This window comes from Tamandua tetradactyla, chromosome 2 (genome assembly GCF_023851605.1).
Source record: "Tamandua tetradactyla isolate mTamTet1 chromosome 2, mTamTet1.pri, whole genome shotgun sequence".
NCBI classification, from domain to species: domain Eukaryota; kingdom Metazoa; phylum Chordata; class Mammalia; order Pilosa; family Myrmecophagidae; genus Tamandua; species Tamandua tetradactyla.
Genome location: NC_135328.1, coordinates 7,821,260 through 7,965,438, shown reverse-complemented (window position 1 = coordinate 7,965,438; position 144,179 = coordinate 7,821,260). Strand labels below are relative to the sequence as shown.

At 43.4% G+C, this 144,179-nt stretch overlaps 1 protein-coding gene and 1 pseudogene across 1 annotated transcript; one reads left to right on the top strand and one right to left on the bottom strand.

The window, feature by feature from the left end:
- Nucleotides 1-71,831: 71,831 nt before the first annotated feature.
- On the bottom strand, nt 71,832-131,666 carry ROR2 (receptor tyrosine kinase like orphan receptor 2). Its single transcript, XM_077139412.1, has 8 exons — nt 129,250-131,666; nt 109,052-109,339; nt 108,143-108,173; nt 85,352-85,479; nt 80,342-80,656; nt 78,225-78,470; nt 74,797-74,999; nt 71,832-73,293 (listed from the first exon to the last, which is right to left on the bottom strand). The coding sequence occupies exons 1-8, from the start codon at nt 129,431-129,433 to the stop codon at nt 71,848-71,850; spliced, it is 2,841 nt and encodes a 946-aa protein (XP_076995527.1). The 5' UTR covers nt 129,434-131,666; the 3' UTR covers nt 71,832-71,847.
- LOC143664913 (small integral membrane protein 30-like) lies at nt 88,033-90,765 on the top strand (annotated as a pseudogene).
- Nucleotides 131,667-144,179: the final 12,513 nt, after the last annotated feature.

The following is a 144,179-nucleotide window of genomic DNA, read 5'->3' as shown; positions in this document are numbered from 1 at the left end:
CTGCTAGTACTCTATTTGATGAATGATTGAAAAGATGTTTTCCAATACCATACAAATACGTAACTCCCAAACACTGCTTTTAATATTTGTGATTTAACAGGTCCAGACAAAAAGGGAAACAATAGCTATAGCCATGTGGTACGTAAGAAATGATTTTAATTATTCTCTGCTGTATCAATTGTATTACAAAACTCAATATGCTGTATGTAAAACCACTATATTCCATAACCACATGGGAGAAGCAATGGAAACATTCTTTTGTTTTATTCGGTTCGAGTTTATTTCTGATGATTATATGCAGATAGTAAGTATAAAATTTGGTGAGTTTTGACACATGCATACACCCATGAACCACCATTTCATTCAAGATGTAGAACTTTTCCATCACTCAAAAAAATTCCCATGAACCCTGTCAGATCAACCCACACCTTATTTAGGCAACCGTGTTTGACTTCTATTATCACAGCATAGTATTGCCTACAATTTGATCTTCCTCATAAGAGAAACATACAATATGTACTCTTTTGTGTTTAGGTTTTTGTTGATGTTTTTGAGATTCATACATAGCATTGCATTTACCAGCAGAGGGTCTTTTTTTTTTTACTTGCTTGGGCAGTACTCCACAATATACCACAATCTGCTTACCTATGTCATTTGGTTTTATGTGTTGTTAGGGCAAGTCTGTTTTTATTTTGCCTCTATTCTTAGGACCAAGCCTCTTGGTCTGGAATAGAGCATTTGCTACCAAGATGCAGCTTTTCTGGGGTCTCAATTAAAAGCTTAAGGTGTTTACCACGTCCCTCTAAGACTCAAATGCTAAGCCCTACCATAGAGACTTAGATCTCCACTGTAGCAGCTGAATCTCTGCTCAGCTTCTCCAGCCTTCCAGATGTTACTTTCTGGTCGTATCCTTGGAGATTCCGCCACACATGCACGATCTGGGGGTAAGTGAGGAATTGGATGGGAGTTTATACAACACAGATTTGGGGGCTTGTCCCTCTGTGGGTCCCTGTTTTCCTTGGTCTCCCACTCAATTTCAAGTCCTCTGATGCTTCAACTCAGTCCTATGGTAACTTTTGACTGAGTTTGGGCAAGCCTGTGCCATGCAGACTGGGGACTGCCCTCAGGGGAAAGTCCCTTGCCATGCTGATCTCACCCAGTACAGATCCCTTCTTTTGAGGTTGGATCTGCTCCAGTTTTTTTTTTCCCCCACCATTGAATACTTGCCTTTTATGTTTTTCAGGGTTTTTAACTTTAACTCTGCAAAAAGTTTAACTACTTCACCACTACTGGAAATGGGATTCTTTGGAGTGATTTTTGTCTGCTGAAAAAAAGTATCATATTTTTTAATCTCCAGCAAGAAGTTGCAGAAAATTTAACAGAGATCATTTATAAAAATCAAAATATTGTAGACCTGGAGAAGCAACACCTCAGTCCTCAGCTGGGGGCCATGCAGTCAGTAGGTAGTCTCCACAGCTGGCTCCCCTGGGGTGTACCTCAGCTGCAAGGTGCTGCCTGGCCTGAGGTCACCCCTTCCTGGGCATCCTACGGGGCAGCATTAGACAAATAGACACAGGACACTGATGAGTCCTTTCACTCGGACTTGTAAGAGCTGTTTCACAGCTCAACTATTTCCCCTGCCTGATCCTGCTTCCTCTCCCTTCCTTCCATAGGTGTTGATGCCAAATAAGCACTGTGCCTCAAACTCATCTCAGTGTCTGCCTCTGGACCAAGCAACCTGTGACACAGAACCTTGCTCTTCTCTTTCCTTTCCCATCCCTTCCTTCTGTCCCCTTCCTTTCCTCAGCAAACCAGTCCTGAAGTCAACAGAGGGAGTCCAGCACTGGGGAAAGGGGTTCACCGTGGCTCCCCCTTGGTGTTGGAGCTCAGGCAAGATGAGAAGGGCTTCTATATGTGTGGGGAGTGCAGTGGGGAAGGCCAGGGACCCAGCAGCGTGGGGATGGGGGACCACCCAGAAGGAAGTGCCAGGTCTTAGGAAGGAGGGGGTAGGGCTAGGGGAGTGCTGGGGGAGGGGATCTGGCTGCAGGGAGACAGACCAGCAGCAGGGAGATGAGGGCGCCTATGAAGGAGGGTGGATGACCTTTGTGGGGTGAAATGAGCATCCCCATGGGGTGGGAGGTAGACGTGGAGATAGCCGGCTGGTTATATACAGTGAAATTGACTAAATCGATACATTAAAGATAATGGAAGCCAAGCTTTTCACTGTCAGAGAAGGGTGTTAAAATATGCAAAAGGAGAAAAGGTTTTCCATTGGAATTGGAGACAGTAGGAAAATACATGCTTTTCAATCCATGATAGAGTAGAGAGATGACGATAAACAGATGACAATGAGGATGAAGACAGATAGATATTGACAGATAGATAAACAGAAATGCAAATGCACACATACATATATCCCTTTGCTCTCCTACTGAAATAAACTCGGGGAGCAGTATTTAAAAGTGAAGGTCACATCTAGGGCGATGCAAGGGTGACTCAGTGGCAGAGTTTTCGCCTGCCATGCCGGAGACCTGGGTTCAATTCCTGGAGCCTGCCCATACCAAAAAAAAGGTCATGATCACATCTAGAATCCAGACCTTAGTTTCTAAATACTATTCATTAAAAAAGTTGAGGAATCTTAGGAGAAATGGCTGATTCCAATACTGGGGCAGGGAAAGAACAAGATGAGCCTGGGATATCGTGCTCTATCAGGAAAAAAATTTAAAAATGAAGTGATCAAAGAACGATGGAATCTTAAACAGACACAGAAATCAGCTAAAAGGGGCTCCAATTGACTAAATATGCAATAATTTGAATATCAAAATAAATAATGAGGGCAGGCCACGTGGCTCAGTGGCAGAGTTCTCGCCTGCCATGCCAAGACCCAGGTTCAACTCCCAGTGCCTGCCTGTACATAAAAATACACACATAAATAAATAAATAATGAGAATAGCAGACTACAGCTCACTGAGCAAAAGAAGAAACTCTGAGTCCACACTAATAGGAATAAATAAATAGAATGTTGAGGCATAGGACATTTATATAGGTCCAAAGTGCCTCTCCCCCAAATAATTATTAATTGCAAAGGATAACAGAGTACAACTGTAGCGAAGAAGTCTGGCAGAGACCATCTCAATCAAGAGATCAAAGTGAACTTCATAAGTAACGGGGCAAATCAAGACCATGAGCTGTCTCAATAGTATACACAGAGGGCACAGCATCACTTCTCTGGTATTCTTGCCAAACGTACAAAACCCACACCTAATTATGGAGTAATATTAAGAACTATCAGACAAATCTAAACTCAGCGATGTACACAAAATACCGCGCATACAATCTTCAGACGTGTTAAGGTGGTAAAAATCAAGGAAAAGATGAGAAAAGAGGAATTATTACAGATTAAAAAGCTAAAGCGCCATGACAACTAAATCTGACACATGACCCTGGACTGGATCCTTTTGCTATAATGGCATTCCTGGGACAACTGGTGAAGCTTAAATGGGCCCATGGATTTGAATGTTTGTAATGTATCAGCGTGAATTTCCTGATTTTAATGATTGTGCTGGGGTTATGTAGGAGACTGTCCTTACTAATAGGCAATACATACAAAAGTATTTGAGTATAATGGAACATCAGGTCAGCAATTTATTTTTAGTTGGTTCAGGAAAATAAAATAATTTATTTGTACGTACTACTTCTCTACATGTTTGAGATTGTTAAAAAAAATTTTTAGTGAAATAAAGAAAAACCTGATCTTTACCCATATAACAAATGTTATCTATCTGTCCTTAACAGCAGTCAAAGTCAGGGGTCAGGAGCCATGGTAGCTATTTGAGTAGAGAGAATTTGATGTAAAGATCTCTTAAGTTTAGGTAACTAAAATAGCAAAAGGAGAATGTTAAGGTATGAGAAAAGTTACAACTGCAAGAAGCAGCTACCACACCTAAGGCCGGGGGAATAAAAGGAAAAGTCTGGAATCATTAAAACTTAGAAACTCTGACAAGTCTGGATTCCAGGTCTCTGGGGTACCTGGGCTCAGGAGGGAGAGCCAGGGATACTGGCATACTGATAGTCAGTATACAATGAGCTATTGCTGTGTAACAAAGAGCCCCCTTTCCTAGAGGCTCAAGAACCTACCTTATTATGCTCACTGACTCTGGGAGCACTTTTGAAAGGATCCAGTTAAAGTGGATTTATTCACGAAATCTGGGGCCTCTACTTTGTTAGGTTGACTCCATGGCCGGGGTCAGGAATCTCCCAGAGATAAAAATCACTGACATTCTTTGAGTTGGAGGTGGGTAGAGGGAAGACATACACCCTCACCTCTCCACAGGGGGGCTGTCAAGGTCACAGGGTAAGACGAGCATGCAGATGGGGGATGTTTTTGCAGCCATCTTTGGAAAATACAGCCTGCCCCAGTAAGTAAAGTTATGCAAGTCATCATGGAAAAGAAAGCCTGCAGATCTCAAACAAGAGGTTAAAACAGGAGCCTCAAGACATCACAGAAGGGATGTATTCATTATGTCCCATTTAATCCTTTTCTCTTTTCTTACTGTCTTGTGTCAGTTGATTTTCCTTATGTTCATTTCAGTTTTGCTTTTTTTTTCATCACCTACACATGAATTGGTTCTTCCCTGATCAAAAGACCAGGGCCATGCACGAGATGCTGGTACATGGACCCTGGCTGAGAAGCAGACAGCCGTCCTTTAAACATTTCCCTGTAGAAGTGCAAATCGTGAAGGAAGTTTTACAGATCACTCCTCTACCAGGAAAAAAAAAGACACAGCAGGTATAAAATTACAAAATTAGGGGCCAAATACAAATCCAGATTTTCTAAAGGAGATGGTTCAGAATCAGTTTACCAATTTTCTGAGCCCCTCTCCTTCCATAAGGTAAGAGCATGGATGAAAGAAGAATTTATGGGACAGATTTTAGAGAGGTTGAACCTAATTCCTCCTCCTGGGAAAGGGTGAGGGCCCCACCTCTCTTTCCTCCCACCTGCAGAGGGGCTTCTGTGAGGTGGGAGATGAGTGGGAGGTGCTGAGGAAACTGAGAGGAGAGGATTTGGATTCCTCTTAAGGAGAATCTGTGCAGCTGCTTTGGTATTAGAATAAAAAGCAAGACCCCTCCCAGTCTGGGAAGAAATGCCCGACTCTCAGCCAGAGACTGAAGGGAAGGAAAGGAGGGGTGCATGATTTCCAAGGCCTGGAGAGGAATCCAAACGTAGAACATTTCCTGGGGCCATTGCCAGTTCTGCCAAAGAGAACCTACTAGAAGGGACCCTGGAGCCTCCAAGAGGCAGAGGCTGTGTGAGGGATCGGCAGGAGAACTGGGGGCTGAGCAGGTTTGCTCACTGAGGCACTGTCCTTGTTAGAGACCCCAAGCAAGGGTTCTGCAGACCCCGCACAAAAAAAGAACCAGAGAGGTTAAGTAACTCGCCCAAGGTCACAAGGAGTTAGTGACAGCACTTGAACCACCTGCCAGCCCCAGTGTGTGTAAAGCCAGGTTGAGAACATCCCCTCCCCAGGTTTGTGCTAACACTCTCACCCCTTTCCTATCCTCTCTGTCTGCTGTACCACCTTGCAGGAAGCAGCGGGGGCAGCTGCAAGAGAACATGAGTGGAGTGAAAAGGAGAGAGAGTTGGTACCCGCCCACCTCCCCTCTGACCCTCCTCTCAGTGCACTCAGCTGGGGGAGGTGGAAGATCTGATAATATGTCCACGGCTGGGATTTTACCGTTGTCTGGAAAGGACACTCTGATTTCCAGCTCAAGGTCAGAGCTGGAAAGTCATGGGTCCTGCCTCAACTTTCCAGGTACCCCCCCCCTATAACAAATCGCAGAGAGACTATAGAAAACAAGTCAGACTTTCAAGCTTGTCAAATAGGCCGCGTACAGCCTCAGGGGCTTCTGTACCTGGGTGGTCTGGCCACAGGGAGCTCTGAAAGCTGACTGAGTAAACATCCTACTAAGAAAAAGTACCCCAAGACTCTTTCTGGAAAGAAGGAACTCACTAAAGAAGAAGTGATATCAGTTAAAAAGGTGTTACCTAGGCCAGCGCATCTCAGATTTACACGAGCATCAGAAGGCTACCCAGGAGAAAAGCATAAAGCTCTGACGGTCTCAATGGACCTCTGAAGGTCCCTGTGGCAGCACAGACATCCTTGGGGTCCACCATCTAGGTACAGAGCCAAAACAGCATTAGCTGAGGCCATGGCTGCTACTTGTTAAAACACAGATCACTAAAAAAAATAAAATAAAATAAATAAATAAAATTTAAAAAATAAAATAAAAAATAAAACAAACAAACAAACAAAAAACACAGATCACTGCCCAATGTCCCCAGGGTCTCTAACTCAGTAGCTCTGGATGCAAGAATCTGCATTTCTAACAAATGCAGATTGATGCCCAAGCTTTAGACCATGGACCACATTTCAGGAATTGCTGGTGTAAAAGAATGCCAACTACAGAGTTGTCTAGTGGCAAGGCTGGCTCATCCCATCATATTTAAACACTGCCCCAATTTGCAGCATACATCATTTTAAGTAAAAATCGTAGATTAAAGTACCGCAGAAAACACACGAATAGAGGATGTGCTCACTACCCAAACATTGGCCCAGAATCCCATAAGCCTACCCCAGTGCTCCTGGGCGGTGGTACCCAAGAGGAGGGACAAGGCGCCGAGAAGCCTGACAGGGTCTCAAAGGCTCATAGAACCGCCTGGAGCTCACCAGGCTCTGCCATTTAGGTCGAGAGCCAAAGGGGTATTAGCTGAAGTAATGACTGCCTGCCAAAATGAAAATTCTTTCACTTGGTACATCAAGTAATTGTGAGCACACAGGGGAAATTAAGCAGAGAAAACTGCATCACTTCGGCGTTACTGTTAGAATCATACTCACCTACAAATAACAAATCAGGAATTCCCCACAGTGGCCATAAATAAGCCACACACATTTACACGTTTGCAAGGGGATGTTAAAACGGAGCACACCTGCTCCTCATCAACTTTAACATACATGTGAGCTGGTCACTAAGTGGAAGTTATAACAGCTCTGGGAACCATCCCTTTAAATTCCCTGTAATGTGTGTGTGTGTGTATGCACAAGCCTTGTAAGCGCACATGCGGTGATGTCCAGGGAAGGCACTGTCGTTCTCTCCAGGAAAAAGGAAAAGTTATTAATAGAAAAAAAAAATGGTCATGAAAAGCTTTGGGTATCTAAACACCAACTTTGAAGACCAGCTTCTACAGCTGGACAGAAATGCTCCAACTCCATTGACCCCATCTCTATTATTTCCTTCTCCCATAAACACTCTTGTCTTTTGTCACTTGTCTGCTGTATGAATGTTAGTCCTTCAAATTCCAGCCACCTTCCCTGACCTAGAGGCTCGAGCCCTAACAGTACATTTGTGGAGTCTCTTCCTTTCTAGGAACAATTCACATATCTATAAACTTCCTTTCTAATTATAACCTCCAAGTGCCAAAATTTGTGTATTTTTAAGCCACCCATATCCTGAAGTTATTCCTTGTGTTGATATCTTAATGATATGGGGAAGAAGACAAAGCTTTGAGAAGGTAGTATTCCAGTTTGCTAGCTGCTGGAATGCAATATACCAGGGATGGAATGGCTTCTTAAAAGGGGAATTTAATAAGTTGCAGCTGAGAAAATGTCCCAATTAAAACAAGTCTATAGAAATGTTCAATCAAAGGCACCCAGGGAAGCATACCTTAGTTCAAGAAGGCCGATGAAGTTCAGGGTTTCAGTCAGGGCTTCTCTCTCAGCTGGAAGGGCACATGGTGAACATGGCATCATCTGCTAACTTTCTCTCCTGGCTTCCTGTTTCATGAAGCTCCCCAGGAGGCATTTTCCTTCTTCATCTCCAAAGATCACTGGCTGGTGGACTCTCTGCTTCGTGGTCATGCAGCATTCTCTGCTCTCTTTGAATCTCCTCCATTCTCCAGAATATTTCTTCTTTTATAGGACTCCAGAAACTTATCAAGACCCACCCAAATGGGTGGAGACATGTCGTCATCTAATCCAGTTTAACAACCACTCTTGATTAAATCACATCATCCAGGGAGATGATCCGATTACAGTTTCAAACATACAGCATTGAATAGGGATTATTCTGCCTTTATGAAATGGGATTTTGATTAAAACATGGCTTTTCTAGGGGACATACATCCTTTCAAACCAGCACAGGTAGTGACATACCCAAGTCAACATAGTGGCTAGTGGTGGGGCATGGTGGAGTCAGACCACACAACCACACTCATCCTCAGGGCAACCTGTCTCTACTTCCCAACTATCCATGTCCACGGGTCTTCTCCCCTCACCTTCCTTAGGGTCATCACCAATGGCCTAAAGGCATTTTTCTCCAGTCACCTTTCCATAAGCTTCTGAAGTGTTTGTGCACTTGAAGACTTGAACTTTCAAAGCACCCTGGTTCCTGAGAGTGAGAATGGTACCTAAGGAACTTTCTAGAGTGGAGGGATGCAGAGGAGTTTTGATCACCTCTTCTTCACCGCATTGGTGAGGGAAGGATTCTTGTCCCAGGGTTACAGGCAGGCTGGTGGTACTGGACAGATGAGATTGAGCACGGTTTATTAGTCACAGATACTTAGAGTCTGGGGCAGGATCACACGACAGCATGCAGGGTCAGGCAGGGTCTGCACCAAGGCACAGAATGATCGATCCAACAGAGGCTGTGGAAGGTAGGCTTCGTACTAACGAGAGGGTGGGGGGTCCTCTGGTTCCATGGGGGATGTGCTTGGCTTGGTTGAGTAATTCCGTGGGCTGGCAGGGAAGTGGAGCCCACTTCTCAGGCATGAGCAGGAATTGCACATGGTACCTTGGGTAAGGAGCGTTACTTGGCCTGGAGACCTTAGCCACAAGAACAGAGCAAGGAGGGAAACTTGAAGCTAGGGCACTTGAGGCCCTCCCAGTTTAACAGATGTTAAGGCAGCACAAAATGTTGATCCTCAATTTCAGAACTTACACCACAATAGGACTAAAGGCTTGTGGGGAGGAGATGGGAATCAGGCCATGGTGAGACTCATATGTGTCTCCTTAAGAGTTTAACCTGTTGAATGCTTCCTCTCCTTTTCACTTAGCTATGGGATGGACTTCAAACCACCATGCAAGGGAAGGGCCAGACAGCATATGGCAGGGATCCTGTCCTGTGCAAGACACAAAAACATCACCAGGGAACTAAAATCTCTCTGGAAGAATAACAAGAGTAAGGAAGTTGCATTTATTACTTCTCTCAGGAATGGGGTTGGAAGGAAAGCCTTGGGAAGACACCCAGGATTGAGAACAGGACCTCCCAGAGGAGAGCTTCAGGAGCAGTGACTAATCAATACACTCCCTTGAAAGATCATTTTTCCCTGACCAGTTATGCAAATGTGGGGCTAGAACTGAAGCACTTGGGGGAACAGAGATTCTTTCCTCTCCCACCCTGCCCCAGGTAGTATTCAACCTCTCCAATAACACACTGAGCAGGTATTTAATGACCTTCAGGTGACAGAGGACCAAATTTGGTTGGCCTTGTGTGCCACGGATCTCAGCTATGGTCCTAAATGCAAACTCACAGTTGAGTCCAATGGCAGCCTGCTAGGTTTGTCTGGAGGCCTCAGCTGTGGTCTCCTACTCTTCTTCTAAGAGGCAGCAACCTCAGGGGTTGGGCTCTGCTCCAGGCAGGCTCCCTGATCATTTCTTGCCTGCAGATTTAATCTGGTTTGTCACTGCACCCCCACTTTGCCTCCACCACCATCCTGCACATACACCCCTAGACTCTCTCTTCAACCCTTTGAGGCTATCCTCTCATTAAAGGAGAATTCCTGTCCTTGCCACCCCCGAATCCTCAGTTTCCTCAAAATCTTTCCAGATTGACTTCATCTCCCCTGATGTTTCTCTTGGCATTCTCAAAATCCATCAATTTGTGCTTTCATTTTCCGGGTGCTAAACACACACGCTATGCAACTGGATGGCTTAGACAATGGGACTTTAGTGCCACACAGTTTTAAGGCTAAGAGAAGCCCCAAATCAAGGTATCATCAGGGTGATGCTTTCTCCTGGAAGATGTGCATTCTGGGGCTGGCTACCACTGATCATTGGTTCTCAGCTTTCCTGTTACATAGGAATGCACCAAGTGCGATGTACCTGGCCTCTCCTGGCTTCTCAGTTCTGCTGACTTCTGCTTCTGTTTCCCTATAAGACCTTCAGTAATAGGATTAAGACCCATTGTGGATTCAGCTGGGCTACACCTTAACTGAAGCAGCCTTGAATTAAGGCATAGGAATGGAATGTGTGTAACAGCACATTTTGGGGGGGAGGGGGTGCATAGCTCCACAACTAGTCATACTATTTTTCCTCTCTTTGCAAGTTTTCTTTTCCTTTGTGAATTTCTGGGGCTAAATCATTGGCTTCTGCCCCAAACGTGTCCTCAGCATCTTCCACCGAAGTTGTGGGGTACCCAAAACCCTTTCCCTTCACTGCTCAGTTCTATCAATGTAGAAACACCACATCCCTCCAGCAGTACAGGAGCGCACTGAGCCACATCTACTCGGTGCTAGTCCTCTCTAGAAACAAATGGAACCTCTCCAGACTTAAAGCAGCAAATGTTATGCCGTGGTGGCCTTGTAAAAAAGGCCAAGGCATTTGAGAAGAGGCTGGGCACTCTGAGCTGGGATGTGTGAGTCAGCTGCCAGCTGGAGCCATCTTCTGAAGGCCTCTAAGATCATACTTCAATAGAGAGGGGAGCTCTGTGAGGAATTAAGACTACGTGGAGTGCAATAATTTGGGCCCAAGCCAGCCCAATGAAAGTAGAAAATAAGTTGTCTTTGGAGACCCCTCAACTTACCTTTTTTTTTTTTTTGTCATTTCTTACTATTTTCTTCTTGCAAAATGGGTACAATGGGAACAGTGGATGATCGTGATGCAAGGGAGGAAGGAAGGACACAAAAAATGTGAATATCTGTGTTATATTGTACTAGGTACTTAATGCATATTTTTATTTTTAATTCTCACAAGAATACCTTCTGTGATGAGGATATTATGAGACCCATTTTGCAAATGAGGAAAGTAAAGCTCAAAGGAATTAAATAATGTATTCAAGGTACAACAACTAGCAATAGATGGAGACAGGATTTGAATGCAGGTCTGTCTGGCTGCAAAAGGGCATTTGTCTAGAGTTCTAATTAATTCAGCCAAGAACCATTAAGTTCCAACCTTGAGCCTCAACTGGGCCAATATCTATGGATGACATCTCATGGATTCCCACATGGAGCTTATGCTATAGTTAAGGAGATAAGACCAACAAACATGAATGAATTGCAGGGACTAAAAGTTGCTGTATACTTTAGGTGCTAAATTACATGATATATACTAAAGGACTTTTAGAGTTCAGGAGTCAGGAGCATCAATGAAACTGGCATATCCTTGAGCTCAAGGTAGAAAAGAAGTCAAGGTGAGTTAAAATCTATATCTACAAAAGTAAAAGGGGTACACTGGAGATCACTCTTATGCAAGTTTCAGTTAGGCATTACAACTATCATAACTTGCCAAACCCCAGCCAAAACCATTCCTACCAATCCTAAAGAACACCTAGGGCAATATATAAGAGTCTACAAAGGTTTCATGCACAAGGGTAACTTTCCAGAAAACTACAACCTCCAGATGGATCTCTGGACCAGAAGTCCAGAGAAGACCAGAAGTCCTGAAATGTAGAGGGCTCAGCCTCTCCAGAACATCAGCTAGTTCCATTCCCCTACTCTATATTACTGACAGCCCCTTCCAACATGAAAAAGCTAGAATGGGCATAGTCTAAATACCCCTAAAGAGTGGGAGAAAGATCAAAGGTGATGGTGGAGTTATACAGAAAAGGTAGGGTTTAACAAATGAGTATGAGCGCTGAATCAGTATATTGATTTTTCTTACCAGTACCTTAGAGCGGCTAAAAATAAAAGCCTAAAGACGGTGGAATTGTAACCCATACCAAACTCTGAAATCTGTTCTATAACTAATTGTTGCAATATACTTTGAAATTTATTCATTTTTTGTATTTACATTATTTTCCACAAAGAAGAAAAAAAAGAGGAGGAATAGAAAAGAGAAGGTAGGATTTAACAAATGCATATGACTGCTGAATCAATATATTGATATTCCTTTTGGTCTCCAGTGTCTTGGAGCAGCTAGATGAAATAATGAAAAATTATGGAACTGTAACCCATACCAAACTTTAAAATATGTTGTATAACTACTGGTTAAAATGTACTTGAAAATTTATTGCTTTTTTTGTATACATGTTACTTTTCACAATAAAAAAATAAAAATAAAGTAAAAGGGGAGGGGGGTGTCCCACTGCAGGCATGATGGAAGAAGCACATTCCCTGCTATTCTTCCTTCTAATTATAATCACAAGCCATGGAGGCAATGAATGAAGCATCTATCAGATACATGAAAGGTAGAGAAAACAAAGTAGGCTGGCTGGGGACTTTAAGACTCCACTGTTGACCTGGTAGTGAGTTGCTTGGAGTTCTTTTGCTTTCCATGTATCCTGGTGTGAGTCCAATACCATTCTGCAACCAGAATCACCAATGGGTGCAGACGAAAACCAAAACAAAAACACAAGGAAAATCAACTATCTCTAGCTAAGGGCAGGAAAGAGAGCAGCCTGAGAGATTAAACCATTTAGACTCTACCTACTCTACTCAAGGCAAACACCACAAAATAAGTCAACCCCCTCCCACCCACACTGGACCTGCAGAGACCGTGGGGCGAGCACTGTCAGCCATCCTCCATGCACTAATGCAGCATGCCTCCCCCTTGCCACTAGATGCAGCAGAAAGGAGTCCTATTGACCTTCCCACCTTACTTAAGCAAGCATCAGTAAAGAGATGGTGAATATACACACACAACAGCCATAGTTATGCGGTTGGCATGCCACTCCCTCCACTAGGGAATACAAGCAGAAGTAGTAGCCTCAGCCTCTCCCACAGGTTACTGCTGTCAAAGGGACTGTTGAGTAGAATGCTGTCCAATACCCCTGTTTTGCATTAGATGGACAACAGCAAAGATATGAGATGCTGGTAGGGAGGAGACTTGCAAAGAAGGGAAAGCCAAAGAGAGGGATCTTTTAATATGGCTCTAAAGTCCTGGGCATATCACACACACACACACACACACACACACACACACACACACACTTCCAAGTAGCCTGTGTGTGAAACCAACCTTGAGAACTGAACTATCTTGTGGAATGCTGCCAGCTTCCAGATTGCCTCTGGGTAGCACACAACTGAGGTAGTCTAGAACGTCACTGCAAAAGTGGAAACTAAATCAACACTTGAACCACAGCCAACAGAATTGACTGAGGTGTGTGTTCCAAACCCAAGCAGGTTGAATGAGGATAAAACTGGACATTGAATAGGAACCAAATTCTCATGACATACTCAAAATGTCCAGAATGTATTCTAAACTTACCTGTCATGTAAAAAAGCAAACAAAAAACAAACAGGAAAATCTCAACTTGAATAAGCAAAGAAAACAGACACAAATGCCAAGAGCACATAGATACTGGAAGTATCAGGAAAGTATTTTAAAGCAGTGAGCATAAAAATATTCCAACAAGCAGTTGCACTCTTGAAATAAATGTGAAAGTAGAAAGTATCAGCAAATAAATGAGATAAAATCTTAAAATTGAAAAATAACCAAAAATTAAAAAAAAACTCATCAGACAGGTTCAGGATTGGAAAAAAGATGACAAGGAAAAAAGAACCAGTGATGTTGAAGAAACATCAACATAGACGATCCAAGCTAAACAACAGAAAGGAAACAGAATGAAAAATTTAACACAGCCTCCAGGAATTACGTGGCAATAACAAAACATGTATCATTCATGTTATAGGAGTTCAAGAAGAAGAGGAGAAAAAGCATTGGACTGAAAAAAGTATTTGAAGAAGTAATAGCTAGAAAGTTCCAAAACTTGGTGGAAAACCAACCTACAAATTTAAGAAACTGAACAACACCGGTTAGAATATACCCCAAACAATCCATATCCTGACACATCATAATCAAATCTCTGTAAACAAAAGACAAAGAAAAATTATTGAAAGCAGCTAGACAGAAATGAGACACTACTTACAGAACAAAGATGCACAGGAGTAATTAAGATGTCAATACTCTCCAAAATGATGTATTAACTTGATTCCTATCAAAATCTCAGCAGGATTTTTTGTAGCTATAAATAACATGATTCTAAGATTTATATACAAAGGCAAAAAAAAAAACTTAGAGAGCTAAAACAATTTTGAAAAAGAAGAAAGTTGGAATCATCCCACTGCTCCATTTTAAGACTTTATATAGCTACAGTAATTAAGACAATGCACTACTGGCAAGAGGGATAGGTACATCGATCAATGAAACAGAATAGAAAGTTCTGAAATAGACATACATAAGTATGGCCAGTTGAATTTTTGACAAAGATGTAAAAGATATTCAGTGGAGAGAGAAACGTGATGATGCTATTGTACAGTGTTAAGTGCAGATGCAGAGAAGGAAGACTATTGGACACTACAGAATTGTGATCACCAAAATGAGGGTTGTCTCTCTCTTCTGGACTAGGCCCAGCTTTCTTGAAATTGCAAGGTGACAGAAACTTCATGACAGCACAAAGCAAAGGCGTTCCAGGGGTCCTTTATGACCTATCCAATACAATGCTACATGATGTTGAAATATTGCCCTCTGCTTACCACATGTGCCTGCACAGGCCTTATCATTAGTCCAAGCCATCCTGGACCCCAAGCTGGGATGACTCACTTGGATGGAGGGACATCTACTGGGGAGTTGGCCATGGCCCAAAGCCTGCAGCTAAGTATCCTTGGGGTGGGCTGAGAACTGTTTTGGAGGGTGAGACAAACACTGTTAGCCTTCCCCTTCTCAATATCAATTTCTCTTTCCCAGCATCAATTTTCCCTCCTCAACCTCAATTTCTCCTTCTCAACATCAACTTCCCTTTTCCAACATCAATTTTTCCTTCCTCCTTCCTGACAGAGACTCACTGCTTTGTCCAAGAGTACTTTTCTTTCCCACACCCAACCTCAGCATGGAACATGGCCCATCCTCGACCCATGCCCATTTGATGCTAGAACCAAAGATGTTGGCCCACTAAGACCACTTCACCACGTTACAGTGACCCCTCTGTTAAGGTCCCAGCCAGACACACAAAAATAAATCCCATGTCTCCCCCAGCAGCATGGGATTTCCTATGTCCCTTGTGTTGGGATTAGCTCTCATCCTCTCCCCTTTGCCACTCAGCTTCACCTGGGTTGGTGCAGGGTGTGGGGTCTGAGAACACCCCAAAGGCAGCTCATGACTTTCTTCATAGCCCCTCTAACCTGACTGTGCTCTTTGAAATTTTGGCCCCTGGGTCTCCATTTCTCCTCCACTCTTTTACCACAATACTAGATGCAGGGGAAGAGTGGGTTTTTCCTTTCCCTGTGATGATCCTCTTAAGTTAACTGATATTGGCTTTCATGTGTTCCTTGTTTTCATAGTGAGTGTGATGTAGTGTACAAGCTGGTGCTTTGAAACAGACACACCAGTGTTCACATCCCTGTCTTACCACTTACTTTGTAACTTTGGGGGAAAAAAATCTCTTAATATCTTTTCTCATTGGTAAATTGGGGGAAGATAATACTCAGTATTCCTTTGAGAACTAAATGAATTAATGTACTATGTATGTAGCATTCCACAGCTAGAAGTCAGTTCACTAATTTGGCTCATTTATTCACCCCCTTTTAACAGGGGATCTTCAAGATATAAAACTTTACCATCCAAACAAATGAATCCTAATGCTGGAATATCAAGACTACTACATGTTTGAGATGGGAAGAAAGTCTTTTGGTTTCTTTTCATATTATACCATGTAGACACACCTATTCAAACCCACACAGAAGACTACCTACTAGTACAATAACCATATGATGTAATTTTCAAACCTTGATGGCTTTGAAAGTGGCAGGAAGTACTGCTAATTATGACTTCAGGACAACAGACATAAACCTGGACTGTCCAGTCAAACCTCGACACTCAGTCAGCTCTATCTATAGGAACTGTCTTAGTCTATCCTATCAACCCCATCATCCCACTTATCTTTGCAAAAACTCCTTTTTATTTCCAGCTTAAGAACATGAAGATTAAATTCTCATGTAAGAAACTCATCTCTGCACAGCTGGGTGCTACCAGCTCCCATGGAAAGAAAAGTCGTTTCCAAACCCACCAAGTCAATAAACAAACAACATCATACTGAATATGAAAACAAAGTTAGGCCAACAAGCTGCATCACACTGGACTCCCCTCAGCTGCTGTCCTGGGACATCTCCAGGTGGAGAGGGCTTCCCACCTCACCTTACATCACTGCAGGATGAGCCCAACGAGCATTATGGAATAGTTAGCAGATTACACGCTGTCCCGGAGGGAGGATGGGATAACAGCAGAACAGGAAAGCACAAGAGAATTTCGAAACCTTGGTGACTTTGTAAGCCTCACGAGATACACACGCTCTGCCAAAATCAATCTACTGGGCTTATGCTTAGACTTATGCTGGCTGTGTGATGCCAGTGCCAACACATGAGAGAAGCATGGGTGAGTGCAGATATTTATCTCTTCTCTCAACAAGCGACACGGCTGGTGCTGGATGGGGGAATCTTAATTAGCAGGAGAGGGCAACGTCTACAGGTAATTAGGGAATCCCTTTCCTCCTATCTGTTCCTTTACTTGTTTGGTCATGGCCCTCCACTAATGAGACAACATCCCATCCCATCCACAGCCAGGCTTACGTGTATCACTTCCCTCCTCCTCATTCCCAGATAGAATTGTGACAACCCAGGTGCCCATTTCCCAAAGGATATCTCATGGCAGAAGTTTCCAAACCATGATACCAGTGCCACTGGTAGGATAGAAGGACATATTAAAAACATATACCTAGGAGAGGAAGGCAAGATGGTGGCCTAGTGAAGTGTGGGATTTAGTTCGTCCACCAGAGCAGCTAGCGAATAGCCAGAAACAGTATAGAACAACTGCTGGGGCCACATCAGTGACTGGACACACAGCATTCCCCAGTCTGGACCAGCTGCGAGCCCCCCCCCCCCCAGAACCGTGAGTTCCCCAAGCCATGGTGGCCAGCACCCCTCTCCCACAGGCTACTTCCCTGAGGGGAAAGGAAAGGGACTTCACCAGCAGCAGGGGCTGAGCACAACCAAGTTCCAATTGTGGAATTAATTCACAAATTCTGCCTGCTAAAAATAGGCCCTCAGCTCAGCTGAACCTTGAGTAAAGGCAGAGGTTGCTGGTTTTTGCCCCAGCACAGAGGGGGCAGGGACAATGGAAAAAGAAAAAAGAAAAAAAACAGAGGTTTTTTTGGATCTGAAAAGGTCTGGGCCCTGGAGGAAAGGAGGGGGCACATAGGACCTGGAGATACACAAAGTAATGTATCAACTTAAGCTCCTGATTGGCAAACCCGAGGAATGGGGTCCTGCTCTGAAAAGGATTTTCCTTTTTCTCTTTTGTGGCTGTGTTTCTATGGATTGATTACTCTTTGGATATAGCTGCAAGACTTCTCAGGTTCCACTGCCCCAGGCATAGGCAGAATTGAGTTTGTTTGAGAGCTTGTCTGGAGCCTGTGCCTTCCCTGGGAGAGGGGTGGGGCCCAGCTCAGGTGGAATCCCTCCCTCAAGGAGTTCAGACCCCAGGGTCTGGAAAAGCAAAGTGATTAAAGCCAGCCTACAACCTCTCCTCTGTCTCCACTATGCCCCCAGCAGGGAGAGTCTGCTGAAGTTAAAGGTATCATATCACCTTATGCTGGTGGGACCCACAGGCAGAAAGGTACCACATACTGGGCAGCATAGGAAAAATGCAAAGTCCAGAGACTTCATAGGAAAGCCTTTTAATCTGGCGGGTCTCACCCTCAGGAAAAACTGATGCAGGTGACTCTTTCTCCTGAGAGGAGGCCAGTTTGGTCTGGGAAAATCTGACTGGGGTCTATAATATCTAAGTAGACCCTCCTAAGTGGTGGGAGAAAGGCACCATACAGGCAGGGCAAGAAACAAAAAAACAAGAACTGAAAAATTCTGATCTATTAAACAAAACCTAAGCTAGAGGACTAGAATAAGCTGAACTGAATGTCAACGAACAGATAGACAACAAAGTCATTCAGTGAGAAAATCCTAGGGAAAAAAAAAGTGAGAACAATCTCCAGAATAAACTAATTAAGGTAATTAAATGCCTAGACATCAGCAAAAAATAATGACTCAAACTAGGAAAATTGAAGAAATGGCCAGTTAAAGAAACAAACCAACAATTCAAATGAGATACAAGAGTTGAAACAATTAATTCAGAATGTTCAAACAGACATGGAAAACCACATCAAAAATTGAATCAATGAATTGAGGGAGGATATAAAGAAGGCAAGGAATGAACAAAAAGAAGAAATTGAAAGTCTGAAAAAAACAAATCACAGAACTTATGGGAATGAAATGCACAGTAGAAGAGATGAAAAAACAATGGAAACCTACAATGTCAGATTTCAAGAGGTAGAAGATAGGATTAGTGAACTGGAGGACAGGACATCTGAAATTAGACAAGTTAAAGAAAATATAGGGAAAAGAATGGAAAATATGAGCAGGGACTCAGGGAACTGAATGACAACATGAAGTGCATGAATATACATGTTGTGGGTGTCCCAGAAGGAGAAGTGAAGGGAAAAGGAGGAGAAAAACTAATGGAGGAAATTATCACTGAAAATTTCCCAACTCTTATGAAAGACTTAAAATTACAGATCCAGGTGCAGTGTAACCCAAACAGAATAGATCCAAATAGACGTACTTCAACACACTTACTAATAAGAATGTCAGATGTCGAAGAGAAAAAGAATCTTGAAAGCAGCAAGAGAAAAACAATCCATCACATACAAGGGAAGCCCAATAAGACTGTGTGTAGATTTCTCCGAAGAAACCATGGAGGTGAGAAGACAACAGGATGATATATTTAAGATACTAAAAGAGAAAAACTGCCAACCAAGAATTCTATATCCAGCAAAACAGTCCTTCAAAAATGAGGGGGAAATTAAAACATCTGCAGACAAAAATTCACTGAGAGAATTTGTGACCAAAAGACTGGCTCTGCAAGAAATACTAGAGACAGATAAGAAGACAGGAGAGAGAGGTGTGGAGAAGAGAATAGAAATGAAGACTATCAGTAAAGGTAAAAAGAAGAAAAATTAGATATGACATATGAAATCCAAAAGCCAAAACCGTAGAAAAAAGTATTGCCCATACAGTAATAACACTAAATGTCAATGGATTAAACTCCCCCATCAAAAGACATAGACTGGCAGAATGGATTAAAAAACAGGACCCATCTATATGCTGTCTATGGGAAAAGCATCTTAGACCCAAGGAAAAACATAGGTTGAAAGTGAAAGGTTGGGAAAAGATATTCCATGCAAATAACAATCAGAAAAGAGTAGGAGTAGCTATACTAATATTCAACAAATTAGACTTCAAATGTTAAAAAGTTAAAAGAGACAAAGAAGGATACTATGTATTAATAAAAGGAACAATTTTAAAAGAAGACCTAACAATCATAAATATTTATGCACCAAGCCAGAATGCTCCAAAATATGTGAGGCAAACACTGAAAAGAGATATAGACACATCTAACATAATAGTTGGAGACTTCAATTCCCCACTGTCATCAATGGACAGCACATTTTGACAGAGGATCAATAAAAAAACAGAGAATTTGAATTATACAATAAATGAGCTAGACTTAACAGACATTTATAGAACATTATACCCCACAACAGCAGCATACACCTTTTTCTCACATGCTCATGGATCATTCTCAAGGATAGACGATATACTGGGTCACAAAGCAAGTCTCAATAAACTTAAAAAGATTGAAATCACACAAAAACATGTTCTCAGATCATAAAGGAATGAAGCTAGAAATCAATAATAGGCAGAGTGCCAGAAAATTCACAAATATATGGAGGCTCAACAACACACTCTTAAACAACCAGTGGGCCAAGGAAGAAATTACAAGAGAAATCAGTAAATATCTCAAGGCAAATGAAAATGAAAACACAATATATAAACATTTTTTGAGATGCAGCAAAGGCAGTGCTAAGAGGGAAATTTATCACCTAAATGCCTATATCAAAAAAGAAGAAAGAGCAAAAATAGAGGAATTAACTTGGAAAAACTAGGGAAAGAACAGCAAATTAACCCCAAAGCAAGCAAAAGGAAAGAAATAATGAAGATTAGAGCAGAAATAAATGAAATTGAGAACATGAAAACAATCAAGAAAATCAACAAAACCAGAAGTTGGTTCTATGAGGAAATCAATAAGATTGATGGACCCTTAGTGAGGTGACAAAAAGAAGAAGAGAGAGGATACAAATAAATAAAATCAGAAATGGAAGAGGAGACATAACCACTGATCCCACAGAAATAAAGGTAGTAATGAGAGGGTATTATGAACAACTTTATGCTAATAAACTAGACAATGTAGATGAAATGGACAAGTTCCTAGAAAGGAATGAACAACCAACATTGATTCAAGAAGAAATAGACGACCTCAACAAACCAATCACAAGTAAAGAAATTGAATCAGTTATTAAGAAGCTCCCCAAAAAGAAAAGTCCAGAACAAGATGGCTTCACATGTGAATTCTACCAAACATTCAAGAATTAGTACCGATTCTGCTCAAATTCTTCAAAAAAATTGAAGAGGATGGAAAGCTATCTAACTCATTCTACGAAGCCAACATCACCCTCATACCAAAGCCAGACAAAGATATCACAAGAAAAGAAAACTACAGACCAATCTCTCTAATGAATATAGATGCAAAAATCCTCAACAAAATTCTAGCAAATCGAATCCAGCAGCACATTAAAAAAAGTTATACACCATGATCAAGTAGGATTCATCCCAGGTATGTGAGGATGGTTCAACATAAGAAAATCAGTTAATGTAATGCAGCAAATCAACAAATCAAAGCAGAAAAACCATGTGATCATCTCTATTGATGCAGAAAAGGCATTTGACCAAATTCAACATCCTTTCCTGTTGAAAACACTTCAAAGGATAGGACTAGAAGGGAACTTCCTCAACATGATAAAGGGAATATATGAAAAACCCACAGCTAACATCATCCTCAACGGGGAAAAACTGAAAACTTTCCCCCTAAGATCAGGAACAAGACAAGGATGTCCACTATCATTGTTATTCAACATTGTGTTGGAAGTTCTAGCCAGAGCAATTAGACAAGAAAAAGAAATACAAGGCATCAAAATTGGAAAGGAAGAAGTAAAACTCGTACTGTTCGCAGATGATATGATACTATATGTTGAAAACCCTGAAAAATCCACAGCAAAACTACTAGAGGTAATAAATGAGTACAGCAAAGTGACAGGTTACAAGATTAACACTCAAAAATCTGTAGTGTTTCTATACACTAGTAATGAACAATCTGAGGGAGAAATTAAGAAAAAAATTCCATTTACAATTGCAATCAAAAGAATAAAATATTTAGGAATAAATTTAACTAAAGATAAAAAAGACCTATACAAAAAAAACTACAAGAAATTGTCAAAAGAAATCACAGAAGACCTTAATAATTGGAAGGGCATACTGTGTTCATAGATTGGAAGACTAAATATAGTTAAGATGTCAATTCTACCGAAAATGATTTACAGATTCAATGCAATACCAATTAACTCAAAAACTTACTTTTCAGAAACAGAAAAACCAATAACCAAATTTATCTGGAGGGGCAGGCTGCCCCAAATAACTAAAAATATCCTGAGAAAGAAAAATGAAGTTGGAGGCCTCACACTACCTGACTTTAAGGCATATTATGAAGCTACAGTGGTCAAAACAGCATGGTACTGGCATAAAGATAGATATACTGACCAATGGAATCGAATAGAGTGTTCAGATATAGACCCTCTCATCTATGGACATTTGATCTTTGATAAGGCAGTCAAGCCAATTCATCTGGGACAGAACAGTCTCTTCAATAAATGATGCCTAGAGAACTGGATAGCCACATGCAAAAGAATGAAAGAGGATTCATATCTCACACCCTATACAAAAATTAACTCAAAATGGATCAAAGACCTAAACATTACATCTAAAACCATAAAACTTTTAGAATAAAATGCAAGGAAATATCAACCTTATAATAGGAGGTGGTTTCCTAGACCTTTCACCCAAAGCATGAGCATTGAAGAAATAAATAAATGGGAACTCCTCAAAATTAAACACTTTTGTGCATCAAAGATCTTCGTCAAGAAAGTTAAAAAAAAAAAAACAGCCTACACAGTGAGAGACAATATTTGGAAATGATATATCAGATAAACATCTAGTATCCAGACAACAGCAAAAAGACAGACAACCCAATTACAAAATGGGTAAAAGACATGAACAGACACTTCTCAGAAAAGGAAATACAAATGACCAAAAGGCACATGAAAAGATGCTCAACTTCCCTGGCTTTCAGGGAAATGCAAATCAAAACCACAACGAGATATCATCTCACACCCACCAGAATGGCCATTATCAATAAAACAGAAAACAACAAGTGCTGGAGAGGATGTGGAGAAAGAAGCACACTTATCCAGTGTTGGTGGGAATGTCAAATGGTACAACCACTGTGGAAGACAGTGTGGTGGTTCCTCAGGAAACTAAGTACAGAATTGCCATATGATCTGACAATACCATTGCTAAGTATCTACTCAGAGGACATGAGGGCAAGGACACAAAGAGACATTTGCACACCAATGTTTATAGCAGCATTATTTACAATTGCCAAGAGATGGAAACAGCCAAAATGTCCATCAACAGACGAGTGGCTAAGCAAGCTGTGGTATATACATACAATGAAATATTATGCAGCTGTAAGACAGAATAAAGTCATGAAGCATGTATCAACATGGATGGACCTTAAGGACATTATGCTGAGTGAGATTAGGCAAAAACAAAAAGACAAATACTGTATGGTCTCACTGATATGAACTGACACTAGCGAATGAAATTGTAGAATTTCAGTCGGTAACAGAGAACATCAGGAGATAGAAATAGGATAGATATTGGGTGATTGGAGCTGAAGGGATACAGGTTGTGCAACAGGACTGATTGTAAAAATTCAGAAATGGATAACACAATACTACCTATCTGTAATACAATAATGTTAGAGCATTGAGTGAAGCTGAATGTGAGAATGATAGAGGGAGGAGGGCTGAGGGCACAAATGAAATCAGAAGGAATGATAGACAATAAAGACTGAGATGGTATAATCTAGGAATACCTAGAGTGTATAATGATAGTGACTAAATGTGCAAATTTAAAAGCGTTTCTGCATGAGAAGAACAAAGGAATGTCAATAATGCAGGGTGTTGAAAATAGATGGTAATTAATATTTTAAAACTTTAACGTATGTGTGAGACAAGCAAAAAATGCTTATTTGGTACAAAATTTAGATTTTGACTAGTAGATCTCCTAATATAACTTATGTGGACAGCTTAATCGAACACCATAGTACTTGGAACCTTGCATAGGGCATGAGATTTTGTAAGTTTGTCCAGAGTGATGCCCAGATAAATCCCAGAGTGATCTGAACAGTGAATAGAGAAGTATTTGCAGAGTCCCCTGGGGGGATGGTGAGAAAGGGGGAAAATTGAACTTCCCCAGTTGGAGAATTTTCAATATTCTCACAGGCAGTGGGGACAGCCAAAGCAATAGGCCAAGCCTCCAGTCTTGGGATTTGTTCATATGAAACTTAATCCTGCAAAGGATAGGTTAAGCCTACTTAAAATTAGGCCTAAGGGTCACCCCTAAGAGAACCTCTTCTGTTGCTCAGATGTGGCCTCTCTCTCGGCCGACACAGCAAAAGCAAACTCACTGCCCTCCCCCTCTCTGTGTGGGACACGACTCCCAAGGGTGTGGACCTTCCTGGCAACATGGGACAGAAATCCTAGAATGAGCTGGAACTCAGCCTCAAGGGATTGAGAAAATCTTCTCAACCAAAAGGGGAAAGAGCAAAATGAGACAAAATGAAGCGTCAGTGGCTGAGAAATTCCAAACAGAGTCAAGAGGTTATCCTGGAGGTTATTCTTACACATTAAATATATATCACCTTTTTAGTTAAGGTGTAATGGAGACGCTGGAGGGAAAAGCCTGAAAACGTGGAGCTGTGCTCCGGTGGCCATGTTTCTTGAAGATAATTGTATGATGATATGGCTGTCGCAGTGTGACTGTGTGGTTGTGAGAGCCTTGTGTCTGATGCTCCTTTTGTCTACCTTATTGACGGACAAGTAAAAATATGGGTTAAAAATAAATAAACGATAGGGGGAACAAATGTTAAAATAAATTTAATAGATTGAAATGCTGGTGATCGGTGAAAGGGAGGAGTAAGGGGTATGGTATGTATGAACTGTTTTCTGTTTTCTTTTTATTGCTTTTTCTGAATTGATGCAGATGTTCTAGGAAATGATCATGATGAAGAATATACAGCTATGTGATGATAGTGTGAGTTATTGATTACATAACAAGTACGGAATGATCCTATGATAAGAATGTTTGTGCTTGCATGTGGTTATGTAGCATACATAAGAAATTACAAAAAAAAAATGAAGTAGAAAACATATACCTCACCCTTCAATCCTACAAATTCACAAAGAACGTTACCTAGGATGAGGCTTACGTGCACTGGACAACCATAACCCACCTTATGTCAACCACGTGTGCTTTGGTTCAGCCACAAATGTAATGAGAGGCATTCTGGAAAATAGTGTCTAAGGCAGAGAAAGACGGCGTAGGCATGGTTTTCCCTGTAGGTGATGCTCTGTCGTGAAAAGGGAGCTGCTGCAGCTTTCTAACACTAGTCTCTTGGTCAGTAGGCAAATCCCTCCTGTCGCCAAGCCACTGTGGCCAGTCACTCATCCTCTTCTGTTGCTCAGATGTGGCCTCTCTCTCTCGGCCAACACAACAAGCAAACTCACTGCCCTCCCCCTCTCTACACGGGACATGACTCCCAGGGGTGTGGACCTTCCTGGCAACATGGGACAAAAGAATCCTAGAATGAGCTGGAACTCAGCATCAACGGATTTTTGGGGATTTAGGAAGGCCCTAAAAGATATGGGATTCAAAGAGGGAAGGAGAGAAAACAAGGGAGGGTTGCCACTGAGACGAGTCAGCCCATGACTAGAGACAACGGGAAAAACCACCAACTTCTGCAATGTCATCTTATTACTGATCGGCAGTCCACTTTCATGCTAGTAATACTTAAATAGTTTGGCTTGTTTTAGCAGGGGTTCATTAAAAAGTTTATTGTCTTATTCCGATGCAAGGTTCTTTTAGGACATTCCAAATAAACAAGAAGTGCCCAGAGTAGCATTGAGTCCCTCATGGTGTAACAGATGCCTATATATTGTAATTCCTGTGCATTCAATGGCTATTCATATGTATTAGATGAGAATTGTTTGGCTCGACACAATGCCTTTTTGCCAACAAACAGATAAAAGGTTTGCAATTGTGCCAAATGTTTATGTACTTTTTATCAATGCACAGTTGCCAAGGCCCTACCTCAGCTGCGTAGGTTAGGGCAAAATGGCTTTGCTATTACTTGGAAAGCAAACAAGGCACACCTGTCTATCACACTTTGTGGGCTAGGTACACACTGAGGGATCTACGTAAAATAAATGACCTGGTTTCTTATGCCATTTTGTTGACTAAATTCTGCACGCTCTCACAGAAGTGTGCCTCCCTGGAACTTTCTAGTAAAGAGTTGGCCAAAGAGCAAAGATTAGCAAACTGAATGGAACTGAGAAATGTACTCAGTGAAAACCCTCCATACATCTGTTGGACACATTTGGCTTTTTATACCGTATCCCTCAAAATTAGCTTTCCCAGGCTCTAGACCCCAAAGCTGTTTCTCTGTCAGAGCCATAATATTCAAATTTACTGATTTCGTGCCAATGTGTGTATTCTTTGAAAGGCTCAGAGAATTAATCACTCAACCTCAATTTCAACCTTTCTCCTTGATGTAGACCAGCCTTAAAACTTACTCCATCTGTTAATGATTTATTTGAAAAACAGCACAAAACTCAAATATAATTGTTTGCATTAATTATTGTCACTTGTCAGTTTTGAAGAACAGTTCCCGTACAGTCTAACCAGCCCCACAGGATGATTTTCAGATGTTTCATCATGACAAACTCTCATTAGAGAAGTGCTCTAATGGTTTAATTGTATAAACCAATACTATATCCAAACTTTAGACAATTATAACAATTATATATATGATATGATATTATGTATTGTCACTTATTATATATCATGCATTATATTATTATACTTTATAAATATGTAGCATGTGTGATATCATATATTATTATGTCATATGTTATGTATTATATATTACAGGATTGAGCAAACTTTATTTTAAAGGGGCAGAGAGAGTACATATTTTGGCCTTACAGGAAATACAGCCTGTGTCATAACTACTTACTACTACATAATTCTGCCATTGTAGCAAAAGTAGCCATAGACCATATATAAATGAAGGAGTGAGGCTGTGTTCCAATCAAACTTTATACAAAAGCGGGTGACTGGCCCATGTGCCCTAGTATGAATATATTACATGTTATATATTACACTTCATTATATAGAGAGATGTAATAGAATTGTATACTAAATATTAGAAACGTTTCATGGATGTGGCCTGAATGACCCAGTATTTTAAAGGAAACTTTTCACTCTACATCTTTTCCATCATATCTTTTCTGGCATGACTTGGCATGACCTTGAGTTGTTTTTTCACGTGGTGGTGTAACCAATGTCTCCCAATCCTTTAAGTTTCCCCACAGGACCACAATTTGGCAGCTAATGAGCCTTTGGTGGTTCTCCAGGGGGGCCCATGTCCCTTGTCTAATAGTGAAACTTCCTGATGAAGCTTTACCAGGGTTAGTTCCTCTTGATTGTCTTTCAAGATCAATTTTGAAGCCCCCAAGTGAAGAAAATGTATGCACATGTGAATGTAAGAGAAGTGGAAAGTCATGGTAGACATGTTTATTACTTAGGCAAGGAGGAAGAAAAGAGAAAAGACACTTAAGGTGAAGAAGAAAGGATTATGGATGAAGGTGGAAGCTTTTTAAATTAAATGTATCTTAATGAATAACTGGAAGGTCTGAAGAAAAGCGAGCACCATGGATGACAAGGCTGGAGTCCAAAATTACCCTAAACTGTAGGGTGAAGGGCAGATATTACAAAGGAAAGTATAATGGAATAAATGTGAAGTCCCATACTTGGATCCAAGAAATTAATAGCACAGTGCAAAACGAACAGATGAAGAAATACTGGGAGGGAGGTTTAGTTGACAGTGAATTCAAAGTCAATAGTTCCTCAATAAAGCTGATGGTCATATTAATAAAGTTACTATATCTAGAATAAAGAAGTTTATATTACTCCATGTGTGAGTTCTCCAGCTCTCATTCATTGTGGTAACCTTCCCTCTAGGGTTCCATGGATTCAGGATCATCTCATCCAAAGAGATGATGGTGACACCCAAACCCACGAACCCAGCAGAGCAAAGTAGGACACCCAAATGTGAGAGAGTAAGTGTGGAGCTCAGTGGTCATCAAACCAGGGGCCAAAGGATGGAGGAAGTATTGAAGGTAAAGTAAAAATCAGGGAGCAAGTGGAAGTGGGAAGAGGGGCTGTCCATGGCAGCTGTTGCTCATTGTTTGTGTGTTCCAATCTTCCAGAGCTTGGGATGCAGGGGACCCAAGGACCAAGCACAGGTTCTGCTTTGAAAGTTAAGATCAGAGCAGAGCACCATTGCCTGTTGGCAGGAGAGAGCTTATAAAGGACTCACTAATAACATCACTAGCCATTCAGGAAATGTACATCAAAACCACAATGAGATACTGCTTCACATTTACATGGTTGGCTTTTTTTTTTTTTTAAGGAGAATAACAGGCTTTGGAGAGGATTGTAGTAACTGGAACCTATGTGCATTATTGATGAAAACATAAAATGGTACAGTCACTGTGAGATACAGCTTGGCGATTCCTCAAAAAGTTAAACATGGAATTACCATATGTCCAGGCAATTTCATCCCTAAGTATATACCTAAAGGGACTGAAAACAAGGACTTGCTGTTCATAGCAGCACTGTTCACAATTGCCAAGAGGTGGGCGCAACCAAGTGTCCTTCAATAGATGACTGGATCAATAAAACCCATACAGTGGGGTGCTAATCAGCCATAGAAAGGGATGAAGTACTGATACCATACAGTGGGGTGCTACTCACATATAGAAAGGAATGAAGTACTGATACAGTACAACATGGATGAACCTGAAAACGTTACGCCAAGTGAAATAAGTCAGACATAAAAGGGCAAATATTGTATCATTCAACTTATATAAAATATCTAGAATAAGCAAAATCTTAGAGAAAAAAAGTAGATGAGAGGTTACCATGGGCTGAGAGGAAGGAAGGAGTTATTGCTTAACAGGTTAAAAGTTTCTGTTTGAGGCAATGAAAAAGTTTTGGAAATAGATAATGGTGATGGTTGTACAACATTGTGAATGTAAAATCAATACTGCTGAAAGGTGCTCTAAAAGTAGTTAAAATGGCAATTTAAAAATATTGAAAGAAAATGACTTACTAGGATGTGAGGAATCTAAGACCCTTGTCATGGGGTTATGGGGGGGCAACAAAGGAAATTGAGATTCACAGCCTGGAAAAGAGACACACAAAGGGAGGCATGTGGTGTCTTTAGATGTGGGAACCGCTGTCCTGTGGAAGAGGGATTTGGATCTGTTTTATGATTACCAACAGAAGTTACGCAGCCATGGATTTCAAATAAAAAAATGTACAGTCAATGGATAAGAAATGAAAATTGCAACCCAAGGAGCTATCTTTTATCATTGCTATAATGTGTAGGATGCAGGCACTTCCCCACCTCTGGGAGGTTGAGAGGAGATAGTCATCCAACCCTTCATCCTAGCTCCTCTCTGAATAGCTACAAGACCTGAAGAAGTCATTTAAGATCTCCTGTCCCGAGACACATTTACATATGTAGAAGCCTTTTGTAAACCGTGAAAAAGCATCCTGTCAGGTGCTAGGTGTCTATGGAGGACAAGGGAAAGGTAAGGTCCCTTTCCATCCAACCAAGATTCTATGACTCACAAGACAGTCAAAGATGAACTTGAGCCCAGTGCAGGTCGAATGATGATGTATTCTGAAACACGGAATCTAAATTAATCACTGTTTCTTTTCCACCTCCCAACTGCTGGCAGCTCACGGATGCTGAGTCACATCAGCGTGACACCTCTCAGACTTATAAAAAGACACTGAGAGGCACTGAAGAGCTTGTCTGGCAGTCTCTCCACTAGCCATTGCCAGGTTTCAGTGGTTCTCAGAGTTTTGCTCCTTGCATGTTCTTTGCTTACATCTCTACCCTCCTACATTTCCTATCATGGTTTTAGTCTGTGTACGTGCTTCTTCCACTCTCCTCACTCCACCACCAAGAGGCCCAGAGTTATGCGTGTTCCAGTGAGCCCTGCCCAAGGACCTCGTCGCATCGTTAATGGGATAAAAATGATTCAATGTGAGTAAAGCTGTTTCAAAGGGCATAGGATATTTTAACAACCATCTCATAAGAGCTTTCAAAGTTTGGTATGTCCATGTCCCTGCACGAAAGCCCTTTCTAAACATTACCTTCTAATTCCCAAAAGTATCCCGTTAAAATAGTGTCATCTCCATTCTACACAGGAAGAAACGGAGATTCCATCACAGAACTTGTAGATATGAGAGCCAGGATTGAAACGCAGCTTTGTTTAATTCCAGCATCCATATATTGTCAACCTGACTATTATCATCACCTTTGGACAAAGCAGAGAAGAATCTTTGGGGAAAAGGGAATGAACAGACTAGCTTTGTATGCCTTGGAAGTAAGGTTCTGTATCTTCAAGGTAACTCACAAGGAAAGTGGAGTGTGTGTGTGTGTGTGTGTGTGTGTGTATAACACATGAACTGCCGTGAAGCACACAGGCATTCGCACACCCCTTCAAGTTGAAGCCAGGCTGGGTGTCAGAACAGTAAAACATCATCCTGACAGTTGTAAAATGCTGGAAGAATTTAATTACACTGATGTGTGTCTGCTGGAAAGCTTCCCAGAGATTCACTCACTCCATCAGCCTTCTGCAGCCAAATTAATCAACAGATTGTTATCAAGACACAAATCTGCTTACAAAGATATTTTTTGTGGAGTTTAATTCCACAAAGGAAGCGCGGCTGCTTGTTAATATAAAAAGAAAGACATAAAATACTAAGAGAAATCACACGCTTGGCAGTTCCCAGTACCATTTGAAAAGAAGATTAATAATTTGAATTATGCATGAATTCTGGGATTTAGGAAATAAGGTCTGTCAAGAATGAGCGTATATCTACAACTTTTTTGCGCGTTTGTCACAGAACGCCTGAGGCACATGCAGCACTAACCTCTGGAGGTCTTTGTTGGATCCACCAGATTGCTTTGGAGACCAAACATCCTAAATTGCCACCTTTGTGTAAGGCATTTTTGTGACACAGGAGATGAAATGGAGGGCCAAGCCATCCCTTCTGTCTTGAAGAAATTGCACTTTGGAAACATCAGTAGAGTTTACGAACCACAAATTAGGAAGCTAAACACGCCTGTGCTTATGTGTAATTTCATGCTTTTACCTAATCCACGTTTTCTTCTCTCTCATTCTCAGTGTCACATACTTGCTTTCTTTGGTGTGTTTTTCTTCTTTTCAAATTATATTCAACTGGAGAGTTTATATACTTAAGGCTGGTTGTCACTGTATAGGCTTGCAGTATTGTAGTGTTGTTTGACTGCTTTAGAACTCTAGCTCTTGATAAAAATTAAAAGTACATTACAGAAAAGAAATACCTTTTTCCAAATTCCCATTCCCAATCCTGTAATTCTCTCCAGAAAGTTCTATCATTTTTGTGTATTCTTTCAGAAATATTCTACAAATCTATAAGTGTGTACAAATATTATATAGGTACAACGTTATATCATTGCCAATATAGGTGGTAGAAGGTTAGAGTCTGTACTTTTTCTCTAAAATTCAATTTTCTCTTAAACTGCCACCCTTCTCCAACTGTAAGCATTTATAGCATATATAGTTCTGCTTTATCATTCTTTAATCTGTGAAACATTCCAATGTATAGGTATAACACGTTGTATGTAGCCAATTAACTGATGATTTGTAAAGTGGGTTGTAATTTTCGACCATTTTAAACAACATTGCAAATAACATCTTCCTCCAAATATGTTGACACCTTTGCCCAAGTAATTCTTTGAGATAGATTTTTAGAATTTAAGCTGTTGAATTCAAGGTTGACGTATTTAAATTTTATAATATTTGCCATCCAAATAGTGACACTTCCTATGTACCCATTTTCTCACATGCCGAAGACATAATTAACTATTTTAAATCATTGCCAATGTGGTAAATGTTTTATAACATCTCAATATATTAATTTGGATTTCACTGGTTTGTGGTAATGCTAAGGTTCTTTTCGTGTATTGTTTGGCACTTGAATTTGCTCTTCTCTGTTCATTTCCTTGGTTCATTTTTCTGTTACATATTCTCTTTCTCAGTAAGAGGAGAATTTTGGGTATTATTCATTTTTGTACTGCAAATATCTTCTCCAAATTTCTATAAGTTTAGTTGTTTTATGACATTTATTACAGAATAAAAATGCATTATTTCTAAACATCAAATCTGTTGTACTTTTTCTTTAGGCTTCTGTTTTAGTTTGTAAGCTGCTAGAATGCAATATACCAAAAACAGAACAGCTTTTTTAATAAAGGGAATGTATTAAGTTGTAAGTGTACAGTTCTAAGGCCATGAAAATGTCCAAATTAAGGCAAGACTATAAAAATGTCCAAACTAAGGCAGCCAGGGAAAGACACCTTGGCTCAAGAAGGCCTATGACATTCAGGGTTTCTCACTCAGCTGGAAAGGCACATGGTAACATCTGCTAGCTGTCTTTCCAGGCTTCTTCAACAGCTTCCCCAGGGGCATTTTCTTTCTGTATCACCAATGATCTCTGGCTGCGTTGGCTCTGTTGGTTCTTTCCAAAATGGTTCCCTCTTCAAGGGCTCCTGTAAGCGACCCCACCTTGAATGGATGGAGACACATCTCCACAGAAACCATCTAATCAAAAGTCACCACCCATAATTGGGTGGGTCACATCTCCATAGAAACAATAAAAAACTTCCCACCCAGCAATATTGAATGAAGATTAAAGAACTTGGCTTTTCTGGGGTCCACAACAGATTCAAATTGGCATAGCTTCTGAATTCCACATCATGCTTAGAAAGATTCTTTCTACCTGAATATTACAAAAATAATCTGCTTTGTGCCAATAATAATTAGGATTTTGAATCCTTCTGGAATTCGTATTTATGTGACTTGACATGAAGATGTATCTTGCTTTATTTTGGATCACCAATCTTCTCAATTATTTGATACAATCCACACTCATTTGAAATTCCACTATTCTCATCAACTAATTTTCCATATTTAATTGTTCGAATTTCTGGGCTCTGTTCTGTTCCATTGATCCATTGGTTTCTACTATTACCACACTGTATTATGCTAATTATTGGGACCTATTATTTTGAAATAATTATAGATCACAGGAAGTGGCAAAGATAGCACAGAGAAAGCCTGTGAGCTCTCTGTCCAGTTTCTCCCAATGGTTGCATCTTACATAACTATACATAAAATAGGAAATTGATATTGATACAATGTGTATATATATAAATATTTACATATATACAGTTTTCTGTAGCTTTATCATGTATGCAAAGTTGTGTAACCACCACTGCACTCAAGATACAAAACCTCTTCCATCAACGTGAAGTCCTCTGTTGTCCTTTCTTTCTAGTCACACCCTTTCTCCATTCCCACCTTGTCATCCCTCACTTCCAGTAACCACTAATCTGTTTTCATCACTGTAATAGAAAACATCTTTGGGAACCTGTGCTAGGCAATGCTTTCTTAGACTTTACACTAAAAGCACAAGCAATAAAATAAAAAATAAAACATGCAAATGGGGCCTCATCAAAACTAACAACATTTGTGCATCAAAAGACTTCATTGTGAAAGTCAGAAGAGGCCCTAAAGGATGGGAGAAAATATTTGGAAATCACATATCTGATAAGGGTTTAATATCCAAAATATATAAAGAAATCCTACAACTCACATCAGTGATTTGTGGTGACTTAGAGCTATGTACCTCAGAAAAGCATGTTCTTAAAATTAATCCATTCCCGTGGGTGTGAACTCATTGTATTTAAAATCTCTTGAAGATGTTTCTTCAGCTAGGTGTGACTAAATGAATCAGGTTTGGCTTTAATCTCTATTCCCGGAGGCCTTTATAAGCAGAGTTAAAATCAGATAGAAATAGAAACCACAAGGAGTGGCTGCAAGGTGAAAATCAACAGAATGCAGAAAAGAAAGAAAAAGCCAAGAGGTGCTGCCATGTGCACTGCCACATGGTAGAAAAGTACAGAACCAAAGATCACTAGCAGTCAGCACCAAAACACCATGGTTTTCTGGGAGAAAGCATTGCCTTGAAGATACCTTGATTTTGGACTTCTCCTGGCCTCAAAACCATGATATTCCAATATACTCCCTTTGTTTAAGCCAAAGAATTGCATAGTATTTGCTCTAGCAGCCAGGAAACTAAAGCACAACCAATTTAAAAATGGGTAAAAGACTTGAATAAACAGTTCGCCAAAGAAGATACACAAATGGCCACAAAGCACATGCAAAGCAGTTCAACATCCTTGGCCATTAGGGAAATGCAAATAAAACATACAGTGAATACCATTTCATAGCCCCTAAAATGACTATTATTTTTTAAAAATGGGAAATAATTATTCGAGAGGATGTAGATAAATAGGAATACTTGCTCATTGTTGGTGTAAACTAGTACAGCTGCTATGGAAAACAGTTTGGTGTTTCCTCAGAAAGTTAAGTATGAAATTGCCATATTATCCAACCTTCCCACTTCTAAGTATTATACTGAAAGGAACCAAAAGCAAGGAGTTGAACAGGTCCTTCCACACTGATGTTTATAGCGGCATTATTCACAACTGCCAAAAGACAGAAGGAACCAAGTGTTTCTCCACATATGAATGGATAAACAAAATGTGGTGTATCCATACAATGGAATGATATTCAGCCATAGAAAGGAATGAATTTCTAAGATATGTGATAACACGGATGAACCCTGACGACATCATGTTGAGTGAAATGAGCCAGACACAAAAGGACAAATATTTTATGATCTCACCAATATGAAGTTGAGTTAGCAAATTCACAGAGTTAGAAACTAGAACAGAGATTACAAGGGAATAAAGAATTAATGCACAGCTGGTATACTGGTATAAAGTTTCTGTTTGGGGTGAAGGGAAAGTTTTGGTAAGGGATGGTGGTGATGGTATAGCAACATTGTAATTAGCGGCACTGGATTATATATGTGAATGCGGTTAAAAGGAGAAATTTTAAGTGTATATATGTTACTAGAATAAAAGTAAAAATAAAACACCATAGAGCTGTACCACATGAAAAGTGAACCCTAATGGAAACCACAGACTAAAGATAATAGTGCAATTGCCATCATATTCTTTCATCAATTGAAGCAAAGGTGCCACGCTAAGGCAAGGTGTTAATGGGGGCAGGTATATAGAACACTGGATTTTCAGCATGATTTTTCTATAAAACATACAACTTCTGTAATAATTTTTTTTACTACAAAAAAAACCTTTTTTTTTTTGAATGTCCATGGTTGAATCTGGGTGATGAACATATGGGAGTTCACTGTGCAATTCTTATAACTTTTTTACATGTTTGAGAATGCCAAAGTAAATTGTTGGGGGAAAAAATCATTTTTTTGAGAAGCTGCTTTAAAATCCTTATCAGATCATTCTGACATCTGCGTCTTTCAATGTTGGTGTCCACAGATGACTTTTTTCACTCAGGTTGAGATTCTCCGGGTCCTTGCATGCCAAGTGAATTTTGATTGAAGCCTGAACTTCATGGTTGTGTTAAGACGCTGATCTCACTCAGAGCTTGTGATTTAGCAGGACTCCTTGGACACAGCTGTGGTGGGTGAAGGGGGCATCGCCTTGTTACTGCCCCCCTGGGGTGGGGGGGGGTCCAGGTTCTCCATTCAGCCTCCCTTGAGACCTGGGTGGGAGGGGCTCATTGTAGCTGTACTGGAGGGGAGTTGAGGACCCCTTTAGGACCCTGCCGATACCCTCCTCACATGGCCTCCTCTGACAATGGATGGAGCCTGGGGGCCTTTTTACTGCTGAGTGGTGATGGAAGTCTTGACTCCCCACTGGGCCTGTGTGGGGGGGTAGGAGTGCTCTGCTACCACTGGGTGTGGTGTGGAACTCCAGGCTGTCCTGCAGAACCTCAGCAACACTGCCGGGCAGGGGGAGGGGCTGTTACCCAGTGTGAATGAACATCCCAATTCCTCTCTGGACTTCTCCAACTTCATTCTAGAGCACCTTATTAAAGTCTGTCAAAGGTGGAAGACTACGTGTCCCTCTTGGCCATCCGTGAAGGTGGGGTGGGGAAGCAGCTCTTCCTGTTGCGTTTGGCTTGAAAAGAGCAGTTATTGTCTAAAAGCTTTTTGTCTTACTAGGCACCTCCTTTCCTGGTCCTCTGGCTAGGAGAGCAGCCTTCCCTTGCAGCTTCTTTTGTATGCACCCATTGGTATGTTCTACTTGCTGTCTTCTCCAGTCTCTAGTCTGGGACATATGAGACAAAAAGAAAACTCAGGAAACTCATCAGATGCGCTTCCTTGGGCCTCAAGTTCCCGACACAGTCTTCCTACTTCTCTCCACCTTTCAGAGTCTTCTTATATTTGTTTTCTATATAATTTCAGGGTTTTTTAGCTGCACTTAGTGAAGGAATAAGAACAAGTACATCTACTCCATGTCTCCTGAGGCAGAGGTGTCTGAAGGATATTTTGCTTATGGTAAGGAAAAGCTATCTCCATTTTTAAAAACTATATTGGCTATTAGATGTTGGTTTTTCAGAGAATGTCTGGGATAAACTTGTTGAGTTCTTCAAAACTCCATTGGCAACTCTATGACACAGCCACCTCAAATATTTATTAACTAAGTTGTAAATAATTGTAGTCTCATGACAGGGTGACTGAAATTTTAGGGAAACATATCAACCCTGGATATTTAATGAAGATTTCGAGATCAGAGGCCTTCCACGTCCTACATGACAAGCTCATCATAAAGTTATTCAGCCCCAACGTGTCTTTTTTCAACAGTGATTTATTTTCTACCATACTTGCATCACACTATATCAGCCAGTTTTCTCCCAAGAAACAGAACCAACAGGATCTGTGTTTGCATGAGGCCTACCCACATTATTAAAAGTAATATCCTTTACTTAAAATTAACTGGTTGAGGGTATGGACAGATAACTAAAATAATATGGCTAAAATAAATAAATAAATAAATGGGGGCAGAAGGGTATAATTAAATTGGGTAGATTGAAATACTAGCGATCAATGAGAGGGGACAGGTTAGGGGTATGAGATGTATGAGTTTTTTCTTTTTCTTTTTATTTTCTGCAGTGATGCAAATGTTCTAAAAATGATCATGGTGGTGAATACACAACTATGTAATGATGTTGGTAACCACTGATTGTACACCACATATGGACTCTATGTGTGTGAAGGCTTGTCAATATAAACATTTTTTAAAAAAAGAGCAAAAAAAAAAAATTAACTGGCTATAGCTGCTAATCGCATCTACAAAATACCTTCACAGGAACATTTAAACTAGTATCTGACCGAACAAACGGACACCACAGCCTACCCAAGTTAACACGTAAAATTAACCATCCCACTATCCAAAGCATTGCAGAGACTCCAATCTTCCCAGTTTTCCAGTACAGGGGCAGGTCTATGACCCCCTTAAAGTATGTACCATGGTAGCTGGGTCGTAAAGTCTGTCCTTTCTCATGTAACTTTCGTGAAATGGCAAGTCTTTAAGCTGTTCATTGCACGGGATGTTCTTGATGATAAGGAATCCATAAACTCTGATTTCGGCTGATGTTCCTTCTTGAGAGAAGCAGACCAAGGTTTTTTAAAACAGAGCAAAATGCATTTCCTGACTGTAGTACATTTCCATGTTTTCTATTGGTTATATAAATATAGCAAATCACGCAATGGGGAATTATACTGCATTTCCTGGGCACCCAGGAGTAATGCTTTCTTTTCACTTGCCTTTTCTGCAAGAATGTGACAGCAGGAAGAAGGAGGCGGTGATGTTAAAACAAGCAGTTATGACTTCAAGTTGCAGAAGGAAACATTTTGGGACAGATGTCAGAAAGCAGAATTTCTGGTCTGGAGAGTAATTTTTATGTCAGAGAGTATGATGTAAATCACAGTGAAATTGGGGAAAAAAAGAGAAGTATTTTAGGCAAAGTGGATTATTTTTAGTTCAAGAGAAAGTACTGTGGGCTTTTAAAATAACAACATCCTTATCATCACAAATGTTGTAACTCGTTGCCTGAGTCACTTCTCTCTTACCTCCAAGTTCTATTCCTGGCATACTGAAAATGCTGAAAACCTGTACCCACAGTACAAGCAAACACAAAAAAGCCTAGTAAGAGAAACGTTTTAATTTTTCCTTGACATGTAACACTGCCTGGCTTTACAATGTCTAACTCTATTTCTTTTTGTTTAAAGATAAAATGTAAACATGCCCAGAAGAGTTCTTTTATTTTTTTCTTACTGGAAATGGATAAAAGGACTTGATGTGCTGGTGGGGGGGGGGGGTACATCCTTTAGGATTTAATTACACAGATTCAGAGACCATAGGCTTACCTCTATAAGAGTACTTTGTATACAGGGGCACTCACTTACTGGTCAATGAACTTAATTTTATTTGACTGGTTGAGCTCCAAGAAGTTTCAAGAGAAAATTTGTTGGCTCCTTTACTTCAAAAGGCTTTTGCAGTAACAGTTTGGGAAAAGCATTTGGCTGACAGGGAGCTATATCATGTTAGAAATGAAGCTTCACAAACTTTTCTTTTATGCATTTAAGTTACAGACGAAAACAAGACAAAGGACGAGCTTTAAAGCAAGTCATTTGGGCAACCTAAGGTAAGATGGACTTAAGACAAAATGGTGGCATTTTTCTGAGTGATTTCCTGTAGAATATACTCACTGCAAATCTCACTCATCTTGGCACCCATCTGACCATGTCATCCCCATGTTAAAAACACCTCAATGGCTCTCCCCATTGCCCTGAAAATAAAGTCCAATACCTGGCCTGCAATCTCAAGGCATTCTCAGTCTCCCTGACTCTCCTTCTTGAGCAGTAAACCCCAGGTATATGCATCCTCTTGGGAGATCTCAACCATACTCACCTACTTCCAACTTCTCCATTACCTTTCCACCTGGCACCTTTGACTTTTCACCTGGACTGTCGCTGAGGCCTAAAGTAGACCCTTTGCACTCTCTGTTGGATAACTCCTTTTTTTTTTTCCTTCAAGGAGCCAGGTTCTCACTCCAGACTACTGGTCTACCTCTTATTCTCTTATAGAATCCAAGACACCCTCTGCCACTAATTGCCCTCCACTTTGTTCCTGTTTAATTAACTGTCCTCCTGGTAGGCTGAATGCTCCAGAAAATATAGTCCCTGGGTTTGGTTGTCACTGCCTTCACAACATCGAATCTGGCTCATAAATAATATATACCTACCAAAAAATCAGAGCCCACAAGCTTATGCATGCTTTTTAAAAGCTAAGGAATAAAGATTTTAATATTCTACTACATTTGCACTGCCCCACTCTTGGCTTTTAAAAGCAATTTCCTCTTTTCTTTTTTTTTTTTTTTGTTTTGTGTAAAAAAGCAATTTCCTCTTATACCCTAATAAGCATATGGGAAAGCTCTCATGAGACAAAGGAATAGAAAGAAATGGGGGTCTACTTTGTGCTTCAGACATTATTAAACTCGTCTCAAATTTGAACCACTCACTATCAATTGAGCACTTTCTAAACAGAGGGTAGATGCTGGCACCTCTGTCATATGTTGAGAAGAAAACACCTGAATAAGCTCCATGAGAAAGGAGTGAACAGAAGTGTGAGAAGTTGGTTAAGTTGCAGAATCTGTAAGATTAAAAAGGGTTCCAGGTAAGTCATTCAGCTAAAAACAAGCTTTCAAAGTTACTTCAGGAATACCATTTAGACTTTTCAGTACCTAAGTTATAATCTCTGGACTCATATGAGAGTAATTAAAAATACTAGGGTGGTTCCTCAAAAAGTTAATTACCATATGACCCAGTAATTCAACTCCTAGGAATATATATGCTCAAAAGAATTGAAACCAGGGACTCAACCCAATAGTTGTACACCAATGCTCATTATCAGCATTATTAACAATAGCCAAAAGGTGGAAACAATCCACAGTTCCAACTGTGGATGAACAGATAACCAAAATGTGATGTATCTATACAATGGAATATTATTCAGCCATAAAAAGGGATAGAAATCCTGATATATGCTACAGTATGAATGAACCTTGGAAACATCATGATGAATGAAATAATCCAAACAAAAGGCCAAATATCCTATGATTCCACTGATATGAAATATCTAGAATAAGCACATTCTTAAGGACAAAAGTTGATTAGTTATTCCCAGGGGAGTGTTGATTGGGGAGTTATTGCTTAAGAGGTACAGAAGTTTTTGGGGTGATGAAAAGTTCTGGAAATGGATGGTGGTGATTGTAGCACAAGCATTGTGACTGTAGTTAATACCACTGAATTACATACTTAAAAATAGTTAAAATGGGATGTTTTGTATAATAATACCCAAGTATGTTATTACAATAGAATTAAAAAAAAATTTAGAGAAATATATCAGCTCCAGATACTTGATGAAGATTTCAAGCTCAGACCTTTCACTTCACACCCAACAAATTAATCATGAAGTTCTCCTGCCCCAACGGGCATTTCTTAATCATGTAAATGACAACTTGTAGTCTTACTAGAACTAAAATTAGTATAATTCAATTCATAGCATTCGTCCCATTAGTTTATTATGATCCCTTTTAGCTTCTGGCAAGCTTATGTATTTAATGAAAAGGAGAATGCATCTCCATCTAAATTCATCCAAATTTCTAAATTCACTAGAACAGAGTAATTTAGATTATGGGATGCCAAAAGAAGGTGTTTCCGGCATTAGCCTTCCCAGCAGCCCAAACTTAGTACATTGGATGAATCAGGGAAGGCAATCCAGTCACCTTGCCATGGAACCTAACAGAAACTAGGACTTAGGTGTATTCATGTCAGCCTTGATGTGAAATAGAACAGCTCACCTTTCGAAGCTTGCTGGCTAATCCCATTTAGTTGTACCACACGTCATCTACTATCCTCCTATCGGCTTTTTAAACTGACATAGAAATTACGTACAACAGCACATACCTCTGTGCCACCATCTCCATACTTCTCCCCCCACCTCCACCCCGTTATTGGGTACATCAAAGACACCTGAGCCCATCTCCAGGCTGCTGGTAGCTGCCCCCCTCTCCAGCCTTCCTCCCACAACCGATTCCCTCCGCATCCGTGGCATGGGGGCCCTAGGTCACTCGGCTCCTTGGGGGGCACAAGGAAAGAGCCTTGACTATACAAAATAAGATTTGGGCTCTCATCTCCATTGCTTTGTTGTTCGTTCTTGTTCTTAATAAAAAGGAAACAGGCTATAAGAGCACAAATTGTGCAAAGAGGCTTTTGCTCTCTCCTGTCCTCGATTTGGAGATGTGGCTAGCTGAGGAGCCTGCGGGAGCAGCCTCTGGTGTTGAACCGAAACCAACAGCTGCCCCAAATCCTTACCTTTCCTTAGAATATTTTTACCCTTCTGAGTCTGTTTCCTCATCTTAAGATGTTGTGAAGACTATTGAAGAAATGCACACGCCCAGCATGGAGGAAGCACCCAATAAACGCTAATTCCCTTCCCTCTTTAGCTTGGCTCACCAGGTGAATATTACATTTGTAAAAAGACTTGTAGCTTTTTATGTTTCTCTCCTGGTGGTTGATGCAGAAGTTTCTAAATTGTGCCTAGAAATCAAACATGTGCAAACACTTCTCGTCACACTTGATAATTCACATATGAAGACTCAGCCGAACGCGGCCCACCCACCTGCATCAGTCCTGGAAAAATATGCTTTCCCAAGAGGCAAAGGTTAAGCACAGACCTTCCCGCGGGGCCCCGGACACACAGTGAGAAGCGCTCCGGTGCCATCTGCTGCCCACGGAGGGAGTCACAGGAGGCGGGAGAAGCCAGACACAAATAGATTTCAGGTTTCTCCAAGCCCAAACGAAGCCTTAAAAAAAGAAATCCCCTTAGGAATGTGATCATTGTGGACAGAAAAATATTTCCACCTCTTTATTAATTAATAGATAATACATATAATATATACAATACATGTATCCATATACATCTATATGCATATACATACGTGTGTGTGTTCAAAAATAGACATTGATGCAAGTGAAATCACTGCCCTCTCCCCTACGTGGGACATGACATCCAGGGGTGAATGTCTCTCTGAAAACGTGGACATGACTCCCAGGGATGAGTCAGGCCCTGGCACGGTGAGATCAACAATCTTCCCTGACCAAAAGAGGGAAAAGAATCGTAACAAATAAGGTATCAGTGGCTGAGAGAGTTCAAATAGAGTCGAGAGGCTACTCTGCAGGCTACTCTTATGCAAGCTTCAGCTAGACATTGCTACTTACCATGGTTTGCCAAACCCCAACCAAAACCATTCCTACCAACCCTAAAGAGCACGTAGGGCTTTATCTGAGATTCCACAAAGGTTCCATTACTTTCCAGAAACCTCGCACGTCCAGATGGGTTCCTAGGCCAGATAAGTCCTGAACTGCAGAGGGCTCAGCCTCTCCAGAACACCCACTAGCTCCATCCCCCTATTCCATATTATCGACAGCCCCTTCCAACATGAAAAAGTGAGAATGGCAGAGCCCAAACGCCCCTAAAGAGTGGATCAAAGGAGAACGAGGAGTTATGGAAGAGAAGGTGGGATTTAACAAGTGAGTATGACTGCTGAGTCATTACACTGATATTTCTTCTAGTCTCCAGCGTCTTGGAGCAGCGAGAAGGAAAACCCTAAAATCATGGAACTGTAACCCATGCCAAACTCTAAAATCTAATCTATGACTAATTGTTGCAGTGTGATTTGAAATGTAATGCTTTTATATATGTTTTCACAATAAAAATAAAACCAAATTAAAAATAATAATAATTAAATACACATCGATGGAGAGAAGGCCTGACCCCCCCCCCCACCACCACCACCACGCTGTGACTTAATCTCTGCTGACCTTGGGCCGTCACTAAACTCTCTGAACCTCAGCTTCCCACTGATAAAATGAGGCTGATACCACTCAGTTAACAGAGCTGTCTTAATGATCCGGTGGCTTATTCACAGAGAATTAGGTAGACGTAATATTCATATGATGGCAATTATTTATTCATTGGCCTATTGATTCGGCAAGTATTAATTGAGCCTCCATTGTACCAGGCCCTTGCTGGAGGCTGAGGATACAACAGTGAATGAGAAAGATGTGAACCCTCCCCCTAGAGCTGTAAACTCAAGTATTCTGACCTTGAGAGCCAATGAAGCCACAGGCAATCTGCAGGCAGGGTGAAGTCGGAAACATCCTAGGTTTTAGAATCGCATCTGAGTCTTCTATCCAAGTTAATGTACTAGGCCCTGAGAGACAGTTAATATAAACATTCTCATATCTCTTATCTGGGATAGATACCAGACCCATTGGGATTGCTTGTTACATTCCAACACACATATGCATTAGCTGGAGAAGAGACATTCAGAAATCAGCTGTCAGCTGCTGTATTAGTTTTCTATTACTATACAACAAAGTTTCACAAACCTAGTGACCTAAAATACCCATGTGTATTATGTCACACTTTTTCTGGTCCAGAAGTCCAGACATGGCTTAGCCAGGTCCCCTCTTAAGGTCCCCAGGGGCTACTCGTGGTGTCTGCCAGAGGTGGGTTCTCATGGACTTGGACTGGGCAGGATCCTTTCCCAGCCTTGTTGGGTTGTTGGCCAAGTTCATTTCCGTGTGGCTGTAGGATTTAGAGCAACTCTCGATGGACAGAGAGACCTTAGAGCAAATATTTCAGCAACAAGTCTCAGCCAACAACCCATGATAACGGGGGTGGGGTGGGGAACAGCTCATCACTTTTGCCATATTTTATTAATGGAAGCAAGACACAGTCCTGCCCAACCTCAAGGGGAGGGAATTTTAAATTCCCTTCAAGCTTGTCCCTCATGCTTGGGGTCTGCATGGAAAAGACTCCTTAAGTACATAAAGTACGAAGAAGAAAAATGCAAAAATTATTTCCAAGTACATCTTATTCCAGAAAATAAAACTAATACAAAATATGCCATACATCTCACTACAGTGATCCCCCTACGTAAATTTTGAAGACTTGGGTATGTTACTCAACTGTTCAGAAGTTTGCAATGCTGAATTCCCTGACTGGAAATTCAGTTAAGAAATGCTAGGAAGTTCTAAAAATAATAATAATAATAGTATAGATGACTAAAGTCCTTAACTTGCAACCCTATGCCTTGTGTATTAAGAAAAACCTCATTTGGTAGATAAAAGTAAACTGATTATCAATCAAACATTTACTGATTGATTGCCCAAGGGAGGGAACCTCCCAGTATCTTAATTCCTTCGGAGATCACACACTCAAGAGAGAAAGAAAACAGCACTCCCTGGTCCTGTGGCCTTATAAGCAATTCAGAGGCACAACAAAAAGATGGCATTTCTTTGACTTGGCTTTACTACCCAGATGAATGAAATCAATAAATTAATTTATTGGGGTACAAGAATAAAATTTGCAGCCTTAATATATTTGTACTCATGGACAGCATAAAAATAGAATACTAAAAACAGCATTATTGATTTTAAGAAGCATTTGTTTTTAGAATGTGTTTAGACAAATCAACCAGGGTAGAAAACAGATCTAGAAAAAGATTTCATCTGCAGCACATACATATGCCAGTGCGTTATAGATGTGGCACTACAAATTCGTAGCCACTAGTAATCAACTGTGCTAGACAACTGACTAGTCTACAGAAAATAAAATGGTAGAAGTATTCCTTTCCCTCACCCCTCATGCCATACACACACATGCAAAAAAAAAAAAAACATATTCCAAACGGATTGAAAATGTAAATATGAAACACAAAGTTTCAAATGTTTAGAAGAAAATATAGGTGGCTATTATGAGACGTCAAGGATAGTGAAGGAATCGTTGAATAAGATAGAGACATAAGGGAAAGATCAATGCTATTATGTTAAGAATAAAAGGGTTTTCAAAGGCAGCTAATATAAACAAAGTTAGAAGTCAAGCAATTTATTGGAACAGGTTATTTTAAAATAATAACTGCTTTTTAGAGTCATTTGAGGTTTAAAGAAACATGGAGCAGAAAGTGGGGAGTTCCCTTGAAGCTCTGCACAGTTTCCTCTCTCTTACTAACAGCTTGCATTCATGTGGAACATTTGTCACAACTGATAAACCAATAGTGACACGTTATTATTAACTAGATTCCAAGTTTACATTTGGGTTCACTCTCTCTGTTGTACAGTTCTATAGGTGTTGACAAATGCACAATGTCATGCATTCACTATTCCAGTATCACACAGAAGAGTATTTTTCATTAATATGACCGACTACAGATTAGGATCTAGAATATGTAAAGAATTCCAATAGAACTAGAAGAAAATGACAAAACACTCGGGAAAAAATGGGCAAAAGCTGTGACGACTCAATTTACGGAAGAGAAAACCAGAGGATAAGGGGCTGTGAAAAGATGTTCAACCTCTCTAGCAATCAGAGAAAGGCAAATGAAAACCAAATTTAAAATGCAAATTTAAAAAAAAGTAAAGGAGATACCATTTCATACACATCAGACTGGCAAAAAATTAAGGTTTGCAGTAATAAAGCAAAAAGGCAATATCTGTGTTATGGAATTTATGTCGTTTATTATAAAATAGTACAGCATTTTCTTTTAATGCACGAGTGTGGTCACCAGCACCTTTTCCACTTTGTCCCCAGATAGTGGTTATGCCTCAGAGAAGGCTAGTGTCGTACAAGGCCTGGAAAAGGGAGTCAGGGAAAAGCAAATGAGACTAAGAAAGCAGGGTTAGGCTGTCAGAGGTTAGATTAGAAAGAACGAATGAATGGATGGAATACGGAACAGGATGTGGTCTGTGCCAGGGAAAGAGCTAGGAATTGGACTTGGGAATAACCCCCCTTCATTTTTCTTAGTTGCCCTCCACTAACGACCCCACCACATCCTTCTCCTATTTTCCTCCTCCTTGTCCACCCCCGCCAGGGACCATCGGCGTTCCAAAGAATTGATAGAACTGATAGGCATAAGATAAAATGCTGAACCCCACTAGCAATCAGGAAATGACGATTAGCAATATGATAACTTGGGTAGATTTAAAAGAAAAAAGATGGTCAGAACACAAGGTGCCTCTTTTTACCACTAGACATTTTTAAAGTCAGGCTTATTGAAGGATAGTTAGGATATAATGAAATTCACCCCTCTTAGGCATACGATTTGATAAATCTTGAGACAATGCATACTGTCAGGCAACCACCGCATAATTGAAATATGGAGCATTTCCATCACTTCAAAAGTTCCCTCATGTCCGTTTGCAGTCAAGTTCCCCACCTCTGACAGGGTTTGCCCTTTCCAGAATGTCATATAATTACGATTACACAGTGTGTGTGTGTGTGTGTGTGTGTGTGTATACACTCAAAAACATTCTTCAGCCCTCATGAGCTGGTGGTTCACTTGACCAGCCAGCCCCCACTGACCTTCACAAAGAGTGTCAGCTCTCCAGCCCGGCCAGGCACGTGCCAGGAGAACTTGGAGGCCAGTCTCCCACCGGCCTCCCCTATGAAGCCCCCTCCTTCTCTCATGCTTTCTGTTCAGACTTCCATGCCGGCCAGAAGGCGCAGAGGGCCTTGGCTAAGGAGGTGGCCTCGGGGGAAGAGAAGAAGGAAATATCTGGGGACCTCTGCCAATGAAACCATCAGAGTAATTCTGTCAGTGGCAAATCTAAGCCCCTGAGCAGCGAGGTCATTTCATCATTAATTCTAGAGTGCCTGCCCTGGGGGGGCTTCCCCTCTCTGTCTAACAGTTCCATCATTCACCTTTTAGTCTGAATTTCTTATTTTGTTACTTCATTGCTATTTTATATCATCATTTTCCAGTTCTGAATGTTTCAAATGTACCAAAAAGTACAAAAAAATAACATCACAGAGGCCTTATCACCAGCTGTAACAAATCTTAATATTTTGCCATATTTTAAAAATGACATTTCTTCTAAATAAAAAAATAGAAATAGTTAAGTTTCTGTCCCCAGCTGTAGCCCACCCCTACCCCTTCCTTCCTCACCTTCAGAGGCAATTACTCTCACGAAGTGGATCAGGGCCATTCCTGGGCATTGTTCTATGTTTTTACCATTTGTGGTGGGTTCCCATGACATCATGAGATTTTGCCGTTCAGAAAAATGGTATTATGTTGTATGTATACTCTGTAAATTGCTTGTTGTTTTTACTCAACCTTATCATCTTGAGATTTATTTATATGAAAATTTGGAGATCTAATTCATTCATTTTAATTACTTTACAGTATTTCCACGGCATGAATAAGCCATAATGTATTCATCCATCCATTCCCCTAAAGTTGTTTCTTTTGTTTTATATTTTTTTGGCCAGCCATTCATCAAATACTCAGAACTCCTGTCTGATGCCAGATATTCTTCTAGTAAAATAAAAATATACGGGCAGCAATCCCTGCCCTTGTGTAGCTCATGTTCTAGGAGGGGAAAATTAACAACAGATAATAAACAAAAATAAATTATGCAGTATCTTAGAAGCTGATGAGTATTTAAAAAACAAAACAAAACCAGACCAGGCAAAGAAAAGTCTGGGGGAGTGTGTGGATGTAAAAGGATCTAGGCTGTCATTTTAAATGGGGAGGAGCGTCTTAGTTTGCGAGGCTGCTATGACAAATACCACACGGTGGTTTGTTTAACAGTAGGAATTTATTGGCTTATGGTTTGGAAGGCTAGAAGTCTACAACCAAGTCAATGCCTTCTCCCCAAAGCCTGCAGTGTGCGGGTGCTGGCTCAGCGCAGTCCTCAGGGCTCCCGGGCTTTCGCCTCCGCCTCCTACACGTGGCCCTCCCACCCTCTCCTCCCTCACGTGGTCCTCCCGCTCTCCTGGCATCTGCTCTCTCAGTTTCTGCTGACTTCAGCTTCTTCATGAGCTGCCTTCCCTGACTCCTGTCTTCCATTTCCTTCTCTTGGTCAGGCCCTCCAGCGATGCGGACCCAGCCCCACCCTGATTCCGCTGGCCACACCTTAGCTAAGGTCCCATTTACAAATGGATTCGCACGCCGAGGGATGAGGACCTCGAAGGGTCCCTCATTCAACCTACCTCGTGGGGTGTCGGGACAGGCGGCACCGAGGCGGGACTGCAGCCAACACCTGAAGGAGATGAAGAGCTGGTCAGATGGATACTCAAGGACGAGCACGCTGGGCAGACGCTGGCACCCACACAGCTGCCTTCTCTGGGCCCCTCTCCTGGTCCACAAGAGTAAAGACTACCCCAAGTGTGAATCCTTCTTAGACCTGAGCAAGACAGTTGTTGTTTAACATGGAGTTTGCGAGTCTTCAAATGTGTTGATGTTCTCCAATTGTTCTCCAGGGCAGTTATGCCCCTTTACATCCCCACCGTGGGGTGTGACTACCTCCATTCTTTCACAGTTGCATCTTCTCAGGCATAGGTGTTCACGCCTGAGATCGCAATGACTTTATTGTTTTTCTTTTTTTGCTTGGGCAGGCACCGGGAACTGAACCCAGGTCTTGGGCATGGCAGGCGAGAACTCTGCCTGCTGAGCCACCATGGCCCGCCCTGCGATGCCCTTTGCAGATTTCTGTGAGCAGCCTTGTGCTTCAGCCACTAAGACTCTTCAGGGACAAAAATCTGGACCAAAAGCAAACAGTCATATCCATACAACTCCACTTGGCAACCCAGTATCAAAATCAAAACTAAACATCTGCTTGTGTGCTTGTGTGGCCACCAGGCTCGTCCTAGGTTAAGAAATAGGCTTCATTGGGAGAGTTCCCAAGTGAGGGGAGACCCTGATCCCTCAGCCTTAAGGAGAGGCATGAGGGGCTGGGGCAGCCTGGGAGACACAGAGGGTTTTTCCCAGGAGAAGCAGCTTGTTCCCTGGAGTGGCCTGGGAAAGCCCGCGGCCCAACCTGGGAATCTTGGATTTGGTTGAGCACTGGAGCAACCCCTCCAGCTGGGATGTGAGGTGCAGCTTTGATCCCACTCGGCTCCCGCTGAGTCCCAGCGAGCCAGTTAGAACAACCCCCCAGGGCCCTTTCGGGACAGTTCTCAATTGCCTCTTAGCATGAGGCATTGGCAGTAGGGATTGTAAGACTGTGGGCAGATTTAAGAGATGCATAGTCGAATGGACATGATTTAATGGATTATTTAGATATGGAGAAAGAAGGAGATTCAGTCGCCTTGAACAACTGAGTAAATGATGATACACTTCACTGAAGTGGGAAACCATGAGGAGAAAGAGTGTTGTTTGTATAAAAAGATGATACCTCTCCATGAAAGACTGGGGAATCTGATGGACCAAGGGAACATTCAAGTGGAAGTTTCCAGAAGGCAACTGGATATATGAGTCTGAACACTAAAAGACAGATCTGGGCTTGACATGGGAACCCCGAGCCCACAGGTTGATTGCTCCCCAGCCCATGTGGGGTGCATGTGTGTGTTCGCTGAGCAAGTCCTGCTGTCTCTTGCACCTCTGCAGCAACCGGGGAGCCACTAGGCAGGACCCCAGGGCACCTGGCGGAGGCAGAGGCAGCATGCTCTCAGGGGGGCCGAGTGATGCCTGGCTCTGCAGCTGGGCAGTCCCCAGGCAGGGACAGTCCTCATCTGTGGCTGGGTGGAGCAAGCAGGTGCACCTAGAGGACTGGGGTGGCACCCAAAGGTCTAAGATGGCAATTCAAACCTGCACTCCCTCTTTCTCATATCAGCAAGCAGTGCCCAGCCTTGCTAAAATGGAAAATCTCATCTGCTGTTTCCAGTATCTTATGCTGTCCAACCGCCCACCCCAAACAGGCTTAAAGCAACAAGGTCATTCATCTTGCACCTGAATCTGGAGTGACCAGGTGCAGGATTGGGATCTGCAGTTACAGGCTGTTTGAGGCTGGGTCACCTCAGGGCCTCTTTGCTCAGTGGTCCAAAGGGCTCCCTGGACTGATTACCTTGCTTCCTCCTTCTCCTAGATGGAAGAAGAAACTCTTTTTCATTCACACATCAGCGTGAAGATGTTTTTTTAATTGCATTTGAATGTCATTACACTGACATCCTGAAATGTGATTGGCAAGTATTAGAAACTGTATTTTTCTCAAACATCAGAAGAAATCTTTTTCTAAAAAACAACACAAAACTCTACAAGGTATAATTTGAAGAGTATAATTTGCACCCGCATTAAGTGATGGATTTTGGCAAATGTATATACCCATAATCACCACCACATTCAAGACATAGAACAGTTCCATCATCCTAAAACTTTCTGCCTGCACCTCTGCTGTTGATGCCTGACAACCACTCATCTGCTGCAATCACTCGAGATAAGTATTTCCTGTTTTAGAACTTCATGCATGTAGAATTAAACAGTATGTACTCTTTGGGAGCTGACCTCTTTTGCTCAGCAGAATGCTCTTGAGATCCATCTGTGCAAAAAACAGTTTGCTCCTTTTTATTGCTAAGTAGTTTTTCATTCTTTGGATGCACCACGATTTGTTGTTCCATTCACTTGTCAATGCACATTCATGTTTTTTCTCACTTTGAGTCATTCAGAATAAAGATGCAGTGAATGTTTGTTTACAAGTCTTTGCAAGGGCATATGCTTTAATTTCTCTTGGGTAAATAAATACCCAGGGTCATAAGGTAGGAGTACGTTTAATTTTATAAGAAGCTGCCAGTTTCCCAAAGTGATTGTAACACCAGCAAGATGGAAAAGTCTTGTGTCTAACTTGTGCTGGACCTAAGAGCCCGGGGCCCTAGCTTAGCTCTGCCCTCTAACAGGTTTGCGTGATCCTCTCCCACCTTTGCTGAGTTCCTCCAGGGCAGGACGGTGTCTTAGGTTTCTGAAGAGCTGACACTTCTTCCCACACAGCTGTCCTCACTCATGGTGTGCTGTAAGAACTTATGATAATCCCAGGAGAGCGCTCTGTTACTATCTGTGATGGTGTGAATATTTCCTCCCCATTTTGTTATGAGAATGTTTGCATTTGTACATAAGCAAATAACTCTTCCACTTATCATTAATTGTATTGACATTAATTGTCATGTCTTAGTATTTAAGTTACAGGATATGAAGTTTAGGAGTGAATGTTAGACTTACACTCTATTCTGGAGAGATGTAGTGTGTTTCCAGTTGTACACAGGACAGTTGAGTACTGTTGTTAGGCAAAACATGTCCATTATTGTGTTCTATTCGGAAATTAAGCATGTTTCAAAGTGATGTGTATAGCTGCCAACTTGACAAGGGGTGGACTATCATGGTGAAGTTCTGGTGTCAACTTGGCCAGGTGATGATGCCCAGATGTCTGGTCAGGCAAGCGCTGGCCTGACCATTGCTGCAAGGATATTGAATGGCTGGGTGATAATCCTGAAGGCTGGTGTATTAAATCACCACTCAGTTGACTGCAGCTGTAGCTGATTACATGTGAGATCAACTAAGACATGTCTCCCACAATGAGATAATCCAATCAGATGAAGACTCTTAAAGAAGAAGAGACTCTTTCACTGCTTCTTCAGCCAGTGAGCCTCTCCTGTGGAATTCATCCAGACCCTTCACTGGAGCAGCCAGCTTCACAGCCTGCCCTGTGGATTTTGGACTCTTCCATTCCCAGGGTTGCATGAGACACCTTTATAAATCTCTTATTTACAGATCCCTCCCATTGGTTCTGCTTCTCTAGAGAACCATAACACCCCCTCGCTGGGGAGGGGTTTCAGCAGATGGAGGGCAGCAAAGGGCACCCCAACACCTGCCACCAGAAACAGCAGTCCTGGGGTCCCAGCCCACTCCAGGGTTTGCAGATGTCAGGGTTGCCAACAAAAATACAACCCAAAAAGGCACTGGATAAAATGACGTTTCCTCACATTGAGAAGAGACAAAGCAAGGTCAGCTTCCACAGTGGAGTCTGTCCATGCCTGACCCGGGGAGATGTCAACATGCACCCCTCTCTCTCTTGCATGCCCTAGTTGAGAGAAACCCCTGCGATCCACCTCCATCCACCCCACGAACAGACGGAGCATCAGGGGAAGGCCAGGTGTCATACAACTTAGCTAATTTAGCCACACTGTCTCCAAGGAATGTTTGCATGTGGTCGGGGCAAAGGGGGAAGGAAGGTGTCCACAGATCCCTGCCTGCTGGGGAGTGGTCTTTCCGCAGGCATCCCCAGGAGGGAGCCAGCCCACTTTTATTTCCCTGTCCTAGGAGCCAGCCTCTCCCACCTAGTCCCAAAACGTGGTTTAATTGTGGGGGACAGGCAAAGGTGGTAGGCGGGGCTCAGACAGCCCCCCACCACAACCCACCGACTTTTTCTACTGACCTCAACTCCTTTTTGGAAACTCCTTATTTGTGTACTTTTTGGAGTATACAAATAAATGTTAACTGATCACTTAGCAAGGGGCTTTTCACCATTTTTTCCCTTATTATTTTCACTTGGTAGACTTCTCTGATTTTCCTACTCAGGCAAAGCTAACTTTTGAAGATTTTCTCCCACAGAGAGAGCTCTTCAACATTGGAGAAGTTATACTTTTAAACTAATGTTAAAAATCCTGGGCATTTTACAGTTTGTATTTTTCTTTTTTTAACCAGGCTTTTAATTGCATTACGTGCCTAATGTTTTTGATATTTGGCAGAGTTTCACTGAGGATTTGCAACAAGGTATTTTGGGCAATTTGAACTCTTTCTTTCAAGTCTGTTTTCTCTCTATCCATTTGTTTTGCTAGTTCTCTCTTCTAAAACTGATTAACTTCCTAGAAGATTTTTCTTCCACTCCAGAATTCCGTGCCTAATGGAATCTCAATCACTTGGGGCTTGTAAATACAAAATTATAAAGAACGATAATAAATGACATCATAAAACTAATGGCCTGTGATAAATGTCATTCTAACATTAGCTTTCATTCTTGGTACTTAAAATGCCATTTTACAATATTTTAAAAGCAGAAAGCTGCTGCCCAACAAAATCACAAAATTCCATTTTCAGTTGGTGGGTGTGTTTCCAGTTAAATGAACGTGAAGTAACAGGGCAGAGGGAGAACAAATGGGCCCAAATCTTTGGCTAACACAGAGCACACCTGGGGGCTCAGGTCGCTGCCATGCACCCAGGGGGTCCGGCTCACTAATGGGGGCTCCCTCTGCGCCCACCCCCCCCACAATGATGTGCTCCTGAGTCCCAGGCGGTTCTTCAGCCAAGGGCACCCCCTTGTCTCAGCCACGTCGGGCCCCTCATAGCAGGACCTGACCCGCAGAGGGTGGGGGGGCCGGCCCGCGCCTTCCCACGCCCCGGCTCTGACTGACACACACACACACACACACACACACACAAACACACACACACACACACACACACACACACAGGGACCCAGCCCCACCAGGTGCCTCCAGGGTGGGAAGAGGCCACTGGGCCGTCACCCCGGACACCTGCTCGGGTCCCAGTTCACATCCCTGCTTCTTAGTAAACAGCCGCTTCGGAGGGACCTGAAGCCTTTAGCCTCCCCCAAGCTGGAAGTGGAAATGCCGCCTCCCTCTGGGCATTGATGCGCAGGCGCGAGGCTGACGTCATTCCCGCAACTGACGTCATTCCCGCGGTGGCCGGACCCTCCTGGATTTATCTGCAGGGGGCAGTGCCGTCGCCCCTCTTTCCTGCCTCTCGGGCCCACAGCCTCTTCATTCCTTACCTAATAGAAAACATTGAGGTGCCCTGAGCCGTTTTGTTCCAGTACCAGACGCATACCTGGGGGCGGGGGGTGAAGGCATGAGGAAATACCTCATTTAACCCAATGGTCATTTAGTTTCGCCATGAGAAAAGAAAATTAAGGGGCCTGAGAGTCTATGAGCAGTTTTATCAACATGGCTGCACCCCGGGCTTAACAAAACACCCCAACTCAACAAAACAGCCACTCAAATTTTGATACAGAAGAAAAGATTAATGACGCTTCTAGGTTTCCCGTGCAGACACCAGGAGGGGATTTTTCCTTATCTCTTTTTCACAGCTAAAAGTAATCCTTCCCTCGAGTTCTCAGTGTTTGTGTAGGAAAAGAACAGGAGAATGTTCAGCCCAAACCTCTCCAATTTTCTTAATGCAAAAAGGTTGTGTTTTTAAGCTCTGCAGGTTTTTTTCAGAATTTTCCTGATTTTTAGTTCCGGTGATAAAGGCCCAGAGAAGCTAAAAGTTATCTGTCGCCAGGGTCACGGACTCATGGTGATGAGTAAGTCGTACCTACTTGTGTAGCTTAGTTACGGATCTTAGAATCACTAAAATTAAAAACAAAACAAAACAATAACAACAACAAAAACTATTGCGAAATAGTAGCTTCTAACACCTCCTCCTCCTCCCCACTCCCAGAGTTGTTTTAAAATTTCTTTCCCTCTTTGTTGTGAGAGTCCAGCGCACACTGAAATGGCAGGCAGAGAGGCAGAGAGGCCAGTCCTGCAGAAGGCACACGGGGTGCCATCACTAATGAATAATTATCAATGGACAGTGAGATTCCAGTTTGCAATAAGCCTGATATTCTCACTAGTAAGAAATTAAGGAAGTTGGATCTTATCACCTTTAGGGTAGGAAGATGATGACAAAAAGTACTGAACTTCATATTAATGCTAACTTCGCTAGTTACCAGCAGGAGAGTACCTGGAAAGGAAAGGATCGGGGATTAGAGGCATAGCATCTCTGGGTTAAGGGAGGATTTGGGGGAAGAAGAAAGAATGAGAATGGATTTCAGAGCAGAGTCAGCATCGAAGAAGGTTCTAGAAGCAGATGTGACACTGTAGACAGAGGGTGGGCATCAGCCCTCTGTGTCAGCCTTGAACCTGAACTGTGCTCTTTTATTATTTATTTTTAATAACAAAAGCAGTGAAACTCTAATTTTTTACAGACTGCAGTTTTAGCTATACCCTGTAGGGTTTGACAAGACGTATTCCCTTGTCATTAATTTCTAGATAACGTTACATGTAGTTTTGATTTTCTCTTTGATCCATGGGTTATTTTTAGAAGACTGTTCCTTAAATTCCAAGCAGTTACTTTTTTTTTTTTTTACCTTTTAGTTTATGGGATTATGGTCCAAGAAAATAGCCTGTAAAATCTCTACACTGGGGGTTTTTAGAAAAGTTTACAAAGCTGTCAAGTGCGTGGCTGATTACTGAAAGCATGCCACAAGACAAACCAAACTCTCTGTGTAGGGAACCAGGTTCTCTCTGTGTTGGGAACCAGGTTCTCTCTCCATGTCTTAGAATATTCCTATGAACTGTGTACTAAAATCCTTCCAATCTCTGCCTATGTTTCCCACGACAGTGGTGGGGGTTCTTTTATTTCTGGGAATAGCTGCTTTGTACATTTCTCTGCCTTGCTTGGTACATAAACATCAGTGGCTTTCGTGACTTTTTTTACCAGAAAATGGAACTCCTCTTATCACTTTTAGTACTTTTGGCCTTAAGTCCCACTTGATTTAACATTAGTAGTGACTTCCCTCTTTTTTTTTCCCCCAGCATTTTATTTTGAAATAATTTCAAACTTACAGGATAGTTGGAAAAATAGTACAAAACCCATACAGAGAACCCCAACATACCTCCCAAGCACAGAGCCAGATCCACCAACTTTCAACATTTAGATAAATTTGCCATATCATTGTGTCTACGCATCTAGCCATCTGTCTATCCATCCATCCATCCTTCATTCCATGCGTCAGTCTATTTATAGATCTATTTTCTAAACACTTGAGAGTAGGTTGTACACATCATTCTCCTCAAACAGGTGACACTTCCATGTAATTCTCTGCAGTTTTAATCAGTCTTTTTGACCTTAGGCAGCCACTTCTCCTTCCTGTCCTTGGAGGGCCCAGGCTTTCTGACGGCAGCAGAGAGCAGATGCTTCCGAGGACGGGCAGACGGTCGCCTGATATTTGCAGACTTAGGTCACCAAGAGCTGCAATTCTGATGGAATGCCAGCACCCCACATGCACTCCAACTCGTCCCGTTTAAATACTGCATTCTACCTCTTCACTGGAATGAATAGTGCACAATAGCAAAGAGATGTGACTTGGTGTGGGTCCCCTTAAAAGCCCCAATGCTTTAATGAAATAGCACTAAAACGAGGTTTCCCTAACAGTGCACGTGAGGGAGAAGCGCCTGCAAAGCTTTTGACTTTGCACATATGCTTTTGAATTCATGCAGAATGTGAGCAGAGGCCTGTGCGTGACAGCTCTAATACAGGACCAGGAAAGGGGGGCGGCTATGCCGGAGGCCAGGTTATGGGGAACAGCCAGTGGCTTTTGGCAGAACATGAAGCCTGCCCTACTACCTTCTATCTGCAGAAATATTACAAGACAGTCATGTGGGTTGGAGAAGAGCAAAGCAGTATCAGAAAAGATCTGACTGTTGAGGCAAATGCAGGTAGGGCACCCAGAAAAAGGGAAAGGAAAACAGAACCCGTGGGCACAAGCAAGAATGCTGCTGGAAAGGCTAATAGCAAACGTTTATCTCATATTTCTGTGTGCCAGGTATTGGGATAGGTTCTTTAGGTAAGTTGTCTTATTTCATTCTCATTCTAACTTCATGAGGATCGCCTTATAATTAATATTCCCATTTTCACTTGCCCAAAGTAAGTGGCAGGAGGGAACTTTCCATCCAGCCTTGCCTTTAGCATCTGTACACTGAGTCATTCCACGGGAGGCTTGTAGGAAGCAAGAGGCATAAGACAATGCACAAAGGTAAGGGGGGAAAATAAGACAAGACTCAGCTTTCCAAATCTATTTGAAAGAACTTGGATGACTGGTTTTCAGTTCCTGAAATCTATGGAAATTTTGGAAAATAAAAATATTTTAAGCTTTAGGATGGGATTAACTCTTTTTGCACATGCAAGTAAGATTCCACTCTAAATATAATGGCTGGTGATTAGTCTTCTCCAGGAAGAGGGAAGCTGCAAGGTGGGGTGGCAGACAGCTCCATCTCACCATGGGGACACAGCCCCAGACCCTCAGAAAAGGGGGACACAGTCCCTCAGCTACTCGGGTCTCCTCCCCTCTCTTCCCACCTCCCACTTCCTTGTCATCCCCAGAAGCTGGTGGTACACATTGGCCCCGATTGAGAAATCCATCCTAAGAAAATAATAAAGGGCAATGTGTTAGTCAGGGTTTTCTAGAGGAACAGAACCAACAGGAGAGATCTTTAAGTATGAGATTTAAAAAGGTATCTTGTGCAACCGTGGCAATGGAAGAGTCCAAAATCCATAGGGCAGGCTGTGAAGCTGGCGGCTTTGATGAAGGGTCTGGATGAATTCCACAGGGGAGGCTCACTGGCTGAAGAAGCAGTGAAAGAGTTGCTCTTCCCACTTAAAAGCCTTCAGCTGACTGGATCATCTCATCTGTGGGAGACATGCCTTAGTTGATTGCAGGTATAATCTGCCACAGATGCAACAACTGACTGATGATTTAATCACCAGCCTTCCCGTTTATCAACCAGTCATGAAATATCCTTGCAGCAATGGTCAGACCAGTGCTTGCCTGACCAGACAATTGGACATCATCATTTGGCCAAGTTGACACCAGAACCCAACTGTCACAGGCAAGGTCAAAGTTTTGTGTTGAAGAATGTCCACTGTGACATTATTTAGAACAGCAGAATGTAGAAACAACCTAAATGCTGAGAAATCTGCAGGTTGAGGATTTTATTTACCAGAATTTCAACATGAGAATTTCTAGAAAGACAAGCAGTCAGTGAGTGATGAACTCCACTCCCCAGGGTGAAAGCAGATGTGTTAGTGGGGGTCAGGGAGCAGCGACATCAGGGACTTGGGCCACTTTAGAATGGCCCACCTTGGGCAATGGTAGGGCAGCTGGAAGGCAGGGCAGGGCGGGGTGGTTTGGAGAAAGGAAATATAGTAGGAGAGAGACTTAGGGGAAAGAGGGAAGAGGAAGGAGAGAAGGGAGGGAGGAAGAAGGGAGGGAGGAAGAGAGAAAGAGAGAGAGGGAAGAAGGAAGGAAGGGGAAAAAAGGAGGTGGGGGGAGGGAGAAAGAGATGCAGGGAGGGAGGTGGAGGAATGCAGACAGTAGCTACCTGAGTGGGAAATTTGGGGGATGTGATAGGGTGGATGCCCAGAAAAGAATTTAAGAAGCCTTCCTGATACTCTTCTAAGGAAATCTACTGTTTCCTGGATCCTATATCTTCCCTTCTGTTGATTTCCTACTCATTTTTCTGGAACTCATCTGTAAGTGACTTTCTAGGGAAGCATAGATGTGAGGTCAACTTTCTGGGTCCTGCTACATTTCTTTCCTTACACTTGATTAATGGTCTGGCATGGCAAAGAATTCCTTAAATATCCTAGTTGAGGGGAAGAAGCTGTCATAGTCGGGAAATGTAGCAGCTTCACTCTACTGTTGGAAGCAATTCCATTCTGGCCCCCAATTTTTAAAATTTGTTTTTTATCCTTTTTACTAGAGAAGTTATAGATACATAGAAAAATCATGGAGAAAATGCAAAGTTTCCATAAACCCCCGCCTCACATGCACAGTTTTCCCTATTATTAACACTTCCCATTAGTGCGGTACATTTTTACAGCCAATGAAACAATCTTTTATAATTATATACTAACCAGAGTCCATGGTTTCCATTAGGATTCACTGTGTTGTATTCCTTTTTTTTTTTTTATCCTAGTAGCATGAATACAACGTAAACGTTCCCCTTTCAAATAGATAATCCAGTGGTGTCCATTCCATCCACATTATTGTTTTACCATGACCATCATCTATTACCAAAACTTTTCCATCACCTAAACAGAAACTCTACCAATTAAGCACCAACTCCCCATGCCCTGGTAACCTGTATTCTAGTTTCAGATTCCATGAGTTACTATTCTAATTATTTCACATCCACAAGATCATACAGTATTTGTCCTTTTGCATCTGGTTTATTTCACTCAACATTATGTCTTCAAGGCTGTAACATGTAACAGGATTTCATGTTGCTGCATGTATCAGGACTTCACTCCTTTATACAGCTGAGTAATATTGCATGGTATGTATATACCATATGTTGTCTATCCATTCATCTGTTGATGGACACTTGGGTTGCTTGCATCTTTTGGCAATTGAAAGTGGGGCCACTATGAGCATTGGTGTGCAAATATCTCTTCAAATGCTGCTTTGATCTTCTGTCTAGTGTCCTTTCCTTTTGACCAGAAGAACTTCCTTGAGTATTGCTTGTAGGGCAAGCCTAGTGGTGATGAGATCCCTCCTTTTTTGTTTTTCTGGGGATGCCTTAATCTCGCCATCATTTTTGAAAGACAGGTTTGCTAGATATAAAATTCTTGGTTGGCAATTGTTTTCTTTCAGCACTTTATATATTTTATCCCACTGCCTTCTTGCCTCCATGGTTGCTAGTGAGAAACTGGCAATCTTACTGGACTCCCTGTAGAAAATATATTGCTTTTCTCTTGCAGCTTTAGAAACCCTCTCCTTTTCCTTGGCATTCGACAGTTTGACTATTATGTACCATGGCCTGGTTCTCTTCATGTTTATCTTGCTTGGGATTTCAAATATACATATTCATGTCTTTAATTAAATTTGAAAAGTTGCCTTCCATTATTTCTTGGAATATTCTCTCTGTCCCTTTCTCTTTTCTTCTTTTGGGACTTCTATAATGTGCATATTGGTATGCTTGATGGTGTCCCACAGGTCTCTTAGGCTTGGCTCATTTTTATTTATTCTTTTTTATTTCTGCTCCTCAGCCTGAATCATTTTGATTGTTTTGACTTCAAGTTCCCTGATTCTTTCTTCTGCCACTCCAATCTGCTATTGAAACCCTCTAGGAAATTTTTCATTTAGTTATTGTGATATTCAACTCTGTGATGATTAGAAGGCTTTATGGAATCCAGAGAATAGTGTTATTAGAGTTTGTTCTAGTTTGCAAGCTGCTAGAATGCGATATACCAGAAACAGAACAGCTTTTAAAAGGGGGAATTTATTACGTTAAAAGTATACATGTTTAAGGCTATGAAAATGTCCAAATTAAAGCAAGGCTATAGAAACATGCACTCTAAGGCATCCAGGGAAATGTATCTTGGTTCAAGAAGGCTGATGATGTTTGGGGTTTCTCTCTCAACTGGAAAGGCATATGGCAAACATGGCAACGTCTGCTAGCTTTCTTTCCAGCCTTCTTGCTTCATGAAGCTACCCCAGGGGCGTTTTCCTTCTTCATCTCCAAAGGTCTCTGGCTGTGTAGGCTCCCATGACTCTGAAGATTTTTCCAAAATGGTTCCTTCTAAAGGACTCCAGGAAGCAACCTCACCTTGAATGGGTGGAGACACATCTCCATGGAAACCATCTAATCACAAGTTACTACCCACAGTTGTGTGGGTCATATCTCCATGGAAACAATCAAAATGCTCTTACCCAGCAATACTAACTGAGGACTAAAGAACATGGCTTTTCTGGGGTCCACCACAGATTCAAACCAGCACAGAATTGACCCATTCCTGTGGGTATGAGCTTATTGTGGGTGGGACTTTTTGACTGGATTACTCCAGTTGGGAGTATGCCTTAAATTGGACATTTTTACCGCCTCAGAACTGTAAGCTTGCAAACTAATACATTCTCATTGGTTAAAGCCAGTCCATTTCTGGTATATTGCATTTCAGCAGCCTAACAGACTAAAACAAACTGCATTATTTTTATTTGGTTCTTTTAAAGATTTTCTGTCTCTTAATTGGTATTTTAATATTGCTTATTCATTGTTTTCCTGCTATTCTTTAGTTCTTTCTCTGTTTTCCTATATCTCCTTGAGCATATTGAGGACTTTTTTTCTTCAAAATCTTCATCTATTTTCTCCAAAGCCTGGTCTTCTTCATTGATAGTTTCTAGATTTTAATGTTGTTCATTGGAATGGGCCATTTCCTGGCTCTTTGTTTGTCTTGTCATCTTTTGTTGCACACTGTACATTTCAATGTTTTGAAGTGTTACCTCTGGGATTTAGTTCCTGAACTCTCTGTTCCTTAAATCTGTGTCTAGCTAGTGATATGACAGAGAGTTCCTTGTCTGCCAGTAACAGCAATGCAAAAAAAACACTTTTCACAGACTTTGCACATTGGCTGTGTACTGGCTGATGCTCTCCTTCAGAGTTTAACCCTCCTATCAAAAAGACCAGCCTGAGGTAAAAGTGCAGTACAGGCCCTCTCTGCCTTTTCTGAACCTGTGTCTTGTCCTGGGCTTATGCTTACTCCTGGCCTTAGGAATTCCCCTATTTACAGGAATTTGAATGCCCCCTCTCCTTTCTATGAAATGGAGCTTTTCCCCTCCTGGGTGCTCTATTGTATGATTTAAAGCAGGTAATCCTTCATCTCAAGCCTCTTTGACTTGTTTCTTATGTAACTTCAGCTGTCCACAAACTACTTTTGCCTGTAGGGCAAGTTCTGGGGAAGAGAGCCTGAGATGAGTTCCCTGGTCCACGCATTCAGGCTGCCACCTAATTGAGTGGTCCTACGTACAGGCACCCGGTATGGGCACAGGGATGACTCTGCTCCCTCCTAGCAGGGCCATGGACCCCGAATGGCAGCACAGGCTGGCGCCATACCTTGTAGGAGGAAATGGGAAACGGCCAGTAGGGGACCAGGAGCTTCTCCTACCATTGTTAAAGCTGAGTTTTCTTAATTGGGCATTTGCCCAATTATTGCAACCCTTCAATTGTTTTCCAGAATCTGAGGAAGACAGCTCTGCCAGTTTTTGCGAGTTGTTCAAGGACTCTGTTGGGAAGTGGCATCTGGAGCTTCTCACACCGCCATCTTCGCTGACTGGCTCTGGCCCCTTATTTAAATGGTCCACATAGCAAAATCAAAGCCTAGAATTCACCCCATCCCATCTTCCATTCAACAAATATTTATGGAGCTCCTACTCTGTGCTGGGAGGCAGCAGTAAATAAGAGAGGGAAAAAATTCCTGCCCTTAAAAGATTTACGCCCTACCCATCCACCTGTCACAGATGCTTCTCTGAGGGGTGCCTTGGACAGAAAATTCTCCATTGATTTATATGTATACGTATAGACCCCCTTCTTCTTTAAAGTGGTGCCCCCAGCAGCCTCCCTGCCCTTTTTCCTGGTTCTGAGCTAAAATTAATCTTAGGGACTGAGAGAGGAGTACAGCTCCCTCTGGTGGCACCTGTCGGTGTTTGGGCTAAGGTGGGAGACTGCAGGCTGCCCGAGCTCCCAGGACAGAGCAGACCCCGGCCTGGAGCCCACCCCCACCTCCAGGGCCCCGGGCCGCCTCTCTGCTCTGCCCTGATGACGACTACCATTCCTGTGCCCCTAATGAGTGGGTGAAGATCGGTTTCTTGTTCCCCATAAAAATCCTCTTTATTTCCCACTCTGGGTGGGCCCCAGTCCCCCGCCTTGGGAACTGGAAATTCACACCGTTTTCAGGAATGCTTTATTTTTCATCTAGCGTGGAGTTCTCAGTTGTATGCTTCTGCCAAAAGAGCGCTCCTAGGGTGCTGTGGTGGTTCGAAGCTGTACGTGCCCTAGAAAAGGCAATGTTCTTTTTACCCAGTCCTGTGCGGCAGGTGGGACCTACTGACCAGGCTATTTCCACTGCGATAAGACCCCATTCAAGATGAGTCTCAACCCTCTCATTGGAGTCCTGTATGAGAGAGGTGGAAGCTGAAAGAGTTGAAATGAAGAGACACTCGTAGAGAAAAGCCCCACAGAAGCTGGGAGAGGACCCACAGAAGCTCAGAGAGGAAGCCACTGGAAGCAGAAGATGGAGCAGTGAAACCCAGGAGCAAAGGACCAGCAAATGCCAGCCATGTGCCTTCCCATGTGAAAGAAGTTTCCCGGATGCCGGCAGCCTGGCTTCAGAGTCCAGGTATATCCTGTTGATGCCTTGAGTTGGACATTTTAATGGCCTAAGAACTTTAAATTGTAAGCTAATAAATCCCCCTTGTAACAGCCAACCCATTTTTGCATATTGCATTCCGATAGCTTTAGCAAACCAGCATATGTGTTGTTTCTAGCTAAGAAGGGTGAAAAAGCCCCCACCACTGGACTATAAGGAAAGGACATGAGAAGCCTGACCTTTTCAGGTAAGTCTTGCTCACAGTACTTTTTAGAGGTGCTTTCAGTGATGACATGTCCCCTTCCGGGGAAAGCCTCCCCTGCCCGTGTCATGTAAACTATCCATCCCCACTGAGGAATCACCACTTGCTCTGCTGTGTTTTCCTTGTAGCCCTTATCACCAAGGCATTACTGGATATGCATCCCTCCGTGTCTGCTTGCTTCTCTGCTATATCCCCACGCTTTGAACATTACCAGGCACCCAGCAGGCTTCCCACCAGTCTTGGTTGTCTAAATTAATATAACAATCTCACCTTGGATAAATGTGGAGAGCATCTCGCCAATCCAATCTGGAAAATTACACACTTGCATTTTGAACAGAGCATTTCACTCACAATTAAACCCATCTACGCTGTTCTAAGTAACTGCACAAAGTGCAATGCGTGAAAAGCAGAGCTTTTCTAATAAGCGCCCTTGTTTTCAGGAACAAATCAGGAAGAGTTTGGATTTTTATGCATGGTTATTTTAGCAAAAAATCTCCCCAAGGTCTAATCAAGGTAATGAAATTTATTAAAAGTGAATACAACATGTGCAATGAGTATGCATAATTATAACCTACTTAATAGACCAGGTAACCTCTTATCAGATCCCTTTACCTCTTAAAATAAACACAGTAAATTGTATTTTGGAGGAAGGCAATGTTACCTTTATTTTATGCTAATGAAGTCCATATTGAAAACTATCGTAAGTAATCAGAAGTTTACCCTTATTGGAGAATAATCGAAACTTAGAGAGCATGTATCTGAAAGCAAGCAAGGAAAAGAAAAATGCTGTTTGTGCTCCTGAAGCCGCTGGCCTTCCACGACTGAACATGGGTCGCCTCAGAGTCCCTCCAGGGAAATGTGTGGGGGCAGAGAAAACAGCTGCTGTGTTAGGAGGAGCCTGTGCCTGTGACGTCCAGGACCCAGCCCGAAAAGGGAGGACAAACGATAAGCAACAATGTTGAGATTTTACTTCAAAAAATGTTTAGAAGCAGTTTGGGCCACTGTTAAGCCAAAGAGACATCTTTCCTGTTTTTATATTTTTGCCATGCCCTTCTTGGCTCCCACGTTTGAAACATGGATGAGAAATAAGTCAGACCATTGGCTCTGCACACAGCCTGCGCGCGCCACCCTGCATCTCGCCTGGTCCCAAACAAACAGCCGGAGGGGCTCAGGAAAGTGCGGGTGGGAAGTAAAGTCTTCAGCAGGATTCCAACAATCCAGAACTCCTTGGGTTTTGAGAGGCGGTGGATGCTGAGATTTTATAGGCAGAGCCTGAGCAGATTAAAGGAGGAGCTGAGGGAAAGAATCGCAAGAGGATCGGGGGTGCAGAAGCTGTTGGGGTGCTGTTTCAGGAGAAGATAAACCATTCAAATAGGACTCAGTCTTTTCTGCGCCATGGACCCCTTTGCACTTGGGTCCTTTCCAGAGTGTTTTTGTCCTTTTTTTAATGCAGAAAATAAAACACTCCAATTATAAAGAAAACAACCATTATTGTAATTCAGTTATTACACCATTTGAACAACAAAACCATGATATAGGTGCTTCTGTATTAATTGCCTCGATGACATGATTTCATAGCAGGTCTTATAAAGGCTGTAATTTTGAAGTCATGATGAGCGAAATAATGATTTTGAGATATTTGTAACAACCCCAATTTTCAAAAGCAAGTGATCATCCCTGGTGACCAGCCATGGGTACTAGTCATACCTCTTTGATTCTTTTTTTCTACAATAACTCTTAGGAGGAACGTCAAATTTCAGTTAAATGCTAGTGAAAATAAACATACGAGTGTTTCCCCATCTTTGTGTGCAGGCAAGTTGAGGGTGGGGTTCTTGCCAAAGTGTTCTGCAGTTAAGGAAAGGCTGAGAAGCTCCAGATGCAGCTACAACCTCCAAAGAAACAGTCCAGCCCTTCTGCTTTACAAGCCCTAGAAGACTGTGGGGTACCAGCCACGCGTCCTTCTGAGGAGCAGCCGGTTTGTCCTTTTGTCACTTGTAAATGCAGTGACCCGGTGGATAATGCAGCGGGCGACTCATCAGTTACCATGACCAGCGGATAATGCTTTCTCAGGGAGACTCACCCTGTTATTACACTTACTCCTTGTTTAATACGCTTCCCTCCTGTTTGCCGATTTGTGGAGTGGCTGTATGAGTGAATAAATGAAGAGCTTTTAGTGGGGATTGATGAACGGTTCATGGAACTTGCCCTGCAAACTCAATTCCTCGATTAAGTAGTATTTTCTTTTAGTAGCCTTAAGCGCTGATGGGCTTTTGCTTTGCATCCCCTAGACTGAATATAAGAACAACCAAAATAATACAAAAACAGATGATAAGACATGCTGGCCATGGCTTGGAGAAACTGGGACTCTCCTCCATTGGGGATGGGATGGCAAAATGGTGCAATCACTTTGGAAAATAGTTTCCAAGTTTCTTAAAAAGATAAACATAGATTTACCCTCTGACCTAGCAATTCCACTCTTAAATTTATACCCAAGGGAAATGAAAGCATATGTCTACACAAAGAATGGTGTACAAATACTCGCAGTGGCGTTGTTTATAATAGAACCAATCTGGAAACAAGCCAGCGCCCATCAACACGCGACTGGATAAACAAAAGCTGGTATCTCCTTTCAACGGACCATTATTCAGCTGTAAGAAGGAATGCCGATACATGCTACCACAAAGATGAGCCTCAGAAATATTCTCCAAAGTGAAAGAAGTAAAATACCATGTCTTATCTGCAGTGTGAGGAGAGGTAAGCCTGTAGAGGCAGAAAGCAGAGCGGATTGCCTGGGGCACGGGGCAGACGTGGGAAAGGACTGCAGATGAGCAAGAGAATTCTTTGTGGAATGGAAAGGTCCTAAAATTAGATTGTGGGAAAGGCTGTGCAATTGTACGTTTACTGAAAAGCATTGAATTTGACCCTCAGAAGGGGTGAATTTTATGGAAGCAAATTGTAGTACAGCAAAGATGTTTAAAAAAACAGTATCTTCGTGGGCACGACTGTCCTGTAAACCTACAACTTCTCTAGTAAAGAAGGAAATCAAAATGCAAACAAAACAGTGTCTTAAACATTAACCCTTGGAGCCTAAATGAGCCCAGTGATCCCCGCCGTGAGAAAAGGGGGTGCCTTCGGTGGGGCCCACAACGGATCCACTGTTACGACGTGCCGCTGATCTCAGGGAATAAGGAGATGAGTGTGGCACACACAACAGAGGCAGACACCAAAACCTGAAATAATCGCTTCAACCAGAGCCACCACAGCCGCGCAGCCCACCCGGGTTGTTGTGTGCATGTTCCAAGGCTGTGAAAAAGTCCAAAGTTGAATGTAGCGTGTGGGCTGAGGCACACTTTGTGGTATTTACGGGAAAAGCTTTGCCGGGCAAACTGAGAGTGGTCAGCAGCAGTAGCAGCCTCCCTAAACCCTCAGATCCTTTCTCGGGCAGTTTGCATGGTAGTCTCTGACGTCTTTTCCTTGGCTCCTAAAGCCTATTTGAATTATTTGGGGTATCTCCAAGCAATGGCAAGTCTTCTTAACAGAATTATGGGGTTCTACGTTTTCATCGGTTTGGACAGGCTTTCCTCCAGGGAGTTCACTTCGTGCAGGTTTTCAGGAAAGGCCCCACCAGAGTGTGGCGGTGATCAAAATATAAAATGCACTCAAAAAAGTGACAAAAAGATGATATAGTTTTTTAAATCCTAGGAGGGGCTAAACCATATTAAAACAGTGAAATTTAGAAAAATATATGTGTAGGTAAGGGGGCTGGCGTGGGCAGGCGGCTGACACACACGTGGGTGCAGCAGCAGCCCGGGGAGCGGGGGGGGCGCCTTTCCTTTCCTGTATTCCACTGGGCCTGGGGGACAGTCCCGTCCTCCCGGGCTCCCATTTGCCCCCTTGGCCAATGAAATAAATATGGTTGTTGCAGGCACCGCAGTTCCCCCGAGGTCAGTTCTGTGGTGACGGCAGAGGTGAAGGCCACTGGCTTCTGTTAGCTGGGGCTGGGCAGGCGGGGTGGGGGGGGGCTGCAGCTGCCAGTGTCGGGGCGCGGGAGGGGGTGTCACTGCCTCTGGGTGGGGGGAGCGTGGCAGGTGCCCTCTGGAGTTCCAGCAGGTGACTCTCCAGGCCTCTTCTCACCTGCTTGCTTCCCGGTGCCCTGGGGACCCCCCAAGACCCAGGTGTGCTTTTGAACCTACCTTTGTGCCTCTGGGGGATGTTTTTCACTCAAATGTCACATTTCAGACTGGGAAAGGGGGGGAACTGCCCAGGTTAGTTGGGGGTGGGGGGGCCATAATAATAATATAGTCGGGAACTTTAACTTGCTCTGTTGTTTCAAAAACAAACCTGAGAACTCAAGCCTCGTGTTCCCAAGCCCTAATGGGCTCCACTCACCACCCCGAGCCTCTGGTGAGGCAGCTGCGGCCCTCTGGGGCGGGGGGTGGGGGCAGCACTTTTAGACATCTCTGGAGTTGAACAAACCAGCAGAGCCCCCTTTGCAAGCCGTCTGGGCAATATCTGCCAACGCACAGCTCATGTCCACCCTCACTCACCCAGCAAAGCCACTTCTAGAAATTTCTCCCACATCCTCACAGGTTTGCCAAATGAGGTTTACATGGCACTCTTCACAGAAACACGGTTTGTGACAAAAACAGATGGGAATCACAGAGATACTCATCAGTGGTCCGTCTCTACCAGGAAATGGCGCCCAGTTTTGAGAAAGGGCACTCACAGGCCCAAGGACTGACAAGGCCTGTAATTTACACCGTGGGGTGAAAAAAGCAAGGCACAAAACAGGTTGTGGAGAAGGCTACTATTTGTGCAAAAAAGGTGATAAATATAAGAACATATTAAAAAAATAAGCATAATAAATAAATAAATAATGGGGGATAAGGGGTAAAATAAATTGGGTAGATTGAAACACTAGTGATCAGTGAGAGGGAGGGGTAAGGGGTAGGGGATGTATGGGTTTTTTCCTTTTATTTCTTTTTCTGGAGTGAGTGCAAATATTCTAAAAATGATCATGGCAAAGAATACACAGCTATGTGATGGTATTGTGAGCCACTGATTATATACTGTGGATGGACTGTATGTGTGTATATTTCTCAATAAAAATATTTTCAACAATATTAAAAATGAACATACAGATGTATTTATTTATGTATGCATAAAGGAACTCTGGAGTGATCCATAAGAAAAAAATAACAGTTATTTGAGGCAGGGGTCAGCAAAGAAAATCTGGGCAAATGGGGGATAGAAAGGAACTGCCCACTTGTCTTTGAACTAGAAGCATGTAGCAGCTACCCAATACTTGATGAAGCTAAATGAATGAAGAAATACAATACTATCAAGGTTACTGTCTGAAGTCTGGCATCGACCCATTAGGCTTATGCCCTCTTTTGCACCTGGTCTGGGGTAAACTTCATCCAGGCCCTCTCCTGTTCCAACAGCCAGTGGTTGAGGACTCAGTAAATATTAGCCAGTAAACAGCTAGTCTTGACTTGTGGATTGAGGAGAGGGGGAAAAAAAGGAGGTGGCTGGAAAGCTCATGTGGGCCAGCTATGTCCAAGGAGAGGTTGAGAGAGAGAATTTAAAGTAGATTTGCTTTGACACACTGCTTTTCCAACGTCCACCTCAAAAAACTTCAAATGTTATTGTGAGAGACACTCAGACTCAACACCCGTGAAAAAAAACGTGTTTCAAACATAATTGTAAACCTTCAAAAATACTGTCCATATTTAGCTGATGGGTTTGCATTAAATTGAAAGTCAGCATTAACACCGTGAGACCCCAGCAATTCTGAATTAGTTGGCAGCTAATGTAGGTGGGGGTATTTTAGTCAAATGGCAGGATAAATGAGTACCCGATGCTCTCTAACAGAGGGGCTCAACAATGATTGTGTATCAAAAAATGGAAGGCGTGTCAAAGGTATTCGTGACTTCGCATGGTTCGATTATAAAATTCAGTTACACGTCAATGAGTTATGCAGCAGCCGTGACCATCTCCCCACAACATGGGCTACTAGGCGGATGGTTCGAGTGCCATTCATCTGAACCATGCAATTTAGCTAAGATCAATTGTTCTGGAACATCCCAACTAAGGGAGTATCGTCCAATTGAAGGAACATAAAAGTCCAATGCTCTTGCTAAAAATGGGTGAAAATCTTATCATTAGAATGTGCAGTAACTCAGGTGTTATATTTAGTCAAAAAGCACCCAAGTCGAAACCTCCACCCCAACTGCTTTCTTACAGAATCTATAATTTTCTTAGAAAATCTAAACATTCTGTTTCCTGCAGAATCTGCACTGCTTTGTTTGAGTGCCAGGCACTCGACCTGGGGCATCTCTGGGGAGGGGGAAAGGGCTGCGTGCTCCAGGCTTGTGGGAGAAAGCCAAGGGGCCATGTCCCCATTTTCCACTCGAGGTCGCACTGGAAGCGTTTAGCCACCAGGTGTGCCAAGTCAGAGCAAATGCAGCGCCTCTTTCAGATGGTGGGATGGCAAGTAACTGCAGCTGGCGGTGAGTTTACTCGCCTGGGGAGGGGCCCCAAGGGAGCTCTGTACCCCAACCACACTTCCTTCCTCGAGCAGGAAGGGTCCGTCCTGTTTATAGGATGTACATTAAAGCATTTTGTTTTAGGTAAAAAATGAACTAATCTGGCCAAATCTGGCCAAACCAGTGGTGCTCTTGGAGAGCAGGATATTCTAGAAGTTAGGATAGCATGAGGGGCTATAAAGGAGAATTATACTCCAATTGCAGTGAATGAGGATGTACTCTAAATATGGGTACTTGTCTCTGCATGAATGCTCACCCTCCCCCAAATCCCCCTACCTCCCTGTGGTAGTTAGATTCAGTTGTCAACTTGGCCAGGTAAAGGTACCTAGTTCTGTTGCTGTGGACATGAGCCAACGGTACGTGAACCTCATCTGTTGCTGATTACATCTGCAGTCAGCTAGGAGGTATGCCTGCTGCAATTAATGATGTTTGATTTAATTCGCTGGTGCTTAAATGAGAGAGCTCAACGTAGCACAGCCCAAGAAGCTCAGCATACCTCATCTCAGCCTCGCAGCTCAGTCCAGGCCTTTGGAGATGCAGAAAAAATCACCCCGGGGAAAGTTGTTGGAACCCAAAGGCCTGGAGAGAAGGCCAGCAGAGATCACCCTGTGCCTTCCCATGTAAGAAAGAACCTCACTTGAAAGTTAGCTGCCTTTCCTCTGAAGAACTAACAAAATAAATCCCCCTTTTATTAAAAGCCAATCCATCTCTGGTGCATGGCATTCTGGCAGCTAGCAAACTAGAACATTCCCCAATAAAATCACGAAGCAAAACCAGTTATAGAGTGAGTCAGTGCATATTAAATTTACGTGGTCAAAGCAAACCCTGGTGGCAGGATCTGCGGTGAGCGCTGGCTTGGAGGGTGGGTGTCCTGGTGTTCAAATGGTCATCTCCATCAGTGCCCTCAGCGCCGGGTCCCCTGGCCTGCATTAGCATAACCTTCAGCGTCCAGGAACTCATTGTAAATACACATTCTTGGCCCCACCCAGACCTGCTGAGCCAGGACTGGGAGCCTCAGATGATGGAATCTGACTCGGTTTTTACAAAGCCCTCAAGTCATTTGGACACCGGCTAAAGAACCACGCATGATGGCAAACAGATGGACAGCTCCGCCCTGCATGCCGCCTTCCGTGAACATGGACTACCTGTGCACCTCGCTGGGGAAGGGCCTGGCCCTGGGGCAGGGGGCTGTGAGCTGGCTGGAGGGGCACCTCCACTCTACCCTCAGACTGGGGCTGCGTCACAATGTCCTTCCTCCCCAGTGGGGGTCCTGCAGGCAGACAGCCCCTCCCCCCACAGTCTACCCTGGCTCAGCCACCTACAGACGGGAGGAAGTGGGGGGGCTGCACAAGCGGCAGGTGAAGGTGGCTCACCACCCCACCCCAGAAACCTGCCTTGCTCCAGAGCCCTGGGGAGGCCCAGCTCCAGGTGTGAAAACCTCAGGGGCCTCAGGACCTCAGGAAGGGCACAGGTTTAAAACCAAAGACCACATTCATATCACCTGCCGTTAATTTCCACTTGAGAGCTTCACCAAACCACACGTTCTGTTTCACTTTATTGAATACGCCAGGGGTGGGATTTACAAATGAGATCGATAGTGGGTCAGGGGCTGGATACAGACGGCACGCCTGTGGGCCTTTCCATAGCAGGAGCTCTGAAATGAATGAACCTCGCTTATCATATACTGTACAAAAATAAGCAAGCCAAAAAGACAATCGGATGGTATCCCAAAGTAAGGTAAACAGTTAAATTAAGAAAGCATTATTTTAAGATCAAAATACTTCAATGAAAATGGCATACGGAAAAACATATAAATTACATTTAAGGTCTGTACATGATTCTTAAAAAAAAATAACAATACGGTGTTCTGTACAATATCGCTTCTTCGTAACATTCCAAATGCAAGAAACAGGTTTCCTTGAAGTCCAGAAAAGTGGGCAAAATACACATGCAGTGTAATTAAAACCATTTCACAAAAAATACAAAACTTCGTTGGGCTTTTTTTTCTTAAAGGCACTTTTTTTTTTTTTTTAACATGGGAAACTTCCATTTGAAATTCCCCCCTCTCGCTGGGCCCCGGCACACGGAGCGGGCAGCACGTTGTTCGTGCAAATCTTTGGCTGCTGAAGGGAAAGCACTCTGGGCAGCAAGGCGGCTGAGCGATACTGAGCTCCCTTTATCCTCAAGACCAAACAAAGGCCCGGCGCCGGGGAGCGCTAAGCCCCAGGTGCCCTCTGGCTGCCTTCTGCAGCCCCGGGTTCACAAAGGGTCATCAGTTTTCAGTCTGTACACAATATGGAGAGACGGCACCACCTCCTTTTCTTTCAAAGCCCATGCACCGCTCCTCACCCATCTCCCACCCACTGGGATAAACACGGGGGCCACGGGGCTCGCCGCCTGGCCTCCTCGTGGAAGGGGCGGGTATCACGCTGCGTGGCCACCCACCAGCAGCCTTAATGCCAGAGCGTCGTCCCGATGGCAAAACAAAGCAGTATCTCACCCCGCAGCAGGAATGCCCGCAGCTCCCGGCGCCCGCCACCGTGTCTCCTCCGAGGCACCGCATCCCTGGGCCGCGGAGGCCGCTGCAGGCGGGACCCAGGCGGCTTGTCCCCATGCAGGCAGGCGTCCCGGGCCAGGCGTCCCGGGCCGGCCCCCTCAGGCCTCCACCTGGGCCTCGGCCTCGTCCATCTGCAGCGTGTCATTGTCCCCCAGCAGCTCCGTCTCCGGGACCGAGCCCTCCTCCTCCTCCTCTGCTTCCTGCACAGGACTCTGGGCCACATCTTCCGGCGCGTTCTGCACGGCCTCGGCGCCCTCGGCCAGCAGGGCCGCCCGGTCGGCCGCGGATGTGTTGGAGGGCGCCGTGGTCACGTAGCCCGTGCTGGTGGAGCCGCTGCCGCTGTGGTGGGAGCCGGGCTTGGGGATCAGCTGGGGGGGCCCCGGCTGGGGGGCCATCGGCATGGGGATCTGGACAGGGTAGAAATTTGGCAAGTAGGCCCCGTAGGCCGGCATGGGCTGGTACCCGTTGACGGGGATGTAGAGCTGGGGAGGGGGCACCAGGGGTCTGATCTGGCCCTTGAGGGGGATGAACTGGGGCTGCGGGAAGGGCTGGGCCTTGGGCTTGGGCCCCGCATAGCGGGCGTTGCTGACGTTGCTGACGGGGCTGGTGCTGAGCGAGCTGGTCTGCGTGGTGTTGCTGGCTCCCGAGGTCTGTGCCGAGCTGTTGTAGGTGGAGAGGTTGCCCCAGGCCCGCAGGCGGCTGTGGATGTCCTTGAAGCGGGGCCGGCGGTTGGGGAACTCGTGCCAGCACTCGATCATCAGGGCGTACGCCCAGGCGGGGCAGTCGTCGGGGCAGGGCAGGACCTGGCGGCTGCGGATCATCTCCACTACGTCCTGGTTGGAGTAGCCGCAGTAGGGCTGCAGGCCGTAGCTGAAGGTCTCCCACAGCACCACGCCGTAGGACCAGATGTCCGAGTCCACCGAGAACTTGCCGTACATGATGGCCTCGGGGGACATCCAGCGGACCGGCAGCAGCGAGTTCCCCATCAGCTTGTAGTAATCGGCAGAGTAGACCTCCCGGAAGAGGCCCAGGTCGGAGACCTTCACGCTCAGCTTGTCGTACACCAGGACGTTGCGCGTGGCCAGGTCCTTGTGGACCACGTGGTGGCTGGACAGGTACTCCATGCCTGAGGCGATCTGCGCCGCGATGTGGACGAAGTCCGGCGGCTCCAGGGCAGACTTCACAGTCCGCTCGTCGTCCGTGCTGCCCACGTCGGAGTGCGGCGAGCGCATGACTAGGAACTCGTGGAGGTCACCGTGGGCGCAGTAGCTGAAGAGCATGCTGAGGGGCTGGTCCTTGGTCACCACCCCCAGCAGGCAGACGATGTTGGGGTGCTGGAGCCTGGCACGCATGGTAGCCTCGTGCTTGAACTCCTCCCGGAGGGACGCTTCCGCTTTGTCCTTCAGCGTTTTGATGGCAATGGCCTGGGTCTGCTCCCCGGGCGTGGAGCTGAAGAGATGGCCTTTGTAGACCTTCCCGAATCGGTCTTCCCCCAGCTCCTCCATGAACCGCACCGAGGATAAGCTGATCTCTTTAAGCTTGGCCTGGCAAGAGAAGCCAAGTCTCCGTGAAACACTGTGATCACTTCCACACGGGGAGAAGGCACAGGGCAGCAGGGAAGGGGCTACACAGGGGCAGAGCTCCTAGTGCCATGATCACTGGTACGAGCAAGGCTGGCCTCTAGCCTTGACCCTGAAGACACCTAACTGTCCACCTGCCTTGCACACATGACTCTGATTAGCTTTCGGTTCAGCTCTGATGGTAGGATGCTACCTCCTGTCTGGGATCTTCAATGGATCCCGGCCACGCTACAAATTATGTCCCTTCAAAAGATGGCCAAGAAACAGCTACCGACATCTTCTCCACTGGTGAGTGACATGTGTGCAACACATGCAGGTTCCTATGTACTCACATACCCCCCAGCCAAGCTTGACCACCAGGGCTCCCTGAGTGACCCCTGTACTTTCCCAGCTGGGTTCCCTCTACCTGGGCTCTTCCCACAGGATCCCTCATGTCTCCCCCATGTTGGCCCACCCCATAAGGTCCCAGCATCACAGCGAGATGCAGGATCTTTTTCTTAGGAGCCCCGTGGTTCACCTCCTCTAATTTTGTTTGTCTTTCATAATAACTCCACTTTTAGAGCACCCAGGTCACTTGTTTTACAGACATCCCCTGAATGGACTTGTCTGATTCTTTCCTCTTGATGTGTGTTTGGGAGAAACACTACATGGATGAGACTGAGCTGTGCAGGGCCTTGGGATACCCCTTTCCTTCTGTGCTGCCCCCAGTCCTTCTCTGGGCACCCTGATCTCACCGCCAGCACCTAGGAGCTCTGTGGACAACTTGGCATCCGGTCTCTGCCCCGCCACGGCAAATGTTCACTGAGTGCCTGGCTAGTGAATGACTCCGCTGCCTTCCTGAACACCTTGAAAATCCCCTCAAGGACCACATGGGAATATTTTTTTCCCCCTAAAGCTTCTATGAACATAAATGCCTTTTCACTTAAGCTGGCTAGGCCGTGACACCATTTCTGATATATCCTATTTCAGCATGTGTGTGTGTATCCCCAAAACTCTTACAGTGTGGGCTAACCCTTCTGTGGTTGGCCTGCCTTCACCTTCCATTACAATACGGCCATCCATTTAAAACAAAACCAGCCCAAGCAAAAGCAGGCCAGAAAATGGGTCCCAGTCCCAGTCCCTTAGAAATGCCCCATTTAACCTCAGTTACGGGGACAACTTGAGCCCACTTCGTCTTATACCCTTCTACAGGTCATCACAACAGCTAATCTGGGTCCTCTCCAGCAGCACTGGTCTAGTTAGTGACTCTGAGTCTGTGAATTCCAAACGTCCTGCCATTGCTCTTCTAAGGACATCGATACCCTCATTTATCTCAGAGAAAGAACTGCGGAATGAAGGGCAGTTTAAGGGAGCGATGCACACTGTATTGTAAACTAGGAAACCTAACATCACGGAGAACACACAAGTGACCTGGTCAGAGGCTCCGTGTGAAAGAGCTGCCTGTCTGAAGTATGTGAAGTGCGAGACCTGTTTGTGCTGGTTAATGAGCGGCATTTCCATGTCCTGGCTGGGCAGTGCCATCAGCTGCCGGCGCTGGGGGGTGGAAGCCGAAGCCTTCTGCTTATTCCGGCACATGCAGACCAAGAAGAAGAGACAAGCGATGACCAAGGGTATCGCGATGCTCGGAACCAAGATGTAGAGAATCCCCATTTTGCTGCTGTCTCGGGGACCTGTGAAGAGTAAGTATTTTAGCGCTTTTTCAGAAAAGTTCCCCTTTTCGACTCCAACTCCACCAGCCCCATTGCCACCTCCAGCTAAAACATTTACATGCAAGTGGACATTCAGATACATTTCGCAAAAAAGGGCAAAATTGCACACCGGACTTTTTAAAAAATGCACCTAAAAATGCATCTTACTATTTTTAAAACATAACCCCCAAAATTCACTCCCCACACCTGCCCCCGGAAACAAACTGGAATACAGAGCACTGGAAAACTGAATGAACCCCTCAAGTCTTAATTTTAGCCACATGTAGCTTCTTTCGTAATGTCTGAATCCCAGTAGAAATAGGTCCTCTGCCCTATTTAATTTTTATTAAACTCTCTTCAGCCAGTGGCAAGTTTAGGAAACCTATCTGATACCTTCGTCTTCAGTGAATGAAGCTTGGTCCTGGGATAATGTCCTTTTCTTCATTCAACTTTTTATTTAAAGTTTTTGTATAACGAGTATATACTCTTTTATGACAGTAATTAACACTGCACTTCCTTTGAAAGAGCCTTGGTAGCCAATGAGTGTGTGGTCCCCTGATTTATCCAATAGAACATGCAAGTGGGCTCAAGATTTCCTAATACACAATGGTAAGATGTTCAAAGGATCTAAGGCTCCTGGGCTATCATGCCTTCAGTTTTCACCGTGAGAAGCGATTCTTGGCCCCCTTGCAGGAGTCACGTAAGAGGTGCCTGCTCATCATGTGTCACACGGGAGCAGCCCCAGGGACCACTGGCGACTGCAGTAAACTGAGTCCGTGGTGAAGAGGCTGGGCAGGGCCCAGGGCTGGCCTCCTTCCAGGCTCTTCCCACCCGGACCAGCCAAGGACTTCAAGGTCACTCCATGAAAGAGCAGACGGTGTGACTGAAGGGTACCATCTCCCAAGGGGTGGAGGAACCTGGGTCTCCAAGGGATCCCTTTCCCACATTCCTCGGGAGCCACAGGGCTCCCCATAAGCCATTTCTCCTTAACCCCACAAGTAATCACATCTCTTAGACACACACCCACAAGTGGAGCTGCCCAACTGGAAGCAAATGCCTGATTTCTGCAAGAGCTCAGCTGATTCAGCTCAAAAAAAAAAAAAACAAAAAAACCCCACTATTAACACCTTAGTAAACCATCATGTCGTCCCTAGCCCAGCCTTGCTCCCAACCCCAAAATAAGAGAAGATAAAAGAAAATCACAAACAAAACTCTCTAGTCACCCCAAGCAGGTTCCCTCATGGGATGGCCCCAGAAATAGATGGGCTAAAAGTCTTGGGGGCAGAGGGGGGAACTCTGGTCCATTTTTCACAATGGCTGATCATTTGATTATCTGTCCTTTTGAAATCACCAACAAAACATATGCTTATTGGGGAAATGTATAATATTACAGATATTTGGGATTCAGAAAGTGAATATTCCAAATAATCCTTTCTACCAAAGGCTATGAAACTGTTAATAGGTTGGTGTAAATGTTTATGAACACTTGAGGTTGAACTATATGAAATAACTGATATTCAACTGTTTTCATATGTGGAAGTGGTGCTTTTAGATGGTTCAACTGAATACTCACATATCTTAGACATAGATATTTTCAAATAGAATAGTATCACCTATAGTTCCCTGTTCCTGGTTTGAAGGATATATCTCAACAACCTTCCTTGTCAGCACAGATAGATCTATGCATTCTTTTTAATGTCTGCATAATATTCCATTGAATGGATGCATTCCAATGACCCTAGCCAACTGCCTAATGATAAACAATCAGTCCATTCCCTATTTAGCTATTATAAATATAATACATAATAATAGAATGTATATTCTAAATATGAATTTTGCTATGAATATCCTTGCATTTGTGCCCCATAAGTGCAAATATTTTGGAAGATAAGATTCCTAGAATTGCTCGGTCAAAGAAACACACATATTTCTCACAGGTTAATTTTATTTTTAAATTACAAAAGCCACACCTGCTCATTTCTAAACACACCTTCTGTTTTAACATTTCTGAAACTCATGGGAAACTACTGCTAAAGGTCTCGTGTGTTTCTCTCCATAACTTCTACAGAACTTCTACACCCATGTGTAGATGTGCACACACACACACACTGTGTGTGACATAACCCAGCTACTGCTCTACAACTTGCTTTCCTTTCTTCGCTTAACGAGAGAAGGTGGGCATCCTTCTGTGCAGGTCTGACTGCTGACAGCTGCAGCGTTCCCTACTGTGAACTGCTGACTCAAAGTGGGCACCACATGACACTTGGGGAATGTGATCAATGCCAGTTTTCACTCCAACCACAGCAGGGCAGGGGCACGCTATGGTCTTCTGTGTAACACCCCAAGACAGGATTTCCCAGGTGAACGGTGAGCTGTGCTTTGCTTCTCTGATTAATTTCTCTTTATTAATGATCTCATTTTCCACCAACCCCCTGCCACCCAGCTCAAAAATGTGACACCCTAAGACCCGCTAAAGGGGAGTCAAATCTCCATTCTCCAAGAATGATTTCTGGTGAGACAGGGATGATTGAAATGCAGAGATAAATCATTCCTCAAACTTTCAACTAGACTGTCTTCTCTTATTGATCACTGTAACAGAGAAACTTGCAGGGAAACTTTTTGGAATCCAAAATCCAAGGGATTTGGATTCTATTTTTCCTGACTCGCCTTGGTCTGTGGGGTGAAAGCTGAGAAGGTGTGGGAAGCTTAAAAGCTGGGGAGGCTGGGCATGGGGCGCGGGGGCGGGGGCAGGTGTGTTTTGCTCCCAGCTACAGACAGAGAGCTAAGGAACTGGCTGTGCCAGCAAACATTTTTCCCAATATTGGGAAATGTCACGACAGTAATGGAAAAACACGTGACCAAATTGCATATCCCAGGACATGTGGTAAGAAAGGGCCGATGGAGACCCCAAAATATAAACAGTGGTCACCACTGGGTAATGAAATTAGGGTTGACTGGCACGTCATTCTTCAGGCATTTCTATATTTCCAAGTGTCCTGTAATGAACAGACGCTATTTTCACAAGTCAGATGTCAGTGACGGGGTGGGGATGAGATGGGGCATTACTGTCCCCACTCCACCAAGGAGAAGGCTGGTGACCCAGGGACACCCCCCCCAGCCACCAGCCCCCGGGACCCAGGCCAGGCCGGAACGCCTGCTCAACAGTCATTCGGTCAATGCTTAAAAAAGTAAAGAAAGAATACATACTACAAGAGGGCACGCCACAGAGTTCCATGCGTACGTTTTTATTCTGGGTGAAGCACCAGGGCCCTTCCATCTGGCCCCCGGGGTTGCGGCAGTAGGCGTGCCCCCCGCCGAGCTCAGGGAATTCCGCGCTGGACAGCTGGTGGGCGTGGGGGTGCTGCAGGACCCACACCTGGCACTGGTGGCCCGACTTGGTGGTGCTTGCTGTCCCTCTGTAGTCTGCGCCAGAGCCGTTGTAGCACTGGTGATCTGAGGGGGGAGATGCATTAGGAACCCCCAAAGCACAGGGAAACAGGCCTTGGGGGGGGGGGTACCAAGCCCGCCCTTCTTTGGTGATTTTGGAAAGGAAGCCAAACTACCCAGCCTACGTGCAACGAAGCTGGAGTTGCCAATAGATTATAGGATTTTATGTAACTTCCCAGAAAAACAGCTCTTTTTTTTTTTAAAGGGCCCAGGGAGGGCAATGGTGACTCAGTGGCAGAATTCTCACCTGCCAGGCTGGGGGCCCGGGTTCGATTCCTGAACCCTGCCCTTGCCAAAAAAAAGAAAAGGGCCCAGCCCACCTATTAAACTGAGGGTGCACCAGGGACAGATAAGGGGAAGGAAATCTGTCTGAAGGTATTTGATGGTTCTGAAACCGCCTTTGGGATCCACGAGGCACCCACGTCCCATCGTCCCAGAATAAGTGACGTCAGCCCCACACTCACGTGCACTAAACCAAACCGAACTGTGCACGCAGCGAGGGGAGACTCCTCGGACCGGCCCTGCCACATGGGACGGCCCCTTCACCACCTGGTGAGGTGTCCCAGCCCAGTCATGTGGGAAGGGGAGGACGTGTGTCCACCTCGATTCCTCAGTGGACACTCAGAATGCTGCTGACATACTGGACACATGCAAGTGTGAGACAAAGTTTACACGGCACTTGTGAGCTGGATGGCGTTGCAAAAACCCTCCCACTATCAGCTCATTTAGCCTGCGTTTCAGCTCCACTGCGACCCCCCACTTCCCGTGAGGATGCGGGAACTCAGCAGCTTGCCCCAAGACACAGCATGTAAGTGCCTCAGCCAGAATGGGGACCCAACGGTGGCCGGGTGACTCTGACCCGAGTGCCGGGCCACACTGCCTCCTGGTAGCCAAGGGAAGGCCAGCGCTGTGGGTTCCCTGCCCCTCCCTTGGAACCGATGACCCCGCCAGAGAAGAGAACACAGCAGGGAGTGTCAGGGTGGGCCCATCAGTGACCCTTCTGGGCAGCCTGGGTGAGGAAGGCGGTGCCTCTCTGGGGCTAACCCCAGCCCCCACCATCATAGGGGTTCACAGTCCTGATGCATCCAGTGTCACGAGAAAAACTCAGACACTTCAGCAGGACTGCCTCTCCTTGCTACAGCCCACGCCTCTTGGCTGTGCTAAGTGCTCACACGGTAGGGTTTACCAGGGGTCCAAGTGCAGGGGCCTTTCTGCTGGGGGTGGGGTGGGGAGGGGGGACCTGCTCTTCTGTCCCCTGCAGACCCCAAACAGGCCACAGAAGAGAGAAGTTAGGGTGCCCGCTGCTCCTGGGCATTTGGCTGGGACCGGTGGAGAGACACCTGTGTGATACAGCTGCCGATCATATCGGTGACAGCCTCTGCTGGAGTTGGCCCTGCATCCTCTCAGTTTCTCAAACCCTGCTAAGGCTAAGAGTCACCTAGGATTCTGCAGGGCCAGGCTGGGAATCTGCAGGTTTTTTCAGCGCTCCTGAGGCAGAGACCCACCCTGTCCCTTCTCATGCCGGGAACAGCCCTTTGTAGCAGAAACTAATGTTATTTCCATTTTTAGAGAATCTGAGGTTCAAAGAGGACCTCCAGTTGCAAAAACAGGCAGGGGACCTACCTGGCTGGGGTGTGACCCGAGGGCTGAGTGACTCCAAACTCCCCCACTCTTCCTACACCCCACCTGGCGACCCCTCTACCCTCCTTGGGCGCTGTGGGGTCCTGGCTGGGAATGACCTCCGGCTTCCTTGGAGATGGAATGGGGCTTTAACAAGCTAACCACCGTGGGCCCCGTTAAGGCATTTTGGACAGCTCCACTTGCCCTCCTGTACCCGGGGGGCTGCGAAGGGGCGGGGCGGGGGGGGGGACACTCACAGCGGCCCAGCCTCTCGGCGGGGACGCCCACGCGCACGCAGCTGGCCGCCTCGGGGCTGTCCGGCAGGGGCAGCGCCTCGCACTTGGGCAGTTGCAGCTGCATGAGGATGAGCGGGTTGGAGCGGGCGATGGTGTACTCCTGGCGGCACAGGTCGCTCTCCAGCACCTCGCACTCGTCGCGGCACAGCTCGCGGGGCTTGGGCGCCCGGGAGCGCTCGTCGCACAGCGGGAACACGAAGTGGCAGAAGGACGGGATGGCGAACTGGGAGCACTGGTCCGACAGGTGCGTGGAGGTGCCGATCATAGTGAAGGCCGCTGCGGAGAGGGGCGGGGCCGGTGCGGCGTTAGGGCGGCCTGCGAGCCCCCTCCGCGTGCCCCCACCCCGCCCCGCCCCTCCTCACCCCGGGTGCACCAGCCGACACCCTGGGGCCCGCCCCCTCAGCGCTGGGGCTCCAGGGGCTGCACCCGCCGCTCAGATCTGCCCCAACATCAAAAGTCTCTGTGCTTGGCTTCCAAAAATCCCAAGTGGGAAGAGGAAAGAAGAGAATCTGAGCTCGAGATCCCACACAACCAGACACTCCCTCCATGACGAGATTCACATTTCAGATGCAACCACCACCTCCTAAGGCCTGTGAGCTGGGGGGTGGGGTGGGGGTAGGGTGCCAGCATAGGGACGGCATTCGAAGCCCCGGCCTGGAAGAGATCTAAAACAAGAGCGTAAGGAAGAGAACAGGAGCAAGGACTGAGTTTGGGGACTTTCCAACATTCCAATGCTCAGGGACCGGCTTTTAATAGGCTAGTGCCGAGCCTTCATTATTTACTATCCTGACTTCATTATTTACTATCTGACAGCGAGTCGCGTTGTCCTTTCGGGGCCTGTTACTTTCTTTGTAGCATTCCAACGTCTGCAAGCAAATGGCACAGAGAACTAAGGAGGACCAGCCCGGAAGCAGATGGAAGGAAGCCAGCAGGGGCTGGAGAAGGTGTCCAGAAAGAGGAACACCAGTCTGCAGGATGGAATACGAGTCTGCGAGATGCAGCTGGAAGGTGGGGTCGGATGACAGTGGGAAGGTGACATTTGGTAAAATGGGTGTCATCGATGACAAGTGATGGAGAAAAGCCAAAATCCAATTTGGAATGTGTTCAAGAGGGTGGGAAGGGGCACAGAGGGAGAGCAGGGGCACAAATCTTGAGGAGTTTTGTGATAAAAGGGAAGCAAAAAAAAAAAAAAACTGGGTAGTCAAGGAAACGATCTGGGGCCAAGGTTTGATTTTTAGGAGTGAGATATCACAGGGTGACTGCATGTGTTGGAGGTGGGCCAGGTGAGAGGAAGGATTTGATGGGGAGAAAGGGCTGGGCGCATGGCCTCGGGATGGTGGGTGGGAGGGGTGGCAGAGCCAGGGGACAGGGGCGGCCGGCTGCTCTCCCCTCCAGGCGCGGGGGTCGGGAAACAAATGGGTGCACCAGCCGTCCCGTGCCCCAGCCTACTTCAGCCCTCTCCATCCGGAGAAAAGACCTGAAAAGAAATAATTTCATCTTGGACAGCTGAGGAAAGAGAGGCCGTTTTGCAGAAATACATCCAGCTGAAGCTGTGGTCTCTGACAGTGGGGAAAAAAGTGAACGTTTCCCTCTCGCGGGACCACAGGAGAAGCTGGAATTGGGCCACCGGCTGCCCAGCATCACGGCTGACGCGCGTGTCATGCCCGGCCTGGCCAGCAGGTGGCGCGACCACCCGCTTACACCAAGGAGACGGCCTCACCGGCGCTAGCTTTTAATCAACTACTGCTAAGGCTCTATTCTAGCCCCGTTTGGGTTATTTACTATCACAGGGGACACGTAATCCTTCCTGAGCCTGTTTCGTGATAGTAACGTGAATCCTGGACGAACGAAAAGTCCATGTAGAGCCTAATAAAATAGCATGTAATCTGAATTGTGCGCACAAACCAGCTGGACTGGCTGGCTTCCAAGCCACTGGGTTGTACTGGCCTAGTTCCTTCTGGCCGCTATTAAAACCGAGGGACAGAAAACCAAATCAAATAGGCCAAGCCCTCGATCTTGGGCGTTGCCCCTATGAAACTTTTTCCTGCAAAGGAGAAGCTAAGCCTACTTATAACTATGCCGAAAAGTCACCCCCGAGAACCTCTCTTGTTGCTCAGATGTGGCCTCTCTCTCTAAGCCAAGTCAGCAGGTGAACTCACTGCCCTTACCCCTACGTGGGACATGACTCCCAGGGGTGTAAATCTCCCTGGCAATGTGGGACCTGATTCACGGGGATGAGCCTGGACCCAACATCATGGGATGGAGAAAGCCTTATTGACCAAAAGGGGGAAGAGAGAAATGAGACAAAATAAAGTTTTTCTGGCTGAGAGATTTCAGAGCTGAGAGGTTATCCTGGAGCTACTCTTATGCATTATATAGATATCCCCTTTTTACTTTATGGTATATTGGAGTGGCTGGAGGGAAGTACCTGAAATTGTTGAACTGTGATCCAGTAACCCTGATTCTTGAAGACATTTGTATTAAGGTACAACTTTTACAGTGTGACTGTGTGATTGTGAAAACCTTGTGTCTGATTTCCTTTTGTCCAGGGTATGGAGAGATGAGTAAAAAAAACATGGATAAAAAATAAATAAGTAATAGGGGGTAAAATAAATTGGTAGATGGAAATACAGTGGTCAGTGAGGGTGAGGAGTTAGGGGTATGAAAGTATGAGGGTTTTTTTCTCTTTTCTTTTTCTGGAGTGATGCAAATGTTCTAAAAATGACTGTGGTGATGAATACACAACCGTATGACGATACTGTAAGCCACTGATTGTATATTGCGGATGGACTGTATGTGTGTGAAGATTATTCAAAACAAACAAACAAGCAAAAAAACCAAGGGACAGGTTTCCCACAGTTAGCAAAAGACCTGAGTTTCGAATCCCATTCAATCCTACTGTATGGATTTGGTGATCATGGACAGAGGCTGTTGAAAAGCATGTGCCTGGATATCAGGCAGGTAAAGGTGGTTTCTGGACAGCAAACATGGAATTTCTTTTGGAGTATTCAACAGATATGAGGTCATGGCTGACTGTTTTAGGATTTCTCTTCCTTCTCCTCTCAAAACTCATTAACTGAGGGCTTCTTTCTGAAAGTATAATTCCGGCCTCCAAAGAGATTAAACTACTCTTTTCTTCATTTTAGTTCACACCTTCAGTGTCACACTAAGGCGGTCTCTTTGGGACTGTTCCACGGAAAAGCTGACAGGATCCCAGGCGTCCCAAGATACGTGGTTTTAGCAAGCAAGCGGTACTCCATTCTTCAAAGAGAACCTTGCCACTACCAGCTCATTCTTTATGAGGCTTCAAATTTAAAATAACAGATAAGTCACCGGAGAGCAAATTCAAATAGATTTTTTCAAAAAGCCACAACTCGAGAGAATCCTCATTCTAGCTTTTAACCCAAAAACTGCCATAAAATGTGGCTACATGGGTATCTGAGTTGTTTGAGCCTTTTAACAAATTCCCGAAAAAATAACAGAGCCACATCCTTGGGCCCTGAAACAGTGTTTGCAAATCTGTGGGAATTAAAATTAATTTAGGTGGTGGTGACCAGCATTTTATGAAACAGAACAGAAGATATCAAACTTCATGGTCAGACTAAGGACCACAACTAACTTTTCCCTTCAATGAAATAAACTAAAGAGAAAAACCCAAACAAGTAAGGATGGCTTTGTTTCTGTTTTGTGAATAGATGTGTACACTAAATCATGATGCCAGATATTAATTTCTTACAGTACGTTGTCTAAAGAGTTTGAAAGGTTCTGCTTGGAATGGTGCAATACCATCTTTTCCAGCGAGTAATACCAACAGATCCAAACACTTTCCACCGGACCAAGGAAGAGCCTGGCAGGTTCCTCGAGGTCCCATAACTGCCTTTCCTTCCCCAATGGACACTGGTCCCCTGTGCCCTGGGCTCGGCAGCAGCACAGGGTGGGCCAAGCCTTCCCTGGCCTGTGTGGCTTGGCCCACCAGTCTGAGGAGGACAGGCCAGGTCAGGTGTGGACCTGAGTTTGGGAGAGAACTTCAGTGACACCCACATGAGTTTCTGACTCGGCCCCTCTTCTCACCTGCCAACCACGCAGGCCCTGCAGCCCCCTCTGCCCCTGTTGGAATCTCTCAGGTGTCTCGAGCATTGGGCAATTCTAAAGCACAGCTGGGTTTGATGACTACCATGTTGGTGATCCAACTGAACTGGCCTCTCCAAAAGAGTTTTCTTGTTCCTTTTGGGGTCTGGGGAGAATGTGTGCGTGCCAATGGGACGGCACAGGGCAGGAAAAGGGATGCATCCTTGGTCTTTGGTCTCATTTCCATTTCCTCACCTCTCCAGGGTTTTCCCTCAAGGAAGACCATTCCTATCCGGAAGGGTTGGCATAGAGAGGGCAAAGGGCCAACCAGAGGCGTTAGGTGTGGAGACACCAGGGATATGTGGCCTCTTTCCTAGATGGCCTGCTCCCTTTCTCAGGGTGGGAACCAGAGCCCTGAAGACCTGGCTTTGTTCCCTGGGAAACTGAGGGCTGACACGGGCTTCCAAGTCACACTGCAGAGTCCTACCACCAAGGACCCAGAAACCTCTGCTCCTGGAGGTGGAAATCAGGCCCACAAACGCTTTTACCAGACGCAACTCAGAAAGGGTGCAAGAGTCGGGAAACAGTGAACACAGGAGAAGTCACCCTCAGTAAATGTCGAAAGTGCTAGGGCTGCCTGCACCCCTGCTGCTGGCCCTAGGAAAGGAAACTCTGCTTCGTGGTGAGGGAAGAAACAGCGCTGGACCCACATGCTTTGGCCAATGTCAGCTGGTGAGTTTATATTCTAAGCAATTTGCATTTGCTGATTTAAACATGCATGTTAGGGCACAGTATTTTAGCAATTGTAAATGCTTCTTAAATGCAGGAGTAGTTACCGTCCACAGGAGGGAGGCAGGCTATGTGCATGCCGATGGTTTCATAAGCAAGGGACGCAGCTCCTACCTGTGATTCGGTTTTCAATCTCCCCCTGCATCTGCAGGGAGTCCACATAAATGGTCCGGTTCCCGATGAAGCGTGCACAGGCGATTCCCCGGTACGGCTGGCAAAATCCAGCCTCGTGATTGTCGTCCCTGGTAAAAATAGACAGGCTACTTATAAGCACACTGGCAGCTGTTCAATTATCCCTGATGATATTTTTTTTAATCCAGCATCTTATGATCCAGTAGTAGCACTCAGTGGAATTTCCCAAAAGAAGCTGAAACCTGGTATCTATAGAAAATTCCAGCCACTAATGTTTACAACAGCTTTAGTCATAACTGCCCCAAACTGGAAGCAACCAAGATGTCCTTCCATAGTTGAATGGATAAACCAACTGTGGTACGTCTGGAGCATTATTCAGTGATGAAAAGAAATTTGCTGTCGAGCCATAAAAAGGTATGGAGGAACTTGACATTCATATGTTAAGTGAAAGAAGCCGGCCTGAAAAGGCCACGTGCTGTAGGATTCCAACTATATGACATTCTGGAAAAGGCAAAACCATACAAGCAGCAGAATGATCAGTGGTTGCCAGGGTTGGGGGTGGGGAGAGGGGTGAACTGGTGGAGCACAGGAGATATTCAGGGCAGGGAAGCTGTGCGGTATGATACCTGGCATTCTGCATTCGTCAAAATGCATAGAATGTTACAACACAAAGAGCAAACCTTAATGTAAACTGTGGACTTTAGTTAATAACAATTCATTAATTGTAACAAATGTACCACACTACTATGAGATGTTAAAATCTGGAATGGGGGGAGTATATAGGAACTCTGTGTACATTCTGCGCAATTTTTCTGTAAACCTACAAGTGCTCTAAAAAACAAAGTCTATTAATTAAAAAAAATCCAGCATCTTTAAGGGAGTATGGAACAAAGGGTGGGGACACCATTTGAGGACAAAAGATGGAGTATAAACGTGAAGATTATAAACACCTGTGTGTTTATAGATATACACGTACATACAACATGTAAACTTTAAACCTACTTCATCTTTCCCACAAACTGCATCAGAGATAAGACTATGGTATATATCCCCAAACTTCTTGTTTGCAGACAAAGCTTTTATGAAAATGATGATAATCAGACGGTGTACCCCATCATTAAATCACAGGAGAGAAATCTTTGATATGGGGGAAAAAAAAGCAGTATTAAGATATATTTTCTACTCTACTCCAAGGCAGTGGAGGGGTTTCCCAAAACTCCAGCCATCAAAGAATTTGCAAGACAAGTGAGTACTGTTCATCAGAGATGTGATGTGGTGATTGCTAAGCAGACAGCAGAGATGACATATATGATAAATCAGGACAGAAAAGAGAGACTCCAAAATGCAAGCTGATTGCCTTCAGCAATCAGCCTTGAGAGGCTGCTCTCTCTCTCTCTCCTTCTCTTTCTCTCTCTCTCTCCTTCTCTCTCTCTCTCTCTCTCTCCTTTGGCAGTCAGAATGTCCAGGTCCAGAAGAAAACACCCTGAATTGCATGCACTGAACTGGCACACAATCTAACCCCCAAGTCCCCAGAAAAGTCTGTTCTGGAGAACCTGATACTCTTGCCTTCCACTGATGAAATCCTGCACTGCAAGTCCCTGGATGCATTTTAAAGTGGCCCTCATAGAAGAGCCTTTACACCAAGAAGTTCACGAACAAGGAGAGGAGAGAGATAAATAACTAGAATATCAAGTGGGCAAAGCCATCGGAAAGGAGTAGGAGAGTCTGATGGAGCACAGAGGAGGGAACCAAGAGACAGCTTCATTCGCAGAGGGCTGAGACATCAGCCTCCTCCAAAACGGCACATGCCAAAATAAAAATCAGTTTGAAGAAAGGCTTAGATAAATTCACGGAAACAAGTAATGAATGAGTTTTAAAGGAAATGGGGGCTCTTTTGAGCTTGAAAAGCAATCGGTGTTAAAATTCGGATGCTACGTATTCTGTAGGAAGTTAACAATTTTCCTAAAAAGACTTTTTCCGTTAAAAGGCAGCAAAGCCATTTTGCTGCTGTAACCGTGGGAGTCTCAGCCTGTGGTTACTGGGCTGCCGGGGAGCAGCCGAGGAGCCAAATCCTCGGGTGAGCAGGAGCGGAGCAGGAGAACTGAGAGCAAACTGGGCTTAGCCACCTAAACAAAGCTTAAAGCTAAACCTCTGCAATCATAATGCAGATGTGATACTAACTGAGTGGCTGCTAGGACAAAGTGCAACACTCTTCAAGGAAGACGAAATCTACAGTACAAACCACAATGTCTGGAATACAACATAAATTTTCCAGGCACATGAAAAAACAGGAAAGCTGCCCAAAGCTGACCCAGATGGAGTCCTTGATTAGCAGGCCAAGGTGTTAAATAACCATTACCAGTGCTATAAAGAAGCCACCGGAGAAGGTACAGTGAAGACAGGGGGATGTCAGGACACAAATGGAAACTGCAAAAGAAGGACCAGTGGAAGCAGTGATACGGAAGCATACAGTATCTACAGTAAGACAGTCATTGGATGATATCATCAACAGAATGGACAGAACAGAACAAAGAATAAGTGAACTTGAAGATAGGTCAAAAGAAATTTTCCAAACCGGAAGAAAGAGAGGAAAAAATATTTACGAAAAATTAGAGCCTCAGTGATCTGTGAGAAAGTACAAGAGGTCTAGCTTACATGCATCCATGGTCCCAGCAGGAGAAAAGAGAGGTGAGGACTCAGGGAAAATGTTCAAAGAAGTAATAGCCAAAAATTTTCCAAGTTTGATAATAAAAAAAAAAAGCAGTAACAACAGGTTTCAATGAAACCTAAATGGGAGAGTTACAAAGGAAACTACACCTACACATATTAGTCAGATGGCTGAAACCAAAGATAAAAAGAAAAATTTTAAAATAGTCATGGGAAATAAAGGATACCTTACAAAAAAGGTGGAACTTGATTAAAAGCAGTATCTGACCCTTCAGCACAAATGATGCAAAACAATACAGAAGGTCAAGAGTGGCAGCTTTAATTTGCTAACAGCAAAAGTTGAATTCTCAACCCAGAATTTCATGTCCAGTGAAAATACCTTTCAAAGAAAAGGGTCATTTAATCATGCAGACATAAATATGAATGCATCTAATATCAAAGCATCAAAATACATGAAAAAAAAAAAGGACAGATAGAGGCAGAAAAACAGATTCACAATTATGGCTGGAAATTTCAACCAGGTCCCCAACGGGAGCAGAACACACGTTCTTTCCAGTGCACAGGGTATGTTCTTCCAGGTAGAAAATATGCTGGGCTGTCAAATAATTCACAATAAATTTAAAAGGACTGAAACCATAAATCTTTGACCACAGGGAATAAATTACAGTTCAGTTACAAAAAGATATCTAGAAACTCCCCCAAATACTTGGAAATTAAGTAGCATAGCTCTAAAAAATCCCTTTGCCAAAGAAGAAAATACAAGAAAAATTAGAAAATATTTTGAATTGACTATGAAAATACAAAATATGAGAAATGAAAACAGGATATATAGGGAAATTTATAGCTTACAGTGGATAAGGTCTTAGTTTTTAAAAGTTAGAAAAAGAAGGGCAAATTACACCTGAAATAATTAGAAAAAAATTCTAGAAAGTAGAGATCAATAAAACAGAGAACAAACAATAGAAAATCAACAAAGCCAAAGTTGGAAGACTAATAAAATTGCTAATCTCTTAGAAAAATGTCTGAGAAAGACTGAAAATACACATTATCAATATCAGTAATGCACAAGAGGATATCACCAAAGACCCTACAGATGCTAAAAGATTAGTAAGAAAGATCATGAATAAATATGGAACCATAAATCCAACAAATCCCTTGAAAAACACAATTAATCAAAATGAAAATAGAATACAAAATCAGAATAGGCCTAAATCTCTTAAGTAAATTTAAATTGCAATTTAATAAAAACCTTCCCATAGTTAAAACTCTACAGCAACTGTTGAATTCTGCCAAACATTTCAGGAAGAAACGTCACCAATTTTACACAAACTCTTTCAGAGTATAAAGGAGTAGGGGATCCTTTCTAGTTCATATTTTTGACATCAGCAAAACCCTGATACAGATATCTGGCAGGGATATCATAAGAACATTAATAAGCGGTATAGCCCATCATCACAGGAGAAAGATGTTCCACAAAATGTCAGCAAATGGAATCCGGCAGCATAAAAACAAGCAATAAAAAAATGCATGAAGAACCAATTGGGATTAGTGTCAGAAATGCAAAGTCACTTCAACATTCAAAAATCAAATCATTAAAAAAGGGAAAAACAAAGAGCGATATCATATAATCATCTCAGCTGAAAAAAGACAGTGACACTCATTCAGTATGAAAACTCATCAAAAAAGAACTTTCTCAATCTAATAAAGTGCATCTTTGAAAAGCCTACAATGAATATCATACTTAATGGTAAAATAAAGAATGCTTTCTCTAAAAATGGAAACAAGACAAAGATATCTGCTTTTACCACTTCATTTACCACGGCTGTGGAAGTTCTAGTCAATACAATAAAGTAAAAGAACAATAAATCGGTAAGAGGCATACAACCGGAAGGAAACAAAACTCTTTGTTCACAGACAACATCATTATTCACATAGAAAATCATAAGGAACATATTTAAAAATGATTAGAACAAGTGTGAACTTAGCAAGGTCACAGGATAAGATAAATATGTAAGAACCAATTCTATTTCCACGTCAGAGCAACAAACAATTAAGCCAATGAAATTTAAAAAATAATACCATTAATTTCAGCACTAAAAGTACATAAAGTACTGAGGTAAAAATGGAACAAAAGAGGCCCAAGATCTCCACACTTAAAACTTCAAAATACTGCAGAGAGAGGAAAGGAAGCCTAAATAAGTAGAAATATATACCATGTTCACAGAAGTGGAACCCTCAATATTTTTAAGATACTAATTCTATGCAAAGTAATCTATACATTCAAAGCTGCCCCAACAAATTCCTAGCAGGGTGTCTTCACAGATTACTTTTAATTACAAAAGGAAAAATAATAAACATGTAATGAGAAAATGGGTCGTGATGAAAATTAATGGCTGCGTTCAGGAAGGCAGTGTCAAGTGGAACTTCCTAGCTTCAGCATTGGGAAAGGCATATTCCAGGTTGGATAAAATTACATATATATCTATATAACTCTCCTTTCTTTGGACTCTTCAGCCCTCAAGATCCTGGCATTTTGACCTCAGTTTCTACACAATTGCTGACAGTGCTCATTCCACTGCTTTTGGTGCTGCCTGTTGTGGAAGCTGGAGATGCAATCACTGTCCTGTCAGGTGTGGTTCTCAGCCTTATAGCTGTCTGTGCTTGTTCCTGGGGTACATGTGCAGAAGAGAAATGGAAGGTGTGACCTCCAAGAGAAATGGGAGGTGTGACCTCCAAGGGAAATGGGAGGTGTGACCTTCAGGGAAATGGGAGGTGTGACCTCCAAGGGCCTCCTGATCACACCTCATCCTGAAAATTCATGCTATTGAGGTTAAAACTGAGCCTTGGTGTCTCAAAGTTGTCAAGATACAGTTAGTAAATAAGGTGATTTCACATTCCTAAATGTTTCCTTATAAACGGGAACAAACTGATACATGTTAAATGGGGAAAAAAATTTTTTTTCACATCAAAGAAAGCACTGAGAAAAAACAGACTATAATTTCTATTTGCTGGTTGTAAAGGTCAAATAAATAATATGACTGAAATTTGCCTAAACGATATTCCATCGTTTCAGACATCTCAAAGCTCATGAAATAATGAGGAAGCTCTTGCTCAGAATCCTAGGAAACTGGAATTGTTCCCTTATAGTCATTGCCTCCTGAACTGTCGAGGAATCTTTTCTCCATGTTTTAATTTGATTTTTGTTCTTTCGTATCTCAAGTTAATAGCGTTCTTAGATATACAAATTAGTCAAAATTCAAAACCTTTATTTCTTTGGAGAAAAAATTAGAAAAATGTATTCATTGTATCTAATACTATATAGAGAAAAAGATTTAATGTAAAAAAGCTTTATATTGAAAAATGAAATGAACAAAAGAGTTAATGTTAAAAAAAAAATAATTAACCGACTAACATTCTTTGGTGAGAAGTACTATATGATATATAAATCCATTATCTTGTAAAAAAAAATTAACATCACCAATAAGGAGCAAACTAACAACATATATCCCCCCATGTGATGCCCTGAGAAGGAAACAATATCATTTATATGCTATCATGGGCAAAAATGCAAAACCAGCATCTAATCATGCGTAAACATCAGACAAACCCAAATTTAGAGACAATTTATACACAACTTCCCTGCATTTATCAAAAATTTAAATGTCGAAGAAAGTTTGGGGAACTGCTCCAGGTTAAAGGAGACTACATTGTTAAACAATACATGATATTGTTTCCTTCTCAGGGCATCACATGGGGGGGATTATGTTGTTAGTTTGCTCCTTATTGGTGATGTTAATTTTTTTTTACAAAATAATGGATTTATGTATCATATAGTACTTCTCACCAAAGAATGTCAGTCGGTTAATTATTTTTTTTTAACATTAACGCTTCTCTTCATTCAGTGTTTGGTCCCTGTGGTTGAAAAAAAACCTAAAGCATATTACTGGGACAATTAAAGAAATTGGAATATGAAGGGCAGTTCAAAAGCTTATTTCCTGAATTTGATCTTATCCTTGATCTGAGGAAATAAACACTGAAGCATTCAGTGGCAAGGGGGTGAGAAGAAAATACAACCAATTTTGAAATGGACTCAGGAAAAACATAATAGTTATGAATACGTACAGACAATATGCACTGAATTACATATATGCATGGAAATAAATCAAATGTGGCCAAATGATAAAAAGTTGGTAAACCTGGGTAAAGAGCATATGAAATTATATTTCACTGTTCTTGCAACTTTATAGTAAGTCTGAAATTATTTTAGAATAGAAAACCAATCTCAGCAGGCACTTTTGTAGAAACTGACAAGCTGATTCAAGTATTTATATGAAAATACAAAGGGACCAGAAAAGCCAAAAACAATCACCAAAAAGAACCATGATGGAGGATTTACACCACCTGACTGTAAGACTTATTACCATGTCACAGCGATCAAGCCTGTGGTACCGGTGTAAAGACAGACGGACAGAGCATAGCAGAGCATTCCACAGAGAATTCAGTCATATTCACACCTCATATACGGTAGGTGATTTTCAACAAAGCCTCTAAGGCTATTCAAGGGGACAAGTAAAATCTCCTAAAAAATAACTGGAACAACTAGATATTTGTATAGCAAAAAACACCACACCTCACCCTGTGCATGAAAATTACTTTGAGAAGATAGGCCTAAACATAAAAACTAAAAATGTAAAACTTCTAGAAGGAAACACAGGGGGATTTCTTTACGACCTTAAGGTAAGCAACAATTTCTTAGACGTGATCCATAAGAGAAATTAAAGCATCATGCTTTTCCTAGGACAGCATCGAGAAGATAAAATGACAAACCACATGCCGGGAGGAAATATTTCCTGTATCTGGGAAAACTATTATAACCAGAATATATGAAGAGCTCCTGTAACTTATGAAGACAAACAACATGGTAAAACGGAACAAAGACTTAAACACGTCACCAGAGCATTGCCTAGAAACACAGGAAAAGATGCAGCCACTTCCACCCATCAGGGAAATGTCAGTTAGACCAAGAGAAAGATGTCACAAACAAGAGAATGGCTAACGCCAAAATGAATGACAAATGAAATGGGGAAGCTGCATTGCTGGGAGGAGTTTAAAATGGTAAGGCCCCTTTGGAGAACAGTATGGCAGCTTCTTATAAAGTTAAATATACACTTATCATAGGACCCAACAATTCTACTTCCTAGGACTTACTCAAGAAAAATGAAACCATGTTCACCAAAAGTCTTGAGCACAAACGTTCACAGCAGCTTTATTTATAACTACCTAAAACTGGAAACCCAAAACACATCCGAGGTGAATGGATGAACAATTATAAAATGTTTATACAATATGACTTCTCCATCAATAAAAAGGAATGGATTACTCTGTTCTAGTTTGCTAGCTGCCAGAATGCAATATACCAGAAATGGAATGGCTTTTACAAAGGGAAGTTTAACAAGTTGCTAGCTTACAGTTCTAAGGCCAAGAAAATGTCCCAATTAAAACAAGTCTATAGAAATGTCCAATCAAAGGCATCCAGGGAAAGGTATCTTGGTTCAAGAAGGCCGATGAAGTTCAGGGTTTCTCTCTCAAGTGGAAGGGCACATGGCGAACACAGTAAGAGTTTCTCTTTCATCTGGAAAGGCATGTGCAAACATAGCACCATCTGCTAGCTTTCTCTCCTGGCTTCCTTTCATGAAGCTCCCTGGGAGGTGTTTTCCTTCTTCATTTCAAAAGATCACTGGCTGATGGACTCTGCTTCTTGTGGCTATGTCATTCTGCTCTCTCAGAGTTTCCCTCATCCTCCAAAATGTTTCCTCTTTTATAGGACTTCAGAAACTAATCCAGACCCACCCAAATGAGTAGAGACACATCTCCAGCTAATCCAGCTAAACAACCACTCTTGATTAAATCACACCTCCAAGGAGATGATCTAATTACAGTTTCAAACATACAATACTGAATAGGGATTAGAAGAAACGGCTGCCTTTACAAAATGGGATTAGGATTAAAACATGGCTTTTCTAGGGTACATACATCATTTCAAACCAGCATATGCTATATATGCAAGGGCAAATATTTCAGATACAACATTCGGTGAAAGAAATCAGATTTATGGGAGCCTTCTGATAAATATAAGCAGCACAAAGCAAAATGTTTAGTTTTCGTCTGTTTCATTCATTGTTGCATCCCCAATAACTGCCACAGGGTCTAGCACATGACAAGCCCTTACCAGAAATTTTCAAATGAATGAATGATTTTCCTGAAAATAAGACACCACACATTCTATTTATTTCTCTGTATCTCCAAGATGAACTATCCCTAGTATCAGATTATAACATCATATTGGACTAAGACAAAAAATGTCTGCTCAATACAAACTGTCTATACCCAACACCAGTGCACATGTCATAAAAAGCCAGGTCTGCAGAAACTCTTAGAGACATTGGCTTTGGCATGGCAAAGGCCAGGATCATGTCAAGCTGCCAGAGGCAGAGAAGACAGTGGCTTCCACGTTACCAGTGCCCTGGGAAGTAAGCTTTAGCCTCTGTGGCAGCACTCAGTTGGCTAGTCCCTTGGAAGGTCAGTGTTTCCATGGATGACACTGAAGGCAGATGCATTAAAAAGCTCATCCATGCACAATAGGGAGCACCAGCTCATACCGGTCAAACTGAAAGGATGGAGCGTGAGAGTTACGTGTTGCTACATGCTAAGCACTAATATCATTACTGCTAACAAATATTTCAATTTGTGTCAGTATGCCGTCCATATCACGGAATGTGCGGGTAGTCTGTAATTACTTTATGATTCTCTATTTGGTCACTGATTGCTGGCATCACATAACTGTAAAAGGATTTAAGTCTTAATCTTCCAAGTTCTGCCCTAAGGGATTCTTTAAAAGTTATATTTTCCAGAAAAGAGAAACATGTTTCTTTCTTTTCTTAGATGATCAACTTGAATTAATCAAGATGGTAGTTAAATACTAAATGTCCACTTTCTGCCTGAGCTAACATACTTCACAACAATAAGGCTGCTTGGGTTCTCCCAAAGCTGTTTTTAATTACTGGCTTGTTAGTTGGAGCTGTGCACCTATGAATCTCAAAACAAGTTACCTGATGCCAATATGCAAAGCAGGGACAGTCACAGGATACAGGTTTTCATTTCCATAGGGAGAAACTGTAAGGAACACAGATGTAAAAGATGGAGGGTAAACACCATTGGATTTCAAAGTCTGAAAGTCATTCATCCTTCAGTTTCAGAAGTGGCAGTCCCACCTTTTCCAAGGGCCTATAGTGGTCCACCTCTTTTTGAATCAACCTCAGGGAACATTGAGGAGACCACCTTTTTCTTGGCTCCACTCTCTCCAGGCATTGGGGCCACCCCTGGGCTTGCTGCCATTTCCGGGGCACACGCTCAACCCCTCCATGTGGTGGCAGCCAGGCTCTCCCCAGTTCCTCAAGTAAAGTGCTGTACCTTCTCCAAGGCCTGAGGCTGCACGACTCTTCCACTGCAACAAGGTGGGAGACTCATCCTCACTCTCCAGGGTAAACTCACCCTCTCCGTGTATATGGGTAGGTCCACTCTCCTGGCTGAGGTTTCTTGGCTTCAGACCCAAGCTTCCATGGTTCTCACTCAGCAAACTCCAATTTGTCCCTTTTGGGTCCTCCTTTGTCCAGATTGGCAGTGGTTCTGTTTACACCAACAGTCTCTTCAAGGACTCCCCATCATTGTCTTCACCACTCTCTTCAAGGACTCCCCATCATTGTCTTCACAGGTCCTCCAAAATCTTCCCCTTAGCCATCCAAAAATCATTCCAACATATCTGGTATTTGCAAACTGCTGCAGCACTCCACTCCTGGTACCAAATCTGTTCTAGTTTGCTAGCTGCCAGAATGCAACACACCAGAGACAGACTGGCTTTTAATAAAAGGGGATTTATTTTGTTAGTTCTTCAGAGGAAAGGCAGCTAACTTTCCACTGAGGTTCTTTCTTACGTGGGAAGGCACAGGGTGGTCTCTGCTGGCCTTCTCTCCAGGCCTCTGGGTTCCATTTTGTCCTTGTTCCCATATGAATTTTTTTGTTGTGCAAATTAGGGAATCAATGTAGGGAAACTGATTACTAACAATACGTTTTATTTCTGCTACACATGCGTGGACAAGATAAATATTTACAGGCTAGATAAATGGTCCCAGCATATTAAAATGTGAGATAGAATAGGGAACTATTCAATTTAGGAATTGATTTACATAAATCTCCACTCTTTCTGTGGGAAAGACCACGGTGGAATTGCATGTCATCAGGGATTAGTATCTGTTCAGTCACTATATCAAAATTCTTGGGATGTCTTAATATTTTGCTTTCTCGGTGAAATTTATATTGTTAATTAGATGCAGATCTTCCTCAGAAATGCTTAAGGGAAAGAGTCATAGTATATTACTGTGAAAAATTTGCAAGAATATTTCTCTAGATAACCTGGCCTATTTCTAAGTACATTTTGAATGGGCTTAAGTCTAGAAACTTATTAAAAGCCATTGAGCCAATATATGGTGATTCAGAATACGTTTTTGTTTAGCAGATATACAAATTTCTGCTAAATAATGTCAAGCAGCACCATGGTAAACTGATCATCTATTTCCTTTCTAAGGATCCACTGCCACAGATCCTTATAGTTCAGAAGTCTGCAATTATCATAGTGTTCCTTAGTCACATTGTAGTAATTGTACACATCTTATTTAGGAGAATTATTATATTAGTTAGGGTTCTCTAAAGAAACAGAATCAATAGGGAACACTCACAAATATAAAATTTGTAAAAGTGTCTCACGTGACCACGGGAACGCAGAGTCCAAAATCCGCAGGGCAGGCTGTGAAGCCAACAATTCCGATGGAAGGTCTGGATGAACTCCACAGGATAGGCTCAGCAGCCAACGCTGGAAGGGCCTGTCTCTTCTGAATCCTCCTTAAAAGTCTTCCAGTGATCTGATTAAGCATTACTCATTGCAGAAGACACTCCCCTTTGGCTGATTACAAATGGAATCAGCTGTGGATGCAGCTGACATGATCATGATTTAACTCTATGAAATGTCCTCATCACAACAGACAGGCCAGCACTTGCCCAACCAGACAAACATATACTACCTTGTGGCCAAGTTGACACATGAACCTGACCATGACAGTCCACCCCTTGTCAACTTGGCAACTCTATGTACCACCTTAAACCATACCTAATTTCTAAATTAAAAAATCCCATGGCATTTGCTCTGCAGGTTTTACATCTGTGTTCCTTCCAATTTCTCTCTATGGAAATGAAAACCTGTATCCTGTGAATATCCTTCTTTGCATATTGGCATCAGGTAACTGGTTTTGAGATTCATAGATCCACAGCTAGAAGGGAATTTTTTGCACTTTTAATACTGTTTAAGGTGATGAGTGTAATTGCCAAGTTGACAAGGGTAGACATGTGGTAGTTAGATTCAGGTGTCAACTTGGCTAGGTGAAGTTGCTTAGTTCTATTGCTTGTGGACCTGAGCCAATGGCACGTGAACCTCATCTGTTGTTGATTACATCTGCAGTCAGCTAGGAGGCATGCCTGCTGCAATAAATGATGTTTGATTTAATTGGCTGGTGCTTAAATGAGAGACTCAACGTAGCACAGCCCAAGTAGCTCAGCATCTCTCATCTCAGCACTCACAGCTTAGTCCACGCCTTTGGAGATGCAGGAAGGAATAACCCTGGGGAAAGTTGTTGGAACCCAGAGGCCTAGAGAGAAGGCCAGCAGAGATCATCCTGTACCTTCCCACGTAAGAAAGAACCTCAACTGAAAGTTAGCTGCCTTTCCTCTGAAGAACTAATGAAATAAGTCCCCTCTTATTAAAAGCTTCCATCTCTGGTGTGTTGCATTCTGGCAGCTAGCAAATGAGAACAGTTGGCAATTCCAATCTTTTTTTCCATAGTGCTGTTTTCCTGTAATTAGGATAAAGGGTGCACTAGATTTAGGACAATTCTGCAAAAGCAGCAGTGGAAGGAGATCTGAGGGAGAAGATGGTTCATTTTAGACAAAGTAATCATGAGAAGTCTCTGAGTCTCCCACAAGGTGTCCTTGAGGGACTGGAGATGGGGTCTGAAGCCGGGAGGTAAGTCAGACTTGAAAGTGGAGATTCCAAGGTCCTAAGTGGACATGGGGAGAATGGTAGAAGCCTTGGAATTACTGCAATTTGTTATTTAAGAGGATTAGAGTGCTAAGGATATGGTCTCATGGGAGGTGATTTCCCAGAGGCAATAATAAAAAAACTTTTTTTGTGTGTGCATGGGCAGGCACTGGGAATCGAACCCAGGTCTCCAGCATGGTAGGCAAGAACTCTGCCTGTTGAGACACCGCAGCCAGCCCTAAAGCAACTTTTAATCATCCAAAAACCCAACTTTCTTTTAAGCAGTAGTTTATGTGAAACACATTGCACGTGCATGCACCTGCTATGGTCCATGAGATTGGTGGGGGCAGGACGGAGCAATGCAGAGGCTCCTGGGGACAGCGTGGGCACAAAGCTGGCTCTGTGAACAGGCAAAAGTGGGTCTGTCATCATGAAAACAAATGATATTTTAAATGAGCAGGAAGAAAACGAAGCTCATACAGGAAACGCTGGCCACATATTCTAGTTGTAATCCCTCAGGTGTTACTAAAACTGCCACCTGAGTAACTGATAATAACTCCTAGCTTTGAACTTACATCTGTGGAGAAATCTTTTCTTAAAGTGTCTGTTTGCCATGCACACCCTTCTTTATTCCCACCTTAAAATGGATGGGAGAAAAAACACCGCTTTAATGGTAGCAAATCCCAACCTCCAGGGATACCCACCCCAAACCCCTTCGACACACACAAGTACACACACATGCTGATGTCCGATGCACAAGTACACACACACGCACGCTGATGTCTGATGCACATTCAGCATCTGCACCTGTGGACAGGAGAGGGTGGCAGCCGAAGGAAAAGACTGGTGAGCTAGGAGGGTGTAAGCTGTCAGCATTTATGTTCACAGGTAAGAACCAGTGACTGCACGTGCCCAGGCACTCATGCTCTATGCAGAGACACAGCAAGGCTATACTATAGACCACTGCTGTGACTCTGCATTTACATTTCCAGGATACTCTGCTGGACCAACAATGAAAAATGTTTTAACAGCTGCAGGTTTTCTAAGGAACTAGCCCAAGAGGGGAATTATGGAATCTCAGGATAAACTGGTTATTCAGGTATAACATACGTGGAGTTTGTAGACAACCCTGTTTTAAATAGACTGGTTTCCCCTCCTTCGTCTTCACGCTGGGTAATCTCTGGGGATCTCATGAACACGTCACTGTAAAGGGAAGGTGGGAAGGATAAATCTGTTGAAGCATCGTCAATGTGGGAGGCAAATCACAGCCACCGAAAAATGGCCACCAAGGGGCCAGTGTCTCAGACTTCAAGACACAGAGAAGAAGCCAGTGTGAAAGAGCCGTCGACTGGCAATAAGCTCACAGATAGAGTCTGCAGTCCATCAGGAGAAGAATTCACCCTGACTGTGTGGGTTTCAGCCCAGAACTGTGAAGTTATTCCATTACAGAACCTTTATCGTGCAATGTGATATTAATACACGAAAAGAGAAAAACTGTGTGGACACCTTGGTATCTGAAAAAGCCATCATAAAAATTCAGTCTCTTCACATCAGTGACAAATTTCAACCCATTAACAAGTCAGGAACTAGATGAATACTTCCTTCAACCTGATGCTGGAAGTCCCAGGAAATACAATAAGACAAGGAAAAGGAAACAAAAGGGGAAAAGGAGAAAAATAGAAACCATACTCTTTTATGTAGAAGGCTTTATTTTCCACCTAGAAACAATTCCAGTACATGTGAGAGAGAGAGAGAGAGAGAGAGAGAGAGAGAGAGAGAGAGAGAGAGAGAGAGAGAGAGAGAGAAAGAGAGAGAGAAAGAAAGAAAGAAACAAGCAGCAAACAGCTGAGAGAATGAAAAAGCCCTGCAATCTTTTGGCTATAACATCAATATCTAACATGCAATCCCTCTCTCAATTACCATCAACACATAATTTGAAGATAAAATTTGGAAAAGAAAGATAACATTTTGTTAGCAGAATCAATGACGGTACCTCGAGATCTGACAAAAGATGTGTCAGATCCTGATGGTGAAAATGTTAAAACTTTATGGAAAAGGGCATCAAAAATGTAAATACTAAATCACATGCTAAGAACAGTATGTCTCCTAATCAACCTAAATTCTGGACAATTGTGAACTTCCATGAAATTCATATGGAAGAGTAAAAAATAAATAATAACCAAGACGATTTTAAACAGGGAACAGTAAGGTAGATGGAATCCTACTCTACATATAGCAAGAAACAATGTAAAGCTCCACTGTTAGAACAATGGGGTACTGTTTCAAGGAAAGAAGCTAATGGAACAAAAGAGAGAGCCTGATGGAAGACCCATATGCACAGAAATTCAACATACAAAAAAGGTGACATTAAATTTGGTGAAGACAGGAGTGTTTATTAAATGTTGCTGATGAGCTAGGCCATCTATATAGAAAGATATTGCAGTAGATCCCTCCCTTATAACCAGGCATAAAAACCAATTCTAGATGAATAGAAGACATAGAAAGGATTGCATTGCAAATATATCTTAAAACTCTTACCAATCAAAAAAAAAAAGACAAACACCCTAATAGAAAAAAAGGGGCAAGTTGCATGAATGGGCAATTCAGTGGCTATTTAATGAACAAAAAGATGCTCAACCTTATTATTTGCTAAAGTGGAAGTACCATAGTGGAAGTACCATAAATTACTATTTGAAACTCAAAGATCTTAGCAAAGTTTTAAGCTCTGATAACACAATGTGCTGGAAAACAAGTGGGAAAATAAGAACTCATGCACTGCAGGTGGGAGCGTAAATTTCTCAGCATCCTTGGGGAGTAGTCTGGCTAACTTTGAGGAGTACAACATCACACCCTAATTCCATCTCCAGATCCCTGTTCTCGAGAGACTCACCCACAGGGACAATAAAACCTGAGACAGATATTCATTGGAGGACTGTCTGCATCAAGAAAACAACTAGCCTTCACTCCAGAGGCACATGGCCAAAGAAAATTAGGTTTCCTCATAGGCTGTAACAGCATATATCAGTTTAAATGAAGTTGATCTACATGTATTAAAATGGAGTGTCAGACTAGAAAACCCTCCTCACCAATTTCCCAAAAAAGGCAATTATATGCTATCTATAAGGGATCTACTTAAAGGGAAAAACACAGGAAGGTTGGGAAAAAAGAAAGGTTCCTGGTAAATGTGAATAAAAAGAAAGCAAGTGTAGCATATTATTATTAAGCAGAACTGAATTCAAGATGAAAAGCTTTAAAAGGGATTTGAAAAAAACATCACCCAAAAAACTAGCGTCTTGAATCTATAGATATTTAACAACATACACACCAATATTTTGAAAATGAAAACTGATAGATTGGAAATCCAGAACAAGGTGGTGCATGGTTTTCACAAATTTTCAGAAATCCATAACCCAAGTCATCACACACACACACACACACACTTTTGATAACACACTTAATGTACTTGATCTCATAGATGGATTTAGAAATGTGTGGCCACCATCAGAGAACATATTTTTTTTTAGAAACAACAAGAGTATTCATAAAAATTGACCATATATAGTTGACCACAAAAGAAATCTCAATAAATTAACACAAATATAAAACAGACAGCCCAGATTTACTTGATAATACAAGAAAAATCAGAAAACAATAATACCCCCACCCTACCCCCAAACAGCCTATATGCCTTGGGGGTGAAAAGGTGTAGCCAAAATGGTATTCTGAGGAAACTTTATAGTCTTATATGCATTTATTTGAAAATAAAGAATGACTAATAAAATTACGTTATCAAGTAAATGGAATGGCATAAAGATCACACGAACCACTCCATTCCCACCACAATGGCTAAATTAAAGCCCAACACCACTGAATGCCAGAGAACATGTGGGGTATCTGGAAATCTCATATACTACTGGGGGAGTGTAAAGCGATGCACTCCCTTTAGAAAAAGTTGCGGTAATTTCTCATAAAACTAAGCAGCACACACAAACCCTATGATCTCGCAACTTTGCTTCTAGATATTTCCCTAACCGAAATAAAAATATAAGTGCACAAAAAACAGTATCAGAATATTTTTGACAGTTATATTCATAATGTCAAAAGCTGGAATCAGCCCAGATTTCCATGTGCAGGAAAATGAATAAACAAACTGGGTTACAGGCATAGCATGTTTTACGGTGCTCTGCTTTATTGCACATCACAGATATTGCATATTTGCAAACTGAAAGCTCGTAGCTATGCTGCGTCAAGCAAGTCTATCACAGCATGTGGTCATTTTGTGTCTATGTGTCATGTTTTGGTTACTCTTGCAATTACTAACAGCCTTATTACTGATGCTGAGAAAGTGTTAGTGGTCTGGATATACGATCAAACATCCACGGCATTTCCTTATACCAAAACCTAATCAGAGAAAGACCCTAACTCTCTCCAATTCTATGAAGGCTGAGAGAAGAGAGGGAGCTACAGAAGAAGAATGTCAAGCTATAGAGGTTGATTCATGAGGTTTAAGGAAAGAAGCCATCTCCGTAACATAAAAGTGCAAGGTGAAGTGGCAAGCACTGATGAGGAAGCTGCAACAAGTTCTCCAGCAGATCTAGCTAACGTAATGGAAGAATGTAGCCACACTAAACAACAGACTTTTTTTTAGGCTGGACTTCAGACAACAGACTTTTAATGTAGATGAAACAGGCTTCTACCGGAAGAAGATGCCATCTAGGACTTTCATAGCTAAAGAGAAGTCAATGCCTGGCTTCAAAGTTTCAAAGGATAGTCTGACCCTCCTGTTATGGGCTAACGCGGCTGATGACTTTTAGTTGAGGCCAATGCTCATTTACCATTCCCCAAATCTGAAGGCTCTTAAGAATTCTGCTGAAACTACCCTTGCCTTTGCTGTATGAATGGAATAATAAAGTCTATATGACAGCACATCTGTTTACAACATGGCTTACTGAATGTTTTAAGCCCACTGTTGAAACCTACTGCTGAAAAAAAAGACTCTCTTCAAGATATTACTGCTCAATGACAATGCACCTAGTCACCTAAGAGCTCTGATGGAGATGTACGATGAGATGAACGTTGTTCTCAGGCCTACCAACCCAATTCCATTCTGCAGCCCATGGATCAGGGAGTAATTTCAACTTTCAAGTCTTATCATTTAAGAAATACCTTTCATAAGGCTATAGCTGCCAGAGATAGTGATTCCTCTGGTAGATCTGGGAAAAGGACACTGAAAACCTCCTGGAAAAGACTCACCATTCCAGACACCACTAAGAATACTGATTCCAACCCTCACGGATGACTTTGAGGGGCTCAAGGCTTCCGTGGAGGAAGGAACTGCAGATGTGGTAGAAACTGCAAGAGAGCTAGAATTAGAAGTGGAGCCTGAGCTGTGACTGAATTGCTTCAATCTCATGATAAAACTTGAATGGATGAGGAGTTGCTTCTTAAGGATGAGCAAAGAAAGGAGTTTCTTGAGATGAAATCTATTCCTGGTGAAGATACTTTGAACACTGCTGAAATGACAACAAAGGATTTAGAATATTATATCAACTTAGTTGATAAAGCAGCAGCAGGGTTGGAGAGGACTGACTCCAATTTTTAAAGAGGTTCTACTTATGGATAAAATCCTATCAAACATCATGCTACAGAGAAATCTTAATGAGAGTTAATTGATGTGGCAAACTTGATGGCGTTGTCTCATCTTAAGAAATTGCCACAGCTACCCCAACCTTCAACAATCACCACCCTGATCAGTCAGCTGCAATCAACATTAAGGCAAAGCCCTCCACTGGCAAAAAGACTAGACTCATTGAAGGCAAGTCCTTTAGCAATGAAGTAGTTTGCGTTTTTTTGTATGTGCATGTTCCAGGAATTGAGCCCGGGCCTCCTGTATCACGGGCGAGAATTCTACCACTGAGCTACACTTGCACCGCCCTAAAGTAGTTTTTAATTAAAGTGTGTACATTGTTATTTTTGGAAATAACGCTATTGCACACTTAACAGTTGTGATAGCTAGTTTCAGGTGTCAACTTGGCCAGGTGATGATGCCCCAAGGCTCTGTTTCTGTAGAGTTAAATCATCAGTATGTGAAATTCATCTATGGTTGATTACATCTGTGGTCACTGGGCTAAGGGGAGTGCCTTCCACAAGGAGTGAGGTGTAATTTACTTAGCTAGAGGCTTAAAAGAGGGAGGTCAGAAGAGAGCTCAGCAGCTCAGCACACCTCTCAGCACTCACAGCTCAGCCCAGATGTTCATAGATGCAGAAAGGAATCATTCTAGGGAAACCCACTGAAACCCAGAAGCCAGGAGAGAGGGCCAGCAGTCATCACCGCGTGCTTCCCATGTGACAGAGAACCTCAGATGAATGCTAGCTGCCTATCCTTTGAAGAACTATAAATTTTTAACTAAATGAATCTTACTAAAAGCTGACCCATCTCTGTTGTGTTGGACTCTGGCACTTTAACAAACTAAAACAACACTATAATGTAGACATAACTTTTACATGTACTGGGAAACCAAAAAATTTGTGTGACTCACTTTATTGCAATCCTCACTCGATTGCAATGGTTAGAACAGAACCCACGATGTCTTCGAGGTGTACCTGTATATCCATACAATGGGACACTGCTCAGCAGTTAGCAACAACCTACTGATATAAGTACAACACGGATGACTCTCCCAGACACTATGCTAGAGCTTCTGAACTCCACAAGGGGAGGACCTGAGATTTCCCAGACCTCGCCCTATGCATATCTTCCTCTGGTTGGTCCTACAATCACTTAGACAAACATGAAACTTCTCATCCTTGTGAGTCCTAGGCTTCCTCTTAGTCACCCAGAAATCATTCAGAATGAACCAGTGAGCAGTGAGGAAGTCTTCAAAGAAAGAAGATTTCTTGGGTTTGCTCTAGACAGAGAGAATTCAGTCAACTGAACCAGTAGAGAGAACTTCGAGAGGAAAGAGAAGTGATGCGCTTAAGGACAGCAGAGGGCAATTCCATGAGAGACATATCATGGTGGCTGCAGAGCAGGAGGGTGCGAGCAGCAGTGCATCCCATGAGGAGGTTGTCCCAAGAAAACTGAGAAGCACATTCCGCATGGGAAGAACTCAACCCACTCAACCTAGAGCAACTTCTTAGATGGAACAAATACAACCAACTCCAGCTGAAACAGATTCCAAGAGAGGAGGTGTTCCCCCACCGCATCTGGAGGAACTTCACAGAATGAACATATACAACCATTTCTAATGGAGCAAGCCTACCAGGGTAATGAATTAGAAACAGGCTCACTTCTCCCATGTGCCTTTTCCAACAATTACGCAAGCTCAATGCCGATCCCTTTGCCAATGACTGTTTATTATCCTTCATATATGCAAAACAAGGCTCACTCATTCTATGTTTCTAAGCCCATTGCCTTTGAGAACTCTTAATTTCTCCTCTGTTTATCATATAAAATAATCCTACTCAAAGTCTTCAGCTGTTCTCTTCAGGAAAAAAATCCCAAATCGAAGGCAATCTTTCATGAGTTTTCTACTTGTATTACATAGCATCTTTTTCGTCAGCTATATTTTTCCAGTTTATTGTGTATAAATTCCAGTCATGTCCTGGTAGCATGTAACCAGAGGGTAGTAAAATTTCTATGATGGAAATTTTGTAGAAAAAGTTGCTGCTTCTGTTAGTGCCATCATTTCAAATAACTGTGCAGGGACTGAATTTTTTCTTTTCTGTAAAGTACATTTCGAAGCACAAAAAATGAACAAACAAAAACATTATATTCAGTGAAAGAAGCTGGGTTCAAATGACTACACTCTGGAGTCCATTTGTACCAAGGTCTAAAACTAGGTCATGGTGGAAAACAAAATTCAGAACAGAGGTCACCTGGGTTGGGGAGGATCTTTCTAGAGTGATGTGAGTGTTCTGTGTCTGGATAGGGTTTGCATGCATTTGCTGGACCTTCTCAATGGTGTCCTTAACACCTGTGCTTTCATTGCATGACTTTTACCTCAAAAAGAAGAATAGTAAATATTGAACTTTTGCTCATGATATCCAGACTGAAGTATGAAACGCTGAGAAAAGCCCTGCTTGACACATCTAAGTGATGATGGAGGTGACAGCTGGGTAAAAGGCTGGTGTGTATGTGTGTGTACATGTGTGTGCGTTTGTGTGGCCAGGCAGAATGTTGACTTTATAAGCACTGTCTGAATGATTTATCCAAATGTGCTGATTTAATCTCCCAGTACAAATGCAAAGAAAATCAATGTAAAATATTTTTAAATAAAAGAAAAAATAATGACTTGATATTTGAAATGATTTATATGGTCTCTAAGCCCCATAAATGTGCACTTGATGGCATTTCTTCTTTACTCACTCTTACATTTGTACCCCATGCATGATTATTAAGGTGAAATGCTTCTGAATTCCTGTTTAGCGCCGAACATTATTAAAAATCCACTTTCTGCAAGAGTCATTTGGTGTATGCTAAGGGCACTTATTGCCTGCCTACCCTCCCCCACCTGGCACCATGGAGTATCTTCCCAAGGGAGGGATGTTTATGGGGCATCAGGGAAAGGTGAAGAAGCAAACTGTGCTCAACTGATCAACTTCAGTGTTGATGTGATTGGTCAGAGCATTTGGAAGTGAAGCAATGGCTCTCCAACACATCTGCCCGGGGAATGGTGGAACTCCAGTAGCCATGGCTAATCTAAAATGCAGGCAATGAAGAAAGAGTAATACTGCATTTGCAGGAATACGGAACGTTTGAAGTTCAGAGGAGAATTTTCCCCAAGATAAAATGTGGTGCACTGATAAATAAAATGTGGTACCTCCACACAATGGAATATTCATCTGGCCATGAAAAGGAAGGAGGCTCTAATGCATGCTTCAACACGGATGGACCCTGAGGACATCATTTTGAGTGAAATAAGCCAGGCACTGTTACCTGAACTACTTAGCATATGCAAATGAAGAGAGTCCAAAACTAGACCACAGGTTACTAGGGACAGGGGTGGGCTGGAAACTAGGGAGTTTATGCTTCACTGGCACAGTTCCTCTTTGGGATGATGGAAAAGTTCTGGGGATGGATGGTGGTGATGGTAGCCATTCATGGTGAATGTAATTTAGCAGCATGAAATTTGAATGCTGTCAAAAGAGGGAAATGTTAAATTATATATATAAGAATTAAAAAAACAAAACAAAACCGTAGAGCAGTACAACACAAAGAATGAGCCCTAATGGAAATGACAGACTGTAGTTAATAGTATAATTACATTATTTCATTCATTGTAAAAAAGGTACCCCCTAATGCAAAGTGTCAATAATAGGGAAAACGTGTGTGGGGAGTGGGTGGGTGGGTAACATGGGAGCTCTATTTTCTGCATGATTTTTCTCTAAACCTACAATGGCTCTAATAAAAAAATTGTAACATGATGCAGTAGAAAGACTTGTACTACGAAATAAGAGGTCTAAATTCAAAGCTCGCTAAGGAACCTGGACCAACTCTGAACCTCTGAGCCTTGGTTTGCTCATCTTTAAAATGGGTTTGAAACCTTGCCTATCCCCAAGGCTCAGCTGGGTCACATGTTCCAAATGACAACCAGCTAATAATTAATGGCGGTGCTGGGACTTGGGAGTGAGACCTGTTCCTAGAGGTGCCAGCAACCTGGGTTTCTTGGGCTCCTTTCAGTTGCCCTTAAGGCCAAGTTCACCAAAAGAAATGAACAGTGTGTGTGACATTTTTTCTTTATACTAAACATGGACAATGTAAAGTTTCCCCAAAATGTATTTTTTTCAACCCAAACCAAGCACACTGCCATCCTTGTGTGAAGTCCAGTCTATTTCTACTGACTTCAGCAAAGACATGCGGTGGTAGCAGCTGGAAGCAGTGTCTGCCGATTTATAACCTGGTTATACACCAGGAAACTCTCAGAGCATCAGAAAATGGTTTGACAAAAACAGATACTTACTGAAAATTATGATTTGGACTGTGTGTCGGACCTAAAAAAATCAAACAAACAAACAAAAGTTATGAATACTCCATGACATGGAATAAAAAACAATGGTCAAACCAAGTCAGTGATAAGGTGGCTGAACCAATACACCCATCTGCGGGCAGGTGGCCCCAGCCTTTGGCTCTGCTTTCCTGCTGGCGATTGGGAAACCAAGGGGAGGAGGGCGCTCCTGTGTATGCAGAAACTCTAAGAGATGGTTTTGGAGTTTTCCCTGTCTCTCCTCTCTTGCTTCTAATCTACAAGGTTTATTTCAGGATATAAACTCTACTTTGCTAATGTGTGACAAAATGACGTGGGGCTTGTGTGATCTTTCCCTCAACTCTGAGGAAAAGGGGACACAATCTTTTCCAGCATGTGATCCTGTTAACTGCCTATGAAAAGCCCCATAGTGTAGATTCGACACCCTGCTCTTTCTCCCCTTCTCTCCATGGTGTGGCCTGGTTCTTTGGGTGGACATGCCCTGGGCTTAGTTTTATGGACTGACAGCAGCAGCTGGCGGTGCCTACAAGTCTGGCCTCAGGTCCCCTCTGGTCTCATCTGCAACCTGACTGTCCCGCCTACAACCAGGGTCCCAGTGGGACCTGTCCCCCCAAAACAACATGTTTGTTAACTGTTCCAGCACACCTCGTGTGGCCGGGACTGTTTCCTGCAGCCCAGATTTACAGACCGCTCCCCCTGTGTCTACTTTCATCTAGTAAAGGGGTGAGCTGTGCAGTGGGGAGCTCACATGGGACGCCAAGGGCCCGGGGGAGGCCTCATCACCCCCTCGCAGGCCGAGCTGCATGTGCCCAGCTTCCCACGTGCAAATCGCGACCCCGCTTGCCCGACTGCAGAGAGCACACGAAGGGGCGCCACCCCCCTCACCGAGCCTCACGAACAGGACGCCTGTGGCCGTGATGGTCTTCACGCCGTTGGTGGCCACGCACTGATAGTAGCCGGTGTCGGTGGTGTCCAGGTCCTGGATCCTGAGCCGGGAGCCGTACTCGGTTTTGCGGACGATGACCCGCCGGGGCTCCTGCACCACGGGCGCATCGTTCTTGAGCCACCGCACGTTGGGGGGCGGGTTCCCGGCCACCTTGCAGTGCAGAATCGCAGTCTGGCCTTGCACAATCGTGATGTTGTTCACCGGCTCCAGGAAATTGAGAAAGTACCCTGGGGAGGGAAGAGCACTCTGCAGTGAGGGGCGGGGGCAGGGCCTCGCGTGTGAGCCCACCCCCAGGGACGGCTTCCAATCGCCCTGGCGCCCCTCCTTTCTCTCCAAGAACCAGGTCCTGCCAGGCCTGGGCCACACGATGCAGACTCACCCTCTGAGGCTCCCTCCTCCCCTCCTATCGTACGGTCAGGCACAGAGCAACAATCCATAAAAGAAAATGAACATGTACTACAATGCAGGCGCCCTCAGAAAAGAGCTGAGCATTTGGCCTGTAAATTGAACAGAAATGGCAGGGCTGAGCAGCACAGAAACACGCCCCTGTGCATGTGGAGCGGGAGCAGGCAGAGTCTCTGTTTGGGCTCACGGGGGGGGGGGGGGGGGGGGGGGGGGGGGGGCCTAGAAGTATCCCCAAAGAGGGGTGGAGCAGGGGTGGATGCCTGGAGGAGCTGGAAACGCTGCTCTGGAATGTGCTGACACCACTGCACACTTGGAGAAGAGCTCTCAGCTGGCAACATGAGGCCACAGGGAACAGGAGACAGTAAAGCAGATGGAGCAGAAGCACTTGAGTGTGTGAGAGTGTGAGTGTGTGTGTACTTGTCAGGAGAAGGGGTTCGAGGGCTGAGAGGGTGACCCTCAGGATGAACATGCAAATGAAAACTCCACAACACGTGAGGATAACTAACGGGAGACAACAAATCTTCAGGAGACAGACTCACTCCAGACAGAATGGAAACAAAAGCACAATCTGAAAATGAGTTGCAAATAAATGTTTATCTTCTGAATCTTTTGGCTTCTTTCTTAGCTGCCCCTCCCCTCTTTTAAAAATGGAGTTGAAATGGCATTATGATTGGCTCATTGATTTCATTGGAAAATTACAGGATACCGGGTGGACCTTCTGGGGCAAGTATCATAGGATGGGTTGACTGTCATGACATGTTGGTGAGTAGAATTCAAGGCTGTAGAATCCACGAAGCAGGGATGTTTTTCACACACAGGAGAGTGGAAATAGCAATCTATCTAGAGAGGCGTCCCTGATCACTATTTATGATGCTCATTAACAATATCATTAGGTTCTACCTTGATTCCAATATAGTTGACATTTTCCTCAAAGCACTGATTTAGGTCCTTCTTATGGAAGACACTCAGCTGGAAGGGAACTGAAATACTGGCAGCAGGCAGTCTCACCAGCTGAGAAGATTGGATGGCACAAGGAAGGTGCAAATCTGAACATAAGGCTTTTGTGACGCCACCTCCCAAGGCTGAAATAGGGAGACTGGATACTCCTGAACCCCATACAAGACCCTATGCATCTGTGGGCCTTAGTTGAAGAAAAATGCAATCTGATTACAAAATGTGAAGTGGTTGCTTCGATACATAGTGCAGGCTGCCAAAGAAACCTGGTGCACAGATTCCAGCAGAAACACCATTTCAGGGCGGGCCACTATGGCTCAGCAGGCAAGAATGCTTGCCTGACATGCCAGAGGACCTGGGTTCGATTCCTGGTGCCTGCCCATGTAAAAAAACACCATTTCACTACATTCTGGCCAGAATCTGTCTTCATCAGGTTTCATCTGAAACACCTTTGAGTTATTCAATGTTCAAATTCTTCATCAAAGTAACGCTAAACAAAAAGCAGGGCTGTAAAAGACAACTAACTTTGCATGTAAAATAAGAAATAACGTATTAGACAAAAGCCACAATTTTCTCTTTTTCTTGACATAGACTTAATTTCAATTCTATACTAAAAGCTGTTTGTCTAAAAACCTTTGGCAGGTTGTGCCCTTCCAATGCCCTCCACGAGCTGGCTCACCGTGAAGGTTGGCCGGGAGGGTCTGCCAGGTCTCCCCGCTTTGGAGCTGACTTGCATACACCTAGGTGAGCAGACTGGGGGTTCAGAGAGGAGGGGACCAGTGGTCTGCTGGCCCTCCTCTCACACCTTTGGGGATCTGGCTCAGGGGTGGCACTTACCACTCCCCACCCCCATTTTAATGCCTTTTATGTACATCACTTACAGACTGCAGTGACTGGCTAAAAATCTTGACAATGCAGGAAGATTTCCTTCTTCAGCAAGGACAAAAATAAATTAAGAGTAAATGAAAGGAAGGGGGACCTGGGAGGAATATGGTAATGGAAATGGTTCTTTTTACAGAACTTAGAAAGGAAAATATGGGGGGAAACCAGGCTTTCTAACAGCCATAAGGAAATCTTCATTACCTATTTCTTTTCAGGAATATATATATTTTAAATAATATTGATTTTTTTAAGAAATCAGGGTGCATGGGGCCCTGGAAGCCTTCACTCAGGGCAAACTCCTCCTAAAGCAGTGGTCGCCAAATGGACACGTTTGTTTCAACTAATCTTTCAGAGTCCCCCAAGATGTCTCACTTTTGCAAAGTGCAGCAGAATAGGCAAGATGAGCTCCAAGCGGAAGGCAGAGCTCGGTCACAACCCCGTCCCACTCTAACGCCACTGAAGGCTAAATTTCAAGATGGTAGCAACACTTCACCTTTTAGGTACCTTAATAAGAATAACTAGCATGGGCTATCCAAGTTTTATGCACCAACAGCCCTATGAGGAAAAATTACCATTTTTATCCTTATTCCACAGAACTAACTGGAGCTCAGCAAAGGAAGAGCAATTTGCTCAAGGGAAAGTGTGAAAAACTGGGATGGAACCCCAGCATTCTGACTCCAGAGCCTGCACTCTTGACTTCTACAAGCTTCCGGAGGGCTCAGCAGTGGGCGAGTGGTCAGTGGATCCATTCTCAGTGCCATCTTCCCCCAAAGTATTCAGCACCTCCTCTTCAAAGGTTTACATCTTCTTTCACTAAGTGGCATCACTGAACATTAAAGGACACATTTGGAGATCTGTCCTTAGGATTAAAATGTTCAAGTGCTAGTCTAGACTCTTTGTCCTGCTGGTTACAGATGAGAAGAAATCCATTTGGTTGAGCCCCTTACACAGTTGATGTAAGCCATTAAAACACTCTGGGGCTGCTTTTTCCACAGGGCTTGACTTCCAGCAGTTTCCTTAGTCTGGCTGCTGACCGCAGGACCTTCCCCAATTTGCACGTCCCTTGGAAGGCAGAGCAGGCTACAGGGCCACCTCAAATAGTGGAGCAAAAAGGTTAGTTCACAGGCTCTCCACGCAAATACTTTCAGCCACTAATTCTGAGCAAATGTGGTCAGCAGAGGGCAAGAACTGGATGTGCACATTGGAGAAGAGACAGCAGGCTGGGAGCCTGGAGATGGCGAATCTACTCCGTGCTACTTGACACTGGACATTCACCTGATGCATCTAGCCCTCAACTTCCTCTAAAACAAGAGAGCTGGACCATAATGGTAGAACATCCCTGTCTGTGCGAGGAAAAAGATTGCATGGCCCCTTTTACATTTTAAAATGTAAAAGCACCACGTCCACAGAAAGGCCTTCCCTGGCTACCCCATCTAAAACGAAGCTCTACTCATTTCCAACTCCACAAGTCTATTGGACTGTTTGTGACTGAACTATGTTTTGACATCAAAAATAACAACTGTTACTTTTATTTTGGCAAATTTTCTCAGTTTCATGGCTATTTTTCCCTTCAAGATTAAATTTAGAATCATCCCAGCAAATCCCACTTGAACAATGGTATTTTTTTAATGGAAAAGAAAGCATACTTAGCGATGATTTGTATAAAGCTGTCCTCTTTACTCAGAAAGTATGGCTTACATCTCTGTTTCTTATCTTCTTATGTATCCTTCAGAAAGGATTTATCATTTTCTCTATATGTCTTCATTTATTATTAGGTATGTTTCAAGACATTCTACCATTTTCCTTATTATTGTAAATAGGTTCTATTTCTATTATTTCTCTTTAAGTGGCTTTGTAAAGGTGATAGGAAAATTATTATATTAGATTTTATTAGTCTCTTCTTGCTGCCGTACTAAATTACTATCAATCTGGTGGTTTAAAATGACACAAATTTATTATCTTATGGTTCTCAAGGTCAGAAGCCCTGACATAAAGATATCAGGACTAGCTCTGTGTGGAGCCTTTAGGGAAGAATCTATTTTCTTGTCTTTTCCAGCTTCTAAAGGAGCCTGCACTCCTTGACCCACATCACCTTCCTTGCATCACTCTGACCTCTGCTTCCACACTGACATTTCCTTCTCTGACACTGACCTGTGCTTCTCTCCGAGAAGGACCCCTGGGATTCCAGTGACTCACCCACCAGGATAATCCAAGTTAACCTTCCCATCTCAACATCCTTAACTTAATCATAGCTGCAGAGTAACAAGTCAGGGATTCCCCAGGACTTGGAGACGGTCCTATCTGGGAGGCGATTATTGTGACCAGCACATTATCCTTGTATCTTGCCACTTCACTAAACTATGAGAGTTTCTGAGTTGATCATCTTAGATTTTCTGGACAGATATCCTCTTCCTCAAATTACAACGTCATAGCCATTTCCTTGTCAAAAATCATGTAGCCCTTTTCTCTTCTACTTACATGCTTTGCTCAATCTTTGTTTTTTACCGGATTTTTAAATTAATATTGAAATGTTGTAAACATACAGAAAAAAAAGTCATTAATGCGATACTCACATATACACACTAAGATCATATGCTAACATTTTACCACTCGACTCAGAATAATGTTTTTAAAAGAAACATTTTAGCATTCAACTAAAGACTCTCACCTCCTTTACTTCTTCTTCCCATCAGAGTTGGCATGCAGTATTTGTGCCCATATTGTGCAACTGGTATACACAATATTTGTATTATTCTATATTTGTAAAAATTTTCCTGGAAATATCATCTTTATTGCTACTTTTCTTTTCATTCAAAGTCAGCTTGAAAATTATCTATGTTGCTGAAGTTCATTTTAATCACTGTATAATCATTGTATACTATTCCACAGCACCAACGAACCACAATTTCTTTATCCGTTTCCCAATTGTAATTGTTTCCACATTTTTGCTAGTACAAACAATGACCATCTGATACATTTTCTCATCTGGCCCATAAACAACAGTATCTCAAAAGTACCCACTGGGGGGCGGGCCACAGTGGCTCAGCAGGCAAGAATGCTCGCCTGCCATGCCAGAGGACCCGGGTTTGATTCCCGGTGCCTACCCATGTTAAAAAAAAAAAAAAAAAGTACCCACTGGGGTGTGGCATTGCTTCAATATCACCAGGCCTCAAAGTGCTTGAAACAATTTGATCTCCCACTGGTGGCATCTGAGTGCCTGTGTTTCCCCACAGCTTTACCAGCATTTAGCGGTTCCAGGATTTAAAATGTTTGTCACTCTGGTGTGCATGAAATAGCAACACACTGTCATTTTAGTCTGCATTTTAAGAATTCCAAATGAGCTGTTTCTTGAAGATGACTGTATAATGATATAGCTTTCACAATGTGGCTGTATGATTGACTCCTTGTGTCTGATGCTTTTTTTTTTATGCTTCTTTTATCTATTTTTCTTTTATCATATTTTTATGAACAGATGCGTAAAACATATGGATTAAAAACAAATAAATACTAGGAGGAATAAATGTTAAAATAAATTGAGTAGAGTGAAGTGCTGGTGATCAATGAAAGGGAATGGTAACGGATATAGAAAAAAATAGGGGAAACAAAGGCTAAAATATATTGGGTAGATGGAAATACTAGCAGTCAATGAGAAGGAGGGATAAGGGGTATGGTATATATGAGTATTTTTCTTTTTTATTTCTATTTCTTTTTCTGAATTGATGCAAATGTTCTAAGAAATGATCATGGTGATGAATATACAACTACGTGATGATATTTTGAGTTATTGATTATATGCCAAGAATGGAATGATCATATGGTAAGAATGTGTTTGTATGTTGTTATGTTTTAAAAAATAAAATAAATTAAATAAATTTAAAAATAGCACTTGTAAAAAAAAAAGAATTCCTAATGAGCCTGGGCATTTTGGGGGATGCTTCTTGACCTGCCGTTCTGCAAGCGTCTGCTCATCTCTTTACTTTGTTGCTTCTTCTCTCACGTCTGCTGTTAATTAATTTTCAATCATTTCCTTTTCTAATATATGCATGGTGAGAACTTCCGCCCTGAACTCTTCCTCAGCCAGCCCACAGATTATTTTATATGATCTCTGTTGCTGATTGAATCACATTCGCCATAAAGACAGGCTCAAGCTTTAACTCCAGGTCCTCTGAGTGTGAACCCATCTGTAACTAGGACCTGGGATGATGCCGTTCTTAGTTAGGGGGTGGACTCATTTGGGAACAGTTATCTTTAAAGATCCGCTGTGGACGAGACCAAACTGCAGCAGCATGAGCCTCGGTCCACATGCTGGAGTCCTACAAGTGGAGGAAACGGGACACAAAGGAGACGCCATAAGTTGGAGAAGCCAGAGAGCCCCCCCCCCCCCCAGCAAAGGGGGACAGCCACTGCTGCAACACGTTGAAGAAAGCATGGCCTTGCTGACCCCTTGATGTTGGGCTTGCAGCCCCCCAAAACCAGGAGCTCATACATTTCTGTGGCTCCACCAACCAGGGAGGGAGGGCATCTGTCACAGCAGCCCTGGCAGACTAGGACAACCTGCGTGCAGTGGAGCCGATCCAAACAGCTTGTAATTTACACTGATATTTTCTTCTTTTAAGTCATGAATTACCAAAAGTGTTTAAATTGTGTTGTTGTCACAGAGCACAGTCTATGTAACGATTATTTGATACCACTGAGATTTTCTTTATCTAGTAAATAATCAGTTCCTGCAAAGGTTTCCCATTCGCTTGAGAAGAATGTGCTTTCTCTGACTGTTCAGTCCAGGGATTTAATTATGCCCGTCAGTTCATGCTTGTCGATTTTATTGTTCACATTTTAAATATACTAGTTTAATGTATTAGTATCAATGAGATACGTGCTAATAGATCTTGTATTTGTCAAATGGTCATGAGCAGTCACTCTGTCAGGCTGTCTTTATCGCAAACTATGCTTTTGAGTGCATTCAATTTCAGGTTTATTCTATCGTTTGGTTCTTACATCACTGTGTAATGCTTTATGTCCAAAAGACCATTTTGACTGATATTAATACAGCCACCTCAGGGTACTTTTGGTTAATTAGTCCTACTTTATTTTTTTTATTTCCCTAAGCATTTTTTTCTATCATTATGGAAGTTTCAGTTTCCTGGACTGCTCAAGCAACTGCCAATACAATGGTGCAGCCTAAACAATGGGAGTGGCTTCACTCAAGTTTTGAGGCTGGGGGAAAGCCTAAATGAAGACCTCAGCAAGGCGATGCTTTCTCTTCACTGCTGAGCGCTGGGGCTGGCTGCATGCCTTCCTGGGGTACTTAGCTGGCCACATGGCAGGGAGCGTGGTGGCAGCTCCTGGCCTCTCCCTTCTCTTCCAGGCTCAACTTCTTGCTTCCTGTTGCTTTCTCTCTTTCTCTCTGTCTGATTTTCTCATTCCCCTTACAAAGGACTCCAGTAACAGGACTGAGACCCAGTGATTGAGGTGGGTACTAGAGTAGCCTCATCGAAAGGTCCTGCTTCCAGCACATTCACAGCCATAGAAATGGATGAAATTTGAGAGCCTGTTTTTCTGGGGCACAGCAGCTTCAAGCAACCCCGACGTATTAGATGTGAGTCTTGTAAACAGCACATAATTGTACATATTTATCTATGAGTCAATGGATATTCATCTATCAGTCTTTTTACCAATGAGTTTTATTTTTAATATTTTTACTCTTGCCTCTGAATTCTACTTCCCTGTTTTCTATTGCATTTGCTTTTTTTACCCTCCATTTTTCCCTTTTACTTATTTGAAAGTTATACTCAAGCGGCTGGCTTAACTATTTTTTATAGGCATATCTAATTTGACAAAGTCTTCCTATTCTTTAAATTCTGTGAGCTATCACTGCACACACACAGCTGAGCAGAATAGTTTCCATAACAGGGATTTTTCCTAGGCCTTACATTCAGTGTACAAGAAATGGAAATTCCTTTATTTTCCTAAGACGGAAACTGATTTTGATTCCAAATCCCTATTCCTTCTGATTAAAGGAAACTTCCTACATCTCAATATTCCAAGTAAACTCAGTAAGTTTTAAGGGTACTTATTTTTTCTTATTTATTTCATTTCTTCTCCAGCAGGATCTTCCTATTTCTGTGGATTCTTTAGGGTAGATTTATGTCCTGGGGCCGACCCAGCATTGGGCACTGAAGCACTGGACTTTTTGTGGCTCTCCTGATTTCTCCTGTGCTGCCTTTGCAGAGGTGTCCATGTCTAATGGGTGCTCCCCTCACCTTTTCTTTTTTACAATTTTTTATTATGAATACAATATGTACAAAAAAGCAACACATTTCACAGTAACATTGTAACAAGGACAGATCTCAGAGTCTAGGATGGGCTACAGTGTCACAATTTTAAGTTTTTCCTTCTAGCTGCTCTAAGACACTGGAGAGTGAAAGAAATATCAATATACTATTCAGCAGTCATACTCATTTGTTAACTCCTATCTTCCCTGTTATAACTCCGCCTTCTCTTTGATCCTTTTCCCAGTCTTTAGGGGTTTTGGGCTATGTCCATTCTAACTTTTTCATGTTGGAAAGGGGCCAACAATAATATAGGATAGGGGGATGGAACTAGCTGATATTCTGGAGAGGCTGGCCCCCCTGGGTTTCAGGATTTATCTGGCCTAGGAACCCATCTGGAGGTTGTAGGTTTCTGGAAAGTAATCTTCAGGTGTGAAACTTTGGTAGAATCTCAGAGCCCTAGGTGTTCTTTACACAATGGTTTTGGTTGGGATTTGGCAATACCTAGCTGAAGCTTGCATAACAGTAGCCTCCTGAACAGCTGCTCAACTCTATTTGAATTCTCTCAGCCACTGATAGCTTTTTTGTTACATCTTCCCCCCTTCTGTTCAGGATGGCACTGGGTATCCCATGGTGCCAGGGCCAGGCTCATCCTTGGAAGTCATGTCCCACATTGTCAGGGAGACCTCCCGTGGGTGCTCCCTTTTTTCCTTGAAATCTCCTGAGCCATCTACGCCTGTTCCAAGACCATGTGGTGGTGCCACTTTTTGCTGTTGGTGAGCCCATGTCACGGTGGCATGATACTTTCCAAACCCAAGTCTTAGTCTCTGATAAACATGTCTTCAGGACCCAGGAAAAGGGGGTGTTCTCCAAGGCTGTGAAGATGGTGGTGCAGTGGTCTCCTACCTGGCCCCACGAGCTTGTTTCCTGGCAAGTTTCCTTTCCCTTTCTGGCTTCTGGTATTAAGCAGCCTCTCTTTCAAGTTCATCTAACTGTTTATATTTTAGGCTAATATTTTATTGAGCACTTGAACATCCTTTAAGTGGAAGGAGACCCAGGTTGGTTTGGTGCCCCCATTTTCACCACCATGAATTCCCTAGAGCCCAAAATGAGAGGCAGAAAAAAATCTCTTTGGGTACTGACTACAAGATTCCGTCTCCCTTGAGGTTTGATTTAGAGCAAGGCATTCAGCCTTGTTTGCCTTATTCCCCTTATGTACAAACTATGGGGTTTGTACTAATCAAGTTCTAAGCTCTCTTCTAGCTCAAAAATAGCTTCTGCTAGAGCTGCCCCAAACCTCTCTGGCCCAACTGAACAGGCTAAAGGGGCCAGGCACCAGGACTAGGAACTGGCTAAACTGGACCCAGAGCTCTCCATATTGCCAGAATTTTAATCGATCCAAAATATTCCCCCTTCCTCCCCATGGTGCAGCCTTACTAACTGATGCCAAAGGAGTCTGTCCTGGCAGAACCTGGGACAGCTCAGTTTACCCCTAAATCTGAACAGCGGCTCCGAGTCCGAGCACTCACACATACCAATGGTAAACTTCATTGGAGAGCCCCCTAACCAGGGCAACTGGCTCTTTCTTATGCAGTCAGATTAATGATTAATGATTTTTTTTTTAAATCCCAGCCTATTGTCCAAATAGTCCCCTACTTGGTTAAATTCCTCAGGTGTTTAAGGAGCTGCTTATTTACCAGGACACAGTGGTCTGGGAGGGAGATAAAGAAAGCCCTGTGCACAAAGGGTCGTGAGGTCACAGGGGTTTGAGGGGTGGGAAATAAATCAGACAACTTTTCTGAAAAGGTAGGTGAAAAGGAGAGCTTCAGCCTCCCTGGGGGGGAGGGCTGTTGGGGGACTGTTTACAGGTCAATAAACCGTTGGGGGCGGGCCGCTGAGCTGCAGGGCCCAGGGGGGGAGAGGGGTACACAGTGGGGAGCGCTCTGGCAGTGGGAGATAGGGCCCCCTAAAAGCATCAAGTTAGGAGGGTCAGGAAACAGAGAAATCTGAGAAAATGGAGGGGTGGGGGTGAAAGTAATAAGGGCTGAGAGAAGAAGGGAGATACAAAAAGTAGTCTAGTCTGCACACTTGGAGACTGAAGGGCCCAACCACCCAACACCTATCATAGGGTGACACTCACATCCTCCCCAAGGTACACACACATACACATAAACATGCGCACGCACAAGAGGCTGACACAGGAAGACAGATCCAAACCCAGATGCAGATGCAGACACGGACAAACACACACACAGAAAAGAGGGGGTGGGGGGTACAGAGAGGCCCGGGCAAACGGAACAGAGCAAACACCCACAAAGCTACGGGGACATGCACAAGGAGAAAGAGAGAAAGACACCACATGCATCCATGTAACGGGACACAGACGGTGGGACACACTGACACACACAGCAGGGAGAGACACTGGGGCAGACACACATGGGTCAGGGCCTGGCAGTGAGGTGCTGGAAGCCCATGGGTTGAGAAGAAGCTTCACAGCTCCCACCACGTCAGGGGGGAGCAGCCCCACCCAGCACTGCAGGCACCCAGCATGGAACTCGCACACGCCAAAGCCGTTTCAACCCAGCCGAAGCTCAGGACTTCTGAATGCTGGCCCTGGGGGAAGGATAAGGGGCTGCCGGAGGGCTGCGGGGAGACGGGGAACTAAGAGGCCGTGGGGGCAGGTCAGCCTCCTTCCTCTGGGGTCAGTCTATCCCGCGGGGTGTCGCACACTCAAGGCTTCCTTAGGGTCCCCAGAAAAATGCCCCGTGCCAGGGCCACACTCCAGCCCCAAGTTGCACACCGTGTGTTTGCTTTGACATCTCCTGTGGTGGGCTCAGGGCTCTCTCCCGACATCGTTCAGTTTGCCCAAATTAAAGACACCCCAAAAGGGCAGTCGTTGCGCATCTGCGGCCGCTGAAGGAATCAAGGGACAGTATCCAAAACCCCAAGGGAGATGGGCAGGAGCTCCAGCAGCACAAAAGTCCCCGCAGAGAAACCAAGGAAGCCCAACGAAGCGCCTGCACACTGGGGAGCTCAGCACCAGGATACCCCATATTAGTTTTGACCAAGGAAAGTTGGAGAAGGTTTGCTTGTGGCTGGTTGGTTATCTGCGCCCATGGGGCTGCCACACTGCCGCCGTGGAACCATCTCAGTGACCTGCCCCGTGGCTCCCGGGGTGGAGTTGGGCCTCCCTGGGGTCTCAAGACGAGGGTGGGCGTGGCCACGGACCCTGTACTGTGCAAGCGTCGGTGACCAGCAAAGGCCGGTTCTGCACATGAGAATCACCCTCACTTCCTCCAAGGGACTCTCAATTAGATGCCTGGGGCTTGGGGTCCGAGAGTCTCTCGGGCACCTGCACATCCCATGCTCGGGGGGCTGGGAAAAGGTTGGGGGTAGGCACTGAAGGGTCCTGGCTCTGCAGAGCACAAGGCTCAAAGTGGGTTTCTTTCATCACCCCATTAATAGGGATGTTTCACTCGCCCTCTGGGAGAAGAGGCTCCACCAGGAAGTTCTGACCGCTCCAGGCTCAGAAATCCCCTTCCCCGTGGCCCCTTGCCCAGGTCGGCCCAGCCAACGCCCCTGGAGCCAAGGTCATCCTCAAGGTGACAGGACCCAGCGCCATGGGATGAAGGAAGCCTCGTTGGCCAAAATGGGGGAAGAGAAATGAGACAAAATAAGCGCCAGTGGCCGAGGGAGTTCAGAGTGGGGAGGCTGTCCTGGAGGTTATTCTGATGCATTATACAGATATCTCTTTTTAGTCTCTGGTGTATTGGAGTGGCTGGAGGGAAGAGAAGCACCTGAAACTGTTGAGCTGTGTCCAGTAGCCTTGATTCTTGAAGATAATTGTATAACTATATAGATTTTACATTGTGACTGTGTGATTGTGAAAATCTTGTGTCTGATACTCCTTTTATCTAGGGTATGGACAGATGAGTCAAAAATATGGATAAAAAATAAACAATAGAGGGAAGAAAGGTTAAAATAAATTGGGTGGATGGAAATACTCATGGTCAATGAGAGGGACAGGTAAGGGGTATGGGATGTGTGAGTTTTTTCTTTTTTATTTCTTTTTCTGGAGTGATGCAAATTGCAAAAAAAATGATCATGGTGGTGAATATATAACTATGTGATGATACTGTGAGCCACTGATTGTACATCATGTATAGAATGTATGTTAAAAATGTTTGCATGTTGTTTTATCAATAAAAATATTAAACAAAAAAATTGATTGCCCTTAAGATGAATTTGGTGGCCACCCGCCTGCAAAGACAGCTTAGTCAATTCCGGCTGTCTGTCCGTTTCCCTCCATGTGCTCCTTCACGGGGTCCCCACGGTGGGCAGTGACTTCAGAAAGGCCTTAGGGAGGATTGCCAAGCACAGAGGGCATGTGTGAAATTGGTCCCCATGTTCTGGGTTGAATTGTATCCCAAGAAAGGTATGTCAGAGCCCTCATCTCCAGTGACTCGAACGTGGCCTTATTTGGAGGCAGGTCATACAGATGGAATTAGGCATGTTAAGGAGAAGCCAGGAGAAAGGCACGGAACACATTCTCCCCTGTGGGTTTTGGAGGGAGCAGGGCCCGCCCACATCTTGATTTCAGACTTGCAGCCTCCAGAACTGGGAGGCAATAAATGTCTGTTGTTTTAAATCCACTCAGTTTGTGGTACTTTGTTATGGAAACCCTGGTAAACTTAAGGCAACCCATTCCAGGTTCTCTACTGTACACCAGCTGACGCTATCAAACTAAAATTCAGATCAGACCACATCCTTCCTCTGCCTAAAACACCCCCCTGGCTGGGTGTTCAAGGTCTCCCGTTGGTCCTACGAATAGAGAGCAGAAACACAGCATAGGAACAGGGCTGTGTGGAAACGGATGGCCCACCTTGGACTCTGACTCCCCTTTCTCGACCACTGACTGTCCACATTCTTCTTCTGCCTTGAACATGTGCAGCTCGGGTCCACTAGGAACCCCTGCCACGGCTGATGCCTTTGCTGGCCACAGCTGTCCCTGAATTCTCACATGACTCGGGCTCAGCCTGTCCTGGCCATGCCATCTAGGCCAGCCACTGCCTGTCTGTCCAACATCATCTGCCCGACCTTCCACCGACGCTGTCACTCTCTGAAGTCAGCCTGTGGTTCACACGTTTGCCTATTAGGAGTGGAAGCCCAAAGAAGACAGAACGTGCCACTGCCTCACAGGCTAAGATTTTCCGTGCTCTGTAAAAATTAGTCTGGGGTTACCAGGACAGTTCCTGCCATCACTGGTGGTGGGACTCTGAGGGCACCTGGCAAGCTGTGGGCACTTGATGCATGTTTGCTGAATGGATGGAGACTCAGTTCAGGGGCAACAGAAGCCTTCCATGACTGTCCATGAAGCCTCGCCTGGGTGCAGACCCCCCACCCCACCCAATTAGCGTTTCTACAGCCTGTGCCTTACATGTCTGAATCATCCCACTGGACACTGTCTTCCATGAGGGCAGAGACTTCTCTCCCTTTGCAAGGGATAACTAATGAATACAAGAATAGTCCGCCAGATGTGTGCTCCAGCAGGAGGTTCTAGGATGACATCATGTTCCCTTTCATGTCCTATTTGTGCCCAGTCCTTGGTCATGGGTGTTGTAGTTTCCTGGTTGCTAAAACAAGCACCATACCACGGGCTGGCTTAACCATAGGAATTTACTGGCTCACGGGTTTTCAGAGGCTAGAAGGCCTGCTTCCTCCTGGGTAGAGTATCTTCTGGAGGGCTGGCAACTTTGGGGTTGCCCATCACAGGGCAATGCAAACAGCAGCATCTTCTTTCTCTCCCGGGTTCTGTGGACTCCAGCTTCTGGCTGCTCCCCGTGGTTTCTCTGTCTGACTTTCACTCTGCTTACCCCAGATTAAAGCCCAATCTGATTTCAGTTGGAGCCCTCCCCTTGAAGAGATCCTACTTACAAGGGGTCCACTCCCACCAGGAAGCAGACCAGTATAGAGATGTCCACTCTGGGGTTCACAGTTCAATCTGCCACAGCGGGCATCTGGTAAACCTCAGCCCCTGCTTCTGTGCTCACTCTTTCTGTTTTCAAAATGAAGGAATTCTGTGGCCAGGTTACGTCAATCTGGCAGGAAGGGAATGTCTCTCCAAGGGTCTCGTCCCTGGGAGGCCTCTCAGCATGCTATACCGGAGCCCACCCCAGATTCACACTTCCTCGGGTGCCTCATTCATTAGATTCAACCTATATGGACCAAGAGCCTCTAATGCACTGGTTTTAGACACTTAGCGCGTCCTGGGGTGGCCACCACCTCCTGCTACAGGGACAAGAAGATTAACGACACACCTACTGCAGCTAGGCACGTGCCAAGCATTTTACACTCACCACTTCACTGCATCCCCCGACTGAACCCATCTGATCAAGAGTCTCTGCTCTCATACCCATTTTGTAAATGAAGAAATTAGTACTTAGAAAGTCTAAATGACTGGCCAAAGGGAGTCAGGAGGTGTGGGGGCCCAGAATTAAACCAAGAGAGCCTGCCTGCCAAGCCCACATTCTCAATCACATACTTCACACTGGCCACATTTGCAATTAGGATAATCTTTTCATTTTTTTGACTTGGTTTGCCTTAGAAACCTTCATTGGATATGAAGTGCCAAGAAACCATCTCCCACACATGCACACACACATACCAAAGGACCCAGAATAAACCAGAAAACATACCCATCATATTTGCTAATCAAGCCATATGTCCTACAAGAATTGGGAAACAGACAGTTTATAAAACAGAGAACAACCGGCATCTGTCTCCATGTCGACAAGACAAGCTCTGCTGATTGTTTGGCTCACTCTTTCCAAGGCAACTTTATTTCAGCAACACAGCATGGTGTATCACAAATAGCAAGGTGACAGCCTCTAAGCCAGGCATCTGTTTCTCTGGCCTGATATTTAGAATCCACTTGAGATCACCTATAATTACAATGTATCCTCAAGTGGGAAAAGTCAGGAATTCCCCTTCTGGTTTCAGTGTTGACGATGAGCAGCTCTTCTTCCTGAGGCCGGAAACGCCAGCAAGCCGTGTCCATTTTGGCTGAGCCAGACGCTGGGGAGGCAGCTGGAGGGGAAAATCGCCCCTCGCCCTGCCCTGGCTTTCAACAATTAATCCATTTCCCACAAACATTCTGAAGCACTGATCTGACAAAACAGGAGGGGTATTACATATGCACTTAAAATATAGCCTTAGAACAAAGGAGCAAATAGCTTCTAGGCCAAATGTAAGCTTTGGCAACTTTTTTCTTTAAAAGTATATATATATATATATTCCTGTCTAATATAACAAGGAATATGAATATCCTCTTAAAAATCTGCTTACTACATTAATGTGCTATTACCAGAGTCCTAAAGTCAAATTCAACACTAAATGAAATAGTAAATAATACAAAGCAAGCTTTGATATACGGAAATCTAAGACCAACTTTTCATCTGAGGAAAACTCAATGCTTTTTGTACTCCTCTTCTCTCTAGGCTTTTAGCTCTTATTCTCTCAATAATGGCTATATATTAAGTGCTAAACACTGACAGCACATGTGAACACAAGTATGGTTTTCAGCCTGCAACTAGCTTTCAGACTATGTTGCTGGGGCCCAGTAAAGCTGTTAGATCACTGACAGAATGGGCTGTGGGCAAACTTCACCTGCAGGGACTTTTACAGGTACACAGGCATTGTATATGACAACTGGATTAAAGACGATATGGTAAATATTACTTTATATAACTGACAAGCCAAATGTGGTCAAGGAAGGCCACTCCCATAAGTTCTTTTAAAAAGTACATGGTACCAAGCATTACCAGGACAATTCTTCCATGGGAGAGGGTGTGTAAAGGGGGGCAGGGGGAGGGAAAAGGAAGGGTGCAATGAGCCACCCTTTGTACAAGGGCAATAACCCAAACGGAAATAAAATCCCACCGGACTAGAGAATTGGGCTGCCAGGGAACGACTGGGGTGGGGCTGGGTGTGTACCGGCCCCTCTGAGGCTCCCTGCGGGGCAGTCTATTTCGGATCCTGCATCTCTAGGAGACACAAAGGCTTTCTCACTTGGAAACTGATCAACCCACAGTAATCATAACTGCAATATCAGCAAATGACACCAGCACCCGCTGCTGCTTTCAGGGAGCTCAGATGGAGCTGGGCTCCAAATTCCACCTACAGCTTTGGGTGTCACCATCACTGTTTAGCATAGAAGCCAAGACTGGTATCCGTGGTCCCAAGTGGACGATGGAGCCACCACCAAATCAGGGTGGTCTTTCTGCAAAGCCAAGCTCCACTCACCCCACGATGCTCGGCTGCTCAGAAGGGAAAATGGCCCAGGATTTTGTGGTTCTTTGTTTTCCTTGTGTGCTATCCTTTTATAAATATGCACGTGTGGACCTGCGTGCACGCACACACACACAGACACCGCCAGGCACGCTGACTTGACAAGTTAACTTTAGTAATCAGTGTTTCTGTGCCCTGGGGAGTTGCAAGGCAAGCGTCCAAATGCTGATTGAAACGCTTCCCGGCACTGCAAATGCACTTCTGCGTGGTTTTTAATACAATCCCTTGTGGGTTAAAAAAAAACAAGAAGGCATGAGGCAATCAAACCCCAAGTAAACAAAGAGGTTATTAGAAAGCATCCTATTCTAGGCTTGAGGAGTTGTTCAAATACCATAAAAGGAGGTCAGAGAATCCTACCTTAAGGCACTGAATCTGATTTATGGCCGTTTGGAACGGGTGGTCTAGAAGGGATTATATTTTCTATTACATTCTAGACCACGGATATTCCTTTGCCTTAATAAGCAAATGCATCTTCCTTTTAAGTGATCATAAATATGGCAGCGTCCCTCCTGTTTTTACATGGCCAACCCCTCAGACCTCCCCATTCCAAACTCAAGATGCCCCTTCTTCTTCGTTCTGGCTCGCCGCATACTGACCTGGTCCTTTGTGCTACTCACCACAGTTTGTAACATTATAATAACTGAACACTTTTCTCTGCAAAGGATGCCAGGCTCTCCCGCAACTCTCCAGGAGGCAGGGAATACATTTCACTGATCCCCAAAATATGCCCAGCTTCTCTTTTATCTGTGGCTCTTAATAGGAGTTCAGAAGGCTTAAACACTTTTTTATCATCACAATTGACTTTTTTAAAAAAATGATTCAGCATTCATACTCATTTGTTAAATCCTATATTCTACGTATAATTTCACCATCACCTTTGATCTTTCCATACCTCTCATTGGGGTTGTTTGGGTTATGGCAATTCTAAATTTTTCATATTGGAAGGGCCTGTCACTAATATGGGGTAGGGAGATGGAACTAGCTGATGTTCTGGAGAGGCTGGGTAGACTAGGTTTCAGGACTTATCTGGACCAGGGACCCATCTGGAGGTTGTTGGTTTCCGGCAAGTTACTCTAGTGCCTGGAACCCTTGTGGAGCCTTATAAATTGCCCTAGGTGTTCTTTGGGATTAGCTAAAGGAATGGTCCTGGTTAGGGGTTGGCAGATGATGATAGGCAGCAAGGTCTACCTGAAGCTTGCGTAAGAGCAACCTCCAAAGTGGCCTCTCAACTCTATTTGAACTCTCTCTGCCATGGATACTTTATTAATCACACTTCTTTTTCCGCATTTAGTCAGGATGGAATTGTTGATCCCATGGTGTCAGGTCTGGATTCATCCCTGGATGTCATGTCCCACGTAGTAGGGAGGGCAATGATTTCACTTGCCGAGTTGGGCTTAGAGAGACTGAGGCTACATCTGATCAACAACAGAGGTCCTTCAGAAGCAACTCTTAGGCAAGCCTATTGGTAGTCTAAACACCTATACTACATACATAAGCTTCACAAGAGTGAGCCTCATGATTGAGGGCAGATAGGCCAGACTTTTGACAAAAGATTTGAGAATCTGCCTTTTGTTCCGAGGTCCAGTATTCTAAACCAGCTTTCAGGGGACAAGCCTGTGGCCCTGTGGGCACAGCGTGAGTACTGGCCAAGGACCACCAGTGATGAGCTGGCAGGACCCCGTGGGGCTAGAGAGTCCCTCTTTCTCCTGAGAAGTTTTCCTCCCTGAAAAGCAACTGTGTGAGTGTGAGAAGAACCATGCTGACTTACTTTCCTAGGACTGCAGGGGGCGCCGACAACATCAGGAACCCAGTGCATGTAATTTGCTACATTAACATAATAAAGGGGGGGGTCCACTTAAAGAAGAAACATGGTGATAGGACCACACAGTCTTTAAAATAATTGGCTTCTAAGTGTGGTGGTGGTGGCACACCTCTGTGTGACATCAAAAAGTCCTTTCAGGACATAAAGGGACAGCCGAGGCCTCGGAGCTGAGACTGACAGATCCACGTCACCCCCTGCTCTCATTCCCAGAAGACACAACCTTAGATTCTTAGACGTGAACATGTCATCGAGGAATGCGTCAACTAGGCTTTGGACCATGTTCAAAAGGAAGCTGAGCAATTAGAAGAAACAAAATAGATAACCTACAGCAAATGGGAATGCCGTATGGATTGGGAAAAGGTACCCCTTCCTGGAGTTACCTGTCTGCCCTCTGAGGGGAATGTGTTATGTCATTTCTGCAAATCTATGACCCAGGGATATAGTTGCGCTAAGAAAGCAGGGCTCTTGATAGGAAAATTCTGGGACAGGCTGAGGTAGCATGACAGAAGAGAACCTGATGAATTTGTGGGGGGAGTCATCTGCCTGAGACTGACCACCCACCTCTGGACTATTAAATCGAGAAAAATAAACCTAGAAGATGTTTGTCAGCAGGCTATCTAATGGCAGATCCCAGAGTCCAGCTCTTAAGTCCCCACTCAAGGCTGCTGTGCTGGTTTGAAGCTGCGATGTACCCCAGAAAAGTCACGTTCTTTTAATCCAATCTTGTGGGTGCAGACTTACTGTGGGTGGGTCTTTTGATTAGGTTGTTTCCATGTAGATGTGCCACCCACTCAAGGTGAGTCTTAATTAGTCTACTGGAGTCCTTAAAAGAGCTCATGGAAAGAGAGAGAACTCAGAGTCGACTCAGAGAACAGAGAGATGAAACTGAGAGACACAGACGTCTGGAGATGCAGAAGGAGCTGAGAGAGTTGTGTGAACCCAAAAACTGGGAGAAAGGGACAGCAGACATCACATGTGCCTTCCCATGTGACAGAGAAACCCTGGACTTAATCTGCCATTCTTGAGAGAAGGGCTCCTCCTGTTGGGTCCCTTGGTTTGGACATTTCCATGGCTTTAGAGTTGTAACCTAATAAACCCCCTTTGAAAAGCCAATCCATTTCTGGCATATTGCATTCCAGCAGCTTTAGCCCTGGTCTCCATCCTCCCCTGCTGTCTGTCACCTGCCTGTCCGTGCCCACTCCGCCCTGTCACCTGCCCGCCTGCTGGCTCCCACCAGTTCCAACCAGACCCCAACTCTCTCCTCTGATTGTCAAACATGGATGGCAAGGTAAGGTAAATATTTCCCCACCACCCGCCAACAGGGGCCAGCACCGGGCCTGTCACCCCTGCCCAATACCTCGAGTGGAAATGGCCAATCAACTGTTACCGTCTCTTCTTGACATCCTGAAAACACTTCAAAAGAGCTGTACTCAATGAGAGCCCGCACTTCACAGTTTACCTTTCAGGGTTGGGATAGGGCTGTTGTGTCCATCAGGTTGTCCCAAAGGGTCACTTGGGTCAGGAGGCTCCCGTTCACCTGGGCACAAGAGCACAGCACACACAGTGAACAACTGCTCACTCTGGAGGACTTGCATTTTCTTCTTCTGCAGACACCTCGCTATTTTAGCAAAATTGCCCAACATTCAAAGAAAAGATAGAAGGCACATGACATTATGATCACTTCTAGGGAGCTATTTTGGTAGCATTACATTTGGGATAACTGAAAAAGTGAGTCGTAAGTTTAGCCCCAAAAGGACAAACCCTAGCGCTTCTTTGCACTCATGGGCAGGTGAGGTGTACCCCGAGCTCAGCTTTAGGACAACAGAACCCGTTGGAACATTCTCAAATGGGGGCCATGCATGCTGCCCTGGGGCCGAATGTAGGGGGGGACAAAAAAGAAACTGAAACCCTGCCTGGAAAAATAAAGCATTTCTGCAGCCAGATTTTGGCAGGCTGCTCTCCAGTTCATGGCTCCTGCTGATCCAATAATAAATTCAGAGTGGGAGAATTTCTCAAGCAATGCAGCTCCCTCTCCACGCCCAGCCCCACTGGCTGCAGCCAGGAACACACATAGTCCACAATCATAAAGGACTGAAGTTTTTTAGAGAACCCATCTTTGGAGTGACAGAAATTCAAGGCCTTCCCCCATGTGCACAACTCTCCCCTGCCCACTCCCAGGACGGAGATTCCAACTCTGAAGGGTGAGAATAAATCTGATTTGCTTCATATTGAACACTTAATTTCAAATAAAACATAAGGTGATCTGCTGATCTGCCCAGAATCTCCCACCATTTCCTGAATCCTGGGGAGGGATGGCCTGGGACTGATCTAGAGAATTCTTTGGGGGCTCTCTTGGCCCCACCTGCCAAGGCCCCTCCCATTTCTCTTCCTTTTAAAGTTTACTTTCCTACTTTCAGCCCCAGAACTTGGCCTTGGATTGGTCCCACTGGAAAGTGGAGGTTACAAATTGTGAAGTCGGGGGCTAAAAGTCCACACATCTCCTAAATGTCCATGGCTTTATGACATCCAAAGCCTACCAATGGCAGCTTTATCATTCAACCCTGGGCCATCCCACGTGGTCAATGACGGTAAGACAAAGATTAGTGAACACAACATCTGCGGACGATACAGATTTGTCCTGAAACATTGGGATATAAAAGTCAAAACCAGGTGGCTTTCAGATGGAGACAGGTTCACAAAATTCTCAAATTGTTCAGCTAAATAAGGATGGGCCATTTTACACCTAGCACCAATGCCTCTAAGCGAAACTGCTCCATTTGCCTGGTTCCTAAACCACAGGACAGGCCAACTCCCTGCAGCATCCTTAGGGTTCAGTATCAGCTTCCTTCCGGCCAGCAGGGTGACTTGTTTTTGGATGGGCCCTTGGGTTCTCACTTTCATTCTTTCCATCTCAGAAGGTTCCTTCTATCACCTTTAGGCCAAACTTACCTCCCATCCCCATCAGAAGTCATATCCCATGCCATCTTTCAGAAAGCTTTCCCTGAGCAACCACCCAGAGGTCATGCCTCTTCTCTAAATCCATTCGTCCTTGAATTAGTTGCACATATTTTAATTTTCCTCAACAGAATGTAAGTAGCTTGAGGAGAGCTGACACTCCATCAGAGGTCACGTCCCATGCCATCTTTCATAAACCATTCTCTATTCAACCCTTCAGTGTGTGAACCATACGAATGCCTGAAGCCCCAGGGGGAGGGCTAATGGTTTTAGCTCTCAAACCTACACAGAAGTCTGGGCAAGACAGACGCAAGTAGAAGCTGTGCAAGGCAGCCAACAGATTCTTGCTGAAGCTTTAAAGACCTCATTTTGGATTTGAAATGTTAAATTGGCATGTTACACATACCGCCACTCAGCACTGTTTAAACGGAGAGAGACCACATGAAATCAAACACACTTGTCCTATATACACACATCTAAAAGGGGCATAAAATTATTAAACTGCTTAGAAATTTGACAAATGGTGTGAAGCAGTCAAATAAATATACAGGCTAAAGAAAAATAAGCTCTATTCATCCAATTCCATTGTGGAAAAGCTCGCCAGCTTTTTGGAATCAGCTTTCAATTCTGAAGCAGAGGCATTTTCACGGGCTGGGACATGGACAAGCATATTTCTTCTAGAAGATGAAGCTGAGGCCATCCAGATGCTTCTATTTCCTTGTAAGCAGATGTAATCCCTCCAGATATAAATTCAAAGTCACTGCTGACATTGTAAATGCTGGGATTATCGTTGATTATGCTGTACTTGTGAGTACATACCTAGAGATTTCATTTTTTATTTATTACAGTCTAAAATACTCTAGGCAAAACTCGGCATTTGGGAAAAAGAGTGCATCAGGAAGGTATCTGGAAAAATGGGTAAGAATTCAAGAAGTCCACTGGACTGATACAAGACCCCTCATGCCCCACCCACCTCACCCACCCTCAGCTCTGAGACATGGGACTTCGATGTGAAAAGGGTCACAAGGTTTAAGGTACAGTGCAGTTCTCCTGCAAGTCGATTGCTCTCAGTATGTTCATGATGTTCAACTACCGACAGCTTGCGCTTCAACAAAACTAGACTCTGTTTTCTCTTAGCAACTTGGAAAGGAGACACCCTATGTATATTTTGGAATTTCAAAATGCCACCTTCCTATCTACCTAAAGTTTATCCATTGAACAGTTAGTTATTCACTTAGAATACTGATGCCTCCTAAAATTTATAAGCAAAATGTAAAAAAGTAAGTATGTGACTTTGGGAAGTGGGGACAGGGCCCGACATTCCTAAAAGGGTTTCTCTCCTGGACCTAGAAAGGATTAAGAATCACCCAGAGCAGGGGAAAAAAAAGAAAACCTGCCACACAGGCATCAATATGCCAACATCAGGTATCTGGAATTATAGGCAGTTTAAATTTCTTCTTTTATTTTTTAAAGTCTCTATGTCAAAGAAGGATCTATTCTTTTTATGGAGATAAAATATTATACATGCATTATAAAAGTTACCATTTTATACTCCTAAAAAGTGAGAGAAAGATCAAAGGTGATGGTGGAGTTACACAGAGAAGGTCAGGTTTAACAAACGGGTATGATTGCTGAATCATTATACTGGTATCTCTTGTAGTCTCCAGGATCTTAGAACAGCTAGAAGTAAAAACCTAAAATTGTGGAATTATAGCCCATACTAAACTCTGAAAACTGTTCTACAACTAACTGTTGCACTAGCTTTGACATTCATTGCTTTTTTGTATATATGTTATATTTCACACACACACACAAAAGTTAATTGTGATGATTAATACATACATACATATATATATATGTATATATATATATACACAAACACACATATTTTTTTTGGAGTAGCTAGAAGGACAAATCTGAGAGGATGGTATGGTAGCCCATGACAAACTCTGGGATCTGTCGTGTAACTACTTGTTGAAGAGTGCTTTGAAACTATTGTTTTTTCTTTCTTTGCTGTGTATATATGTTATATTACACGATTACAAACATTTTAGGAAGTCACCATTTTAAAGTGGACAATTTTAATATATTCACAAGCACTGCCCATGTATAGTTCAGAACATTTTTCATCACCCAAAAGAAACCTTGGGAACTTAGCAGTCATCAGTCCCTGGCAACCACCAATCTACTTTCTCTTTGTATGGATTTGCTTATTCTGAACATTTCATATAAGTGAAGTCATACAATCTGTGGTCTTTAGTACAAGCATCAGTTTTATGATTAGAAAATTTTAAAATTTCATGTCCTATAGTAGCAAAAAGGAAAGAAAGAGAATAGAAGTACGCAATACTCTGTGATTAACAAAAAGTAGGTTTAACAGCTAAATCAGCACTGGTCAGATGACCAGACTTTGGCTCTGCAGCTGGAGCAGGATGTGGGAAACATATGCAAGATGACTCAGGATGGATGAGAAAGAACGGCTCAAAGCAGACTAGCGTAAATAGGATTATCTGATCCAAGGAGGTAACAACTCAGGAACTTGCTTTGAACCTCCAAAAGGCTTCCAGAGAAGAGACTGGAGCACGTCCGTTCCTCCCACAGAAAAGCACCCAAGCACGCAGCTCACAGGGAAGGTTTAGGGTTTAGGGGTCACCAAATGGATGTGGCGCTGTGTGCACGTGCCCCTGACCCCCATCCCCCCCCCCCCCCCCCCCCCCCCCCCGCAGCGAGCACAGTCCCCGGTACCTAACAGGCACTCAACATTACATGCCATGTGACTTTCTGCCAACTTTTTCATGCCATGACCCGCGCCGCCAGCAGTCTGCCTGTCCTGCTTACTGGGCAACTGACGCATTCCATGCACCCAGTCCCAGCTGTCAGGCCGGCACCCTGAATTTACACGGAGGCCCATCTGGGATTTAACCTGTGGTTAACATCCTATCCTCTCTCCCCAGCAAACTGACCAACTTCCCGAAAACAACACTTGCATCATCCTTGCTAGCTGAACAGATTTAACCGCACAAGCTGAAGAAAGGGTATGTTGTCTTCTGCTCCCTGTCAGAGCAAAGATTCTAAAAGGAGACCCCATCTGTCCTTACTCCTCAGGACTTAAATATTTATTTGAACCTCAGGACCCTACACTGGGAAAACTACGTGTCCTCCATCTTGGCAAAATACTCACTGATGTGGCACTAATAATATGGCGCAATCAAGAGTGTTAAATTTATAGTACACACAGCTGCTCGAAGTTCTCTCCATGGGCATGGATAATTTTCACTGTGTGAAAACACACAGAGCGCTGAAGAGAAGCTACTGGGAAATGTAAACCTTTGGTTGCAGCCATAGGGCAGCGGTGATTGATGAACTCATTAGTGTTTTGATGTTTAAAGAAATATTTAATATGGGACATATGATGGAAAACACGCCATACAAAAGGAAAACACTGCATATGAAACATTCCATAACATGGAAGGCATCTGATCTGAAACAAAAACTTAACCATTGTGGATGGTTACAATGAAATTATACATTAAATGGATATTTTGATCCATGTCAAAATTACACATTACAGCCTAGAAACAAAGCTTAATTGTAAAGAAGGCATCCTGGAGAACAAGATCCTGAAACAGAAAAAGGTTATTAGCTAATAACTAAGAAAATCGAAATAAAATATAGGCTTTTGATAAGAACGCGGTATTAATACTGGTTCATTTGTTGTGGCAAACATACCATAGTAACGACATAAGATGTTAACAACAGAGAACCGGGCGTGGATGTATTGGAACTTTCTGTATTACCTTGGCAACTATCCTATAAATCAAAAATCATTCTAAAATTTTAACTTTATTTAAAAGTAATTACACAGTTCATCACATCATTCAATCCCTTAACCAAGGTTCACCCGTAAAAAGAAGACCTTGCATTTTAGTGGCACCACAGTTGGCTAAGGCCCCTGAACCAAGCAAGAACGTTCACCATGTGACGTCTATGACACAGTCACTGGATTGAATACGTTTGATTCAACTATTCATGCAGTACGCCAGTGAGTAACACTTTAGAGCATGTTGGTTTTTTGTTTTTTTTTAAGCTGGCTATCAATGAGCCTACATTGGCACTGACAGGACAATGACTAGCTCTTATCAGGAACTTACAGGGCATTTTTGGCAGCACTTTAGGAGTGTCCTGTCCACTCAAGGCTGAACTGGTCTCTCTGCAGAATTACTGAAGTGAAAGGGTTCACTCTTGATACAGAGGGGTTCACACCAGGGGTTGCTATAGCCCTGATCAAACGGGTGCAAATTTGGAATTCGAGATTCTGTACCAGTCAAACAAACTTCTCCCTTTATCTTCTTCCAGCATGGACCTTTAATGGGACACCCTTGATTTATGGCAAAATAAGCTAAGAGCCATTGATATCGCCCATATAAGTGGGTGTGTTCTGATTTCTGGACTCTATTTTAGTATTAAAATAGCATCTTTCATTAACATGAGACACTTAAGCAAGAATTTATTAATGAGCTTCAACCTATGCGTTTGGAGTTGAGTCCTGGGTACCACTCTTTTTTTAAATTTGTGTTTCTTTTAAAAATGTTTTGTAATTCAGGCTTTTCATCCATTAATCACTTTACCTGCTGGTCTGAATCAGTAGGCTTACTGTGATTTAATTAGATGCAGTCTCTGCAATATTAAGACAACTTCAAAGAAGTCTCCTTTTAATTACAAGGCTATTTTATATACCAAAGCTTGGCAGTCTTGGATTTGGTCGTCCTTATGAAAACGGATAATTTCCAGAATGTGAGATAGAACAGCAGTCACGACCAAGGAAAAGATCACAGCCTGAAAGGATAACTGTGCTGCAAAAAGAGGAGTCTCTTAAAGAATAAGTAAAGTATAGACAGTTTTTTTGATATGTGGCACTGGATGTAAATGGCCTTTAGGACTCAGGCAATGCATCCACTTGCCCATTTGCAACTGGAAATGTCATTCATGTCTTCCAAAACAATTGCTCAGTTCAGCAACACATTGAACCAAACATATCCGTGATGCTGGAAACATAATAGTTTAATAATTGGAAAGGAGGCAGGATATGAAGTCCTAAAAAGGTGAGTCCATTCGTCTGGGAACTGTGCCAGGACAAATATGTCAATAGTGAACAGGCCTGATAATGTTTTGGGAATGCTCTTATTACAACGTTATTCTGTGTATTTTAATTGCCAGCTAGAAAATTGAGCGGCATTTGGGTGCGCTGCCAGCCCCTAATTGGCAGTAGCCTCTAACAGTCTGTAATTTTTTATTTTCATTATTTAAAATTTTGAGTTGAGTAAATATTAGCCTCTGCTTCTATATTCCTGAAAGGACTGGCCTAACTCTATTTGAAATTATGAAGTGGAATTCAACAACCTGAAAATGAAGCAGCCAGGGCCCCTCATCCATATAACCTTGGCTTTGATTCCAATTCTTCCAGCAATAATATTAAACCCCCAAACGATTGAGTTCACCAGCCTGACTCTGCAATGTTGCCTTCAGAAAGGGTTTTCTACCTTCTGTAGCTTCTAGCCTCCAGAGACCCCAACAAAAGCCCCACTGTCAGGGGCCCAGTGAATACTTGGCTGTGGGGGCAGAGAGGCCCCTCGGGCAGTTGAATTGGGGTCTTTCATTGACCTGTTCACTTTTTCAACATCTACAGCCAACTGCAGTGGGCCTGGCAGAGCTGGGGGGCTGGGGCACCCCACACCCCAGCCCTAACTGATGCTGCCGGGAAGGGGAGACCCCACCACCCCTTTACAGGGACAGCAAGCTCTGGGACCTGCTTTCTGTACCGTGGTTGCTCGGTGCTGCACCAAAACCAGCCAAAAAAGAGCAAACAGAAATGCTACATAAACACTGTGTACATACAGCCTCTGCTTTTAGTTGGTTTCAGAGAACAGTCTTTTGAATCGCAGCTATCACCATGCACACAAGGAATCACTCTTTCACCTTGAATATCTGGAAACATTTTAATTCTTATAAAGGGGGAGGGGGAAGGTGTGTTGAAAGAAAAAAAATTTAAAAACCTTATTAGAGAAGAAACAAACTGTATATAGTAGTCCCACGGCGATGCTGGAAGGTACTTTCAATCTGCTTAAGGAAGAGTTCTGAAGGCCTCAGTGGCCTGCATTTCGAATGCAGACCCTGCTGAGAGCTCCCAGGATGGACTAGAGAAATTATAGTGAATAAAATCCACAGGGAATGGGCTCTGAAAGGGTACTTCCACCCCTAAACCAGGAATCTGCTTTCTGGTTTAGGGGTGGTCAGGAAGTCCCCAGAGATAGCTAACCCATCCACACATTTAAAGGCAGAAGACAGCTGGACAGCAACCATTTCAGACTGGGAAAGGTGTGATACACAAACAAGGAGGACACGTCAGACCTAATCAAAGATGGTGGCAGTGCTATTTATCTTCAAAGCTTCTTCATAATTAATGCTGATTTGAAAGTGAATATGCAAATGCTTGGCTTTGAAGAACAAACAAATATAGGCTATTTGAAATAAGTATATAGTAGTAGGGAACGAACTGTCCACACCCTGGAAGGGACCCCCAACTTCTTGCAGATGATTCTAGCATCTTCAAACTCCTTTCTTTGGCCTCCAATTTATTTCTTATCTGAAAAATGTCCTCACTTGAACTTTCAATGGACATTGGTTGAGATCTTGTTCTCAAAGCTTCCTTCTCTCCAAAGGTCCCAGCAGGAGCTAGGGCACCTTTCCAAGCCCCAGACTTACAGCCAAATAATTTTTTAAGCTTCTTTCTCTTAGGTTGGCATTCCTTTTATCATAATATTTATAACACCACCACTCTTTCCATCACTCCCCTGCTCTCATGGCCTGGAAAGAGTATACCTTGGACATTACTTGGAATCAAAGCTACCCATTTTTGGTACTAACACTGTTCAAAATTTAAACAGTGCTTTCCATTTGCATACACAAAATCCTCACAATTTTATTCCTTTGATCCTCTCCCAACTCAGCTTCCCAAAAGAGGTTCTCCTCATCTCCTGGCTTCTGGAGTGTTCCAGAGCTCAGCATCCAAAGCTTTCCTTTTCTTTCTCTATTTGACCCTTTGGTGACCTCCAACAGTCTGCTCTAAATAACGTCAAAATGCCCACAACACGCAAACTTATCTTTCTAGGCCAGAGCTCCCCACTGAAAATCAGACTCAAACATGCAACCACGCTAACACGTCCACTTGCATGTCTAACAGACGTATCACACTTGACGGGGCTAAACATGAATCCAGATTTCCTCCACAAACCTGCTCTCCTGCAGGTTTGAAGGATGGAGATAGGTGTTGTGGTGTGAAGCTGCATGGACCACAGAAGAACATGTTCTTAAATCTCATCCATTCCCGTGGGTGTGAACCCATTGTAAGTCGGACCTTTGGATGAGGCTACTTCAGTTAAGGTGTGGTCCTCCTCAGTCAGGATGGGTCTTATGCTACCACTGGAGGCCTTTATCAGGGAGTGAAATTCAGCCAGACAGACAGGGAAAGCCACAGGGATCAAGAAGCTGAAACAGAACCTGGAAGAGAAGAGACCAGGTGAGGCTGCCATCTGCATTGCCAAGCGACAGAGAAGTTAAGATTTGCTGGCAGCAACCCCAGAATACCTCAGCCCTTGGTGAGAAAACACCACCTTCGTGATGCCTTGATTTGGAAATTTTTCCCAGCCTCAAAACCGTGAATGAATAAATTCCCATTGCTTCCACCAACTCATTGCATGATATTTGCTTGAGCAGCCTAGGAAACTAAAACAACAGGTTAGGGACTTTCTCCAGGTTAGGGACCCTGGCTACTGGGCTACAGACTCCTCATCTGCATTTGATTCGTCCTTCCTCCCAGACACAGAGAGTGTCTCAGGGTCCACAGGCATTTACAGGGCCTGGGCTTCCTGTCCCTCCCATGTGCTGGTGACCAGTGCCCTGCACAGCTGCCGCTGGACCCAACCTTTCTTGAAATTTCCCCAAGGAATTCTGAGGACCTTCTTTTCCTCAATCTCTCTGGTGTTTTCCCTTTTAACATGTGCATATGCATCTTTGCAACTCTAGATGATAAAAAGGAAATGTCACAGCTCCAGAACTCATATACTACTCAATCATGAAAAAGAACCAACTTCTGATGATGCCCATCTCAACATAGATGCAGATCAAATGCATTTTGCCAAGTGCCTCCAAAGACCACATGCTGGAGAATTAACTCCCAGACTGGGGGGGGGGGGGGGGGGGGTAGGGACCTGGGCAAACTCACTCTTCCCCTAAAACAACAAACACAGGTAGAAATCAACCATTTCCAAAGTCTGGTGATTAACCAAAACCAAAAGGAACTCAGTGGTCGTCTATCCAAGAGAAACTACTGAAGCCTGATAAGACCAGGGGGTCTGTGGCCTTTTAACCTGAGCTGTGCCATTACTTCTCCCTCCCCAGCTCAGCCAGTGGGAAGGCTGTCAAAAGAAGGTTTGCAGCCAGCGGAGAGATCTGATGGCTTTTGGGGCTCTGTTAAAAGTGCCATCTCCATAGCATAGTCAGTATTTGTCTGAACTTGCAGCACCCTGAGAAATCTCTAGGTTTGACTCAGAGCTCAACTGGAGGCGGGGGCGGGGCGGGGTGGCAGCTACCCCTAGAGCATTGCCAAAACAACAACAAACTACTGGCAACACCTCAAAGCTGCCTTATGCTGATGACAATGGTAGCAAACAAGAGCCTGCTTGGAATTTAAGAGGAAATATTAAAGAACTAGGGGACCAGAGGGAATTTCAAAGGCTTTGACATATTCTTAGGGATTCAAGAACACTGTGCATGTAAAAAGGCGCTATGCGTGCCCAGGAAAGACCTGGGAAAGAAGAAGGCACTGGTCACTTATCTCTGACTGACCTTGAGGCCATGTGCAAGCAGGAAATCAACACTCAGCCTGTCTTATAAACTACCTGAAGTTTAAAGGCGTGTTTTCTCACATGGATTCCCTTGGCAAAGCATGCAAGCCTTGCAGGCAAGGCAGGAAAGGCAGTCTTCTGGCCAAGAATTGGCTGACCACTCAATTAGACCGACCCTGCTATAACCCCTAGGAAACCATACTCAATAAAAAGAAATTTAAAAACAATGATAACAAAAACAAGCTGAGAAACTCAGAGGCCACACATTGCAAAGAATACCAAATGTACAGAATTAGTAACAGGAAAGCCAAACAAACAAGGAGCAATAAGAAAATAACACTAACAAACAAAAACACACACATACAAAACATACACACATACAAAATAACAACCGTAGCTTGTGGGGTGGGGTGGGGTGAGGATCTAATTATCGGGATTTTTACCATATTATTATCTATACAGGGATACTTCAAAGGTACTGTAGGTTCAGTTCCAGACCATTGCAATAAAGCAAGTCACATGAATGTTTTGGTTTTTCAGTGTATATAAAATTTACATTAGCAAAAAAAAAAAAAAAATTTACATTTGCACTGGACTATCACTTGTTAAATGTGTAATAGCATTATGTCTAACAAAGGCTCAATGTACAAAACTTAACGTACAAACTAACTTTATTGCTGATGGAGAGTCTTCCTAGGATGTTGACGGTTGCTGTAAGTTGACGGTGGCTTTAGAAATTTTTTTAAAATAAGATCACAATGAGTCTGCCACATTGATTGACTTCCTTCCATGAAAGGCTTCCCTGCAGCATGCGAAGCTGCTTGACAGCATTCTACCCACAAGAAGAACCTCTTTCAAAATTGGAGTCAATCCTCTCAAGTCCTGCTGCTGCTTAATCAACTAAGTTGATATAATATTCCAAATCCTTTGTTGTCATTTCAACAATGTTCACAGTATCTTCACAAGGAGTAGATCTCACCTCAAGAAACCACTTTCTTTTCTCATCCTTAAGAAGCAACTCCTCATCCATTCACGTTTTATTATGAGATGGCAGCCATTCAGTCACAGCTTCAGGCTCCACTTCTAATTCGAGTCCTCTTGTGATTTCCACCACATTCATAGTCCTTCCTCCACTCAAGTCTTGAATCCCTCAAATGGAGGGGGGCAGGGAGTGGGGTTGGAAAGTTGGCATCAACTTCTTACAAATTCCTGTTAATGTTGATATTTTGACCTTGTGCCATGAGTCACAGTGTTCTTGATGGCATTTAGAATGGAAAATCCTTCCAGAAGGTTCTCAACTGACATCTTGGATCCATCAGTGGAATCACTGTCTATGGCAGGTATAGCCTTACCAATACTCTTCCTTTCACTTAAACACTTGGAGGCCATTGTACGGTTATTAATTGGCCTAAATTTAATATTTCTGTGTCTCAGGGAATAGGAAGGCCTGAGGAGGGAGGGAGGGAGGGAGGGGGGAGGGAGGGAGGGAGGGACCGTGAGAGAGAGAGAGCGGAATTAATAGCTGGTTGATAGAGCAGTCAGAACACACACAATATCTATTCACTAAGCCTGGCATCTTATATGGTTACAGCTTGTGCCATCCCAAAACAATTACGAAAGCAACATCAAAGATCACTGATCACAGATTACTGTAACAAAAAGAATAATAATGAAAAAGCTTGAATTACTGTGAAAATTACCAAATTGTGATGACAGACATAATGCAAGGTCGCCACAGACGTTCAATTTATAAAAAATGCAAAGCACAATAAAACAAGGTATGCTACAATGTCCAGTTTTTAACAAAAAAATTTACAAGACACACAAGGAAACAGTAAATTGTGCCACATACACAGGAAAATAAAAACAGCCAAGAGAAATTGTCCCTTCGGAGGCTAAGATTTTGTTCCTACAAGACAAAAACTTAAAGTCAGCTATTGTAACCATGTTCCTAGAAATAAGAACATCTAATGCATATAAGGAAATTACAACTTTGTCTCACCAAATACAGAATATCAATAATGTGATAGAGATTACATAAAAAGAAACAAATACTAATTCTAGAGTTCAAAGTGCAAATAATTTAAATTTAGTAAGTGGGCTCAACAACAGATTTGGTCTGGCAGAAGAATCAGTGAACTAGAAGACCAGTCAATAGGATTAATCCTGTATGAAGACCGGAAAGAAATAAAGAATGAAGAAAAATGAACAAAGCTTCAGAGACCTGAGGGACACAATCAAGAGAACCAACACACATCATTGGAGTTCCAGAAAGAGAGAAGGGGATGGAAAAAATATTAGAAGAAATAATAATGAAAATTTTCCTATATTTGATGAAAAGTATTAACATATACATTCAAGAAATTCAAAGAACTCCAGTAGAATAAATGCAAATATAGCTACACTAAAAACATCATGCTACTGAAAGACAAAGACAGAGAGAGAATTTCAAAAGTAGAAAGAAGGATGTGTCTCATCATTTACAGGGACTCCTCATTAAGATTAAGAGCTGAGTTATCAACAGAAACCATGGAGGTGAGAAGACAGTGACATGACATCTTCAAAGTGTTCCAAGAAAAAGATGATTGGCCAGCTAAACTGTCCCTCAACAAGAAGGAAAAATTAGAACATTAACAGATGAACAAAAATGAAAAAATTTACCATTAGCACATCTGCCCTACAAGATAGTGAAGACAGTCCTTTGAGATGAAATGAAATGACATTAGATGAAAATTCTACTCACGTGAAGATTAAAGAATACCATTAAAAGGTAACTGCATAGATACTACAGAAGACTACATAGGTTCTTGAAAAATCAGCAAGGAAACAGAAAACTTGAGCAACATCATAAACCAACTAGACTTAATTCTACAGGATACTCTACCCCAAAGAAGAATGCACGTTCTTCTCAAGTTTATATTCTTGAACATAAAATGAGTCTCAAAGAATTTTAAAGGATTAAAATCATTGAAAAGTATATTCTCTACCCACAATGAAATTAGAAATTAAAAAAAAATGGAAATTCATAAATAAGTGAATTTCCTAACAACACAACAACACATTCCTAAATAACCACATGGGCCACAGAATAAATCACAAAGGAGATCATAAACTCCTTTGAGATGAATGCAAAAGAGCTACAATATAACAAAACTTATAGGTTGTCACTAAAGCAGTGCTTAGAGGGAAATTAAGAGCTTTAAATGTCTATATTAAAAAAAGAAGATCTAAAATCAACAACCAACCACTACACCTTAAGAAATAAGAGGAAAAAAAGGAAACAAAACTCAAAGGAAACAGAAAGAAGGAAATAGTAAAGGTTAGAGTGGAAAGAAATGAAATAGAGAACAGACAAATAACAGAAAAAAATTGGTGAAATCAAAAGTTGTTTCTTTACAAAGGTCAACAAAATTGACAAACCTTTAGCTAGACTGATCAAGAGAAAAGAGAAAGAAGACTCAAATTATTAAAACCATAAATCAAAAAGGGAATATTCTACAGAAATAAAAAGGACCATAAGGGAGGAGGGTGCAAGGGTAGTTCAGTGGTAGACTTCTCACCTGCATGTGGGAGACCCATTTTCCATTCCTGGCCCATGCACCTCCCAAACAAACAAACAAGAAAGCAAACAAATGAAAAACCAACCAAACAAAAATTCAACAAATGGTGCTGGAATAAGGGGATACTCACTTGGAAAAAGAATATGTGACCCATACACCATACAAAAATAAATACATAAATAAATATTTTAAAGGCCCATAAGGGAACCATACATACATACAAACATACATACATGAATACATAACTAGTTAAAAAAAAAAAAAAAGGACCATAAGGGAAGACTATGAACAATTGTGTGCTAACAAATTAGAAAACATAGATGAAATGGGCAAGTTCCTCCTTTTGTCACTTTCTGATGTCAGGTCAAATTCAAAGTCATAAATATGTATTTCTATGTTTTCTTCAAGGAATTTTATAGTTTTAGCTCTTGCATTTAGTTCTAAAGTCCACTTGATTTCATTTTTATGTATGCTAAGAAATATGGTTCAACTTCTCTCTTTAGCACACGGCTACCCAATTTCACCATTTGCTGAAATGAATACTCTCTTCCCTTTGATTTGTCTCAGCATCCTTGTCAAAAGTCTGTTGATCAAATTGTGAAGTTTCATGTCTTGACTCTCAATGCTCTCTCACTGTCCTGCATATCTATGTTGATGCCTGCTGTTGCTAGTATGTAGAAAAACAATTGATTTTTGTATATTTATTTTGCATTCTGCAAACTTACTGAATTGTCTTATCGGCCCTAATCATTATTTTGAATTTGTAGATTTCTTAGGATTTTCTATGTACAATATAATGCCACTTGCAAATAGAGATAGTTTCATTCTTCCTTTCCAATCTGGGTGAATTTATTTCTTTGCCTTTTCTAATTGTTCTGGCTAGAAATTCTAGAACACTGTTGAAGGGAAGTGGTGAGATCAGACATCCTATCCTGTTCTTGATCTTAGAGGGGAGACACATTCAGTCTTTA

What these genes read in the sequence shown, in the direction of transcription:
- ROR2 (XM_077139412.1), bottom strand. Translation starts at nt 129,433, where the DNA reads ATGTTGGGCAATTTTGCTAAAATAGCGAGGTGTCTGCAGAAGAAGAAA. An exon ending in AGTCCAAATCATAATTTTCA is followed by an intron (nt 85,480 to 108,142) that starts GTAAGTATCTGT and finishes TATTTTTACCAG; the next exon opens with GGACGACAATCACGAGGCTG. An exon ending in GATTGAAAACCGAATCACAG is followed by an intron (nt 80,657 to 85,351) that starts GTAGGAGCTGCG and finishes CCCTCTCCGCAG; the next exon opens with CGGCCTTCACTATGATCGGC.